The 144,179-nt window shown below is 39.3% G+C and overlaps 1 protein-coding gene across 11 annotated transcripts; it reads right to left on the reverse strand.

The window, feature by feature from the left end:
* Window positions 1–18,506: 18,506 nt before the first annotated feature.
* On the reverse strand, window positions 18,507–117,921 carry LOC308697242 (oxysterol-binding protein-related protein 7-like). Of its 11 annotated transcripts, none has more exons than XR_014030916.1 (23): window positions 117,817–117,921; window positions 116,363–116,540; window positions 116,094–116,237; window positions 115,938–115,991; window positions 115,728–115,841; window positions 107,182–107,352; window positions 106,485–106,620; window positions 102,057–102,175; window positions 101,817–101,903; window positions 100,914–101,064; window positions 82,938–83,071; window positions 82,194–82,286; window positions 81,941–82,106; window positions 81,566–81,855; window positions 72,051–72,188; window positions 71,900–71,963; window positions 65,540–65,618; window positions 65,035–65,179; window positions 62,976–63,046; window positions 25,378–25,528; window positions 25,060–25,186; window positions 19,641–19,763; window positions 18,507–19,361 (listed from the first exon to the last, which is right to left on the reverse strand). XR_014030916.1 is itself a non-coding variant. In XM_081376404.1 (22 exons), exons 2-22 carry the CDS (start codon window positions 116,492–116,494, stop codon window positions 19,253–19,255), a joined length of 2,736 nt encoding a protein of 911 aa, XP_081232530.1. In that variant the 5' UTR covers window positions 116,495–116,540; window positions 117,817–117,911; the 3' UTR covers window positions 18,507–19,252. The 11 variants fall into 11 exon arrangements, 5 of the variants coding, with proteins under 5 accessions (XP_081232530.1, XP_081232533.1, XP_081232532.1 ...); XR_014030917.1 differs by lacking the exon at window positions 62,976–63,046 and adding an exon at window positions 26,481–26,598 and having other exon boundaries at window positions 81,941–82,115; window positions 117,817–117,911; XR_014030918.1 differs by having other exon boundaries at window positions 81,941–82,115; window positions 117,817–117,911.
* Window positions 117,922–144,179: the final 26,258 nt, after the last annotated feature.

Here is a 144,179-nt window from a genome sequence, read left to right on the forward strand (position 1 = left end):
TTGATTTTGAACACAGATAATATGTGACCCTGGACATGCGCGGAGTTTGCGAGGGGGCAGGGGGAGCATTGCCCCCCCTGTTGGCTGAAACGTAATTGCATTTTCTCAACAAAAAAAAATTATAATTGCATTGTTTAAAAAAAAAAGATATATTATACATATTTTAAATAACACAAAACAACTAAATGGTGGTAGGTAATACATCTGATTTCATATAGCCTACTGCTTTAGTAAAGAAAGATAGCATGTAATAGCGTTGTAGTTATCTCGGACTCGTTACACCAAAACTGTAAGTTTTATTTCTCTTCCAAATAACTGCTTAAGCTGGAGAAACTCAACACACTGCTTTCAATATGCTGTTCAATATGTTTCAAAAGTGGAGAGTATTGAGTGTTGAGTGACTGTTCATTTTTCCCGTGTCTCAAAATTTTTTAAATGTTTTATGAAGTACAACAAAATGCGAAATATATCTTGTTTTTTAATCACTCTCATTGCCACAATGTATTTCCGCCACAATTCCGTCAGAATTGCGTGATATAAAGTCAGAATTCTGACTTTTTTTCTCGCAATTGCAACTTTATATCATGCAATTCTGACTTTATAACACGCAATTGCGAGTTTATATCTCGCAATTCTGACATCGTTTCTCACAATTGTGAGATATAAAGTCCAATTCTAAGGGGAAAAAAAGACGGACTTTTTTTTTTTTTTTTTTTTTTACCTCAGAATAGTTTATATCTCACAATTCTGACTTTATAACACGCAATTAAGACTTAATTTCTCAGAATTGCTGCTTTATATCCCGCAATTGCGACTTTATATCTCACAATTGCTACTTTATTTCTCTGAATTGCCACTTTATTTCTCACAATTCTGACTGCAATTGTGAGAAAAATAGTCAGAATTTCGAGATAAAAAGTCGCTATTATTTATTTATTATTCAGTGGCAGAAACAAGCTTCCAACAATGTGTTTTGAAAAAAGGAAAGAAACAAAATCTTTTCGTTTTGGTTAAAGACAATATTTTAACAGTGCAAAAGTGGTCCACATTTTATTGATCCTAACTGTGTCCGAACGAAGATGCGATGTCAAGTGGCTGTTTATGCAAAGTTCTACGGCCTGTTTACAAATATGATTGTATTGTTGTAGCCTACTGTTTTTTTATCGGGTTAACAATTTATGTGTTTATTTAGCATGTTTGTTTTGTCCATATGTGCTAGTGCTGAGTTCCCCAATTGATAGGCCATGCAGGTCCCAGCTGCTACAATGATTTTTTTTTTTTTTTTGCCCCCCCTGGCTCGAATGTCAAACTCCGCCTATGACCCTGGATCACAAAACCAGTCTTATGTTGCACGGATATATTTGTGGCAATAGTATGGGTCAAAATTATAGATTTTTCTTTTATGCCAAAAATCATTAGGATATTAAGTAAAGATCATGTTCCATGAAGATATTTTGTAAATTTCCCACCTTAAATATATAAAACATTTATTTTTGTGAATGGATGCAGCACTATCGCCAATAGAAATGGACAACTTTAAAGGCGATTTTCTCAATATTTTGATTTTTCTGTACCCTCAGATTCCAGATTTTCAATTAGTTGTATCTCGGCCAAATATTGTCCTATCCTAACAAACCATACATCAATGGAAAGATTATGTATTCAGCTTTCAGATGATGTATAAATCTCAGTTTAAAAAAATTACCCATAAGACTGTGGTCCAGGGCAATTTTGCCAGAAGAATCAGAGGTTCTCTGAACATGGTTTGAAAATTTGGTCTTGTGTTTAAGGTTTTGAGAAAGTAAGTGAGGATTTTAAGAAATGTGTTTTAGCAATTCAGAAAAACTGTAATTTGAAAAGTGTCAGCAGAAATTATGTCAACTAGACTCTCCCCTGTGAAGGCCTCATCGACACGACAGCAATCAGCACTGATCCTCAACAAACCCGTCTCCATACCAGCGTGACTCCGATCTTATGGAACTGGATAATATTTTGATTGTTCCAAACCAATCTGACTTCTGATGTATAATGCTGCCTGAACCATAATCATACACTGTTCGTTCATTGGCCAGAGGAGAACTGGCCCCCCGGCTGAGGCTGGTTTCTCCCAAGGTTTTTTTCTCCATTCTGTACACCTGATGGAGTTTTGGTCCCTTGCCACTGTTGCCTTTTTTCACCTTTGTCGCCATTGGCTTTTGGCTTGCTTAGTTGGGGACATTAAATTTAATATTTAATTTAATATTCAACAATAATATTGATCTGCCTGCATTGACACTATTATACAAGAACTGAACTGAGCTTGACGATGACATCACGGTTTACTCCAGAGGCTATATATATATATATATATATATATATATATATATATATATATAAGGAATAATTGACGACAGGCCGTTGAATTATTAGAAAAATAATGCACACCCGAGGTGGTAATGCGGTCACGACGCGAAGCGGAGTGGCCGTTCACCTCGGGTGTGCATTGTTCAGATTACATTGTTCAGATTATGTATTTCAAGACGTTTGTAAAGTTTTTGTCATTAAAACGCTCTTGTATGTAGGACTAATTTCTTACGCATCTAAACCAATTCCTCCGTTGCTAATTCCAAAACGTCATTTTAGAGTTAGTAACGGAGGTTTGAGCCACTGATAGCAGACTAATGCTGGGGACACACGACTAGCTGACACATTCTCTGACTGTTTTCACCGACTTTGAACACAGACTGAACGCGCTGAGCACGCGTTTGGGCATGATCAGATCAGTCATACTGTAGGGGAGAGTGGGGTGAGTTGTGCCAGTTTTTACTCAAAGTGACTTTAAAGTGAGGCCATGGCAGTAATTCCTTCAACTTAAGGATGTCCATATATTTCAGGATGTGGTGCATCCCTGAGAACAATAACTTTGGATCTGAAATAAATTGTTTCAGAAATATAGCTCTTGGAAAAAAAGTGGTCTCATGGCACAACTTGCCCCTGGTGCGGGGGAAGTTGTGCCTTTGTGGGAATACATTGGGGGTAAATTGTGCCAGTGATTTCTGAAGTAAAACAGAACATTTTAATGTTATGAACCATACTGCTATATGAAAGCAAGATAAATTCAATACAAAATTACTAATTTAAGGTTTATTTAGATATTGTCACCCTGGAATACCATAGCATGCGTTTTTCCAACTATGGTCAATTGCATAGGGATTTTGTATTGAACATAACTCTGGATCACAGTGTCATAGAGACAAGGGGGCGGGCTCATTTTACTCAGATGACCAATCAGTCTCTCAGGAACATTGTGAAGCTATCAAGCTACGCCCTAGAAACCATTTAGAGCACCATAGCAACACAATATATGATATTTGTGAATCATTTCAGGCAAAAAGGCTTTGGCAATAGATGCCTGTTGACATAGCGCTGTCTGTCAATTATGTAACATATAAGAATAAAGTGACTAGGCTAATTTCTAAACATCCTATTGTGACATAGGCCACTTAAAAACGGAATAAAACTTCTCTTTAATAACATAGTGCAAACTCAAAACTGAAATCAGTGTTAGCTAAATTAAACAAATAACAGGCAGGCCCGAGTAAAACAATGATGAGGCATGCCCATCTCCTCACTTCTCAAGATTATCCCCTGTGAGAATGTAGGTCTAGGTGGTCTGGATCTGGCACAACTTAACCCAGGCCCTTTGGCACAAATCACCCCGGACCCACAAGTTTGAAAAACTAGCATGATCCAGCAGTTAAGAGCTAACATCATGCTAACTGTATAGACTCATTGCGTAGCCTACTAAAGCACTAAAACATGCGTGAAATGTTTTCAAACTTGTCTATAATTGTTCAGACACTATATTCAAAAAACCTTAATCATAGAAATTTTACTTTGAAAGGGAAAAAACAATTTTTTGCACTAAAATATGCTTAACTCTCATGCCATGTGTCTCTTTTCTTTGGAGGACGAATAAAAGTGATTGGTTTTCAAAATTATGTGGTCACATGACCAATTTCTTCTATGGTTTTCCAGAAACAAGGGTGGAACTACTTCCCCCCCGGCACAAATCACCCCACTCTCCCCTACGTATCAAATTACATTCATAACCGGCCTTAAAGTGTGTCCCCAGTTATTAATGCAGTTATTAGAGAGAGAGATGTTGCAATAATGAGACAGAAAAGCATGTGCGTCAATATTATTATTTATTTATTAATTCAATTCCTTTTAATTAATTCGAATTCATTCTTTTTTTTCCTATTATTGACAGATGACAGACTAGCCAAATAAATGAAACACAAAGCCCTTTTAACAAGTAGGCCTATCAATAATTATTTATTTGTTATATTATCTGCAATAATAATCCGTGCTGCAGGATTATCCATTTATTTAGCCTATATTCAGTTTAATTTTCTATTGATTATAGATAGGAATATACTTTATTTATTCAAATTAAACTGCATGTTTCCATTGATTGTGAAGCTAGACATTGAAAATTCCAGATCAAGCTCATGCGGCTAAATGTTTTTTTCTTGTTATGAATTGTATCCTATTTTCCATTATTACCATTAACTACGCGAAGTGATATGGAACTGTAATGCGGTCAAGACCTGCCTGGAACTACTTTAGCTGTGCGTTTCCCTGAAAATAATGCACACCTTAGAACGTTTGTCAACCAATCAGATTCAAGCATTCGACGGCCCTGTAGTATAAATATATATATACACTCACCTGAAGGATTATTAGGAACACCATACTAACTGTGTTTGACCCCCTTTCGCCTTCAGAAGTGCCTTAATTCTCCGTGGCATTGATTCAATAAGGTGCTGAAAGCATTCTTTAGAAATGTTGGCCCATATTGATAGGATAGCATCTTGCAGTTGATGGAGATTTGTGGGATGCACATCCAGGGCACGAAGCTCCCGTTCCACCACATCCTAAAGATGCTCTATTGGATTGAGATCTGGTGACTGTGGGGGCCATTTTAGTACAGTGAACTCATTGTCATGTTCAAGAAACCAATTTGAAATGAATCGAGCTTTGTGACATGGTGCATTATCCTGCTGGAAGTAGCCATCAGAGGATGGGTACATGGTGGTCATAAAGGGATGGACATGGTCAGAAACAATGCTCAGGTAGGCTGTGGCATTTAAACGATGCCCAATTGGCACTAAGGGGCCTAAAGTGTGCCAAGAAAACATCCCCCACACCATTACACCACCACCACCAGCCTGCACAGTGGTAACAAGGCATGATGGATCCATGTTCTCATTCTGTTTACGCCAAATCTGACTCTACCATCTGAATGTCTCAACAGAAATAGAGACTCATCAGACCAGGCAACATTTTTCCAGTCTTCAACTGTCCAATTTTGGTGAGCTTGTGCAAATTGTAGCCTCTTTTTCCTATTTGTAGTGGAGATGAGTGGTACCCGGTGGGGTCTTCTGCTGTTGTAGCCCATCCGCCTCAAGGTTGTGCGTGTTGTGGCTTCACAAATGCTTTGCTGCATACCTCGGTTGTAACGAGTGGTTATTTCAGTCAAAGTTGCTATCAGCTTGAATCAGTCGGCCCATTCTCCTCTGACCTCTAGCATCAACAAGGCATTTTTGCCCACAGGACTGCTTTTCCCTTTTCACACCATTCTTTGTAAACCCTAGAAATGGTTGTGCGTTAAAATCCCAGTAACTGAGCAGATTGTGAAATACTCAGACCGGCTCGTCTGACACCAACAACCATGCCACGCTCAAAATTGCTTAAATCACCTTTCTTTCCCATTCTGACATTCAGTTTGGAGTTCAGGAGATTGTCTTGACCAGGACCACACCCCTAAATGCATTGAAGCAACTGCCATGTGATTGGTTGATTAGGTAATTGCATTAATGAGAAATTGAACAGGTGTTCCTAATAATCCTTTAGGTGAGTGTATATATATATATGGCAGTTTGCTCTCTTAAGCGAAATACAACAAAATAATAAAAAAATAGACTACGCCACCCCCGAAAATGGGCCGGGGACCCACCTGTACATCAAGTGCAAAGCACACAGATACGCAGTGGCTGAGTCAGATATCAGACAACAGGAAAACGTTTCTCATCATTTAGATCATGGCTCTTCTTCATGTTCCATGTATGGACTATTACTGTGCATATAGCGCCATCAGGCTATTGGTATGAATTGAAAACACAGTAAATCAGAGTACCAAACGCTTATAAAGATTACAACGACGCATTTGGGTATAAATTCAATAAATATTATTCCTGTCTATAGAAATATGATGTAAATCTATGAGAATCTATCAATATTTCTCCAAAGCTGCACATTTTTGAGCTAAAGCCCTGAGGGACGTTGTTTTGTCAAGCGCTGTCATGACGAGTTTTTTCTGTTCACGATGAGTTTTTTTATGAATGGGAGAGGCAGACGCGCATAATTCATATTAAAGGTATCGACTCATTTTTTCATTTTATAACTCCTGACACAAATTAAGACATAACTGTCACTATGAGTTTCTCAGAATACAATAGTGGTCAAATACTGAAACTTGAGTCTTATATCTTTTTAATGATGTATGGTTTGTCAAGGTATAACATTAAATCTGATAGTAACTTTGAACTAAATAAAAAAAAAAAAAAAACGCTTCAGTGCGTGGGCGCACTGGCAACGGTTAACAGGTTAAACTATTTAGGCAGGTTGTATCCAATGAAGGCACATAAATGGGACTGATGTAATCAAATATAATTTTATTAAACACTAGACAATATACTGATTGGCAATCAGAGCAACAAATGTTCCCCGTAACTGTAACAGTGAACAATTCTACAATAAATAAATCACAGTGAATAAAAGTCTCATAGTAAATGAGGTACAGGATATAAAGTCTAACAATATCAAGTCTACAGTAAGATGAAGTAAGATGGCGCCGGTGTGTGTGGCTGGCCGTCTACTGCCTGTTCTGTTTGTCTCTATTTTGTTCGTCTCACTCCTGGGGCCCGTTCTTCATACGTTGCTTAAAACATCCGAGATCAAATTACACATCCAAGATGATATCATCGTGCTAATCATGATCTGGCTAATGGGGTTCTTCGAACACACCTGCCGGATATGATTAGTATAGCTGGGTTGAGTTATCTGAGATAATTGCGCGTTCATGCGCTGGTTTAAAAGGGGATATGTATCGATAGTAGAAACATTGATCAGCAACGCTGCTATTGGCTGTTCAGCGTGGCCAAAGAGCGGGCTCAGTTTTTCTCCTCAGCAGAGCAAGAAGAACTAATAGTCGAAGTTTATTCGGAATTTTAATGTTTAATCAAAACACCAGGGAACACCTCAAAGTCTGCAAAAGCCAGGAGAGAGGGCTGGCAAAAAGTAGCAGACAATTTAAATCCGTTAGAAGTGGCCATGTTAGATATTTTTATCACTTAATAGCCTATATTTTTGTATTTTAATAATTGCATAATTACTTTGTTCATTGTAATGTCAGAGTCACCACACTAGAACATGGAAACAAATCAAATTGAAGTACAAAAATATTCTACATAATGGCAATTTTTAGTTATATTATAGTCTCTTTTATGAAAGGCACTGTTAAATAAATGGTTGTCTGTTTATAAAAGCAACCAAGAAAAAGGCTGAGAAAAAAAAAAGAAAGAAAAGATCTTAGTAGCCTACACTGTAAAATAATTTTTGCTGCATTAAATTAAGGCCGTATAGTCATTCCAGCTGTTAAATCTTGAGTAATGATGAATTGCTTTGACTTGTGAAAGTGAAAACTGATAAACTTATGTTAATGTAAAAATATTTTGCCATGAGCTATTGATCACATTTTTCCCAGAGTGTAGTTCATTGTAATGACATTGTGTTTTCCTCTTTTGTGCACTTTTACATAATACACCAACACTTGTATCTGTTCCCAAGAAAGTGGTGGCTGAAATATGTGCAGTAAGTGGACATTTTCTAACTTTCCAAAGGAAAGAAAGTATAAGACTTTGTAATGTCCATTTGTTTCCATTGCACTGGACAGTGAATAAACCCTCTCAGATAACTGTCATATGGAGGAACTAGCCTACCTGCAAGTGCATAAATAACTTTACTTAATTTATACTTCTATGCTTTATGGCTGCAATATAATACAATACAATTTCGACCGTCATGGCTTAAATGGCACGTGGGACGATCATCGACTCATTCATTGGCGTTCACTGGAGCCAGCATATGCATCGCTTTGGCCAATTGTTCTGAAAATCTTCACCAAACAACAACCTATACATAAGATGCCATATCTCCGTAAAGGTAGGGGTTTAAATCTCCGAAACCTTCGACCACTGTGTCGTGCATCACAGCCGGCAGGCGACTCTATATTAATCAAAATGGCACTGGTTAATGCGAGATCGCTTTGCAATAAGACCTGAGAGATTTCTTTACATCGAAACTACTGGATGTTTTATTTGTGACTGAGACGTGGCTATCTACTGGTGACTTAAGTCCCTTTGCCGACCTTGTTCCCTCAGACTGTAAATTTGTTAATTCTCCTCGATCTACAGGCAGGGGTGAAGGTCTAGCAACTGTTTTTAAAAACAGCTTCCACTGTCGTCTTGTGGAAACTGAATTTTTTCCAAGTTTTGAACTGCAAGCCTTTCAGCTTGATTTAGATGAGCCAGTGTTGTGTGGGGATACCTAGAGATTGGCATGGAGTACTTTCCATAAGATCATCTCTCAATGCAAATCAAACCAGCTATTAGGCTAACTGAAATAAAAACATGCCAATCTCTAGGTATGGCGAAGGCTATGTGATGATGTGGGGCTATTTTAATTCCAAAGGCCAAGGGAACTTTATCAGGATGCATAGTATCCTGGATCCATGAAGTAACTGGCCTTTAAAAATAAAAATCTGCCTGCCTCTATGGGAATTTAACATAAGGGTGTCCAGACTTATGCACCCTGAGACATAATCTAAAAAAAAAAAATCCAGAAATCACGATGTATGATTTTTTAACTATTTATTTGTATGATACAGCTGCAAATAAGTATTTGAACACCTGAGAAAATCAATGTTAATATTTGGTACAGTAGCCTTTGTTTGCAATTACAGAGGTCAAACGTTTCCTGTAGTTTTTCACCAGGTTTGCACACACTGCAGGAGGGATTTTGGCCCACTCCTCCACACAGATCTTCTCTAGATTAGTCAGGTTTCTGGGCTGTCGCTTAGAAACACGGAGTTTGAGCTCCCTCCAAAGATTCTCTATTGGGTTTAGGTCTGGAGACTGGCTAGGCCACGCCAGAACCTTGATATGCTTCTTACAGAGCCACTCCTTGGTTATCCTGGCTGTGTGCTTCGGGTCATTGTCATGTTGGAAGACCCAGCCTCGACCCATCTTCAATGCTTTAACTGAGGGAAGGAGGTTGTTCCCCAAAATCTTGCAATACATGGCCCCGGTCATCCTCTCCTTAATACAGTGCAGTTGCCCTGTCCCATGTGCAGAAAAACACCCCCAAAGCATGATGCTACCACCCCCATGCTTCACAGTAGGGATGGTGTTCTTGGGATGGTACTCATCATTCTTCTTCCTCCAAACACGTTTAGTGGAATTATGACCAAAAAATTCTATTTTGGTCTCATCTGACCACATGACTTTCTCCCATGACTCCTCTGGATCATCCAAATGGTCATTGGCAAACTTAAGACGGGCCTTGACATGTGCTGGTTTAAGCAGGGGAACCTTCCGTGCCATGCATGATTTCAAACCATGACGTCTTAGTGTATTACCAACAGTAACCTTGGAAACGGTGGTCCCAGCTCTTTTCAGGTCATTGACCAGCTCCTCCCGTGTAGTTCTGGGCTGATTTCTCACCTTTCTTAGGATCATTGAGACCCCACGAGGTGAGATCTTGCATGGAACCCCAGTCCAAGGGAGATTGACAGTCATGTTTAGCTTATTCCATTTTCTAATGATTGCTCCAACAGTGGACCTTTTTTCACCAAGCTGCTTGGCAATTTCCCCATAGCCCTTTCCAGCCTTGTGGAGGTGTACAATTTTGTCTCTAGTGTCTTTGGACAGCTCTTTGGTCTTGGCCATGTTAGTAGTTGGATTCTTACTGATTGTATGGGGTGGACAGGTGTCTTTATGCAGCTAACGACCTCAAACAGGTGCATCTAATTTAGGATAATAAATGGAGTGGAGGTGGACATTTTAAAGGCAGACTGACAGGTCTTTGAGGGTCAGAATTCTAGCTGATAGACAGGTGTTCAAATACTTATTTGCAGCTGTATCAAACAAATAAATAGTTAAAAAATCATATATTGTGATTTCTGGATTTTTTTTTTTAGATTATGTCTCTCACAGTGGACATGCACCTACGATGACAATTTCAGACCCCTCCATGATTTCCAAGTGGGAGAACTTGCAAAATAGCAGGGTGTTCAAATACTTATTTTCCTCACTGTATATACGTATATGTGGTGATGCGATCCAAGGATTTATAAGGGGTTCCGTATGCTCGGCCTTTTATATAAAGGGATGAGAATGGCGTCTAAGTGAGCGCATCATTCTGGGTTCTGGACGTGACGTCATCTTGGCGCGCAGTGTTTAGGTCTGGGAGGTAAGAATTACTGGTAGCTGCTTAATTTTGAACGTGCATTGGGAAGGATAATTTAAGACCCATTTAATTCACAGTGCGACTGAGGAGTACTGTAGACGCGTTGCTTAAACGCCCGTCATGGCGAGCCTGTAATTCGCACTCTATTGAGTGCACTGGGTGGTGCGAGTCACCAACAATCGGTAAGTCATACCTATTTGAATGTCAGGTTAATGAGATCATAAACTTGTAATTTACAAACATCGTGCGTTATATTTTTGATAGTGATATGGAGGAGGTGTTGCAGCAGGCTTGGTGGAAGTAAACAGGCTTTGTGGATGCAGTTAGGCTTGGGGACGACCTTCTTTTCTGGACTGGTTGGATCGTGTCTCCCTTTGCAAGCAACTCCTCGACCATTTCTCATTGCCTATTACTGGGACGGTGTATTGTTTGTGACCACTTGACTTACTATTCTATTTTCTCATTTCCGTGACAAAGAGTCCCGAGACGACCGGAACAATAGCGCGTTCACAACCGTGATGACGCATTCCAAATTTAGTAACGTTCAATTTCAGTATATGATCTTTGGACTTGAGTACAGCGCCGAACGTCTCGGTTACGTATGTAACCCTCGTTCCCTGAGTAGGGAACGGAGACGTTACGTCGGATGACGACGAATGTGACAAATCCTATCACCTTCGAGTATATAAAACGAGCCAATGGCAAAGAAATGCCATGGGTCTGCAGAATTTGCATAGCGTAACTCCGCCCCACCGCGTGGGTATATAAGGAAGTACGCCGGCAACATGCAGATATGTCTTCGCTGAGGAGCCGAGACTGAACTCAGGTGTTCCAGCGGTACAGCGGAAGTGGCAGGGAGACGTAACGTCTCCGTTCCCTACTCAGGGAACGAGGGTTACATACGTAACCGAGACGTTCCCTTTCGTTGTCACTCCGAGTTATGTCGGATGACGACGAATGGGGTTCCCAGTGAAATCACGCCACCTCTCGACTGTCTTCCAGTGCCCTGCGTAAGTCTGAGCTCCCTGTCGTGAGACTAGCACGGACGAAGGAGTCCTACTTAACACAGGAATACCAAGGTACACTGGGAAGCATATCTCAGTGAAAATATGCAATCATGCCCAGCCCGAAGGGGGGGACTTGGGATACACATATGACCTCGGGGGGCTGCATATGGAGAATCACTGGGGTGTCCAGCCGCAGGTGGAATATTTCAACCCCAGGGGTGGCAAGGTGGCTTGCCAAGGGAAAGACACATGCTCAGAGAGGCTTACAGTGGATATACACACGTGGGGGTCGCCCAGAGGGGGAACCATGCACATGGAGGCACCTAGCCAAGCACGAAAGCTGCCTTTGGCATAACTCTGCCGCTGACGTCAACAGTGCTGGAGGAGACTCAGGGCTTATTAGGCTCACCTGAGGAGAATATCGCACATATCTCGTCCGTGGAGAGGAATGGCGAGCAAGCGAAGACACCTGAGCAGGATCTAATACCGGCTAGTTGAAGCGAGTACATGAGAAGAAACTGGCTCCACTCGGAGATTGTAGAATCTCGCAAATGTGTTAGGTGTCGCCCAGCCTGCAGCTCTGCAGATGTCTGCCAGCGAGGCGCCATGCGCTAGAGCCCAAGAGGATGCCACACTCCGGGTGGAGTGGGCCGTCACACCAAGGGGGCATGGTCAACCTTGCTGCTGGTATGCCAAAGCAATGGCGTCCACTAACCAGTGAGACAACCTTTGTTTGGAGAGAACCTTTCCCTTCAGCTTCCCACCATAACAGACAAAGAGCTGGTCTGAAGTCCTGAAACACTGCGTTCTGGCTACGTAAGCACGGAGGGCGTGTACTGGACAGAGCAGTGCCAAGGCTGGGTCTGCCTCCTCCGAGGGCAGCGCTTGCAGGTTCACCACCTGGTCTCGAAAAGGGGTGGTGGGAACCTTGGGCACATATCCAGGCCGGGGTCTCAGGATCACGTGAGAGTTAGCCGGCCCGAATTCCAGGCACGCTTCGTCAACCGAAAATGCCTGCAGGTCCCCTACCCTCTTGATGGAGGCCAATGCAACCAGGAGCGCTGTCTTCATGGACAGGAACTTAAGCTCCACTGATTGCAGAGGCTCAAAGGGAGCACTCTGCATGGCAGTTAGTACCACTGCGAGGTCCCAAGAGGGAACGATAGGAGGGCGAGGAGGATTCAGTCTCCTCGCTCCTCTCAGGAACCTGATGATCAGGTCATGCTTTCCAATGGACTTACCTTCAACTGCGTCGTGATGTGCGGCAATGGCGACTACATACACTTTCAGGGTGGAGGGAGACAGCCTTCGCTCCAACCCTTCTTGCAGGAAGGAAAGCACGACACTGATCGGGCATTTCGTGGGTTCTTGATGTTTAGAAGAACACCAGTTGACGAAGAGGTTCCACTTCAACGCATAGGCATGTCTCGTGGATGACGCTCTAGCGGAAGTGATGGTAGCCACCACCGCTGGTGGTAGGGTACTCAAACCTGCCTCGTCCCGTCCAGGAGCCACACGTGGAGGTTCCAAAGATCGGGACGAGGGTGCCAAAGGGTGCCCCGTCTCTGAGAAAGCAGGTCCTTCCTCAGAGGGATAGGCCAGGGAGGTGCTGTCGCGAGGAGTACTAGTTCTGAGAACCAAGTGCGGTTGTGCCAATATGGGGCAACCAACATTACCTGCTCCTCGTCCTCCCTGATCTTGCGCAAAGTCTGCGCAAGAAGGCTCACTGGGGGAAACGCATACTTGCGGAGGCCCCGCGGCCAGCTGTGCGCCAGAGCATCCGTGCCGAGTGTGCCCTCGGTCAGGGAGTAAAACAGGTCGCAGTGGGACGAGTCGTGGGAGGCAAACAGGTCTACCTGAGCGTCCCCGAACTGACCTCAAATCAGCTGTACCGTCTGGGGATGGAGTGTCCATTCTCCAGCGAGAGGCAAAATCCGAGACAGCTCGTCGGCTGCAAGGTTCAGGTCTCCTGGAATGTAAATGGCTCGAAGCGACTTCAGATGCTTCTGACTCCATATGAGGAGGTGGCGGGCGAGTTGCGACATACGGCGGGAGCGCAGACCACCTTGATGGTTGATGTACGCTACTGTCGCGGTATTGTCTGATCGGACTAGTACGTGCTGGCCCCTGAGCAACGCACGGAAGCGGTGCAGGGCGAGACGTACAGCCAGCAACTCGAGGCAATTGACATGCCAAAGGCGCTGGGGTCCTGTCCAGGAGCCCGCGGCAGCATGTCTATTGCACATGGCGCCCCAGCCCATGGTGGAGGCATCTGTTGAGACAACAACATGCCGGGAAACTCGATCCAAGGGCACTCCTGCCCGAAGGAAACTGAGGTTCGTCCACGGGGTGAAGGTACGACGGCAGGCCGGAGTTACTGGAACCCGGAGTGTGCCGTGATGCCATGCCCACCTCGGGACTCAAACGCGAAGCCAGAGCTGAAGCGGTCTCATATGAAGCAACCCGAGCGGCGTTACTGCGGCTGTGGATGCCATATGCCCCAGGAGCCTCTGAAAAAGTTTCAGTGGAACCGCGCTCTTGTCTTCGAACTGGCGAAGACAAGTCAGCAGTGACTGCGCGCGCTCGCTCGTAAGCTGCGCGCACATGGCGACCGAGTCGATTTCCATACCGAGAAAAGAGATCCTCTGCACGGGGCAGAGTTTGCTCTTCTCCCAGTTGACCCGAAGGCCCAGACGAGCTAGGTGCCGGAGCACTAGGTCCCTGTGCTCGCAAACCTGATCTCGAGAGTGAGCTAAAATCAGCCAGTCGTCGAGATAGTTCAGGATGCAAACCCCGTGTTCCCGAAGGGGAACAAGGGCTGCCTCGACGACCTTCGTGAAGACGCGAGGAGACAGGGCTAGCCCGAAAGGGAGAACCGCGTACTGGTATGCCTGCCCCTCGAAAGCGAACCGTAAGAACAGTCTGTGTCGAGGAAGAATGGAGACATGGAAGTAGGCATCCTTCAGGTCGATCGCTGCAAACCAATCCTGTGGCCGTACGCATTCAAAAAGGCGTGTGGCTGTGAGCATCTTGAACGGTATCCTGTAGAGGGAGTGGTTCAAGACGCGCAGATCCAGGATCGGTCGTAACCCACCTGATTTCTTTGGTACAATGAAGTAGGGGCTGTAGAAGCTGGACTTCATTTCGGCTGGAGGGACAATCTCGATCGCACCCATCGCCATTAGGGTGGCGACCTCCGCTCTCATGACAGGGGCATTGCCACCGACCATAGTGAAGCGGACTCCCCTGAAGCGGGGAGGAGATCGTGCGAACTGAATCGCGTAGCCGAGCCTGATGGTCCTCGCAACCCAGCGGGACAGTTTGGGAAGCTGTAACCAGGCCTCCAGAAACTGAACCAGCGGGGTCATGCGGACCACAGATGTACTCTCGGTGGTGCAGCGAGGCGGAATGACCGGCCCAGGTGTGGGTGGCATAGCGGCCCAGTGCGGGGGCACGGTCATTAGCCACGTCCTGCCAGAGAAGGCCAGGGGAGGACCAGCGTCCCACGGGGGCGTGCTCTGGCAGGGATCTGGCGACAGAGGGGGGCGAGAGTGGCGAGGCTCGAGAGTGGCACGCACCATCGTCCGAGAACTCTGTGTGCTCAGAGATGGGGGTGTTAGTTCTTTCCTTAACCACATTAGGGTGCTGCCCGTCCGGGGACGAGCAGCGGGAGTGGGAAAACCAAGGATTCTCCCCCGGCCCTCCACCGGGGGAAGGAGCGGCCCTGCTACCGGCTCCTGGAAAGAACACAACGCCATCTCTGAGCAGCCCGTCTCAGGAGCGCCGCTTTGCCTGGCATTTAGCGGGGCGCGGGGCAGGAGAGGGCTGTGGCGCCTTCCTACGGTTTCCTCTGCGCCGCGGCCCGGGTGAAGGCTGCTGCTGGGGCCGACTGAGGCGCCTGTACCGACGGCTGGGTGGAGGCAGCCTGGGTCAGTCCTCTCCTCGTGCATGTCACGTAACAACTGGGCCTGGTAGACCTGCAGCGTCGCCATGGCATGCAGTGAGGAGGCTGCCTCAACAGAGCGCTCAACCCAGGGAACCCCAGTGTAAATGGTAAATGGACTGCATTTATATAGCGCTTTCACAGACCTATGGACCAAAAGTGCTTTCACAGACCAAAGCGCTTTACATAGCCTCACATTCACCCATTCACTCACTCATTCATACACCGACGGCGGTGTCAGCCATGCAAGGCGCCATCCAGCTTGTCGGGAGCAGCTGGGGTTAGGTGTCTTGCTCATGGACACCTCGACACTTGGTCAGGTGGAACCGGGGATTGAACCACCAACCTTTCGGTTTGTAGACAATCTACATGAACCAGTGAGCCACTGCCGTACCCTTTGGCAGCCCCCTGGTCGAGAGGAGGAAAGGCGGAGGAGGTCGACGAGCGATCACGGGAAGACAGGGGTGCCTTCCAGGACCTCGAGACCTCCTCATGCACATCCGGGAAGAAAGGCATTGAGGTTGGGGGCTGACGAGGGTCAGCGGCCGCGCCCAAGAACCAATCATCCAGCCGCGAGCGCACTGGACCAGGTGGTGGGGACCACTCAAGCCCAATGGCCGCGGCTGCCCGGGAAAGCATAGCAGTCAGTTCGGGATCTGACTCGGAAAATGCTGGCGCACCCGAGGGTGGCAACACAGCCGAATCATCACTTCCCACCGACTCTTGCCCACCTTGTGATGCTGCTATCGACATCCTGTCTTCCTCTGGAGCACCGAATGAGACCCGCGGTACCTCTGACGGCATCGCGGGCTCACGCGGAACACTCGCGGGTTGCACAGTACTAGAGGAAGGTGTGGAGCGTGGAATAGTCGGCGCTTTATTCCACACCGTAACCCTCAGATCACCCTGGCCGCCAGCCGAAGTACCAACTCTCGTAGAGCTGCTAGATCGGGGTGCGGATGAGGGGACTCTACCTCTTACGAGGTCATTGAGTCTCGATTGCAACTGTGCGATGGTCATGTTTCCGCAATGGGAACATGAATCATCCACAAATGCTGCCTTAGCGTGGTCAACACCCAGACACGCAAGACAGCGATTGTGCCCATCAGAGTCAAACAAAATACGACCGCAACCAGAAGTACACGGGCGAGACATCTTTAAAAAGACGTGCCACGCGCAAGCTCTTTTGTGAAAGGAGAAGCTCTACAAGTGTCGAAGCAACCAGGGAGATGCACACAAACACTCGCAAATCACTGCACAGATAAGCAGGGAATGTGCACTCGCTGGAACTCGCTGTCACACCAACACCTGGAGAGAAGCTCGTCTCGAAGAGTAAAGAGATGAAACTCAGGAGTTGGCTATGTGAAGTACATCAACTTGGCTCCGAAGCGAAAACATATCTGCATGTTGCCGGCGTACTTCCTTATATACCCACGCGGTGGGGCGGAGTTACGCTATGCAAATTCCGCAGATCCATGGCATTTCTTTGCCATTTATTCGTTTTATATACTCGAAGGTGATAGGATTTCTAAGCGAAACCCCATTCGTCGTCATCCGACGTAACTCAGAGTGACAACGAAAGGGAACAACTCTGTGTTGTCATTTCAACTCGTTCTTTTAGCAGAAACATTATGTCCTTTTAAAGTGTTTGTTTATAAAACTGTTTTTGTATGTTTTGAATGTCTTCCATGTGTTTCTATAATCCCACCTGTTGGGCGACGCAGTGTTGGAAAGCTATTAATGAGCGTCAGCCAGTGAGTGGGTGCTTTTACTTTTTGTGTGACCAATTGATTCCTTCTGTCCGCATGCGATAGGGTTCAATCAACAGATTATTATGTGAATGTTTATGTGTGCGTGTGGTTGCCTATGTTTTACAGTATATTGTTCTCTTCTTTCTCTCCATTCAGAATTGGGGTGACCGCTCAATGCCAAAGTCCTCTGGTGTGGTGGTGGTTTGCTTATCGATTTGCAGTGTTCACAGAGGGTGATTTGGTGTTGTGTGGTGAGAGCACGAATAATTGCAGTGTTTGCTGGGCAGGCGAGTCGAACCCCCAATTCTGAAGTGTCTAAATCGTGGGTATAGTATGTGCGCTATGGTTGATGTATTCATTCTAATGTGTGTTTATTATATTATGTCTTTTTTGTATCCTTCTTACTGGTATTTAAAGGGGAGCACTGTTTGGGTTTTCTAGTTTAGATATCCAAATTGTGTGCGTTGGAGCGCCCCCTAGGGGTCACATCTGTAAAGCTGATTTGAAACAATCTGTATTGTAAAAAACACTATATAAATAAAGGTGTCTTGACTTGACGCCCTTGTCAATCGCGCTGGTTGGAATGGTGCTATTGAGCCAAGTTTCCGTGAAAACCATAACATTGCAGTCCAAAAACTTTCGCTGGGTGATCCGGAGCCGTAGTTCGTCTACCTTATTTGCCAGAAGATGCTAGGTAGACCTTGGCGATGCAGGTTGAGCTTTAGCCTAGCCCGCAGGCTGCTCCGCTTACCCCTTCTTTGTTTAGCTGCTTTGAAACAATCTGTATTGTAAAAAGTACTATATAAATAAATGTGGGCGAACAAACACCTGAACCACAGGTGTTTGTTCTGTCACCTGAACCACCACTGAATGGCCGGGATCCTGTCTTGGCTCTTCAGCAAAAACATGAATGAAGTGAGTATGCGACGTAACATACATGGCTGACTGAATAGGAACCCTGGTTCCCTGAAGAGAACGAGACGCTGCATCTTGTTCCCTTCAGGGAACCAGGGTTACATATGTAACCTGAGACATTATTTTAGGTCAGAGGTATTCAATCCTGCTCCTGGAGGGCCACTGTTCTGCAGAGTTTAGTTCCTCACATCATCTACCTTTGAAAATAGCATGCTTAAATGCTCCTTTACAGTGCAAACTTGTTCAAATTTAATATTCATTCAAGTCTCATCTGATTGGAAATTCATTCATACAAGAAAATGCACATAACTCAATTATACTTCTCACCAAACTATTTTCAGTAGGTTTAATTGAAAATTCCAAAAAGAAACATTGTTTCATTGTTAACTACATTGAGCAATTACAGAAACAAAGTATTTTATACAGAGATATCGTACAACATTTTCTATCAGACATTTAAATCTATTAGTTAAAAAGCGTTACTTACAGCAAGTATAGACATGCATTATTTACACACACAGGTCTATTGAAATAAAAAACTTAAAACATTCTGGATTAAATCACTATAGTTAGCTAAGATCAATACATTAATGCATAATCAGTACATGTTAAGTGTAACATGCCAAAGTCCATTACTGTCTGGGAAGAATTAATCCCACTATTATGTATATCATACTCCTTGGCATTAGACCTTATTTTTCAATAAAAATAAATAAAAAAAAGACTTATTTAAAAAAAAGCAAGAAAGAAATAACTATATTTTATGACATATATTCCTTACACATAACATGGAAAATATTTTTGATTGACAATCCTATTTTAAAATCATCAGTAAAAAGGAGGAATGTATGTCTTGAGGAATATCATACTTTAGATTAAAAGGTACTAAAACTCCATTCCTACATTGCCTCTGAACAAAGTCTTTGTCCTGTACTAAAATTCACAAGTGTTACAAAAAATATAATTATATACATACACTAAACTTAATGTTATGCCAAAATTAATGAGTTTTGTTAACAGAATACTGGGGGAACAAAAATCGCAGGACTTCACCAATATCACTACTACCACAATTCCAGATTTCCAGTGCTGGCAAATCCTGGATTTTCTCGAATCTTCCAGTAAGTGCCATTTGTCACCCATACCTCTCTTCCAGCGTGATCTAGGGTTTTTCTGATGAAAGAGAAATATTTGTTCATTGTTTTAATTAAGGCATTTACAATTACACCTGAATGTATTTAGTTGATGAATCATCTGTGTTGATTCATTCTGAATATGCAGAAGTTAAAAAAAAGTATATTATCTGCTAAATATTCCATTAATATATTATGCAATCCTCTGACATAATTATAAACCTTAGTATTAATAAACCGCAGTGTATTTTACCAGGTGAGAGTTTAGAACCAAAAAAAAAAAAAAAAAACTTAATATGGGATAAATATTGAGACTCACATAAAGAAACGCGGAACATGCTCTTCACCCCTTTTGGCCATTGCCTTGCGTCGGTCACGCTGTTTTTCCTCCATTTCATCCTTACATTTATCAGCTTCCACCACTTTACCCTGTTCAAGAAGTCTGTAAGGAAAATATACATTTACAGGTGCATCTAAAAAATGTATATATATTGAGGAAAAGTAAAAAAAAAAATAACTTAAGTTAATACAAAAAGTTTCACTTTCATATATTCTAGAAATGTCAAGAGGAAGATGAGAAATGTACTCTTGACCAATAGATTCTCTACAGGGTTCAGGCGAGGCAAGTTGGCTGGCCAATCAAGCAGCCAATCAATGGCGAGCAAACCAGCCAGTAATAGTTTTGGCACTGTGGGCAGGTGCTAAATCCTGCTGAAAAAGGAAATCTGCATCTCCATAAAGTTTGTCAGCAGACGACTGCATTGACTTTGGACTTGATGAAACACAGTGGACCAACACCAGCATATGACATGGCACCCCAAATAATCACTGACTGTGGAAACTTCACACTGGACTTCAAGCAAGTTAGATTCTGTGCCTTTCCACTCTTCCTCCAGACTCTGGGACCTTGATATCCAAATGAAATATAAAATTTACTCTAATCTGAAAAGAGGACTTTGGACCACTGAGCCACTTCAGTTCTTTCTCTTTAGCCCAGGTAAAAAGCTTCTGACATTGTCTCTGTTTCAGAAGTGACTTGGTACTAGGAATGGGACAGTTGTAACCCATTTCCCATGGTGCCTGGTGCCTCTTGATAAGATAAGATAAGATAAGATAAGATAAGATAAGATAAGATAAGATAAGATAAGATAAGATAAGATAAGATAATTACGGTTTGCAACAGTAGTGAAAGTGAAAGTGAAAGTGAAAGTGAAGTGAAAGTGAAAGTGAAAAAGTGAAAGTGACACGTGACGGCCAAGTATGGTAACCCATACTTGGAATTTGACCTCTGCATTTAACCCATCCAAGTTAATGCACACACATTAGGAGCAGAGTAGTGAGTAGTTAACACACACACACTGCAAACGTGGATACACACCCAGAGCAGCGGGCAGCCTTTGTGTGGCGCCCGGGGAGCGATTAGGGGTTAGGTGCCTTGCTCAAGGGCACCTCAGTCATTTCCCACCAGTTCTGGAATCGAACCAGCAACCTTTGGGTTACCAGTCCAACTCCCTAACCACTAGGCCATGACTGCCCCGAGACAGGACAAAGATAGAAAGACAGGACAGAGATAGATAAATGTACAAATAGCATAGCCAAGTATTAAACAAAGAAATGCCGTTCTTACAAATAAAGTCAGAATTTTCTATACAATAACAACGGACTAAAATAGACTATGTCTTATACAGTGTCCTGCGGCATAATAAATACCGATATTATAAAAAACTATTAAAAGGTCACTCCTTATGAAGCTCTCCCAAGTTCCTGAATCGGTTTCACTTGACAATCTTCTCAAGGCTTCAGTCATCCCTGTTGCTTGAGCACCTTTTCCTGCCACACCTTTTCCTTCCAGTCAACTTCCCAAGAACATGCTTCGATACAGCATTCTGCGATCAGCCAGCCCTTTCAGTGATGATCTTTTGTGGCTTACCCTCCTTGTGGAGGGTGTCAATGATCGTCTTCTGGGCAATTGTCAAGTCGGCAGACTTCCCTATGATTGTGGTTGAGAGTACTAAACTAGACCGAGAGATACCCGGTATTTATACTATATGAATGGTAATTTTATCAAGTTTGAAAATAAATATTCTAATATTTTGAGAGTTTTTTTTTTTTATTTGTTTGAGCTTTAGGCCGAAATGATCAACATTAACATAAAAAAAAAGGTTTGAAACATTTTAGGTTTACATGTTATTAGTCTAGAATACATTACATTTTCACTTTCTTAAATAACTGATGAAATATATTGCACTTTTCCATGATATTTTTTGAGACATCTGTATATATGAATAAATACATTTTATAGCCATCTCTAAACTTGCCTTAAAATATTCAGGAAAATGTTATCAAAATAAGATACAGAAACGTAATAACTGAAATACAGTAGTTCGATTCATTTTGAAACCATTTTTATCTTCATACACATTCCAGAGGGATACTTAACCCAAAAATGAAAATTCTCTCATCATTTACTCACCCACAAGCTGTCTCATACTTTTTATTCAGATAAATAAACAAACAAACATTTTTCTAAAAATAATCCATTCCTGTAGTGTTCATTTCGTTAATGAAATCTGACGAAAAATATTCGTTTACGACCTTTTCTTCCATGACTAAGACGAGACGATAACGAGACGACACCATCGTCATTAAACGATAACTGTGACTAAATCAACATGCAATATCGTTGACGAAAATAGATGAAATTAAAATGTAGTTAAAAAGAAATCATTACTAAAACCTCTTTTTTTTTTGTATTACATACTGTTTTTAAAAAGTCGCTACGAGAAATCATCAACTTTTATGAAAGATTCATGAAAGATAATGAAATTATCATTATAAAAGATTTCATGCCTGTGGTTGCCAGATTTCAAGAATTTAAAGCCCCAATCAGAGCTTTTGTTAAAAGAACAAATTTTCAACCTGAAGTTTTACTTAATATTTGCAATCTGGCAACCATGTGTCTCGCTCTCTCTACACACTGCTGAAGAAGCGCGGATTATCTGAAAACATCAAAAACACAGACAAACATGTAAGCTGGAGTTCAGTGATCTCCATTTGAGATATTTTGCAAAATGAATGTCTGAGTTCCTCCACGAACCGCTTGCGCTGGTTTCTGTGACTAAAACTGCAATCAAACCTTCTAATTCCAAACATAAATCTCGACTATATGAATAAATGCACCTTCACAGCTCTGTGTGACAAATATTTTTTTTGTGCTGTTGTTTTAATAAAAAAAACAATCTGCCCTCACTGCACGTTGGGGAGCACTGACACACATTTGCATGCCACTTGGTTCTGTCAGCCTGTCAATTTCCTATGGACATCAGTCACAAAGACACTCTCTACCATTTTGGACTGTAGAGTCCCACTCTCCCCCACACTTTGTCTTCTAGGAGACACCACTTCCATCCTCATTCCACAGAAATTGAAATATCCAGTACTTGTCTCCCTAACTATTGTTAAGAAAATAGTCTTTCAAAACTGGAAATCTAGACACTCTTGTCATATAAATCATTGGATCAACCTAATTTCAGAACACATCCTTACAGAAGAGCTCTCAGCTCAAAAGAAGAACAAAACATCAGCCTTCAAAGACATCTGGAACCCTTTCATAATCTTTCTTCAAACTCAGCAATAACTGTGCCATTTACACTCCTTACAATGCCGATATTCAACATATGCAACCCCTTGTCCGTCCATTCGCATATCGGTCTGTTTTCGTCCATTGATCTGCTTGTCTGTACAATAGCGTCTGTCTATCTATCGTCTGTATCTGTTTTTCTGCCTGTCTGTTAACGTCTACCTGTCTATCGTCTGTATATGTCTGTCCTCCTGCCTGTCCATCTACGTCCATCTGTATTTAGTCTAATTCTGTCATTTTCCATCAGTTATTGTTCACAAGTATTTACTTTTTTATTTTTTATTTTTTTATTATCTACCTCACAATATTAGGGCTATCACAATATTAGGGGGTGGATGTGGGTTTGTCTGGAGTAATCACTGTTTGTACTTAGTACATAATTTGAATTAAAAATAAAGTTGTCCTCCTACAAGGGGGGGTGGAGGTGGGCAAAAAAACACCCCCCCCCCCCCCCCAATTTCACCATTTTAATTTTTTGAGAGAAACGTTTTGTTTTCATAATATAGAGAATGGGTTAATTTATGACAAATAGCCTATGAAAAAAAAAAATCAGGAAACTAGATTAGGTAAAATAAACCATGCATATGAGTTTTATGAGACATTATGAAACTATATGAGACATGTCTAGATCTAGATTTTACATCTCTAGATTTGTACTTATATATGGAAGTGCAATAATTCTGATGAAATGTAAATAGAAATTTCTCAAATGATAACAATTGTTACGATTATAATTTTAAGCAAAATAATCGTTAGCCTATTATCAATTTAACCATTATGCAGCATAATGAAAATATGAAGTTTTCAATGACAAACGATTGACTAAAATGCCAGGCTTTTAGTCGACTAAAACTTGACTGAATGAAAACCGGGCAAGGTTGACTAAATATGATAAAAACTAAAAAGTACATTTGACACAGGACTAAGAATAAGACTAAATGTAAAAATAGCTGACAAAATTAACACTACATTTCTGGGAGTAAATATAATGGAAGTGTATGCATCAGCACGTTGTGAAGCGTCACACAAGAAATTATGCGCAAGCCCTTTCTTTTTGCGCAAGTTCCACAAAAACACTTACATCACGATTCATAACAGACTGACATTTAAGCCAAGCGTGAAATCATGTACGCACTGAGTTGTGCCGAGTTCACATCACACAATTTTCAAAGTCGTCAGATCACTGTTCTTTTCACATTGCACGACTATCTGGGAAACGTATTTTGCGGACCAGACAAACACGCGCGAGAAGTGATAAGACATAATGCAAGATTACGAGACTGGAATAGAAACATTTGGAATGAAATGGAAAAATCAAATAGACATTGGTGCTCCTGCCAAAGTTCGACAAAACTTTCTTCAATTTCTTGGATCCAAATAGACCATGAAGGAGCCTTTTAGGGAACTGAAGCCATGTTTGCTGATATTTAGGTCTATAACTCCTCCCTGAACTTCCCGCTGCCTGTTATCTTGCTCTCGCATTGATTGTAGGTCATCGCTGATGTAATTTCCAGGCAGAAGGATTTTCGCAGACAGGTCCAGATATTTAGCATGCCAAATATCTCATTGGGGTTGGCGACGCATCATTGATTCTCTCAGATCGTGTCTTTCATAATGCACATTGCGTAATTGTCATTCGCATGAACGAGCTATTTTGGGCATTTGTTGGCGATTTCGCAAAATCTGTCGGCGAGTGAAAATCAGGGCTAAAATCGTGCTGTGTGAACTCTGCATTACTAGTATGTAGCCTTCTGATTGAGAACTACCTATGCTCCCTACTATGCTATGCTCCTGTTTCCCTTAGTCTTAGTTTCCATTTTCTTTTGTTCTTGTATTTTGGTTGTTTCCACGGTTACTGATAATGTTCACTTGTAACTTTAGTTACTCATTTTGTGTATATAATGCCCTCAGTTCCCTTGGTTCATTGTCCTGTATTGTCCTCTCTTCTCCCTGCCTGTTTAAAACATTAGTATTTTTTTGTAGAAAACCTGTGAAACTAAAGCGGAATCAATGGGTTTTGTTTTGGCCATATGTATAGTATAAATTACAGTTCAAAAGGTCAAAAAGATTGTTTTCTCTCTAATTACAGACCACATACCTTTGGTCTGGACGGAAGCGTGAGTCTGTTGGAGGCAATTTATCCTTTATATCAGGGGTCAGTTCATTGAGCTCTCTGGCATACTGGGAGAAGCCAAAGTAGTCAAAGTAATCATCTGGTGGAGGATCTGTGAATTATGATATAGACAATCTCTTAACATCCAACTAAACAATATAATGTGTGCAGTTTGACATGTTAAAACAAATCTTTTACAGCAGAACTAAAAGTTAAAAGTTAATCAGGTTCTAATAAAACTAGATTGCAATTCATTCTGTAAAATGTATGTCATGACCTGCATGGCCATGAATGGTCACTCACTGGGCTTCCAGATGCATTGTGGGTTGGGAAAGGTATCACAGAAAATGCCTTCATGCCATGATCCCCCGAAGCGGTGTAGCACTCTGCCAGCACGGTCGAGAACGGTGCCCTGTACTTCATTCTTGCCGCTATCTTCACCCCAATAACGTGACTGGACAAACAAGAAATAATATTAGGGTTATTATACACGTCTGACAATTTTACTTGAAACTGGCAATCTGGTCTTAATTGTACACAGAATGTTTATTGGTTTTACAGTGCCTGTAGGAGTGTATATTTATTTGTTTATGGTGTCTAAATCTAATTTAAATATTATATTTAACTTTCCTTAAATTTAATTTCTTTATTCGAATGTATTTTTATTTAACAATTATTTATGTTGATATGAGTTTGTGCTCCAAATGGTACCGATGCACAGGTGCACTATAAGTTAATGAAGCAGTACAGACCAATTTGACGGTGGGGAGCAAGCAGAAACAATCATTGACTGCTTGCACACTCAAAAGAACTAACGATCTCATGGACTTTGTCTTTCAAGTTTATTTTGCCAGTTTTGCACGTTTTTCTTTTTGATGAAATAAATTTAAGGAGAAGCTTTACCATTGACGAGCCAGAGTGTTGATTGATCATGCCTCAAGAGGAAGCTCCAGACTGTCTCAAGGACTGAAGATTTGCCAGTCGAATAGGCATCCAAGATGGCAACATGGGAAATGCAGCTATGATAGCGCGAAGGTATAGCTATGTGTCTTTAAAGCAATGTGGTTATCAGCTAAAGTGTTGTGGTAAAATGAACGAAGCAGCATATGAATTTTCCGTTAGAAACCCTTGAGTTTACACGTAAATTAGGCCTAAATTTAGATAAAAATTAGATATCATTAGGAAGATTGGCATTAGTTTTCACTGTTATGCTGATGCTATTCAGGTCTATATTTCTTCGTGCCCCAACGTGAAGAAATAACCAATTCACAAAATTAACGGAATGCATAGCTGATATAAAAAAGTTGGATGACTAGTAATTTCCAACTAAATTCTGAAAAAAAAAAACAGTTTCTAATTATTGGGCAAAAAACCTCTGCACGTATTAACTTAGAATACTGTCTTACACTTGATGGCTGCTCAGTCAACTCTTCGTCGTCAGTTAGGAATCTGGGTATGCTCTTTGATACCAATCTTTCATTTGAAAGCCACATTTCTGGCATCTGTAAAACCGCATTCTTCCATCTAAAAAAAAAAAAATCTAAATTGCAACATGCTTTCAATAAAAAATGTGGAAATTAATTCATGCGTTCATGACCCCAAGGCTAGATCATTGTGTAATGCTTTACTGGGTGGTTGCCCTTCACTCTTAATAAATAAAGTCCAGTTGGTCCAAAACGCAGCAGATAGAGTCCTTACTAGAACCAGAAAGGATGATCATATTAGCCCAGTTGTCAATACTGCATTGGCTCCCTATTAAACATTGTATATATTTTAAAATATTGCTGACTACTTACAAAGCAGTAAATGCTTTAGCTCCCCAGTACTTGAGCGAGCTCTTAACACATAGTCCTTCATGTCCATTATAGTCCTGCAATCCCAAAATTCTGGCCAGTTGATAATACCTAGAATATCAAAATCAACTGTTGGCGGTAGATCCTTTTCCTGTTTAGTACCTAAACTTTGGAATAGTCTTCCTAGCATTGTTCGAAAAGCAGACACACTCTGCCGACTGAACAGACTAAAAACATCCCTTTAACCTGGCATACACATAGAACATTATACATTTCTATTCAAATCAGTTAAATGATTGTTAGGCTGCATAAACTAGGTCAGCCGGTACCAGGAACACTTCCTATAACACCTGATGTACTCGTTACAGCATAAGAAGAATGGCATCTACGCTAATGTTAGTCTTTGTTTATTCCGATGTTTACTGTAGTCAGCCGGATCCGGGCCGTATCCAGATCAGATGGTGGAGCTGAGCCTAGACACGACCACAACGCATCCCTGAAGTGTCAGCAGAGATTGTCAACTAGACTCTTCCCTGTGAAGGCATCATCGACAGGACAGCCATCGGCACTGATCCTCAACAAACCCATTTCCATACCGGCATGATGACTCCAATCTTCAACCAGATGGAACTGGATAAATATTCTGAATGTTCTGATCCAATCTAACTTCTGACCTGTAATGCTGCCTGAATCATAATCATACACTAATAGTTTGTTGGCCAGAGGATAACTGGCCCCCCGACTGAGCCTGGTTTCTCCCAAGGTTGTTTTTTTTTTCTCCATTCGGTCACCTGATGGAGTTTTGGTTCCTTGCCACTGTCGCTTTTGTTGCCTTGGCTTTAGGCTTGCTTAGTTGGGGACACTTGATATTTAACAATATTATTGATTAAAAAATCTATTATTTCATTGTCCAGCTCTGTTCAGTTCTCAACATGAGTGTCCCAAACTAAGCAAGCCTAAAGCCAAGGCAACAAAAGCGACAGTGGCAAGGAACCAAAACTCCATCAGGTGACCGAATGGAGAAAAAAAACATTCGTAGTACACTGGACTATGACGCTATTTTCTTATAGATCTGCTATACAGCAGAAACAAACTCCGTTGCATCATTTTCTTGTTATGACTGTAAAGCTGCTTTGAAACAATCTGTATTTTTAAAAAGCGCTATATAAATAAAGGTGACTTGACTTGATGGGTCAAACAGTACATCCTCAAACCCTTATGTTAAACCCAGCTGATAAACCCATCTGATAAACCCAGCTGATAAACCCAGCGTACTATGTTTGAAAAAAAAAAAAAAAATAGTACGCTGGACTATGATGCGATTTTCTTATAGATCTGCTATACAGCAGAAACAAACTCCATTGCATCATTTTCCTGTTATCACTGAAAAGCTGCTTTGAAACAATCTGCATTTTTTAAAAAGCGCTATATAAATAAAGGTGACTTGACTTGATGGGTCAAACAGTACATCCTCAAACCCTTTATAAAACTCGCTGCATAATCCATCTGTCCCAGGGGCTTTCCCACTTTGAAGCATCTTTATCGCCCTCACCACCACCTTCTCTCATGTAATAGGCGCATTAAGGATAGCTCTTTGCTCGTCTGTGATTGTAGACGGATTAATACTGGAAAAGTCGTCATCCATTGTCTTAGAAGCAGTAGTAGTTTGTTAGGAAATAAAGATTCATTTAAAAGTCTTTAAAACTCATTGATTCTTTTAGTCTCAAAAAACTGAATACCATTATACTCAGTAATAGATGTAACGTATTGAGACACAGATCTCTTCTTAGTTAGATATGCACGAAACCTTCCTGGTTTCTTCCCATGTTTATAGCATTTTCGTTTAACATGTCTTTGTGATGCATTTTCAGCATCCTGTTTCAGAAGGGAATCCAGCATTGATCCAAGGGCTGTGATGTCATTCAGTAACATGGGAGAAGGTTTCTTAAAAAGCAGAAAATTAAATTACTAAACGTCTATGGTATAGGCCGAGGGTCGTGAGGGAACGGCGCGAGGCCGGTGGCATGATTGCTAATGAGCGCCACCTGCGCGATGCACCAGTCTCATATCTCTCACAGAGGAGCGAAGGCATAAAAGGAGGAACGACGACAGTGAAGGACGAGAGAGGCCAGGCCTGAATTTTATGTTGCGTTTTATGTTTCGTTATATGTGACAGAAGTCATCCGTGAGGGGCTGCTGTCTTTTACTTTCATTTTGTATTTGTTTTATTTTGTTGTTAAAGTATGTTAAACGTTTGCCGGTTCCCGCCGCCTCCTTCCCATAACTTCGTTACACTCTAGTATAGGCCTTACAAGTCTCCCACAAAAGAGAAGGATCATCTGTTGATTTCTGATTTGTCTCAAAAAAGAACCTAAGTTAATTTCTTAGATGAGATGTAAGTATATCTCAAAGTGTATGGCCTTTCAGAACAGTAGAATTTAATATCCAGTATCTAATCTGTCTCAGATCCCCTTTCAATTTAACAGTTAAGGATAACAGTATATTCTTGTATAACACCTATGGAGGGCTGAAAAGAAAGTAAACTCCTTACCCAGGGGATGGAGAAATCTCCAAACATCAACAAAACCCAGGCCTTTACAGATCATTCTAATGATTTAGCTAGGGGGGAGAGTGGGGATATTTTATGGGGAAATCCATCCATGACGGTTCAAAATACAATTAAATTAAATAAATAAAAATTTTGAGAAAGTACATAACCAGCCAGTGTTCAAAACTATCTGCTTCAGCTCGATTCAAAACAGTAAGCTTGTAATAAATGTTCTTAATTCCAGTGGTACTGGTCTGTAAACATAAAGAAGGTGTCTCTGCTAGTATATGGCTATAGTATAGCTATATTGTGTGTGAGGATGTGGGAGGTGGAGATTTATAGCCTTTTCTCACAGCACTAGATGCAATTTAACTCATCAATTTGATGGCGGATCCAGAAAGGTTCAAACAACAATTACCAGTGACAACTGGAGATTCACCCGTTGTAAAATGCAAAAGACTTTGTTAGGACTTCGGAGTGGCTACAGAAAAAAAAAAAAAAAAAAAGAGACAATAGACTTTTGTTGGTCAGAACAAAAGTAGATGTTACTTGTTCAGATGACATTTTCCATTGAAAATTCTTATGTTGGTCATACTTCCAAAAAGTAGAATCTGTGATTCCGATTGACAGTATCCACACCAGCGCGGTGACTGACAGCCGCACATTCTCCTCAAAACATTGGATTCATAATCCAATTCCGTGAATAACTGCAATTGCAGATTTCGAACAGAGATGGCGACAAAGATGAAAAACTACGGACAGCAGCTTTAAAGTTTGTATGTTCTGCATTATCTAGGTGAGTTTCTTGCAGAAATTCGATAATCTTTTTTTTTTTTCGAAAATAGCAGTATATTATAGTGCTGTCAATTGATTAAAAAAAAACTAGATTAATAATTTTTTTCTGCGATTAAAACACTTTAGTTTTTATACGATCTTAATATATTTTATAATGTAATAATTTCACAGTTAATCTCCAAATGAATGTAGAAACAACAAAGACAGTTTATTTAAACAATTGTTTAATAGCATCTTTTTATGAATGAAGGCCAGTATCACTGATATTAATATAGCTACTGATGTCTTGATAAATTATTTTGCCCCAAAATTTTAAACATTTATTAGGCTTCAAAAAAGTGTGTATTCAAATAAGTGAACTTAAAACAATCCTCAAATAAACCCATAATAAATGTCATTCACCTGTGCCCTTCCTGTCTTACAGGTATGAATTATACAGAAATTGAACAAGATTATCAAACAGTCCGCACTGCATAAATTAAATATAGATTAATCATTATTAAAAATATACAAAAGTTCTTTAGACAAGAGCAGCGAGTAATTTTCTCTGTTTCCTTTGTTCTTTGGTTAACTTTACTGACATTAGTGGCTGCTGTCACATTAAGATCTGCCGTTGCTGAAAGGATCTCACGCATCTCATTTACTCATTACATTCATTTAAGATTTTATTTAACTCATTTAAGACTGCTCTTGTGAGGATACTTGACAAAACGGACATTTTGGCATAAATGTGTGTGTTATTGTTCGTTCAAGCACGAAAGAGAACTTGATTCTGGTGCACGATACTGGCGCATGTCTTTCTCTGTGTCGTGTGTGTCAGGAGGATATTCACAGGCAGTACATTTTCTTTTGTCTTGTCGCTTTTGAATGGTTTAATAGCATTTCCATTAATAAGAGTGATCATATAATGTAATGCTAGCTAAAGGATGACAGAAAAAACGGATGCTGCGTTAATTGCATTAAATATTTTAACGGCATTTATAGGTAAACGCATTTAAGCACTCATTTTGTGTTTTGTGGGACTATGAAGCCCCTTGACATTCCATGTGCATATTTTCATACAGTTATTAACCATAACATATATTACACAAACTTGAGCCAAGGATTTCACAACCTTTAAACCACTATCTTTGCCAATATGCAAACCAGTATCTAGATGGATTAATGAGCTGTTTAATCATTAACTGCATTAATAAAAATAAAAAAGGTATTAAATGAACAAAGCCAACAAACACAGATGAACGTACAATGGGGTAAACCGTTACTTAACCTTTTAGGGAATTCAGTCCTAAACTTGTAATTTATAGCCTCGAATGGGTTAAAAATTAGACCAAAAATGAGGCAATCACAACTCAAAATGCTCCCGCCGTCCTTAACCAGATTTAAACCCTCTCACAGTCGAACAATAGACAACATGCGTGCAACATGCAACAAAGAGCATTTATAACATTGGGCTATTTAATGTGACTCACGCTCTTCCGTGATTATACAACCCCAGATCAGAAAAAGTTGGGACAGTATGGAAAACACAAAAAAAGTAGTGATTTCTAAATGTACTTTGACTTGTATTTCATTGCAGACAATACAACAGCACATAATTTAATGTGTTCCTCATGATTTTTATTGTTTTTATTTCATAAAAACAAAATTCCTATTTTAGTTCTTGCAACACATTTCAAAAAAAGTTGGAACAGTAAAGCATTTACCACTTTGTAATGTTGCCACTCCTTTTCACAACACTTAAAAGACGTTTAGGGACTGAAGACACCAAGTGATGAAGTGTTTCAGTTGTAATTTTGTCCCATTCTTGCTGCAAACAAGTCTTAAGGTGGGCAACAGTACGGGGTCTTCGTTGTCACATTTTGCGCTTCAAAATGCGCTACACATTCTCTATTGGAGACAGGTCGGGACTGCAGGCAGGCCAGTCAAGTACCCGTATCCTCTTCCTCCACAGCCAGGACTTTGTAATGTGTGCAGAATGTGGTTTTGCATTATCTTGTTGAAATATGCATGGACGTCCCTGGAAAAGATGTCTTCTTGAAGGCAACATACTGTGCTCCAAAATCTCTATGTACTTTTCAGCATTAATGGTGCCATCACAGAAGTGCAAGTTACCTTTGCCAAGGGCACTGACACAACCCCATACCATGACAGACCCTGGCTTTTGGAGTTGTGGCTGGTAACAGTCTGGATGATCCTTTTCTTCTTTGGTCCGGAGCACACGGCGTCCATTTCTCCCAAAAAATACCTGAAATACTGATTCATCTGACCACAGTACACGTTTCCACACGCTTCTGGACACTGTTAACATAGGGCTTCCTTTTGGCACAGTACAGTTTTAAGTGGCATTTGTGGATGTAACTATGTATTGGGGTACTTGACAAAGGTTTGCCAAAGTAGTCCTGAGCCCATGTGGTGATATCGCTTATAGATGAATGACGATTCTTGATGCGGTGCCGCCTGAGGGATCGGAGATAATAATAATAATAATTCATTACATTTATATAGCGCTTTTCTCGACACTCAAAGCGCTTTACATAGAAGGGGGGAATCTCCTCAACCACCACCAATGTGCAGCATCCACCTGGATGATGCGACGGAAGCCATATTGCGCCAGAACGCCCACCACACACCAGCTTACTGGTGGAGAGGAGACAGTGATGAAGCCAATCAGTATATGGGGAGGATTAGGAGGCCATGATGGACAGAGGCCACTGGGCAAATTTGGCCAGGATGCCGGGGTTACACCCCTACTCTTTCGAAAGACATCCTGGGATTTTTAATGACCACAGAGAGTCAGGACCTCGGTTTAACGTCTCATCCGAAGGATGGTGCTCTTTTGGCAGTATAGTTTCCCCGTCACTATACTGGGGCATTAGGACCCACACAGACCACAGGGTGAGCACCCCCTGCTGGCCTCACTAACACCTCTTCCAGCAGCAACCTGGTTTTCTCAGGAGGTCTCCCATCCAGGTACTAACCAGGCTCAGCCCTGCTTAGCTTCAGTGGGCAACCAGTCTTGGGCTACAGGGTGATATGGCTGCTGGCGAGATCACGGTTGTTCAGCTTAGGCTTGCGCCCTTGTCCTTTACGCACTGAAATTCCTCCACATTCCTTGAATCTTTTAATTATGTTATGCACTGTTGAAGGTGAAATAAGCAAATGTCTTCCTATCTTTCTTTGAGGAACATTGTTTTTAAACATTTCAATAATTTTCTCACGTATTTGTTTGCAAACTGGCGATGCTCGGCCCATCTTTGCTCCTAAAGGACTAGACCTCTCTTGGATGCTGCTTTTGTACCAAATCATAATTACAATCACCTGTTGACATCACCCGTTTCAAATCACATCATTAAACCAATTTACCTGATTACTAGCCCTAAATTGCTCCTGTCCCAACCTTTTTTGGAATGTGTTGCAGGTCTGAATGACAGGAAAGGATGTATATTTACAAATTAAATTAAGTTGACAAGACAAAACATGAAATATTTTGTGTTCACATTGTCTGCAATGAAATGCAAGTCAAAGTACATTTAGAAATCACTACTTTCTTTTTTTTTATTTGTGTTTTCCATACTGTCCCAACTTTTTCTGATTTGGGGTTGTAGAATACACCGTTCCAATGTCCAGTTATTACGCAACAAAACTGCCTCAAATTTCTCCAAAGACTCCACAAACGCAGTTGCTTCCTCTTGGGTAGTCAATTTCTTTGCTTTACCATCGATCATCACTGGGGCTGCACGATTAATCGCAATTAACATTAAATGCACTTAAATCAATTTGGCTTATTACGATTTTGAAATCACAAAGGCTGTAATTATTTTTTTGTATGCGCAGCTTGTCACTGATGTACAGCGCTGTAAATGCTGCTCCATCTGAAAGCACTGAGTTTGAGTCACTTATAATGTGCATTTGAAAAAGCAACACGTGTCAAACATCTTTCCAAACATAAGCATTTATGATTTAAACATCATAAATGTAAAAACATTTAATAACATGCTTTTTCTCCAAACTCACATCATAACGACAGTTGAGCATCCTTCTTAGTTTAAATCTAGACTAAAAACACTCTTTGTTTAAAAAAAAAAAAATCTCTTTGACCTAGCATACACAACACATTATAAACTTAATTCAATGTTAGGCTGCATAGATTAAGTCAGCCGGTACCGGGAACACTCCCCATAAATCCTGATGTACTCGTTACATCATGAGAAGAATGGCGTCTACGCTAATATTAGTCTCTGTTTATCCCGAGGTTTACCGCAGTGCACCAGATCCAGGCCGTATCTAGATCTGATGAAGGACCTGTGTCTGGACACGACGACAACGCAGTCCTGAAGTGTTAACTAGTCTCTCCCCTGTGAAGGCCTCCTTCCCTTCCCTTTATCTCTGTATAGATAAAACGCTGTCAAAATAGTTCCGATTCACATGGTTACTCGGAAGCGATAAATTCTGTATTATAAATTAAGGCCAGACAAGTAATTTTTTGAGATCAAGTTGTAAGAAAGACTACACGCCTGCACACATTTTCAAACGCGTATACCTATAGACTGAACACGTAATACGCACATGCACGCGGTCAGCGTATTCACAGGGCTTGCACCTTGGAACCTATTTCGGGGTTTGCGTTCTCGAGCCACCAGACACTGTTTTGTGCGGATAAGCCGGCTGGAGCGCGTTAAGGGTTTTCTGTTGGAACGTTGTCGTGTTAGTGGCCCCTAAGGTAATAACTAATGATCTTTGCAACAGAAGTGAATCTGTCTGTCAAACTCATTGTCGTAATCATACTCTAGATCTAATATTATCACATGGAATAGATGTTGATGCCGTTGAAATTCTGCAGCAGAGTGATGACATCTCAGATCATTATCTTGTCTCATGTAAATTACATTTAGCCAAGGCTGCAAAGCCGACTCAGTGTTATAAATATGTTAGACCTATCACTTCTGCCACTAAAGATTGCTTTGTCAATAATCTTCCTAATCAGTTTCATCATCTCAGCATCCCGGATAGCTTAGAAGAACTTGATATTGCAACAAACTTTTAACTCTCTCTTTTGCAGCACTTTAGACACAGTTGCTCCGTTGCGCTTAAAGAAGATTAAAGAAAATAGTCCAATGCTGTGGTACAACGAGCACACTCAGGCCCTTAAGAGAGCAGCCAGAAAAATGGAGCGCAACTGGAAGAAAACGAAACTAGAGGTATTTCAGATTTCATGGAAGGAGAGCTCGATTACTTACAGAGAGGCTTTAAAAGCTGTTAGATCTGCTTATATTTCAACCCTATTAGAAGAAAATAAAAATAATCCTAGGTATTTATTTGAAACAGTGGCTAAACTAACGAAAAAGAAAGCTTCAAGCCTAGAAGTTTCCAAGCAACACAGCAGTAATGACTTTATGAACTTCTTCACTTATAAGATTGATAATATCAGGGACAAAATTATAACTATGCAACCGTTGTTGGAGATTTTCCTTTGAATCATGATGTAAAAGTCTGTATTTCTGTGTCTCAGTCAGAACCCAGGTTAAATCAGGATACATCAGGTTAAATTAGGTCAAGTGGTCTGTGAGGATGAAAGAGTACCTAACAAGCTCAGAGAGAAGATGTGTATAGGTAGCTGATAAGATGGTACTAAAAACGTTAATTAAAAATGATGGATGGTATTACAACACTGCAGGTGCATTGAATCATGTGACCAAAGATATTCTTTAAAAATGGGTACGACCAAAGATTTTTCCACCAATAGAATAATGTCTCCGGGAAAGATGATGCTAACGGTAGCGAGATCTTGATAGCTGATTGGCTACCTAGTGATAAGAAAAGGTATAAGACCTGAGGTTCTGACCATTGCAGATCAGATGGCCAGCTGGCATCTCACTTTGTTGCTTGTCAATAAAGTTACTTCTGAGACCTGGAACTTCGACTCTTGAGAGATTTCTTCGAGACCCGATTTGAGGACTTAGAATTTGCCACAACACCGTCTACTACAGTATCGCATCAGGGAGTGCATTTTAGTCTCCCTGAGGAACAATTTGATTCATTTATTGCTATAGGAGAAGAAGAATTTTGCAAACTCGTTAATTCATCTAAATCGACAACATGTATGTTAGACCCTATACTGACTAAGCTACTGAAAGAGATGCTCCCAGAGATCATAGATCCTCTTCTTAACCCCCTGAGGTCGACGGTATCGCCGGCGATACCAGCTCGCTTTTTTTTATCAGTGTAAAAGAAACTCATAAATACTCTGTTGACTTTGATTTTCCATAGGAGTTTCATACATCAATCGATTCTGTTAAATGTGTATTATTTTTGTGTATACTCACAATAAAAACAAAGTGTTGTACTTTTTGACAAATAAAGAAAAATAAACAAAGCGAGTTCTGCCTTCTCTCTGCCAGTAAAGTCCATTCTGAAACGCGTCCAAAAATGAACTGTAACTCAGCGAATACTCAGTCAAACAGACATACAGACACACAGGCATGAAGCTTGAATTCTCTCCTTTTAAATGAAGTAATTTATATAAAAAACAAATATTCTCATCTTGTGAAATCTGTGTTAAAAGAGAGCGATTCCAGTCGACCTCATTACAGCTCATTCAGATGTAATGTGACTCCGTCCACGGAGAGCGCACGCTATTCAAACGCAAATGGCTGAGGCAATCCGCACAATCCTGTGAACGCCCCCATATCAGCTCGAGAAAACACACAAGTTTATTCAGATCATTACTTGTTTACACCGTCTTGCAGCGCTGTGAGGAATAATAATAATAATGGAAAATGTCCCTCAGAAGTGCGGGTATATCGAGGAGCGAGCTGAGGAATACTAGTAAGTTTTTTTCCTTCACGAATTTCTTCATGTGGGTTTCTGTTTATGAATGAATGGCAGAGATGCGTGCTGTTTACCACAGCTGGCAAAGACAGTTTAAATTTAAATCGCGTGTGTGAATGAATGATGTTGTTTTAGCAAACTGTATTGCTATACTGAGATGAGTAAAAATCGACTGAAATATGTTGAAATAAAATGAAGGCTATTTGTATAAGCAACGTATTAAACTGCAAATTAACAATATGCCCTAATATTTCATGAAAACAATGTTACAGTCAGGCGAAATATGAAAGACAACATCTTGTTGACTAGATTTGGGTACAGTTTTTACTGTAGAATACTGCCACGTCAAATAAGCTTTTGTTTAGCAATTTCTAGTTTTTAATCTAATCTAAGTTTTTAATAAAATAGCAAAACATATTTACAAGATAGATGTAAGCAAAATCTTAAATGGTCAATATAAGTCTTCTTCTAAATATATCTTTTGTCCTTGCATTGTGGCTCAGTCAGTGTCACACCTGAATGAATGGCTAATTATGCAGAGTCATTATGCAGAGTGGGTGGGACATTGTATTCTAAGGTGTAAACCACTCCTCGTTCACGCCCCCTCGCATATTGGCTTTCCAAGCAAAACCTGTTTTACATCAATTTATATCAATGTATGGTTTTATGTGAACGATAAAGCAAGACTATTTCCACATAATTTTGAAGAAAAAACTCTAGGCGAGGACATCCATTAGTCAAACGTCTTATTGACACATATTTACTATGCGTTTTGTGGCCTTATTTCAGAAATTTTAGTTTTTAGTTTTTTCAATAACCATGCATAAACATTATTCTCTCAAAAATGAAAACATGTACATACACGTGGCTCATATATTATGGTAGCCCTGTTTGTGCTTTATAGAGTGAATTTACACCTTTTCCATTAATATGTTTATAAGTAACTGAAAAAAGCACAAATGTCAGGGCATCTCAAGGGGCCCCAAAAACAGCCCAGACCCCAGAGGGTTAATATCATTAATTTGTCTTTATCTCTAGGATACGTACCAAAAACCTTAAGCTGGCTATGATTAAACTGCTTGTTAAAAAAACGCAACTAGATCCTACAGAATTAGTCAATTACACGCCGATCTCGAATCTGCCTTTTCTGTCAAAGATATTAGAAAAAGCAGTATCCTCACAACTGTGTTCCTTTCTTGAAAGAAATGATATCTGCGAGGATTTTCAGTCAGGATTTAGACCGTACCATAGTACCGAGACAGCTCTCGTTAGAGTCACAAATGATTTGCTCTTATCATCTGATCGTGGTTGTATCTCTCTATTAGTGTTACTTGATCTTAGTGCTGCATTTGACAACATTGACCACAACATTCTTTTAAATAGAATAGAAAACTATGTTGGCATTAGTGGAATTGCACTAGCATGGTTTAAATCATACTTATCTGACCGTTATCAGTTTGTAGCAGTAAATGAAGACATGTCTTATTGATCACAAGTTCAGTATGGCGTACCACAAGGCTCAGTACTAGGACCGCTGCTGTTCACTCTGTACATGCTACCATTAGGAGATATCATTAGAAAACATGGAATTAGCTTTCACTGTTATGCTGATGATACTCGGCTGTAAATTTCTTCAAAACCTAACAAAACTTACCAATTCACAAAATTAACGGAATTCATAGCTGATATAAAAAATTGGATGACTAGTAATTTCCTACTTCTAAATTCTGAAAAAAACAGAGATTCTAATTATTGGACAAAAAACTCCCACACGTAATAATCTAGAATACTGTCTAACACTTGATGGCTGCTCTGTTAAGTCTTCGTCGTCGGTTAGGAACCTGGGTGTGCTCTTTGATACCAGTCTTTCATTTGGAAGTCACGTGTCTAGTATGTATAAAACCGCATTTTTCCGTCTTAAAAATATATCTAAATTACGCCATATGCTCATTGACAAATGCGGAACAATTAATGCGTTCATGACCTCAAGGCTAGATTATTGTAATGCTTTACTGGGTGGTTGCCCTGCATGCTTAATAAACAAACTACAGCTGGTCCAAAACACAGCAGCTCAAGTTCTTACCAGAACCAGGAAGTATGACCATATTAGCCCGGTTCTGTCAACACTGCATTGGCTGCCTATTAAACATCACATAAATTTTAAAATATTGCTGATTACTTACAAAGCACTAAATGGTTTAGCTCCGCAGTACTTAAACGAGCTCTTAACGCATTATAGTCCTTCATGTCTATTTTGATCTAAAAAATTCCGGCCGTTAATAATACCTAGAATATCAAAATCGACTGCTGGCGGTATATCCTTTTCCTATTTAGCACCAAAACTTCGGAAGTGTCTTCCTAACATTGTCCGGGAAGCAGACACACTCTGTCAGTTCAAAGCAAGATTAAAGACATCTCTTTGACCTAGCATTCACATAATACATTATAGACTTCTATAATTCAATGTTAGGCTGTATAGATTAGGTCAGCCGGAACCAGGAACACTTCCCATAAATCCTGATGTACTCGTTACATCATAAGAAGAATGGCATCTACGTTAATTTTAGTGTCTTTGTTTATCCCGAAGTTTTCCCGCAGCATGCCGGATCCAGGCCGTATCCAGATCTGACGAAGGACCTTCGCCTGGACCCAATGACAACGCAGTGCTGAAGTACCAACTAGTCTCTCCTTTTGGAGGATCCCTTTACCCCTCTACAGATAAAGCGTTTTTGGGAAATTCGTTTTGCGTAACTACCCCGAAGTGATAAAATAAAATAAAATTCTGTATCAAAATTTATAAGGAAAGACCAGTACTTTGTTTAGGCTTGGTTTGTAGGGAATTACAAACCTGCGCACATATATTCAAACGCACATAACTATAGAACCAATTCTTAATGCTCATGTGAACGCCATCAGCGTTTATCACAGGTTCGCGTTTAAAGTCTGTGTAGAGAGAATGGTGTCGTCTTGGCGGCCCCTAATTTAATAACAAATGATCGTTGCGACGGAAGCGAATCAATAAAAACTAACTTTAGCTGGAAAATAACTATTAAAGAACCGCTATAAAGCCAAAACAATCTGTTACCTTAAATTATACGTTTATCTCTGTAAAGCTGCTTTGAAAATCTACATTGTAAAAAGCGCTATATAAATGAAGATGACTTGACTTACCATACATGTTGCAAGACCGTGTTCCATCAAGTTAAAGTGTTCCATCAAGTGTTCCATCAAGTTAAAGATCAATGTAGACTTACGATTCCTGTGATGGCCTGAAGGAGATTTCAGTATACCTCCTGCTGAAAAACGCATGCTGGTACATCTCTTTAGAGCAGTGTCATCTCCAAGCTGTGCAAATTTTGCACTAACACAAACAACTATGGATAAGACCTACTTTCTACCAGAAGTGATAAGCACCGTGGAAAAGAACTTCTATCTTGACGACTATCTGAATTCACTTTCATTAGAAAAGGATGCAGTGTCATTGGTGAAAGATCTTACATCTCTGTTTAACAGGAGGATTTCAGCTCACAAAATGTGTAAGCAACAGCCATGAAGTGCTATCCAATATCCAAAAGGAAGACAGTGTCTTTGTTTTGATCCAGCTTTCTCTGGCACTTGCTCGATCTACTGAAAGAGCTCTTGGGTTGTATTGGGTGCACTGAACGATCTGTTCAAGTTCAACATAACTCAAGAATAAGCCTTTCACCCGCAGACATATACTTTTAATCGTAAGTTCCATCTATGATCCACTTGGTTTCTTGTGCCCCTTTACTCTCTCTGCAAAGCTCATTTTGCAACAACTATGCAAGACCAAACAGAGTTGGGATGAAGATATTCCTCAAACTGCAGTGAGTAAATGGACAAAGTGGCTTGGTGATCTTGAGAAATGTAAAGGTCCCATGACATGCTACTTTTTGTAGGCTTTAATATAGGCCTTAGTGGTCCCTAGTACTGTATCTGAAATCTCTTTCCAAAAATTCAGCCTCGGTGCAGAATTATAGCCACTACAAGCCAGTCCCAGAATGAGCTTCCTTCAGACAGGCCGTTTCGGTGTCTGTAGCTTTAAATACTAATAAGGAGGAGAAAGGCGGCGCAAGGTGGAGGGTGGGTGTGGCCTTGACCATCTTGCGCAACGGTACCGTGGCGTGCATGTTTACGTTGGATATAGCAATGGCACGAAGACACAAAGTCTTTCAAGCATTTCAGTTTGACCCAGAATCTGATCCGGATGGAGAAGCAACGGATGAAGAAGTTGCAACTCAGCGGCTCCAGCAGGACGTTTCCGAATGGTTAGTTTAAAATATTATGTCTGGATATGATACTTTATTTGGATGGTTTACAGTTATTATCATGTAGCTAACGCGAACCTACTGTTTCCTTTTCATGAGAGATCTGTAACATCTGTAATTTATCTTATTACAATTACATCATCAAGCTCTGCGATCTTGAAATGCGGATATCGCGCGTGCCATATAACCAACAGGAAAACGGTTATCCAAATAACAAAGAAGTGTACAACACTCGCGTTACAGTGTGTGTATTCACACACATAAACTGCATAGCTGCATAGCTAATGTTACAGCCACATTCTACTTGTAACAATCTAGGTAACCATAAACAGTAAAGCAACACACTTGTATATCATTAGTTGACTTACTTGTCCGAGGTGTGTAGCTGAGCCAAAGAGAGTGATCCAGACTTTAGTTTCAGACGTTCAGCAAGCCCAGCTCTGTATTGACCCTTCGGTGTTCATTTGTACGACCAATTATTGAGCAATTGTTATGCTTCGCTCGCTCAAAAGCCATGTTATCTCTAGACAAACTAAAATCGCGCGCGCGCGCGTTCCTACTTCCTATCGCATTTTCTCATGGGCGGAAAATATTCTCTGGGCGCATGGGCGGGCAAAGCAGAGAAAGGGGAGGTAACATTCCTCCTTATAACGTCACAAGGAGGAGATTCAAGATCAGCGCGATTGAGCTTCCATTTTCTCAAAGGCAGAGAAAGATAGCAAAAGCTCGATTTACACCGATTGAAATTTCTAGAAAATTGGGGACCATATACAGGCTAGGGGAACTCATATTAATGTTAAAAAACCTCAGAAAGTGAAAATTTCATGTCATGGGACCTTTAAAGACTTCAAAGTTGCAAAATGTGTGAAGCCGAGCTCCATCGCTTTTTGGATGCAAGCAACCATGGATACGGAATAGTAAGCTATCTAAGAGTGATTGCAGGACAAAACACTGCAAATGTGGCCTTCATGGTGGGCAAAGCCAGAGTTGCTCCTCTCATGCAAACCACTATTCCTCATTTAGAGCTTACAGCTGCAGTCCTAGCAGTTAGAGTGGATACAATTTAAGGAATTGGACCTCAAAAGATCTAGATTTTAGACCAACAGTCAATCATTGTTGAAAGACGTAAACGAGTGTACAATATTTCACACATTTGTGGCTAACAGGATATCTATCATTAGAGAAAACACAGATGTGTCTCAATAGAGATACATTGGAACTAAACTAAATCCAGCTGATAAGGCAACTAGGGGGAGGAATGCTAGCACATTGGTGAATTGCACAAAATGGATTCATGGAACAGAGTTTCTGTAGATGAAAGAACAAGACTGGCCTCAGTACACAACGACAACCGTTTCTTTTGCGCTCTTTCTAGATGACCCTGAAGTGAAAAAAAGCTGCTGTTGTGTACAACACTGTCATCATACATGGTAAAAATCCCACAGATCAGCTACTAACTTATTTCTCAAGCTGGACTAAGTTGAAAAGAGCAGTGTTATGGCTCCTTAAATTGAAGAGCATCCTTCGTTCATTCTGCCTGGACTTGACGTGTTTGCATTTTGAGATCGTATTGGATCCTTTTCTTTGTTTCACAGGGTACTGACTGAGGGATTGAATGCTCACAAGAAATCATTTAATGCACAGTCCATTACCTTGAATAACCTTTTATTGGCAGAAAAAAATACTGTGGTCTTGTGATACTGTCAAAGACAAGCATATGAAGATGAGATTTCAAAACTTGGAAGTGCCTCATCCACTAGAAAATGGGTGAATAGATGTAGTAGTCTCTACAAGTTGGACCCCGTATTGGAAGACGGAGTTCTAAGAGTTGGAGGTCAGCTTAGTAAGTCTGCAATGCCAGACGAAATCAAACATCCAATCATTCTTCCAAAGAACCTCCATATTTTCATGTTGATTCTGCAAGATATTGGGCATGGTGGTAGAAATCACATCCAACAACAACTTAGGAAAAGATACTGGGTCATAAATGCCAATTCTGCAGTTCGTAAAATCATATCAAAAGATGTAACCTGTAGACGCATGAAATGACGTATTGGAGAAAAGATGGGTGATTTACCAGCAGAAAGACTGCATGCATATCTTTCACCATTCAGCAATGTTGAATAGAGTTGCAATGTTGAAGAGTTGATTACTTCAGACCTTTTGAAACAAAGCGAGGACGAAGTGTTAAGAAATATGGCATAATTTTCACCTGTATGTCTAGTAGAGCTGTGCATCAAGAAGTGGCCTACACTTTGGACACTGACTCCTGCATAAATGCCTTAAGACGATTTATCAGAAGAAGAGGTCAAGTACAACATATCCACTCTGATAATGGAACTAAATCAAGCGTAGCGTCAGTTCTGGCAGGTCACGTTAGTCAAGCTCACATCAGCTGACTCTCAGCTGATCCACATCTACCTATAGGAATACGATGCCTATCACACGATTCATATATAAGCTCCTTCAGTATTATCAGCAGCTGTCGCATTTCTCAGGAGCAAATTACCCTCCTCCATCCCCAGCTCCTCCTCTCGTCAGTCAGGATTTGGCATTCTGATTCCCCTTGAATCAGAATAAATTATCGAATCATGTTGTACTTTAAAAATCTTGAATTAATGATATCTGCAATACATTCATGTTGGTTCTGTTTACCCTAAGGGGGGTTATTGCTGCTCTCCCTGCTCTTATCCATGCAAGGCTATATGGATACGCAGGGAGTTCTTGCCCAGAACAGAACCATACCACCATGCCAAATTGTATGCTAATTGTCAATCGTATTTGAAGATAGTGGTCCTGACAGAACTTAGTTGGTGCTAAAAGAGAATAGAAAGATGCAATCACAGCTTGGAATCAAAATAAGATTAACAATGCTATGCTTTAGAAAGGAGTTCAATGGAGTTTTAATCCCCCAACAGCCTCATCACGGAGAGATCTGAGAAAGGGCTATCCGTATGGTGAGATTCTTTCCGGTCGGTATTGTTGGTAACAAAACTCTTAACGCATTGTAGTCCTTCACGTCTATTGCGATCTCAAAATTCCGTCCAGTTGATAATACCTAGAATATCAAAATCGACTGATAGCGGTAGATCCTTTTCCTATATAGCACCAAAACTTTGGAACAGTCTTCTTAACATTGTCCGAGAAGCAGACACACTTTGTCAGTTCAAAGCTAGATTAAAGACATCTCTTTGACCTAGCATTCACTTAATACATTATAGACTTCTATAATTCAATGTTAGGCTGCATAGTTTAGGTCAGCCGGAACCGGGAACACTTCCCATAAATCCTGATGTACTCGTTACATCATAAGAAGAATGGTGTCTACGCTAATATTAGTCTCTGTTTATCCGAGGTTTACCGCAGTCTGCCGGATCCAGGCCGTATCCAGATCCGATGAAGGACCTGTGACTGGACATGACGACAACGCAGTCCTGAAGTCTCAACCAGTCTCTCCCTGTTTACTGAAGTCAGCTGGACCCTGGCCGTATCCAGATCAGATGGACCCTGCACCTGGACCCATCCATGACGCATCCCTGAAGTGCCAGCCTCATTAGCCCTGTGAAGGCCTCATCGACACGACCAGTCTGACTTCTGACCTGTAATGCTGCCTGCATCATAATCATACACTGTTCACTCGTTGGCCAGAGGAGAACTGGCCCCTGACTGAGCCTGGGTTCTCCCAAGGTTTTTTTCTCCATTCTGTCACCTGATGGAGTTTTGGTTCCTTGCTACTGTTGCCTGGGTTTATGGCTTGCTTAGTTGGGGACATTTAATATTCAACAATGTTATTGATCTGCCTTACTTAGGGTGGACGGTGATGCAATTTTCTTCTAGAAACAAACTTTGTTGTATTATTTTCATGTTATCAATGTGAAGCTGCTTTGATACAATCTGTATTGTAAAAAGTGCTATATAAATAAAGGTGACTTGACTTGAGATAAGTCCTCTTTTCTATTCTACATCAACAAAATCTGGAGGATGAAGAGCTGCAGACATTTTTTTGTGAAGTGGAGTCCATTTTGAATAGTCGGCCTGTAACAACAGTCTGATGACTACAAAGACCTTGAAGCACTGACTACTAAATCACATCCTATTGCTTAAGTCCAATCCACTACTTCCACCTGGATTGTGTCACAAAACTGAAATAAACATCAAGTGCAGACAGAAACAAGTACAGTATCTATCAGATCTGTTCTGGATAGAGCAAAATAAAGAATACTTACCTTTACACCAGGAAAGGCAAAAGTGGACCAAAGTAAAACCTGACCTTCAGAAAGGACATCTAGTATTGATTGAGGACAATTCAGGACCTCGTGGTCCCTGGCCTCTAGAAAGAGTGGTGGAAGTTCTACCTGATGCCAAAGGATAAGTGAGGATTGTAAAAGTGAAGTCAAAAACTGGTGTATTGGAGAGACCTATTACAAAACTTTGCTTGTTGCTGGAAAATGATGAAACGTGATCGGAACACTTGGAAGCTTGTCCACAGTGATTGGACAAACTTAGATAAGTATTCTTTTGTATGTTTATAATATTGTTAAATGGAAATATTGGCTCCTTATTTAGTCACATAATGTAATTGTATACACTTACTATTAGGGGCCGGTGTGTAGGAGCCATACATTCATTCATGTATGGTGTTTATTTAATCTAAGTATTATATTTAACTTTCCTTAAATTGTATTTCTTTATTCAAAATGTATTTTTATTTAACAATTATGTTGATTTGAGTTTGTGCTCCCTCTGTAGGCAAAATGGTACCAATGCAAGGGTGCACTATTAATTTATAAAGCAGTACAGACCAATCAGATGGTGGGGTGCGAGCAGAAAATCATTGACCGTGCTTGCACACTCAAAAGGACTAACAATCTCATGGACTTTGTTTTTCAAGTATATTTTGCCAGTTTTGCATGGTTTGTTTTTGTTGAAATAAATTTCAAGAGAAGCTTTAACATTGACCAGTGTGTTAATTGATCATGAGTCAAGAGGAAGCTCCCGACTGTTTCGAGGACTGAAGATTTGCCAGAACAGTACCCTCAACAAATATTGGCACCCTTGGTAGATATGCGCGAAATGGTCTAACTCAATATCCTCAAAAATCTAAACTTTAACAAAGTAAAATTATTGAAAGAATGGGGAAAAAACAAACAAACAAACAAACAAAAAAAAAAAAACCTGCAAAGTCAGTTGCATCTGAACACCTTCACACCACATCAATGGCAACTTTACTTAATTCTGTAGCCTGCCCAGCAGTGAGGTGTCAAGAGTAGTTCAGTCCTAGGCAATGACATTAGCCAAATATTATTAAAAAAATATTAAATAGGTTAATTATGCAAAGAAAAACTGCAGAATAACATTACTACAAAAGAAAAAAAAGTCCTAATCAAGTTGCATAAGCAGTTCAAACATGCCTCTGTGGACAGACAAAAAAAGCTGCTGACCTGGTGAAGTAATGATGATAAGGAATGCACAGTGATCTTAAGAGACATAGTAGACAACTGTGAGACATGTTAAATACAGCAGTCACAAACTTAAACATGGTGTGGGACTGCCTATGGCCTAAAGGAACAATTGCATGAGTTACATACTCAGATAGGATGCGCAGGTCTTAATATAAATCTAATTGACAGAAATGCGTGTTTATGCGAGTTGAGATCACTGTTCTAGAGGACATTTCATGAATAAACATTGTTGTGATGAAAATTTAAAGTGATTGTTCACCCAAAAATAAAAATGCAGTTATTGTTTAGTAGAGTTGGGGTACTTGAACTCGAGTCCAATTTTGAAGGAACTCGGACTTGTCACGCACCCTGACATTTTATACTTGTACATTTTCTGAGTATAGTCGACTCCGGGCACTGGAGGACACAATATATTATTAAAAAACAAAACGAAACTAGTTACATTGTGTTGTTTCAGCGTTGAGCATTGTAGCCAAATCACAGACATGTATATTCAGCGCATGAACGCTTGTGGCCAATCAGAGGCATTTTAGATTCACCATGTGGAGAATTCGCTCAAAATGTATGTTCAGAATCAGCACAAGCTTTATACTTTTGCAAATCCCCTCATAAACAACAAAGTCTAGATGCAATGTAAATAAGAGATTCACTGTGCAATGTGGACAACTTAATTGTTTATGACGAGAGTTTTAGTGAGTGCAGAACGCGGTAAGTAAGTGATGGCTTAAAGGGAGCCCTATTGATGATCTAAATAGTTTTGTTTTTCATGCTTCTAGAGGACAAGTGGTTACTTTCACACTGTAAAGTACTGTACTTTCACTTCTGCCGCTCGACAGAGCAAGATACATATAAAATAAAGACATCCGTCTGTTTTCTGTTGTCTTGCATGCAGCTTTATTTGTTTATTTATTTGTTTTTCCTTTACAGCCATTCACAAATTAATTCCCAGTTCCTATGGGTAAAAGCAAATTCGGAGTTGACATACAGCGGGGGAAATAAGTATTGAACACGTCATCTTTTTTCTCAGTAAATATATTTCCAAAGGTGCTATTGACATGAAATTTTCACCAGATGTTGGTAACAACCCAAGTAAGCCATACATACAAAGAAACAAACAAAAATAAGTTCAGAAATTAAGTTGTGTAATAATGTGAAATGACACAGGGAAAAAGTATTGAACACATGAAGAAAGGGAGGCGCAAAAAGGCATGGAAAGCCAAGACAACTGCTGAAAACTTGCAGTAATTAAAAAGCAATCCAGCCCCCTGTCAGTGGAAATTAATAACAGCTGGTTCAGTCCCAAATGATGGCCTACAAAAAGGTCTCATTGCGAAGGTGTCACACAAGACACATCTCATGATGGGTAAAAGCAAAGAGCTGTCTCAAGACATTCGCAACCTAATTGTTGCAAAACATAATGATGGCATTGGTTACAGGTGCCATTCTAAGCTTCTGAATGGTCCAGTGAGCACTTTTGGGGCCATAATACGGAAGTGGAAAGACAATAATTTCACCATAAATTTGCCTCGACCAGTGCTCCTCGCAAGATTTCTGATAGAGGAGTGAAAAGAATAATCAGAAGAGTTGCAATGTTTAATTGTCATGGACATATTTCACAGGCTTTCAGAATAGATTATTAGAGGTTCAGAAGGCCACACAGCAACTTATCGGCATTGCACCAAGCAAAAATCAATCGTAATCATTATTAAGAGTAAAGATCAAGCGCCCAACAAGGTCTAAGCACATTCATTCAAATAACTTGTTTTCCCCCATGGCATAAACAGATGTGACTTTTTGTGGGCGTTCCCAGTAATGCTGACCAAGTCTATAGTAACCACAGCAACATGAGAACGTGATAAGCATAGCAACATTTTGGCGTCTAATAATGTTATGACTTTTGTTACATTTACACTTTAGTCATAAGTTTACATACACCTTGCAGAAACTGAATAAGTAGTATCAAAAACATTTAGTACTGCCCTGAAAAAGCTTTTTCACATAACAGATGTTTAAATATAGCCTAGTCCACAAGACAAAATATATATGCTTGATTTTTAATATTGTGTAATTACCTGGATGAACCACAACTGTTTTTTGTTTTGTTTTGTAATGGTTGTTCATGAGTCCTTTGCATGTCCCGAAGAGTTAAACTGCCCAATGGTCTTCAGAAAAATCCTCCAGCTCCTGCACATTCTTTGCTTTTCCAGCATCTTCAGCATATTTGACTCCTTACTAGCAGTGACTATGATTGTGAGATCCATCTTTTCACACTGGTGATAACTGAGGGACTCATACACAACTATTACAAACGCCGCAAACATTCAGTGATGCTCAAGAAGAAAACATCCATTAAGAGCCAGGAGGTGTAAACTTTTGAACAGGATGATTGATGTAAATTGTTCTTATTTTGTTTAAAAATTCATTACTTAATTAGTACTGTCCTTCAGAGGCCAAATAAAATATTCACATGTAAAGGAAAATAAGAAAAATGTACACATCATCTTGCTCAAAAGTTTACCCCTGGCTCTTAAAGGGATACTTCACCTCTGGAAAGATGAATGTGTATTTAAAATGGGTCATTTATGTAGTAGAAATGTGAAATTATTTTTGAATTTGGAGCCTTCTAGACTGAGAAAAGCCAGAAAATGTATTTTTGGCTTATCTGGATGAAAGACAACAACTCCCAGAATGCACTTGCTTCGCTGCTCTACGAGGCCACTCCCAAGCCACGCCTACCGGTAAAAGCGCACAGTTAAACAACAAGACTAGGCTACTAGTGAGTCTCCGTGACGAGTCTGCCCGGGATTTCGAGATCGCCCAAAACGTCCGGGATTCGGCTTTTGCGTTATACAGTCGCCATTCATTATGTTTACTGTGGCGAGCACGACGAGGCTGAGGGGCGCGGGAGAATGGCGCGAGGCCGGTGGCGTGATTACTTATGAGCGACGGAGGAGCAGGAATTTTCTTAGCAATGTTAAAAAGCACATCAACCGATCACTTGTTTAGCGTTTATGTAAACTTTACATTCAGATTCACCAATCGGAATGAATTCAGTTAGATTGAAACAAAAGGTGTGCATGTAAACAATGAATGGCGACTGCAGAAAGCAAAAGCTGAATCCTGGACATTTTGGACGATCTCGACGGCCGGACATGTCCGGGAAAAAGAGGATGGTAACCCCTTCTCAGCTTTCTCCTACTACTCAGCTTTCTCCACAGAACAAGAGCCTGCTAGCTTAGCTTCCAAAGAAAGACGGCTGACACTATGTGTACATTCTGTGAGTGAGATCCCACCCCCTATGGGCGGGTTGAAAACATGCAGAACAGCCCCAACTACTGGCTGTAGTCTTTAGCCTCTGGCCAAAAAATCCTCCGATGACGCAAAATGACGATTTTTGCGTCATCGGAGGATTTTTTCCAGACAAAAAAAAAATTACATAAATCTCTCGTCTTAGGGGGACATGAGGGAGGAAAGCACGGTAATTTGAAAACATTATGGGTTTTCTACTGATACAAAGCTTAAAGGAACACGCCGACTTTTTGGGACTTTAGCTTATTCACCGTATCCCCCAGAGTTAGATGAGTCCATATAAACCATTTTCATCTCTGTGCGTGCCGTAACTCTGTCTGACGCACCCACCGCTAGCCTAGCTTAGCACAAAGACTGGAGGTAAACGCCTCCAGCTAGCATACTGCCTAGAGCCCTGCACGGGGCAAAACATCCAGCCCTAACCGAGACCTGGCCCGTGGTGTTCAAGCCCTAATCCGGCCCCAGCCCGAAAACGTATGCAATTTTTCAGCCCGAACCCAACCCGAGACCAACATCAATATCACTTTGAGCTCTCTCTGACGCGCGCTCTCTGATGCGCGCTGTCTCTGCTAGACGCACACACATACACACACGCTACTAGGTAACATTTTATTATAGGCCTCAAACATAACTTAGCCTGGTTCTACCAGACTCTCGTACATTTCATTTGTACAGAGAGTCTGGCCTCTCTCCATTGAGAAACGTTTACTTCCTTGTAGGCGGGTTCTCTGTTAAAGTTCAAAACTATTGGATCTGCCCAGAGTCACTCAGGATCTGCCATAGCCAATCGCTAACGTGTGGTCATGACGTATGTCATGCGCCGAAACCGTCCGGAAACATTTACAAATTCTAAATGTATATTTGACACTAAGGACAGTGATGTATTCAGTCAACTGTCGAAGCTGGGTCTAATCATTAACAATACGCTGCTGCGGTCGTTTCGGATCTGCCGCAAATGCTGTACAGTGATCACCAGGCTACTGCGCGATACGGAAACAACTTTTCTGCCTCCTTCACTTGGTCCTCCATTAGTGCAACAAGAGGGGAGACGACAACAACTATCGGCTTTGCATCCCTATCGTTCGCCTTAGCTAACTCATTCACCACTAGAACTGCCATGGCAGTCATTTTGACCGTTTTGAATTTTATATCTGCAATAACTTTGTTAAAAAAATAAATACAATCCTGCTGGTACCTGACTTTTCTTAAAAGTGTCTATTTTCATTTAAAATGTTTTTCATATAAATTACACATAAGGCAAAAAAAAAACCAAATGAACATATTTACCTATTTCGGCCATAAACGGTCATATTGACCGCACTGAATTTTGCGGTATTATTATACCAATATACGCAACAATAAAATGTGGTAAAAAAAATACACTAAACATATTCAACAACAAATCATTTAAATGTAATGATATTCAGAACAGAACAAGAATGAAAAAATAACTAAAACCAAAATGAAATGCTTTATAAGCGAAAGTGAAAGTAAGCGGCGTTAGGCTCACGTAACTCTCTAATTAGAATCAAAATGTTTCAAACATTTGTGATGTATTTGGATGCTAAACTATTCTTTATCATAGGCTTTGAACTTCACTCACGTTCTAATATCGACGGAAAAAAACATCCTCTTCACACGCATAAAATGGTACGAATTGTAGCCTACTAGTACTGAGAAACAGAGCAGTGGAATTTTTATATGTTAGGTTGACTATTTTATTATATTTTATTATGGCTATAATGAACAGGCTGCAATGCTGGAATATGGTGTGTGTGTGTCGGCGGGCGCGATCAAACAGTGGAAACATGAAAACATAGGCTACTATTTTGTTCAGGGCATCTACGAATATTATTTATTTATAAATTATAATTAAACTTGTTTAAATGTACAGTTTGGGGTTGTTTTGTTTTTAAAAGACATCTTAATACAATGCATTAATCTCTCAATTGGGGATTTATCATTAAAGATATAGAGTTTTGAATAGCGATCAAAATGACCGCTTGCGGCAGTTCTAGTAGTTATGGAATTCTGGCACTTCTAGTGCTAGCGGAGTGAGCTGGAAAATCAAACTTTTCCCGAACCCCGTGGGGAGGAGGGCCACAACATCATGGCCACCAACAAAACTTAGCAAACATTGTTCTTACTCCGGCTTTAACTTCTGTATATTCTGTATATTCTGTATATTAACTTCTGCCTCGCTGCCTGCTGTGAGTGTGTTTGTTTGCTTCGGTGCTGTAAGCTCCATCTTAGCCTTGTATTTCTTTGTTTTGAACCATCATTTACTACCATTTACTATCATTTTCTAGTTGTTTATACTACTACATTTTACCCAACATTTCAGATTAACCTGACATCGCTAGCTTCTGTTATTAGTACTACTAGCACAAAACGCTAGTAATTCGCTAGCCTGTTAACGCGCCACCCGTGCGCTCAGCTATTTTTATTTATTTATTTTTCTCTCGCGCGTCCGCGCCTTTGAGTTCATAAAAGCTCAGGTGAGTAAGAATCACTCAACAAACACGGTGAGTAATGTATTGTCCTGTTATTGTCACCTGCACTTCATGTCACATGTTTAGCATAGACTTCTCTGTCGGCAACATAGGATTTATATGTGATAAATGTAAGAAGACAGTTAGGTTGACAGAGAAGATTTCAGAATTAGAAACACGCATCCAAACTTTAATTGAGGATAGTAAGAGTGCTAGTGCTTTAGATGTTTTGGATGCGCATAGCATAGTGAACACTTTACATGAGTCGATTCCGGCTGAAGTAGAGCCTGTGCAGCCGGGCAAATGGGTGACAGTGAGGGATCGCTCTAGTCGCGGATCTAAAAACCACTCTTCCTTTCCGATTACCATAACAAATCGATTTGCCCCGCTCAGTGAAACACCCACTGAGAATGATTGTGCCCTAGTTATTGGCGATTCTATTACACGGAACGTGAAAATAGAGACACCAACCACCATAGTCACATGTTTGCCGGGAGCCAGAGCGCCTAAACTCGTTAAATCATCTAAATCGACAACATGTATGTTAGACCCTATACCGACTAAGCTACTGAAAGAGATGCTTCCAGAGGTCCTAGATCCTCTTCTTAATATCATTAATTCATCTTTGTCTCTAGGATACGTACCAAAAAACTTTAAGCTGGCTATGATTAAACCGCTTGTTAAAAAAACGCAACTTGATCCTACAGATTTAGTCAATTACAGGCCGATCTCGAATCTACCTTTTCTGTCAAAGATATTAGAAAAGGCAGTATCCTCACAACTGTGTTCCTTTCTTGAAAGAAATGATATCTGCGAGGATTTCCAGTCCGGATTTAGACCGTACCATAGTACCGAGACTGCTCTCGTTAGAGTCACAAATGATTTGCTCTTATCATCCGATCGTGGTTGTATCTCTCTATTAGTGTTACTCGATCTTAGTGCTGCATTTGACACCATTGACCACAACGTTCTTTTAAATAGACTTGAACATTATGTTGGCATTACGGGAAATGCACTAGCATGGTTTAAATCATACTTATCTGACCGTTATCAGTTTGTAGCAGTAAATGATGAGATGTCTCATCGATCACAAGTTCAGTATGGCGTACCACAAGGCTCAGTACTAGGACCGCTGCTGTTCACTCTGTACATGCTACCATTAGGAGATATCATTAGGAAACATGGAATTAGCTTTCACTGTTATGCTGACGATACTCAGCTGTATATTTCTTCAAAACCTAACGAAACTTACCAATTCACAAAATTAACGGAATGCATAGCTGATATAAAAAATTGGATGACTCGTAATTTCCTACTTCTAAATTCTGAAAAAAAACAGAGATTCTAATTATTGGACAAAAAACTTCCTCACGTAATAACCTAGAATACTGTCTAACACTCGATGGCTGCTCTGTTAAGTCTTCGTCGTCGGTTAGGAACCTGGGTGTGCTCTTTGATACCAATCTTTCATTTGAAAGTCACGTGTCTAGTATCTGTAAAACGGCATTTTTCCATCTTAAAAATATATCTAAATTACGCCATATGCTCTCATTGACAAATGCGGAACAATTAGTTCATGCGTTCATGACCTCAAGGCTAGATTATTGTAATGCTCTACTGGGTGATTGCCCTGCACGCTTAAACTACAGCTGGTTCAAAACGCAGCAGCTCGAGTTCTTACCAGAACCAGGAAGTATGACCATATTAGCCCAGTTCTGTCAACACTACACTGGCTGCCTATTAAACATCGCATAAATTTTAAAATATTGCTGATTACTTACAAAGCACTAAATGGTTTAGTTCCGCAGTACTTGAGCGAGCTCTTAACGCATTATAGTCCTTCACGTCTATTGCGATCTCAAAATTCCGGCCAGTTACTAATACCTAGAATATCAAAATCGACTGCTGGCGGTAGATCCTTTTCCTATTTAGCACCAAAACTCTGGAACAGTCTTCCTACCATTGTCCTGGAAGCAGACACATTCTGTCAGTTCAAAGCCAGATTAAAGACACATCTCTTTGACCTCATGAGAAGAATGGCATCTACGCTAATTTTAGTGTCTGTGTTTATCCCGAGGTTTTCCTGCAGCCTGCCGGATCCAGGCCGTATCCAGATCTGACGAAGGACCTTCGCCTGGACCGATGACAACGCAGTGCTGAAGTGCCAACTAGTCTCTCCCTATGGAGGATCCCTCTACCACTATACGGATAAGGCGTTGTCGGGAAAATTCGTTTCACATTCCTACCCCAAAGCAACAAAATAAAATAAAATTCTTTATCAAAATTTATAAGGAAAGACAAGTACTTTGTTTAGGCTGCGTATCCAAACCTGCGTATTTTCAAACGCACATAACTATAGAACCCATTCTAAATGCGCATGTGAACGCCATCAGCGTTTCTCACAGGTTCGCGTTTAAAGTCTGTGCAGAGGGAATGGTGTCGTCTTAGCGGCCCCTAATTTAATAACAAATGATCGTTGCGACGGAAGCAAATCAATCAAAACTAACTTTAGATGGAAAATAACTTAAATCTGCTATAAAGCCAAAACAATCTCTCTTACCTTAAATTATACGCTTATCTCTGTAAAGCTGCTTTGAAACAATCTACATTGTTAAAAGCGCTATATAAATGAAGATGACTTGACTTGACTATATTCGGCAGTTTTGCAACAACGGACCGAATAGCTTCTCACATCTTTCTCCGCTGCCATTACTCCAACTCAAACTGACGCACTACATCAACGTCATCGTTCTCAGCCACTCCCTCTGTTCGCTGATTGGTCCTACAAAAAATTGGTTTCTGGAAACCTAAGAATATACAGCAGTCCCAGACGTAGTACTGAAGTAAAATGAAATTGAGCGGAATTACGTAGGAGGGCGGAGCCAGGCTAAAACATAACTACCACCACCGACAATTATGCCCACAAATATTAATACAGACTGTCCATTACAGAGAAGCATAAACATGCAGTAGAGAATATTATATAGCCAAATGTGATCCAGCAGTAAATAAAGATTTACAGCCTACCTTTTTTTGATGTCAAGTAACTTTACTGAAGAACAACGTTTCAAAGAACTCTTCGCCAACTGGCTAACGTTAAATAATAATAAAAATATAATAAAGAAAAAAAAGAAACCGTTGAACTGAGTAGGCTCATTCACTGCATTCGCGAGTGTTGTGAAGAAAAAGAATAGCATCCACTGTTGAAGGCTTCAGGCTCATTGTTTGTTGTGGTAATCAAATCAAAACTCTTTCAGAATGCAGCTTTTCCTGAAGTATTGGGAACTTTTAGTAACTCCTTACGCTCCAACTTCTCCCTTATGCTCTACATGGTCAACTATCACCTATGCATTGCACGCGCGTCGCGTTACTCGCATAATCGCATATTGCGTTGCATATTTATATTATCAATAACAATATTTCATACAGTAGCCTGCGCTCTGCATGTATATTATGGGCACGATGAAAGGAGAAAAGCTAAAAAATAAAAAAATTTACCCGACTGCTCCCAATAAGTGACACATTTTCCCATTTACATGTTGTGATTTGTATAGTCACAGGGTGAAATAACATGGTCACATGAGACACAGACATCTTCTAACAGTATATAGACTGGGAACTATATTCTCAGAAGGCGAAGCACTGCTACTTGGGCAGAGTGATTTGCTCGCAACACCTGAGAAGCCCCGTGGTGAGGAACAGAGTTCGCTCAGAATTGGAGTAAATCACTCCGCAGAAGTAGCAGTGCTTCATCTTCTGAGAATATAGTTCCCAGTATGTATACGGTTAGAAGACGGTTGTGTCTCATGTGAGACACAACCTATCTTCACAACTATGTTCCTTTTTAGAAAAATGATATCTGCGAGGATTTTCAGTCAGGATTTAGACCGTACCATAGTACTGAGACAGCTCTCATCAGTCACAAATGATTTGCTCTTTTCATCCGATCATGGTTGTATCTCGCTATTAGTGTTACTCGATCTTAGTGCTGCATTTGATACTATTGACCACAACATTCTTTTAAATACTCGAAAATTATGTTGGCATTAGTGAAATTGCATTAGCATGGTTTAAATCATACTTCTCTGACCGTTATCAGTTTGTAGCAGTAAATGAAGAGATGTCTCATCGATCACAAGTATGGCGTACCACAAGGCTCAGTACTAGGACCGTTGCTTTTCACTCTGTACATGCTACCCTTGGGAGATATCATTACGAAGCATGGAATTAGTTTTCACTGTTATGCTAATGATACTCAGCTCTATATTTCTTCATGCCCTGACGAAACTTACCAATTCACAAAATTAACGGAATGCATAGCTGATATAAAAAAACTGGATGACTAGTAATTTCCTACTGAAAAAACAGAGATTCTAATTATTGGACAAAAAACATCCTCATGTAATAACCTAGAATACTGTCTAACAATTGATGGCTGCTCTGTCAAGTCTTTGTCGGCGGTTAGGAACCTGGGTGTGCTCTTTGATACCAATCTTTCATTTGAAAGTCACGTGTCTAGTATCTGTAAAACCGCATTCTTTCATCTTAAAAATATATCTAAATTACGTCATATGCGGTCAATGAAAAATGCGGAACAATTAGTTCATGCGTTCATGACATCAAGGCTAGATTATTGTAATGCTATTATGGGTGGTTGCCCTGCACGCTTAAACTACAGCTGGTCCAAAATGCAGCAGCTATAGTTCTTACTAGAACCAGGAAGTATTAGCCCGGTTCTGTCAACACTGCATTGGCTCCCTATTAAACACTAAGTGATCAGCAATATTTTAAAATTTATACAAAGCACTTAATGGTTTTAGCTCCACAGTACTTGAGCGAGCTCTTAATGCATTATAGTCCTTCACGTCTATTGTGATCTCAAAATTCCAGCCAGTTGATAATACCTAGAATATCAAAATCGACTGCAGGCAGTAGATCCTTTTCCTATTTAGCACCAAAACTTTGTAACAATCTTCCTAACATTGTCCGGGAAGCAGACACAATCTGTCAGTTCAAATCTAGACTAAAAACACATCTCTTTGACACATAAAACATTATAGACTTTTATAATTCAATGTTAGGCTGCATAGTTTAGGTCAGCCGGAACCGGGAACACTCCTCATAAATCCTGATGTACTTGTTACATCATAATGAGGATGGCATCTACACTAATATTAGTCTCTCTGTTTATCTGAGGTTTACTGAAGTCAGCTGGATCCCGGCCGTATCCAGATCAGATGGTGGACCTGCACCTGGATCCAGCCATGACGCATCCCTGAAGTGCCAGCCTCATCAGTCCTGTGAAGGCCTCATCGACACGACCAATCTGACTTCTGACCTGTAATGCTGCCTGGATCATAATCATACACTGTTCGCTCGTTGGCCAGAGGAGAACTGGTCCCCGACTGAGCCTGGGTTCTCCCCAAGCGGCAACATTCTGATCTGAAAAATGAAGCCTACCCGGAAGTGCGAAAAACTGCAATACATCGAAAATCCGCTAGGGCGAGGTCCCAAAAGGGAGCAAATGTCCATAGCCCCCATGTTAAAATGTCCGTTTTCACAGCATAAATTCATGTTTTTACAGGTTGGTCCCATGGACTTATTGTATTTTTCGATAGGTTCCGAGTGCCTGACAAGCATGAGGGCTGTGAATTTTTTTCTAACTCGTTAGTTTAGATCGTATTTAGATATAAAATGTATGACAATAAGGGCGTGGTTAACTTTGATTGACAGCTTGATTGACAGCTGACAAGGCAGCGCCACGGAGAATGACAACATAAGCGCCATTTTTTAATACAGCTGACATATAATACTACTATTTCTGTATCATGAAATGTAGTTAAGAGTTTTTCAGGCATATGTAGTTGTTTAAAGCTCAAATCTGTGGTTTATTTATAAAGATTTATGAAAATTGTATCCAGTTGTGAGATCCAGCGATGACCGGGCGCTCGGCGTTCATGTACCCCGCCTGGAACAGCCTTTCCTCGGCTAGTCGTTCTGAGGTTTGCCGCTGACTCTGGCGTCTCTGTAGTGGTTAAACATGAGATATAATTCGTCTTGTCTATATCTAATGGGCGATTTTTGGTCTCGTAAATCTATAATTTGTTCCCTGGCCAATCGTTTTGGCTGAGGGGAAGTTTCATAACTTTATAAGCTATTTAACTTTACCGTTGTATGGTTAACTTAGACTAGATCGAGCGCTGACTTTGTATGTTTGACTGAATTGTTTGCTTTATTTGTATAGCTTCTTGTAACTTTACCTTTTACTTATACTTTTATAATAGCTAATATTGATAAAACTGAAATTTAACAAAAAGAGACTGGGTTGAGTTTTGTCATTTTAAATTTTAATACAACGAATATGATCTGTAATGTTGTTTACTGCAACATCTGTTGTTTAGTACAAATGCACATAATGCCTGGACCATATTAAAATGTTTAATATTTTTATATTATATTTAAAACGAAAAGAGGCAGGTTTGTGTTTTATATTTAGTTTTTTTTATAAATAGGCAAACGTTATGTGCAGTGAATATAATCAATATGCGTTGCCTGAACCACATTTGTGTGGCTATAATGTTTAAGATTTCTTTAAATGAAAACGAAAAGAGTTAGTATGGTGTTTTATAACATATTTCGTTGCCTAAAATATACACAGAGATAACCGGAGCAGCAGAGCGAGCTGAGTGACGCGCGCTGCGTCTGAAGGTGGGCGGGTTTAGGATTTCCCAAGATTTTCCAAGATGGCGCCGCCCATACCCCCATAAACGGCTTCAAACCCGTTCTTCAGAAAGTCTATGGGTGACGTCACAGACGCTTTGTCCATATTTTTTACAGTCTATGGTTCTCCCAAGGTTTTTTTCTCCATTCTGTCACCTGATGGAGTTTTGGTTCCTTGCCACTGTTGCCTTGGCTTTTGGCTTGCTTAGTTGGGGAAATTTAATATTCAACAATATTATTGATCTCCCTTAAGGTGAGCGATGACAATTTTCTTCTAGAAACAAACTTTGTTGTATTATTTTCATGTTATCACTGTGAAGCTGCTTTGATACAATCTGTATTGTAAAGGGGTCATATAATGCCATTTTTGTACAAGCTAATATGATTCTTTAGGGTCTAAATTAAAAGTTTGTAATATTCTTTAATTAAAAATTCTCATTAGTATTGAAGGAAAACACTCATTTTACCTGGTCAAAAACAGCTCTGTATTCAGCACGCCGTTTAAGTGCATGTGTCTTTAAATAATGAGCTTTGCTCACCCCGCCCCTCTGTTTTGTGTGTACACCGTTTATTGTATTAACACAATAACCATAACGCGTTGTTCATTATAAACGTGGGATTATGAATTATATTGAAAACGTAGTATATGGAAAACATGCCGTAATGTACCCTGAGTGTAAACAGCCGCATTCATCGTGAAGCGTGCTAGCGATTTGCAAAGATTAATTTAAATATTAATATAAAGGTTAATAAAAAGTTACTCACTTTTTCTTCTGGAGGTGCAGCAGGAACACGAACAGTTGGTACCGATCCTTTTTTCAGGAGCAGCTTCTTAGCAAAACCAGCTTTATATTGACCTCGTTTGTAAAGCAGTCTGGTGTGTGAAATGATTCGCGCAAACATGAAAGCATTGACGTTGATCGTGGGGAATATTCCCTTCGAAAACAAACTCAGCCACCGCGTCTTCAGCGGTTTGGATTTAGGAACATCAAAATGATGCTGTGTTCCTTATTGCACCCAAGAACAGAACACCACAATCGCTTAGACGCCATTCTGCTCATAGACAATGCTCCAGGCAGCGTATCAACAATGACCGCGCCGGTCCGCGTGGAGTATGATTGACAGCTCGCTTACGAGCGAGGGCGGGTCTGTTGAAATGCTGCTGTCAATCAACAATCGTGGGAGGGGCGTCCAACCGTGTGACGTCACATGGTCGAACGGCTTGATTTGAGATGGGGGAAAACACATAAGAAGATTTAAAAAAAAAAACACTGGATGGATTATCATAATTTTATGATGGTTGTGTACAGGCACTGCCAACACATTTCAGTACAAACAACTTGTAAAAGTGCATGTACCATTATATGACCCCTTATTGTAAAAAGCGCTATATAAATAAAGGTGACTTGACTTACGCTACTTTCGATGTCACAAGTAGCGTTTAGGTGCAAATAGACTGCGTATGGCCGTTTGGCCGGAGCTAGAATTTTACTTTGTAACGTTTATGATGGATAGGTGCACTTTTATGGACTTCAAAACAGAAAGTCATTCACTGCCATTTGTTAAAAAACAAGGACACCATTTTGAAATACCAAGCTTAATCAGAACGACGTCTTCAAGAAAATTATGCGCACACTTTATTTTCTAATGAAGATCTCTGTTGTGTTCCAGTTGTTGCAATAACCAAGTGAGTTCACATTCACATCTGTCAACTGTCATTCTGACTGTCATCTGAAAACTCAAGTTCACGTCCTGAGATATTCACCTCAGAAGAAGAAATACACACACATATACATACATATACATACATATATATACATATATATATATACACATATATATATATATACACATATATATATATATATATATACACAGTGAGGAAAATAAGTATTTGAACACCCTGCTATTTTGCAAGTTCTCCCACTTGGAAATCATGGAAGGGTCTGAAATTGTCATCGTAGGTGCATGTCCACTGTGAGAGACATAATCTAAAAAAAAAATCCAGAAATCACAATATATGATTTTTTAACTATTTATTTGTATGATACAGCTGCAAATAAGTATTTGAACACCTGTCTATCAGCTAGAATTCTGACCCTCAAAGACCTGTTAGTCTGCCTTTAAAATGTCCACCTCCACTCCATTTATTATCATAAATTAGATGCATAAAGACACCTGTCCACCCCATACAATCAGTAAGAATCCAACTACTAACATGGCCAAGACCAAAGAGCTGTCCAAAGACACTAGAGACAAAATTGTACTCCTCCACAAGGCTGGAAAGGGCTACGGGGAAATTGCCAAGCAGCTTGGTGAAAAAAGGTCCACTGTTGGAGCAATCATTAGAAAATGGAAGCTAAACATGACTGTCAATCTCCCTCGGACTGGGGCTCCATGCAAGATCTCACCTCGTGGGGTCTCAATGATCCTAAGAAAGGTGAGAAATCAGCCCAGAACTACACGGGAGGAGCTGGTCAATGACCTGAAAAGAGCTGGGACCACCGCTTCCAAGGTTACTGTTGGTAAAACACTAAGACGTTATGGTTTGAAATCATGCATGGCACGGAAGGTTCCCCTGCTTAAACCAGCACGTCAAGGCCCGTCTTAAGTTTGCCAATGACCATTTGGATGATCCAGAGGAGTCATGGGAGAAAGTCATGTGGTCAGATGAGACCAAAATAGAACTTTTTGGTCATAATTCCACTAAACGTGTTTGGAGAAAAAAGAATGATGAGTACCATCCTAAGAACACCATCCCTACTGTGAAGCATGGGGGTGGTAGCATCATGCTTTGGGGGTGTTTTTCTGCACATGGGACAGGACGACTGCACTGTATTAAGGAGAGGATGACCGGGGCCATGTATTGCGAGATTTTGGGGAACAACCTCCTTCCCTCAGTTAGAGCACTGAAGATGGGTCGAGGCTGGGTCTTCCAACATGACAATGACCCGAAGCACACAGCCAGGATAACCAAGGAGTGGCTCTGTAAGAAGCATATCAAGGTTCTGGCGTGGCCTAGCCAGTCTCCAGACCTAATCCCAATAGAAAATCTTTGGAGGGAGCTCAAACTCCGTGTTTCTCAGTGACAGCCCAGAAACCTGACTGATCTAGAGAAGATCTGTGTGGAGGAGTGTGCCAAAATCCCTCCTGCAGTGTGTGCAAACCTGGTGAAAAACTACAGGAAACGTTTGACCTCTGTAATTGCAAACAAAGGCTACTGTACCAAATATTAACATTGATTTTCTCAGGTGTTCAAATACTTATTTGCAGCTGTATCATACAAATAAATAGTTAAAAAATCATACATTGTGATTTCTGGATTATCTAGATTATGTCTCTCACAGTGGACATGCACCTACGATGACAATTTCAGACCCCTCCATGATCTCTAAGTGGGAGAACTTGCACAATAGCAGGGTGTTCAAATACTTATTTTCCTCACTGTGTGTGTATGTATATATATATATATATATATATATATATATATATATATATATATATATATATATATATATATATATATATATATATATATATATATATATATATATATATATATATTTTTTTTTTTTTTTTTTTTTTACCAAAACATATCGTATGCCCTCAGAACATTTGGAAAATATGGCATGAGTTGTTTAATCATTCTGTGATGTTTGCACCTTTTTTGTTATAGCTTGAAGCTGGTCACTATTCATTCCCATTACATAGGAGTGAAAGATCCTTTTGTAGTCTGAAAACAGATCATATAGCATTAGAACATCACCAGGGTGAGTACAAAAAGGCTGAATTTTCATTTTTGGGTGAACTATCCCTTTAAAAGGAACACGCTGACTTATTCACCATATCCCCCAGAGTTAGATAATTCCATACATACCCTTTTCATCTCCGTGTGTGCCGTAACTCTGTCTGACGCACCCACCGCTAGCCTAGCTTAGCACAAATACTGGAGGTAAACAGCTCCATCTAGCCTACTGCTCCCAATAACATGAGATAACCAATAACCATCACATGAGACACAGCCATCTTCGAAACTGGGAACTATATTCTCAGAAGGCAAAGCACTGCTTGGGCGGAGTGATTAGCGCAACACCTGAAAAGCACCATTGTTACTTCCGTCAACAAAACCAATGTGACTCCAACTCTGAGCAAACTCTCTGCTCCTCACCACAGGGCTTCTCAGGTGCTGCGAGCAAATCACTCCGCAGAAGTAGCAGTGCTTCACCTTCTGAGAATATAGTTCCCAGTTAAGTATGTATACGGTTAGAAGATGGCTGTGTCTCATGTGACCTTGTTATTTGTACACGCTGTGACTATGCAAATCACAACATGTCACTAGGAAAATATTGGCGTTATTTTGTCAATTATTGGGAGCAGTATGCTAGCTAGAGCCTTTTACCTCCAGTCTTTGTGCTAAGCTAGGCTGGCGGTGAGTGCGTCAGACAGTTACGGCACGCACAGAGATGAAAAGGGTATGTATGGACCTATTTAACTCTGGGGGATACGGTGAATAAGCTAAAGTCCCAAAAAGTTGGCGTGTTCCTTTAAGTGAACAGATACAAAAACAACAAACTCAAGTTATAAGTACATCATCTCCTTTACACTTCTAATTTGAGGTGTAGGCTACCTTTGGTTTACTTGTTTCCATTTCATTAAACATCCAACACTCTGAATATCCTTCATTTGTATTTTGTTTTGTATCAAGCTACTTACCAGCATTCATGTCCATTGTACAATAGTCCAACAGAACACCAAACAAAATCCCATTCCACAGAATATGGGGCCAAAACCGTTTGGCTGCACACCTCTACCTTGCCATGTTTGCTAAAATATAGAGCTGCACGATCAATCGTTAAAAGATCGCAATCTTGATTCAAACACCCACACAATCTTATTCCCTGTGTCTATTAAATCTTTGACAAAATCATACCAGGACTTTCAAATCTGTGTCCGCGCTGCCGCTGAGCCAGAGAGAACAGTTGTAATGTTTAGGTATGAAATAGCTTCACAAACAGTCTTTTCAACCAGTATTGTTATATCTGTGTTAAAAATATTCAAATAATCACATAAATACTGAGATAAGTTAAGATATAAATACTGATGTCTATGAACTATGGCAAATTACCTTTTGAAAGTAACTTGGTGCTTTAAACAAAGATTGTATCGATTACATTGTTAAACCACTAGGCGACGTCAAGTCACTGTTAAAAATGTATTTGGCATTGAATCATTCGTTCAAGAGGTTTAAAAAAATTATTAATCCAGAAATTAATGAAACAAGTGAAGTACTTATTTAAAAAAAAAAAAAAAAAAAAACATTTTAAATAAACATGCAGCAATGAATATTTCATCAGAAGCGTTACAAATTGCATGTTATTTTGTTTAGTTCTGTTAAGTTTAGTCTGTTAAGAATAGTGGGAGAAATGTGATCTCTATGTGAAACAACAACAAAAAAAATTGTGATTCTCAAATTTATCCATAATTGTGCAGCTCTACTAAATGACAAAGGTAGGAGGTATCTGATCACATGAAAAATAAGGGGCATGTCTAACAACCACCTTATTGCTTCTACCAACAACAATAGAAATGAAACCTAAAACAAATAAACAATATTAAATATTTTACATAATCCATTGCAATATATCATAATTATAATAAATAATCAATCCACCAGTGAACTAAATTCCTTGCATCAAATATAAATTTGGCTCCTACACTCACTTTGACAAATGTGATCTTGCAGGTGCACTCGTCACTGTTGAGGTTGCGAATGACAACATCACCGTAGTGCTCGAGCCATCTGTCCGGACTGAATACGTTGTGGATGCAAGTTACCACTTTATTCCACTCATAATGATCACCGTAGCTGAAGAGGAAAGATCATGATCAGATAAGAAAAAAACATCAGATACAAACTGGCTTGATTATTTTGCCCATTCATGTTTGGAATCTAGTACATAATGAATGTACCCTTCTGAATCTACAGTGTATTGCAATCAGAAAATTGGATGCTAAATAAAACTAATATATGTAGAATATTGAATATTGAATTAAAGTTCAAAAAGGTACTTTTAACATCTCTCCAAAAATATGAAAGCAAAATAAAATGGCTACATAATCTCAGCTACACATTTTCAGTAATCTCATGTCCTATTGTTCATTAATTTCTGCAAACATGTCTAGAAGCAGATGTTACTATCAGAGAGCTCAGTTGAACTATACTCACTTTGGTAGAGTGACATTAACCATTCCGGTTGAAACTATTTCCACTGACTTCCCCCAGAACTTATACTTCCATCTCTGGTCTGAAAATGTAAAATGAAAGAATAAATGAATAAATGAATAAATGAGAATTCTATTTGAGGTGTGCAATTTCATTAAGTAATCTTTATTTGAAAGAATTCACTCTTTTGCACTCTTCTTGTCTCAAAAAGACTTAATTGTTAATGATTTTAACATCCACATAAATAAAGAAAAATATGCATTGGGATTGGCATTTATAGACATTCTGAACTCTATTGGAGTTAGACAATGTGTCAGGGCACACTCTTTTTTCGTAATTCTTAAGAAAGAAAATTGGATTTGGGCCACTTTTGCCTGCAGTGTGAACGTAAATAGTGATTATCACTGAGTTTAGCATTTAATGTCTAATGACTGGGTAAAAAGTAGTTAGCAATTTTTATTTATTGCAACCTACTTTTTTTTACCTAGTCTTCAAAAACGTACTGGGCTCAGGGCAGCATTAAATGCTAAACTCAGTGACTATTAGTCTTTTACACCTAAAGTGTACACCAGACAGAGATTTTAATCTACATCAGGGATAACCTTCAAAAACAAAACAAAAATTTTTTTTAGAAAGTAGTTGCAGTTTCCCAAATTATAGTGGTGAACCTATTTTGGAAAATATTGCGCTTGGGTTTATAATGCATTTTTTTCCTCACACTTTCGTACCTACAATGTGTTTGACTTATGGTAAGTCTTTGAAGTTGTGAATTAGGTTATGTAGTAGACGATGTAGTTCCATTTCAAAGCAGTGACTTATGGGAATTGTATTTCTAGTAAATAGGACCTCACATGCACATTTGCATTGTTGTAGTATACTGTAGGTATATATAACACCAAAACGTCCTCTGTGCTCGAAGATTTCTTTGCTTGTCCCTCAGAATTTTTACTTGATATGTGTACAAGAACAATTACTACAAATTGCTGAACACTTTTAGTTTTTGATCTTACTACTCTGAAGGGATTGAAGGACACATTTGTTACGTCTTTTAAACGGTACGGCTCACTTAAATATTATCACCATGGTTGGGGTTCCAAGCGAACCATAACTAAACTAAAATGTGACGTGTAAACACTGCAGATCACTGACTGGTCAGAGAGAATAGTCAGCATCACTGGATTTGCAACACGAGACACCAAACCTGCTAACAGCAACAGTCACCGAAGTATCATTTGTTCGCACAATTTTTTTAAAAGACTTGCTTTAAACGACCGCCGCACGCAACTTAAAATAAGAAATGTCGTTTTAGAATTAAGTTACTTGCTTAATAATTTGTTCCAGAGGCATAATCACCAAAAAAAATGTAGAAAATATAGTAAAACTGATAAATGCAATGCACTTATGCTGAATTTGCAAGGGAAAAATAATATATAGCCACGTTTCTACCGCAGAATCTTTCCCCAGGAATTAAGAACTTTGGGGTGGTACTCTAAGTTTCGACCGAAAGAACCAGGGTCTAAACTGAAGTTCCAGGTAAAAATTTCCCCCTCAGAAAGTCCCTGCTGGTGAGGTAGTATTTTTTCAAAGTTCAGGAACTTTCAGGGCTGGGACTTGGGCGCTGAACATGCTAATTGGTTGAGTTCACGCAGCATTTTGATTGGTTGACTCCATGCAGCATTTTATTTCAACCACCATTTGTTAAAGTCTGTTGCGGTGCGTGCAATAAGAGTTGTATGCTATTCGAATCAACAATGGAGTTTTTGAATCAACAAACGAGTCAACAAACGAGGTTCAGACTTTATTAAGCTTAAATTCAGAGGATGAAATCCAGCGGGAACTGGAAAATAGCAAAATGTTAAGGCCGCCGTTGAGAATTCTAGTAATCCTGCACTCTCAAGATACATGATTTATTGTAAAAAGCCTGGCCATAAAATATCTGTTTTGTTCTTAACCCTTTTAAACCGGCTGTGTCGTCGCCGACACATCCAACCAAGCTGTATTCATGTTACGCAACTCTTCAACCGTTAGCACAATTAAAACAATTCAAAACAATTGCCCCTGAAAGTAGACAACATGTGCTTTTCGGCAATATACGGCTTATTACGGTAATGTCATGCTTTCCGTCAGCAAATGACAGCAGCTTTCTTGCAGAGCGGGAAGGAAGGTTTTGAACAGAGATACTCTAACACAGTTAGAGTGTTTTGGATTGCATACAATAATAAAAGAAACAAACAAACATGGTGAATGAAGAAGACAGCAGAAGAGGCAATTGGGATGATTTTTGATGAAACTTGGGAGGCATCTGAGCATTTCTTTTTTACGCATCTTAGCATGTGGTGTGTGCATGTGTATGTGTGCGTGCATATGTATGCATGCATATGTATATATGTGTATGAAAAAAAGTCTCCAAAGTGAAAACTGTGCAACCCAGTATACCCAATATATACACTTATATATACACACTGTAACCCAATACATACATTGAACAAAATTATAAACGCAACACTTGTTTTTGCCCCCATTTTTCATGAGCTGAACTCAAAGATCTAAGACTTTTTCTATGTACACAAAAGGCCTATTTCTCAAAAATAGTTCACAAATGTGTCTAAATCTGTATTAGTGAGCACTTCTCCTTTGCCGAGATAATCCATCCACCTCACAGGTGTGGCATATCAAGATGCTGATTAGACAGCATGATTATTGCACAGGTGTGCCTTAGGCTGGCCACAATAAAAGGCCACTCTAAAATGTGCAGTTTTATCACAGAGTACAATGCCACAGATGTCACAAGTTTTGAGGAAGCGTGCAATTGGCATGCTGACAACAGGAATGTCCACCAGAGCTGTTGCCCGTGAATTGAATGTTAATTTCTCTACCATAAGCCGTCTCCAAAGGAGTTGCAGAGAATTTGGCAGTACATCTAACCGGCCTCACAACCGCAGACCACGTGTAACCACACCAGCCCAGGACCTCCACATCCAGCATCTTCACCTCCAAGATCGTCTGAGACCAGCCACCAGGACAGCTGCAGCAATCGGTTTGCATAACCAAAGAATTTCTGCACAAACTGTCAGAAACCGTCTCAGGAAAGCTCATCTGCATACTCATCGTCCTCATCGGGGTCTCGAACTGACTGCAGTTCGCTGTCGTAACCGACTTGAGTGGGCAAATGCTCAAATTCGATGGCTTCTGGCACTTTGGAGAGGTGTTCTCTTCACAGATGAATCCCGGTTTTCACTGTACAGGGCAGATGGCAGACAGCTTGTATGGCGTTGTGTGGGTGAGTGGTTTGCTGATGTCAACGTTGTGGATCGAGTGGCCCATGGTGGCGGTGGATTTATGGTATGGCCAGGCGCATGTTATGGACAATGAACACAGGTGCATTTAATTGATGGCATTTTGAATGCACAGAGATACCGTGACGAGATCCTGAGGCCCATTGTTGTGCCATTCATCCACGACTATCACCTCACGTTGCAGCATGATAATGCACGGTCCCATGTTGCAAGGATCTGTACACAATTCTTGGAAGCTGAAAACATCCCAGTTCTTGCATTGCCAGCATACTCACCGGACTTGTCACCCATTGAGCATGTTTGGAATACTCTGGATCGGCGTATATGACAGCGTGTTCCAGGTCCTGCCAATATCCAGCAACTTCGCACAACCATTGAAGAGGAGTGGACCAATATTCCACAGGCCACAATCAACAACCTGATCAACTCTAAGCAAAGGAGATGTGTTGCACTGCGTGAGGCAAATGCAGGTCACACCAGATACTGACTGGTTTTCGGACCCCCCCGGACCCCCCCAATACAGTAAAACCACACATTTTAGAGAGGCCTTTTATTGTGGCCAGCTTAAGGCACACCTGTGCAATAATCATGCTGTCTAATCAGCATCTTGATATGCCACACCTGTGAGGTGGATGGATTATCTTGGCAAAGGAGAAGTGCTCACTAACACAGATTTAGACAGATTTGTGAACAATATTTGAGAGAAATAGACCTTTTGTGTACATAGAAAAAGTCTTAGATCTTTGAGTTCAGCTCATGAAAAATGGGGGCAAAAACAAAAGTGTTGTGTTTATAATTTTGTTCAGTGTATGTATTATAGTTTTTTCAACTTTGAAGTGTTAGATTCTTTCGTTCGTGATTTTTCAGACACCTATTATAGCTTCAGGTTCTAAAGGGTTAAGAAGAAAGAAATACTTTCAAAACCTTTTGCTTTAGTTACTAAACCATTCATAGATGACACTCTTAAAAAACGCCCCTTGTCTAGTTCTTGCGGTAAATCTGTTGAACGGTGTGTAAATTGTACTGTTGATGATACGCCCTTTATCACTAAATGCAAAGTGTCCGTGCCTGGTCCTCAGAAAACTGTGCCAGCGCATATTCTTAGAGATACTGGAGCTGTGCAGTCCTTTCTTTTGTAAGGAATTTTGCCTTTGACCTCTGAAACTGCTACTGGAACCCATGCATTGGTACAAGGCTTTGAGATGGGCTTTGTTAAAGTGCCTTTGCACCTAATTCATCTTTCCTTAGTGATAGTATCTGGCAATGTTGTAGTTGGTGTTTGTTCTGCACTTCCAGTACCTGGAATTGCATTTATTTAGCTGGGGTGAATATTTGGGGAAAGTGGTATTGTAGCTCAGTCGATAGTAGTATCTGTACCCAAACAATCTGATGTTGAGAAATGAAACAAAGAATTCTCCGAGTTGTTTTACTGCATGTGTTGTCGGTTAGATCGGTTTCAGTCCAAATGAAATGGGTGTTTGGGAGTCACAGTATGGGGGCCTACTGCTATTTTAGCTGATGAGTGGTGTACATTTAAACCTCCTGAAAAGTTGTGCAACAATTGTTTGACAGGTTGGTGGGTGATTTGGCATTAGCTTTGTTATCTCTTCCTCCTAACTTGCTTCAAGCTAAGTTTACAGGACCTTACAATATAGCTAAAAGCCTTTTAGATAATTATCTGCTGAATACCCCTGACCGTCAGAGGAAAGTTCAGGTTTGTTACATTAATTTGTTAAAATCTTATGCATCTCCTGTTTTTGTTGGTGTTGTGACAATGTATGACCCTTCTAGTCCAGAACAACAGTCTGTGGTTTCTTTTATTTTATCCAACAGCATAAGTGACTCTCCTCCAGAAAATACTGATGAGGATGGGAATCTTCCTACTCGAGGGAAAGTAGTCGTCCTGACTGATTTGCCCTTCATCTGTCTTGTTTGGCAGAGAAAGAGAGGAATGACACCACTGAGTTGATGTAATTACCTTCTCTCACTTCCTCTTGGGGTTTCTTTACCTCTTGGGGAGCTGTCATTGTGTGTGGGAAGGATTTGTTCAGGATACTGTATTTTAAAGATAATTTTGTAAAATCGAAATAATTAGATTGGCAAGGGTTTAACAACGTTTTTCATGCTTGTTCAATTAACCATAAACTATTATTGCAACAGGACTTGTGAAACTGTCTTTAAGACCGTATACAGGTGGTAGATAATTAACATCAAAGTTAAAATGACTTGGACACTAAAGAACCCTTTCCTTCTGACTCTAAAAAACACTAGGAGGGTCCAGGGTCCCTGATCACCTGTGTGAACATGCCATTGTCCTGATGCAGGGAGGCATGATGACTTTAAGGTTAAGGTGTAAAGGAAGGGTCAACAGTGTAATTACAGAAATTAATAACATATGTAATTATGTGCAGAGATTTTAGTACAATGTGTACACAATCAGTGCATTGTCTCAAATGAATCATTTAAAAGTACATAGTGGTTAAAGAGACCTCATATAAATTGGGATCCTTAATGCAGCTGGTGGCCACATCAGATACTGACTGCTTTTTTGATATTGACTTTTGAAATTTTAGTCTCAGTTGTTGAATCTTTGTTCATACAAATATTTACACATCTGCTGGAAATGAAAGACGTGTGAGAGGACGATTATTTTTCAATCAATCAACCAATCGACTGTGCATTAAACCTTTTTTGGAGCTTTCTATACAGTGGGGCAGTTCCTCTGCAGAATCTACTCTGCACTTGACATTACAGGAAAAAGAAAGAAGATAATCAGGAAATCAGGAACAGCATGGATGCTAGAGAGAGCCTTGAGGTGGCTGTCAAGAGGGCAGATTCCTGGACAATTGCTGCTAGCATGGAAGCTGAGGTCTGATCAGCCTTAGCAAAGGCAAGTGTGTCTGATGTTTGAAAGACCCAAAACACAGATAACCATAGAAAAAACTGATAATCTGCCCAAGGTTAGAATCAAAAGGATTTTATTACAACTGTTTACTTTGATCTCTATTTTGTATTTAAATGCTACACGAAACACTCTACATGAAGAATAAATAATATGAAATGTTACCCTGCCAAAAGCTGAAGTTATCAGACTCTGCATGGATGGCAGACAGAGGTGGGTGATGACTGACCTAAAAAAAAAAAAAAAAAGTTGCAAACATGCAATTACTACTAATGAGTCCTGAATTAACAAGACATTCCGTATAAAGATCTCATACCTGCTCTGCAACATAACGAAAACCACGGTCCTCACGCACATTCTCATACGTTTCCCCTAGAACAGGATTAAAGGGTTTGTACCGATTACGCCAGCTGGCCCAGGCATAGCCCGAAATGGAGAAAGCAGCCACATAAACCTGAAAGAGGGAAAAACAAAATACAGTAAAACAAAATACATATTTGCAAGTTATGAATGCTTCTTAAATGAGTCTCCCAATAGCCAAAACCTAGACTGGGTAAACCCAGCCTGATCTGCCGGTGATTTGATTTCGCCCTGCAGCTCAGGCTGGAAACCTGTACATTTTTCTATCCTGCTTCCGTTACAAATCTGCGGGGACTAATTACAAACTGGCTTATCCACCTGGCGCGCTTTTGGCTCTCGCACGACCGTCAATCCAATTCCTTTTAACGTCTCGACGATACTCAATGGCTTCTTTAGTTTAGCAAACAAATTGCTTGAGTGGGTGTAAATAATATGCCTGGCGTTTTCGCGTCACTCTGCAATGTACGTCAGCCAGATCGTTGGTCTGATTGGTTGAAGGACTATCCAATTGCGTACAGAGTCATTTGAACTATGCCCGTTGATCACCCTTGAGCACTAGAAAATACAGAGCAGGCCTTGATGTGGCCCAATCAGACTATGTAGTAACTCTTTTACTAGTGTGAGTGAAGAAATGAAACAGATTTATTTTAAACTGTCATTTGGTTCACCCATTTAGATTAAATATGCCACTTTCAAGTTAAGCAATACATTAGATTAATTCATAATCCAAAAGTTAAAGCTACACAATTAAAATGCAACAACTTATCCTTGAAGGTTCTAATTATTCCTATTCTTATTCTTGAAGGACAGCAGTATTATCTCATACATCTGCATATGTAAATCATATGCAGATGAGGTTATGCATAATCTAGGTGTTGTAAGCTCCACAGTGTACAGTATGTGGTCATTTCATCAAGGAAACGGGGAAGGTGGGGAATAAAGCTTGGGCACGTATGCACAACCTTCCACAGGTTCTGTGGCCAAAACTGTTTTATAAATCTAAAAAATAAATGTGTACATGTAGATTCCATTCTACCGCTCCTGACACATCAACGTGTCTGCCATCTTGGAATGGTCAACATTTCAGATGCTTTCGTCACTCACAGTAAAATTCTCCAAGATGCCACAACATTGCACAGCCTCTGGTTGTAAAAACCACCAAGATATGAATTCCAGAAGAAATGGGATAAACCTTTTAAAAGTGAGAATGTGTTGTTTGTAGCTAATGTCTAATGTTTGGGTCTACACAACAATACATGTGTATAACTATGGTTGCAGAGTCAACTTGCTTTCGAGTGTTCATGCACAGCTTTGACCGTTCTAATATTGCAGATGGCTTATGTATAGAATTAAGGTGGTTTAGATCGTACATTTCAGACTGTTACCATTTTGTCTTTTTAAACTGGGAACAATCTAAGACAAGCAAGGATCTGCATTAGCCCTCTACTATTTTCAATATATATGCTGCCAAATGGTATAAGAAAACATGAAATTAGTTCCCACTGTTATGCCGATGATACTCAGAGATTTCATCTGGTCATGATGAAATATATAAAATTATCCAAGTTGACAGAGTGTGTAGAAAATGACAGGTCATCCAATATTTTATATTAAATTCAGATAAGACTAAAGGTATTACTTAATGGACCAAAAACCTGTACACTGAATCTCTTAGAATATAATTTCAATTTAGAAGGATGTACTGTAACTTAATTCGCTTCAATACAAAGACCTGGGGGCGCATTACAGAAAGATCCTAAATTTAGAATTCTATCTTATCTGTTTGGTAACCATGCAATTTCAGTTAGTACCTCATTTAGGACAAAAGCCATTAAAAAATGACATTTCTTAAGTGCATAATCTTAACTACAGATAGGAAAATGGTATTGCAGAAGCATCCTAAACTCAAAAAAAAAAAAAAAAAAAAAAAATCTAAAAACAAGATGAAGAACAGAAGTTTAATGGTGGAAAGACTTTGTGAACACCCAAATAATGTGCCGCACTTTGACAACAAAACTCTGACAAATAATTAGAAGGCTAATTAAAAGGCTTTGCCTTTTCTGCCAAGCTTATCAAAACTATACTTAATGAAAAGCACCACTTATTTTGATTCTCCATTTTAATCTCAGTTATTTCTATTATCTGAGTTTTTCCGTTTTACTTCACAGCAGCTGTTTGCGCATAGTTGGTTGCTTGGTAACAGAGACCTGAGAATTGATTACCGAACTCGATGGAGGGGTTTAAGATTTCCTAACTACAGATATGATTTTGTAAGATAAGATAATCCGAAATCAACATAACATTTGCTTCTGTAATACAGATGTGTGAAAAATCAAATTAATTTGTCAGATCTTAACTTAAAGATATAAAGTTTCTGTAATACACCCCCTGGGCTTTATATTAGACAGAAACTTGTCTTTCAAAAATCATATTTCATAAGCTACAAAAACAGCCTTCTTCCAGGTTCAGGTTTATTGATATAGCCCATTTCATACACAGAACGGTAGCCCAATGTGCTTTACATAATCATAATTAAGATATAGTTAAAAACAGATAAAATGTCATGTCAATCGATTCAAAAAGTTAAATAATTTGAATAAAATTAAAACATGGGACTTCACAGGGAACATAATACACAGAAAAGCAAAACAAATAATTACAAAACAGATAAATAAAAACAAAAACAAACAAAAAAACAGCACAGATATAACAAGCACAAACATAAAAGCTTACAGACCACAGGTGCAAGGGAGGGTTAGTCGAAGGCATCGTAGAAGAGTTTTGTTTTTAGTCTGGATTTAAAAATGGAGATGGTGGGAGAGGTCTTAATGTCTATAGGAAGACTGTTCCAAAGACGGACCGCATAGCAGCTAAAGGCTGCCTCTCCCTGCTTAGTATGGGCGCTGGATTGTACCAGTTGGAGTTTTCCTGCTGATCTAAGTGATCTTGAGGGGCTATATGTTTCAAACATCTCTGCTATATAGAGAGGTCCTTGGCCATTTAGTGATTTAAAAACAAGAAAAAGGACTTTAAAATCAATTCTATAGATCACTGGTAGCCAGTGTAGAGATTTTTAAATTGGTGTGATATGATCTTTTCTTTTGGTTCTGGTCAATAGCCTTGCTGCTGCATTTTGGATAATTTGAAGAGGTTTTATTGTTTTTTTTTAGGGAGACCAGTGAAAAGACCATTACAGTAATCCACCCTGCTGGTGATAAACGCATGAATAAGCTTTTCTAAGTCTACCGGTAATTTGAAGTTTTTAACTTTCGCAATGTTTTTTAAGTGATAGAAAGCCGATTTTGTGACTGCCTTCATGTGGCTATTGAAGCTTAGGTCGCTGTCAATAAGTCTTTAGTCTCTGATCCTTTTTCCCAAAGATAATTACTTCAGTTTTGTCTGTGTTTAATTAAAGGTTTTTAGACATCCAGTCTTGAACTTGATTAAGGCAATGGTAAAGGGATTCAAGGGGAGCAAACTCATTGGGAGACAAGGATAGGTATAGCTGTGCGTCATCTGCATAACTATGGTAACTGATGGAATGGTTCTTCATAATTTGGCCAAGCGGGAGCATGTACAAATTAAACAAAAGAGGGCCAAGAATTGAACCCTGAGGGACACCACATGTTAGGGACATAGGAGCTGAGGCATGATGACCAATAGACACATAAAAACTCCTATGCTCTAAATAGGACTTTAACCAGCAGATGACCGAGCCAGAGAGACCCACACAGCATTCAAGTCTTTCTACTAGTATGCTGTGGTCAACAGTGTCGAACGCCACACTGAGGTCCAACAGCATAAGAACAGTGGTTTTTCCGGCATCATTATTTAGCCGAATGTCGTTGACTACTTTAACCAGGGCTGTTTCAGTGCTATGGTATTCTCTAAAACCTGACTGGTAGAGATCAAGACAGGAAGTTGAGGTCAGAAAAGCAGACACTTGATTAAAAACAATTTTTTCAATTATTTTGCCAATGAAAGGTAGATTTGATATGGGTCTGTAGTTGTTAAGGACAGACCCATCCAGGTTGTTCTTTTTAAATAAAGGCTTTACAACGGCCATTGTAAGGGACTTGGGAAATACGCCGCTCAGTAGAGAAGCATTAATTATTAAAAGCACATCAGTTGCTATTAGATGAAGCACATATTTGAAAAAGCTAGTGGGTAAAATGTCCAACTCAGATGTAGAGGAACTTAGACTTTGTACAGTCCTTTCAAGAGTGTCAAAGTCAACAGGGCTGAAATTTAAAAGAGTGCTGAGCTCATCTCTCAGACTAGTTGGTGATTCAAAGTGAGAGATGCTATGCGACGTATATGAGATATAATGTCTTATGTTCTCTACTTTGCTCAAAAAAAAAAAAAGAGGCAAATTCATTGCACTTATCAACTGAGAGTAGTTCAGGAGCCAGATGAGGGGAGGGATTTGTTAGCTTCTCAATAGTGGAGAATAGCGCACAAGTGTTACTTGCTTTACTGTTGATGATAGTGGAGATTATTTGCTTTACTGTTGATGATAGTGATGATTCTTTTGCAGTTTAACTGACGGGTCATTCGTCCATGGAGCTTTCTGTTTGCCAGTGGATTTTTTCAGTTTTAAAGGAGCAATGTCATCCATTATATTTGTCATTCTTAAGTTAAAATCTTCCAGCAAGTTATCAGCTGTCTTTGGGAATGGGCTTTTGGACTCAGAGTGCTTGCTCAAAAAGAACACAAGTTTTGTCATTTATAGCTCTCTTTCTGATCATAATGGAGTTATTCTGACGATAGGAGGACTAGCAGACTTCAATAAAGATACAACAGTGATCAGATAAGGCTAAATCCACAACAGATGTAGAGGCACTTACACCCTTTGTGATGACAAGATCGAGTGTATGGCCCTGAAAGTGAGTGGGGCCCTGTATGTGTTGTGTCAGATTAAAGGCATCGATCAGCGCCAGAAAGGTTTTTTTTCAGGGTTATCTACATGGATGTTGAAATCATCTGATATAACAATGTTGTCAAAGTGAACACAGATTTCACAGAGCAATTCACAGAAATCTTCAAGGAAGACTGCAACTGGTAAAATAGGAGGTCTATATACAGTTAGCAGCAGGATTTTTGGACAACTTTTAAGGACAGCACAAAAGCAGCATAGTCACCATAGGATGACTGTTGACACTGAAAAAAAGCTTTAAAGATTTTAGCTATTCCTCCCCCACGTCTATTTTCACGGTTGACACTTATGAAGTTGTAATCGGAGGGAGAAGATTCAATTAGGGTAGTATTATAGTTTAATGAGTCAAGCCAGGTTTCAGTTAAAAGTAAAAAGTCAAGTTTATATTATCATGATTACTATGCTGGGTAGAACGAGGGCAGACTGGAGGAGGATCAGGCTGAGCATTATGTCAGTCAATACCAAAGGCTATATAGTTCACTAGGTTGGAGGTGAGCAGCTTGGTCAGCTGTCAGCATTAAAAAGGTCATGCCTGGTCCAAAAGGAGTCAAAGTTAGGAATAAAATTAAAGCCAGCAGCCAGACAGAAGTGGCATAGCCATTGATGCAGTCCATAGAGACGACTAAAATATTCAGAGCCCATGGAAGGAGAGGGGAGAGGACCAGATAGAATGCAGCGCTTTCCCAAGGATTCGATTTGAAAACATAGTTCCTCAAGGTCTGAATGCAGTCTGGCTGATTGCCTGTCCATTATCTCATTAGTCCCGGTATGTATGACGACTATTTTGACAAATGTATGTGAGTGAAGGAGTTTAAGCAAAAGCTTGATGAAATCACCAATCTTACCATTACACAGACAATAGGTGATACAAGCTGGAAGTTTAATTCCCTTGATGGAAGTCACCAAGCAGGAGGACTTGTGGCAGTGAGGTGTCGTTATACATATAGGAAGAGAGATTCTGGTGAATTATATGTGTGGCAGAAGACTGAGGCTCCCGAGAGCCAGGGGGCGTTGCTGGCTCAGCACCAGCAGTTGTCGCAAGGTCAGAAAGTCGAGAAAAGGACCCCAAGTGTATGACGTCATCACTCGACGCAGAGAAGCCTGGCCTAGCATCTGTTGCAGGTGGAAACACCGGTGGAGCACAACCGATGTCGCCACTAACTTCGGAGGAAGAGAGGCAGCGTCGGCGCTTTTCACATCATTCTGTAGGCATGGGAAAGGTGGACCGCTTTCTCGACTTGTGGATGGAAGTTTTGCCCGGCCTCGCAGGGTTAGGCAAACGCCCAGCATTTGACTGCGCGGCCGGGGCTGTAGATATAATGTTTACGGTAGGCTGTTTCTCCGTAGAGTATAATGGGGAGTTCGTAGCCTCAAACTCGACCTCCAGGCCAGCCCCTTGAAGTGTCTCCAGTGGTGCATAAAAGTTTGAAAGAGTGAGGAGGCTCTCGTCATCATCCGGAGAGAAAAAGGGAAGAGAACCCCTTCGGCCGTCCTTCGCCCCGACTGTTTTGCAGGTGTTCAGTGGATCGGTCACAGTAACGACACTGGCGGGGACCTTGGCGGCATCATCCATGGCGCCGGGTTTAGAAGCTGGATGTAGTGTATCCACCCGTGAGAGGAGTAAAGACTGTCGCCGGAGAACATCATCCAGGAGGGCCTCTATGGAACGGAGCTCAGACCTCAGGTTGGCTGCCTCGGCGTTCGCGGAGAAGGCACCAGACATGCAATCCTCATCTAAGGTAAGGGTTATCTTGGCTTTGTTACTCTGGATCTCTTTGTCTTTCTGTAGGTTTCACGTACTGTAGCTCAAAGTGTAGCTTGAAGTGCAACAAAGCCAGACTAATTCAGTCTCACCTCAGAAACAGCTAAGCTCCGGAACATGCTATCCGTTTCTGATGCAGAAAGTTAGTTCATGCATTCATGACCTCTATACTAGATTACTGTAATGCATTACTAGGTGGTTGTACTGCATCCTCAATAAACAAGCTACAATTAGTCCAAATTGCAGCTGCTTGAGTTCTTACTAGGTCAAGAAAATATCATATAACACCAATTTTATGAGTTCTGGCCACCTATTAAGTTCCGTATCAATTACAAAGTATTGCTACTGACCTATAAGGCCCTAAACGGTTTAGCTCCTGTGCATTTAATGGATCCTCTATTGCCCTACAATCCCTCATGTTCTTTAAAATCACAAAAATCGGGGCTTCTGATAGTAACTAGGATATTTAAGTCCACTAAAGGAGGGAGAGTGTGTTCACAATTGGCTCCTAAACTCTGGAATAGCCTTCCTTGTAATGTTCGGGGCTCAGATTAAATCTAGATTAAAGACATCTCTTTAACCAAGCATTCACATAATGCATCTCATAACCTTATACTACCGTTATATCAGATCAAATGCACATGATTATATTTGCTTTAAAATGTTATGAACAGAAGCTACGCTAATTATTTCCATTTGCTTTTCTGTTTTGAACAGCAGATACGCTACTTATTTCCACTTGCTTTTCTATTTCATCTCGGAATGCCCATCCTAAGGTAACTAGAGAGTATGTTAGCTCCAGTTTGGATCTAGCCTCTTATGAAGACTTCAGATGCCCCAACACATGTGAAGAGACAACACCAACTCCTGCGAAGACTTCAGATGAAGCATATGCTAAATATTTCTAAATATCCTAATCATTTGTTAGCAAACATTTGTTAGCAGATCACTAAATTGTAATGTAGACACATACATTTTCTATAAAGCTGCTTTGAAACAATAGGTATTGTGAAAAGCTCTAAACAAATACAGTTGTGTTCAAAATTATTCAACCCCCGTCCCCCACTGAAATTGATTGTTTTGGCCGGTTTGACATTGATTTTGATCATTCAGTCATCCTGCTTACAATTAAATCAAAGAGGCACGTGTAGGTCAGACAAATATAACATAACATTTATAATGAAATAACCACAAATGTCTTTTCTGTGCTCACATTATTATCAGTTTTATTCAACCCCCAAGTGAAATTCAATCTTAGTACTTGGTACAACATTCTTTTACATTTATAACAGCTTTTAAACGTGAAGCATAGCTTGACAATTGTCTTGCAGCGATCTACGGGTATCTTCGCCCATTCATCATGGGCAAAAGCCTCCAGTTCAGTCACATTCTTAGGCTTGCGCACTGCAACTGCTTTCTTTAAGTCCCACCAGAGGTTCTCAATCGGGTTTAAGTCTGGTGACTGCGATGGCCACTTCAAAATGTTCCAGCCTTTAATCTGCAACCATGCTCTAGTGGACTTGGAGGTATGCTTGGGATCATTGTCCTGTTGAAAGGTCCAACGTCTCCCAAGCCTCAGGTTTGTGACGGACTGCATCACATTGTCATCCAATATCTCCTGGTACTGAAGAGAATTCATGGTACCTTGCACACGCTGAAGCTTCCCAGTACCTGCAGAAGCAAAACAGCCCCAAAGCATGATTGACCCCCCGCCATGCTTCACAGTAGGCAAGGTGTTCTTTTCTTCATAGGCCTTGTTCTTCCTCCTCCAAACATAGCGTTGATCCATGGGCCCAAACAGTTCTAATTTTGTTTCATCAGTCCACAGAACACTATCCCAAAACTTCTGTGGTTTGTCCACATGACTTTTGGCATACTGCAGTCGACTCTTCTTATTCTTTGGAGACAGCAAGGGGGTGCGCCTGGGAGTTCTGGCATGGAGGCCTTCATTACGCAGGGTGCGCCGTATTGTCTGAGCAGAAACTTCAGTACCTACATCTGACAAATCTTTTCTCAGTTCCTCAGCAGTCACACGGGGACTTTTCTCCACTCTACGCTTCAGGTAGCGCACAGCAGTCGAAGTCAGCATCTTCTTTCTGCCACGACCAGGTAGCGTTTCAACAGTGCCCTTTGCCTTGAATTTGCGAATGATGCTTCCTATGGTGTCTCTTAGTATGTTTAACATCTTTGCAATCTTCTTATAGCCATTGCCCTTCCTGTGAAGAGTAATCACCTCTTCTCTTGTCTTCCTGGACCATTCTCTTGACTTCACCATGTTTGTAACCACACCAGTAAATGTCTAGAAGGAGCTGAGTATCACAGTCATTTTAAAGCTGCCTAATTGGTGCTTATTAGGCTTTATTGCTGCTCCCTGACATCCACAGGTGTTTTCAATACCTGATTGAAAACACTTAAATGAACCTCTGTTCTTCAGAGTGGTAGTCTTTAAGGGGTTGAATAATTGTGTCAATGAAGAATTCACAAAAGAAACATTTACTACTGTATTACAAAACCAATTGATGTCATTTTAGTTGCATATGGTTCTTTAAGAAGTCCTTGTAGGATTTCATTCTGAATACAATTACAAACGTACACTAAATTCCCTAAAACCATTTACAACATTGGGGGGGTTGAATAATTTTTAACACAACTGTACATGTGAAAAATGTGAAATAGCGGCCCATAGTAACAGCTGCTAATAAGGCATCCAAGTATATATTCTATGGTACACACACACTGTTAGGATAAAATGTATGATGCACCAGGCCCTTACCATTCTTTTGTAAGGGTCATCTATGTGGTTGGCAATATCCAGGAGTTCAGAATATTCCAGCTCTTCACTGACACGCTGTAATAAACTAAGCGGTTCATTGAGAGCCACTGGCATGGAGACCCGTGACAAATCCTTCCCAATGTTGTTGTACAGGATGGTAAGGATTCCAATATGGCTGTTATCTGTGCTGTGTGCAGGAAGCACTGTGCGCCGTCCAGTGACCTTCAGAGCATTAGAAGGCAAATCTTTTGCGCTGGAAACACAGGCTCTGTACTTCTCATTTGCAGCTGCTGAAAAATGAAGTAACATACCAATAAATGGGTGAATGTGCAAAAAACTAAAAACACCTTAAGTTTTCAGTAATTGTAGACGTACTGTGACCTTCCTCTGGTTCAGAGTTGCTTGTGGTGACATCACTCAAACCAGATTCGTCAGACATTTCATTTTCAGACAAATTCTCACAAACCACCTCACTGGCATCAAAATACTCAGCTGTAGAGTCAGTCACTGAGGGTGTACGATACAGCTTATGGTCCTGAGCCTGGGTGGGCTGCATAATAACAAAAACATTTTTGGAATAAATAAAAACATTTACTTTAAAACACATAGGGCATGGGGAAGCACACACCTGATCCTGACGCACCGTACAGTAGGACTCATCTGAGGAATCGGATGACAGTGACACAGAGTGAACTCTGGTTAAACGTGACTGCAGCTCCAGCTAAAAACAAAATAAACAGTCACAAACTGATACAATTTAAGGATAATAAATTGTCGCCTCTAGCTTGCTTAGTTGGGGACACTTAATATTCAACAATATTGTTGATCTGATTGTACTGATGCTGTTGTATGAGAACTGAACTGAGCCGGACAATGACAATTTTTTTGCAGAACTGCTTTATAAATTAAATTAACTAATTAATATTTGATGATCTTTACAACAGAACTGAATCAACACTGAACTGACTTCAGCTGAACAACATCCGAAATGCACAATTTTCCAGTTATCACCGTAAAGCTGCTTTGAAAAAAATCTGCATTCTATAAAGCGCAATATAAATAAAGGTGACTTGACTTGCTAAAAAGCAAGACAGCATACAAGACAGACAGCACACACAACCTATAATTTAAATTCATTCCTCACATTAAATGAAAAAAAAAAATAAAAAATCTAAATTCTGCCTGGCAAAGCAAATGTATGAGCATGTGATTTTAAGGGCTAACATGCTTTCAATTACCACAAAATATTTAGCTCATCCCTCAGTCTGCAGTAACAAAAATCTTGTTTATAGGTGACAATAGTAATAGCAGCTCACGCTGTAGTCATAAGTATACACACCAGAAACATCTTGAACAGTGAGCAACAATTTACCTCTGAAAGGGTCGTGCACAATGTGGCCAACTGATCTGAGGTTGACTGCCGAAGGTCTGGTCCGGCCCAAGCCTGTCTGACACGCTCACGCTCCAGAGCCAGGGATTCATGGATGGACTTTAAAGATGCATGTACTATAAAGACAGAGACCAAAACCCCAAAAAACACATTTAATCTCCCAGTACACACTTGACTTTCATGCATCGCTTGATCAAGCAGTTACGGTCAATCTTGGTGCATTCATTAGCTGCATGTCTCTCTTCAGGTTTGTTTTCACAGGAATGCTTTAAAATGTAATAATTTTCCCTTTTCACTTGTAATCCCTATTAGCTTTAATGGCGGAGTCAGGATATTTTCCTAGGGGTGGCACAGAAATGTTTATTCAACAAAAATAAGTTTGACTAAAAAGTACTAAACTGTTTTAGTGCCTATACAGCACAACTGAATACAATTAATAGTACTTCACTTCGAAAATCAACTTCACTCAATTACAATTGTGTAACGACTGAGACAAATCAGACAATTATTTGGTATATGTACCAAAAAATCTTTAAACTTCACTCTGGGATCTGTGGTCCCATCCCCCAAACAGGGCAATAAGGTCCTACCACGATCAGATAAGTTGGTTTTATGGGTGTAAAAGAATGTAACCACATGCTCAAGAGAGAGACAATGGGAAGACAGAAACAATCTTTAATACAGACTTTGCTGCATTAATCATAGACGAACTGATCTATAAATGAACATGCATCCCAGAAACTGTGTGAATGATTGACTGTCTTGTGTACTATGTATATACTATGGTATGTATTTTATTATACAACCAACGGTCAATGTAACCTTACCTGTATCATGTCTCCTATCTAATTAATCCTCATTTAATGACTCACACTTTGATGCACATCACCTTCTCTTAGAATGCAGTGTGGGTTTGTTATATCTATCTGAGCATTAATGAACAGAAAAGAGGTAAGGCAGATGTCTAACCACACTTGAGATAGCGTCATAAATCCTCCCCACAGAGGAAACTCCCCTCAGAAATTCCCCCTTTCTGATTGGTTGAGCCAGCCCTGCAAGGTATGCCCTTTGTCAAGCTTTAAAAGGCCTCTTCGCTAGCCCTTCCCTCTCTTCTCTTCTGGCCTCAACTGTGGCTTCTGCTGATACTGGGGAAACCCTCCTCCACTGGGGCCCAAGGGCCTAGCAGGCCTGAGCACCGCCTGCTATGCCTTCATGCTCCCAAAGGGAGTCAGACTGCCTTTTCTTCAATCCAGAAAACTGCAACCTTACCATCACTGAACGGGTAACGATCAACTCTTGGCATTCTCGGCACTTCAGGATGCTGTGCTGTCCACCGTGGCCTCAGCACGCCCGGGCTGCAGGCTTCGACTCACAACAGCCATGTGCTTCCTCAGGAGAAAAAGGACTCTCTCAACCACAACAGCGTCGAAACCACCATGCAAGTTCATCATATTTTCTCCATCCAGCAGAGAAGAAAACGACTGCAACTTGTACAGTGACATTTGCCACTCACGGACCCATCAACAAACTCAATTTTCAACCACTTCAAGAATTGTCCACTGCACAGACCATGCAAGTATTATTTTAATGAGGTGCTCTGAAAATTATAAGCTGATGGTTCTTTTCATCGTTAAATAGACCCTTTCCATAGTTCCATTTCCTGTTTCCGTTTCCATATCACTCACCATTTTACCTATGCATGTATGTATGTATACATGAATGTATGTATGTATGTTTAGTTTTAGTTATGTTTGTGAGTTAGTTAATAAAACTTGTGCACAATATGTATTTGGTTTCTGATTCTCTGCTTGCAACAGTCCATTTTACAATCTTGATCTTGTTACATGCTCTAAGCCCTGTACATGCTAGGAAATAATTATATTTCGGTGGCCATGAAAGATACACTTTTCTTAGAATAAATGAATAATCAAAAGAGTTTGTTGGAACTGATTAATTGATTGTAATATTAATTTAGCTACCTCAAGTTAATCTAATTAACTGACCCAAATATTAATAATTAATCATAATTGGTAATTATGAGTTATTAATATTTCCCCTTTGAGCTAATATTGTTACAATTGTCTTAATCCTAGACTGTAAGATCTGCTTCATAGACTTGCAACTGAAATAAAGACTGAATGTTTAACATAGGATTGTTGCAATTTATTTTGGCAACTAATTGAATCAAACTTAAAATTAAACAAAAAAAAAAATGTTCTCTTTAATCCCAATGTGCAACAATGTGAATATGATAAACGAGGCTGCACTTAAAATAAATGCCAGAATATAAATTGTAATTTTATACAGATATTTATGCGATCCATTTCCATTTGTAATCTGCCAACTAACGCAAAATGGTTCCTGTTTTCGAGTACAAATGAAAAAGACTCGCATTTGCATTAAATTACAGATAAAAATTGCATTTAATCTGTGCCTTATATTGTGAGCTCACATAGCAGTAACTTACATATATTTGAGGGTAACGTTCATAAAATGAGACGCATAACAAATGCATGCATTTTTTTACGTTTTGACGCCTCTTTTGAATCATCTCCACATTTAATCATGTTGTATTTACCCAAATGTTCAGAGATTTGTATATCTATTTAATCTTCAGGTGACGCCGAATAAAAGAAACGAACAAATACATGGCGAAAGAAGTGTTAGACAGCAGAAGAGGGGATTGGGATGATTTAATGAAATTTGGGAGGCAGATGGCCGTTACTCTTTCACGTATCTAAGCATGTAGTGCGTGCATGTGTATGTGTGCGTGCCTGTGAAATGCGTGCATTTGTATGTGTGCGTGTATGAAAAAAAGTGTCCTAAATGAAAACTGTGCAACTCAATGTCACAATAAAGACTTGTATATATGTATTATAGTTCATTTTTCAACTTTAAAGTGTTAGTTTCTTTCGTTCATGATTTTTTCTGGGGGGGTTTTCTAAATACAAATCAGTACATTTATTCTCGTTTTTTTTATTTTTGTCTATTTAAATTCTATTTACAAACTCACCACACACAATAATGGTCAATAACTGTAATTTGTTGAAAGCTTATCTTTTTCTGAAAAAGATGACACCTTGCACATGAAGATAGCACATTGTTTTAGAATTTTACAGTAAAAAAAACTAAATTGTGAAAAACCCCTATTTTAGCTCAGGTTCTTAAGGGTTAAGAAGCCCTCCTGATCTCCACTCATTACCTGTATTAACAATACCTGTTTGAACTATTTACCTGTATAAAAGACACCTGTCCACACACTCAATCAAACAGACTCCAACATCTCCACAATGGCCAAGACCAGAGAGCTGTGTAAGGACATCAGGGATAAAATTGTAGACCTGCACAAGGCTGGGATGGGCTACAGGACAATAGGCAAGCAGCTTGGTGAGAAGGCAACAACTGTTGGCGCAATTATTAGAAAATGGAAGAATTTCAAGATGACGGTCAATCTCCCTTGGTCTGGGGCACCATGCAAGATCTCACCTCGTGGGGCATCAATGATCATGAGGAAGGTGAGGGATCAGCCCAGAACTACACGGCAGGACCTGGTCAATGACCTGAAGAGAGCTGGGACCACAGTCTCAAATAAAACCATTAGTAACACACTACGCCATCATGGATTAAAATCCTGCAGTGCACGCAAGGTCCCCTGCTCAAGCCAGCGCATGTCCAGGCCCGTCTGAAGTTTGCCAATGACCATCTGGATGATCCAGAGGAGGAATGGGAGAAGGTCATGTGGTCTGATGAGACAAAAATAGAGCTTTTTGGTCTAAACTCCACTCGCCGTGTTTGGAGGAAGAAGGATGAGTACAACCCTAAGAACACCATCCCAACCGTGAAGCATGGAGGTGGAAACATCATTCTTTGGGGATGCTTTTCTGCAAAGGGGACAGGACGACTGCATTGTATTGAGGGGAGGATGGATGGGGCCATGTATCGCAAGATCTTGAGGGAGTAAGAGCATTGAAGATGGGTCGTGGCTGGGTCTTCCAGCATGACAACGACCAGAAACACACAGCCAGGGCAACTAAGGAGTGGCTCCGTAAGAAGCATCTCAAGGTCCTGGAGTGGCCTAGCCAGTCTCCAGACCTGAACCCAATAGATAATCTCTGGAGGGAGCTGAAAGTCCGTATTGCCCAGCGACAGCCCCGAAACCTGAAGAATCTGGAGAAGGTCTGTATGGAGGAGTGGGCCAAAATCCCTGCTGCAGTGTGTGCAAACCTGGTCAAGAACTACAGGAAACGTATGATCTCTGTAATTGCAAAAAAAGGTTTCTGTACCAAATATTAAGTTCTGCTTTTCTGATGTATCAAATACTTATGTCATGCAATAAAATGCAAATGAATTACTTAAAATTCATACAATATGATTTTCTGGATTTTTGTTTTAGATTCCGTCACTCACAGTTGAAGAGTACCTATCGTTAGCCTCATAGCATAATTGCCTATAAGTCATTTATTTTAAATAGGACGTAGGCAATTATGCTATGAGGCTAGCGCTATGATAAAAATTCCAGACTTCTACATGCTTTGTAAGTGGGAAAACCTGCAAAATCGGCAGTGTATCAAATATTGTTCTCACCACTGTATATGCATGTATGTATGTATACATAATTTTAACCCTCTGGGGTCAGCAAACGCGCTGGCGCGTTTTGCTGGATTTTCTTCACATTGTAGCACAATAAACTTAAATTACTCCGTCATTTATGGTCATACAGAAAAAATAAATATGAAAAAAGAATCTGTGATATTTCTACTTTTGTATGTGTCCACTTACAATCAAATCAAAACATTGTGCTTTTGTAAAATAAAGAAAATAAACAGGGTGTGCTTTCTGCCTCCCTGTCGCGGTGAACTTTTTTTTTCTTGAGCACATCTATAAACAAACAAAACTCAGCGAATACTTGTCACACATTTATGAGCCATATACCTTTATAAACATTTAAGTGTGTACTTTTAAATGATCGTATTCAAACTGAAAACAAATATTCTCTGTTTAAGTAATTTGTATAAAACCAACAAGATGTCCAGTATCTCAAACGCTTGCTCATTATTTTTAATTTGACCACGCCCACGCGCGCAAAAGAGATTCACATGCAAATCTCCACATGGAACGCGAACGCGCTCATTACCTCAAAAACAAAGCACGAAAAAACTTCACAAGTCTCTGCTTTTCGTCGAATTTGAAAGACGCGCCGTGAGCTTACATTGGATTTACCTCAGAAGAAGAAGGCGATTTGAAGACAAGAAAGATGTAAGGTAAGAAATTCTTAGTTTATGTTATTGTTGCATAAACTTCACATTGAAGTTGAACTGTTGCTAGATATATGGTGAATATTATAATATTTAGACCCGTGTTTACTGTTACTGTGTTTGTGGATATCTGCTCAAACGTAGATATGTATAATATGTAGAGGTGGGCATAGATTAATTTTTTTTTAATCTAGATTAATCTAGATTAATTTTGAAATTAATCTAGATTAATCTAGATTAAAATGGCTCATTTGAATTCTGCCGAAGGCATTCAGAATATGTGTGCTACCCAAATAATGACTATAAAAGTAAGTCTTTGAGAACGGGTTTCTCAAGCCAGGTGGCGCATTAGACCAGGGGCTCATCTCCTGTTTCCAAAAAGCATCACAAACTGCTTGAGAAAGCTGTTCGACTCACTGTAAAGGTTACTACTGTACTGTTACCGTCCGTAGGCAACATTAGGTAGGCCTATGTTATTATCAACTACTATAGGCTATCAATTAGGGATGGGCGATATGGCCTAAAATCTATATTGTGATATACATTGCAGCCTCTTGCGATAACGATATAAAACCATTTCAGAACAGGTTACACAGACCCTGCTAAACAACTGCTAAATGTATTTTTTTTATTTTTTTTAAAGGGTGTGTGTAGTTTTGAGAACATATAGGCTATTGTGCAAAACTGTAAGTATACAACATAATTTTGCAGATAAATAAAATGTAAGTACACTAGCTGCAGAGACTTAAGTAGGTCTAATGTTTATTATGGCTTGGAGCTTATGAAACCCCAAATTTAAAATTAGAATATTGTCTAACTGATGTCTTTTCAGTTAAAAAGAAACACAACAACGATTCTTAAAATCGGGCGCAGACAGAGATTATGTGCTAACGTTACACCACTAAGATATTGGGAATAATACGCGCAGGCTGGTATTCAGTTTAAACTGATGTTTCGTTTTGAATTTGAGGTGGTAGAACGGATAGTCGCGTGTTAACTTACCGAACTGTTACCTCACACACTCTGTCTATAGTTTGCTGCTGCTCGTTGCGGTTGCACCGATCTTTACCAGCTCACCAGCTTTCACTTTCAGCCGTGTTGATGACGACGAATCGACGAATATGCGTTGCAGCCGCAGCCATGGTTGCAGCTGGGTGTTCCTCGCGGCCGCGGGTAGATTGCGTCATCATAGCTTGTGTAGTATTAGAAAGCTCCCAACGCAACTTGGAGAATAGAATAACGGCGATATTTTTTTTATCACGCGATAAGAGTCTCACGTTAACGCCGATAACGGCCCACCACTAATAATATGGTAACCATAATGTTTCATATTTTGGAGCAAGCTGTGCGTTTGAATGAATCTTATTTTGGAGCATGCTGTGCGTTTGAATGTATCATATTTTGGAGCGCGCTGTGGGTTTGAAAAGCAAAACGCACCAAACAAAGGCTTCATGTTTTTACTCTAATCTCATTTCATATAATCATAATGAATGGAAACATTTGAAGTAACATATGATAATCAATATATTTTTCTCTAACGTAGTTGTTACTGAAATCTTTTGGAAGATTTATAGGCTGCTATAGGTTATTGTTATTAATATTTTATGCAGCACTGCGCGTAGCCTATGCCTACAAGGCACAACAAACCTGGTGTTCATTTTTGTTGGAAACATTTGTGTGTATTCTGTGAATTTTAAAAGGGAATTTTAACCAGAAAAATCTAAAATCTATTCCCAAAATCGTGCAGCCCTATAGTTTCTCTTGATATCAGTATGTTCATAGTTTTTTTTTTTTTTTTTACAGGGACCAGATGCCCCACGGATGAGTCCTGCTGACTTCAACATTCACATGAGTCTCTGTACATGAACATGCTAAAGTGAAAAATCAAACACCTTGGAAATGAAAGGTATGTTCAATGTTTTTAGGAATGGCAGAAAGGTCTCTGTCTTTGGATCACTGGTTTCAATAATGTGCTTTTTTGTCATTTGTTGTGTATCTTTGGATTATGTGGTGTTGTAAATAAATCCAAACAATCTAAAAGCCATTATTTTTTAAATCTCCTCATTCTTTGTGCAAGGTTGCTCAGAATGAAAGGGCCTGATAGCTCCTAATAGGGCAGTTAGGGGAGTGTCTTTGTCTTTCTGTGAAGGTGTGAAAGGCTTGATGTGATCACGCCTCTTCGCATAAAGCTTTCTTACAGAAAACACGTCTTACACATTTTAAATCAATATATTGTCTTATCTGAATGAGCAGTCAGGATGATTTTCACATATTTTTGAAGCAAATATTCTAGGCTATGTGATACAATTTTCAAAAGTCTTGTGAAGAAATAATCAGTATGGGTTTCATGGCTTTATTTCAGTGAATTTTTTTTTTTTGTATTTTCACAAACCACGCATAAATGTCATTATCTCAAAACTACAAACTTTTACATACATGCTGCTGATATATTATTGTAGCAGAGTTTGTGCTAAACACAGTGTAATCAGACTTTAGCCATGAAAATGTCACAAGTAACAGAAATAAGCACAAATGTCAGAGCATGTCAGAACACCTCCAGGGTCAGAAAACAGCTCAGACCCCAGAGGGTTAACCAGAAAAATCTAAAATGTATTCCCAAAATCGTGCAGCCCTATGGTTTCTCTTGATATCAGCATGTTCACAGGTGTTTATTTATTTTATTTTTTTACAGGGACCAGATGCCACTGGATGAGTCCTGCTGACTTCAACATTCACATGAGTCTCTGTACATGAACACGGTAAAATGAAAAATCAAACACCTTGGAAATGACAGGTATGTACGTTTCAGGAATGGCACAAAGGTGTGTGACTGTTCAAGTCTCTGTCTTTAAATCAGTGTGTTTACTAATGTGCTTTTTTGTCATTTGTTGTGTATCTTTGGCAGAGGTGGGTAGTAACGAGGTACATTTACTTCGTTACATTTACTTGAGTATTTTTTTGGTAAAATTTTACTTAAGAGTAGATTTAAATGTGGGTATTTTTACTTTAACTCGAGTACATTTCTAATGAAAAAACTGTACTTTTACTTCGTTACGTTGGGCGACGTTCCTCTCGTTACTTTATTTTAATGCAATACATGTTGTTAAATTAGTAGTTTATACCAAGCACGCTGTATCTTTTTTCTGGGCATGAACGATGCTCTATTCACAAATGAATCACTCTTTTGAGTCGATTCTGTTCAAAGACTTCATCAAACAAGTTGGCAGATCTGTCTAAGTCAGTTCACAAATCAGTTTGAATGATTTGTTCAGTTTCCTGCACTCACTGAATTGTCTGAAGCGCTTTCAATTCACACTCGACTCGGAGTCGTAACAGGAAGATTTAAGGACATCAAGGGCGTTAGATGAAATGGCTGTGGACCTACAGTACAGTCAGTGAAAGCAAATCTGCAAATGCATCATATTTTTGCCAGTGATGAAGATCTTTATTAGTTGAACATCTTCGTAAACTGTCTGTGAATGAATGATTCCATAGGACGATACATTCGATTTAATTTCATTCAGGTAATACATTTTACAACCAAACAGATTATTACGCCATGATAGCACTACTACAAAGTATGACATTACCCGTTTTTTGGACATATACATCAATTTATACATTAAATCAGCTACCATTGTCCACAGTTTATGAAATGAACACCCGCCATCCCGCGGTAATGTGTGTGCAGTAATGTGAATGCAAAACTCTGCAGAGTCACTTTATTTCGACATTGTCTAATAATCCAAATGTAGTTGTATAAGTTACTATTATACAAACCAAAGGACAGGCAATGATTTCCGGGCTACAGATGGCAGAAATAATGCTTGTCTCTTCTTTTTTTGTTGCAAAGATAGCCTAATTATGATAATAGTCATATTTATATATAATGTATGATCTGAAGTAACTAGTAACTAGCTACTTAAGTAGTTTTTTCATTGGATACTTCTTACTCAAGTAACTATTAACCCTCAGGGGTCTGAGGTGTTTTTGGGGTCCTTGAGATGCTCTGACATGCCCTGACATTTGTGCTTTTTTCAGTTGCTTATAAACATATTAATGGCAAAGGTGTAATTACACTATTTAGCACAGGGCTACCATAATATGTTAGCAACATGTACATGTTTGTATTTTTGAGAGAATAATGTTTATGCATGGTTATTGAAAAAACTAAAAATGAAAGTTTCTAAAATAAGGCCACAAAACACATACTAAATATGTGTCCACAAGACTTTTGACTAATGGATGTTGTCGCCAAGAGTTTTTTCTTCAAAATGATCTGAAAATCATCCTACCTTATTCACATAAAACAATACATTGATTTAAATTTTGTAAGACACTTTCTGTTTGGAAAGGCATTATGCGAGTGGGCGTCAACGATCCAACACCATCATGCATATAGAGTGGTTCACACCTGAGGAGACAATGGGACCCGCATACTTAATGAGCCATTCATTCAGGTGTGCCACTGAGCCACAGGAAAGAATGCAAGGACTATATATATATATATATATATATATATATATATATATATATATATATATATATATATATATATATATATATATATATATATATATATATATATATATATATATATATATATATATATATATATATATATATATATATATATATATATATATATGTATATATGTATATATCCAAGATAAACATTTCTAGTAATAGTGCAGTTAATTGTTCCCATACTGTATTTTCAGAAAGTTTTTGAATATTCTCTACCCAAATGTGTCACTAATAAAACACAAAATAATTTAAAAAGAAGGTTTATATTGACCTTTTAAGATTTTGTTTAAATCTATCCTTGTATATATATACATTTTTGCTATTTCATTAAAAAGGTTATACAATTACAACAACAATAAAAATTGTAACAATATTTCCAGTGTAATCTTTCTTTGTAAAAACTAAAGTATACATTTTATTATACGTATTTCAAAGTTAAGGATTTATTAGTTTGAATGTTGCCTACATTGGAACACTATAATAACATCTTAGTTGATTATTTTTGACAAAACATAATATAGGCTATATATACATTTAACATGAGCAGAAATTGGCAACATAAGCTTATTTGATGTGTGGCAGTAGGCTATTTTACAGTAAAAAAAAACTTTATAATCTATCCAATTTTTGTAGTAAATTTTTACTCATCTCAGTATAGCAATAGAGTTTGGTAAAAGCTGTTCATTCATTCACACACAAAAACGCGATACATTTTGAAACAGGATTTTTCCAGCTGTAGTAGCTACACAACAGCGCGCATCTGTGCGTTCATTCATTCACACACAGAAACGCAATTCATATTTAAACAGTCTTTTTGCGTGTACAGACACTTGCAATTAGAACAAAGCAAATATGGAACTGACCTATTCCTGGATCCGTTGATCCTCGAAATGAAACTTCCAGCAAATTTAGGTAAATTTTCCAGGATTATTATTAGTATTATTCCTCACAGCGTTGTAAATAGCCTACATGACTGATTGCTCGCGGTGTGTGTTATCCAGCTGATGTAGGCGTTTCACAGGTTTGCATGGATCGCCTCGGATTATTTGCGTTTGAATAGCGCGCGCTCTCTGTGGGCGGGGTCACAATAAAACATAATGAGCTGAGATGAGAACGACCGACATCTCTCTCTTTTCATACATATTACATAAACTGAGAATATATATTTTTTTTTATTACTTCATTTAAAAGAAGAGAATTCAAGCTTCATGCCTGTGTGTCTGTATGCCTGTTTGACTGAGTATTCGCACATTTTCGGACGTGTTTCAGAATTGACTTCACTGACAGAGAGAAAGCAGAACTCGCATCATGTTTATTTTTCTTTATTTGGCAAAAAGCACAACACTTTGTTTTTATTGTGAGTATACACAAAAATAATACTTAACAGGATCGATTGATGTATGAAACGTGTATGAAAGATCAAAGTCAACAGAGTATTTAGACTCTCTTTTGCACTGATAAGGAAAAACGCGAGCTGGTATCGCCGGTGAACCGCCGACCCCAGGGGGTTAAAATTATTACTTTTACCTTTGAGTAAATATTTCTATAAGTACTTGTACTTTTACTTGAGTACAGTTTTTGGATACTCTACCCACCTCTGATCTTTGGATTATGTTGTGTTGTAAATAAATCCAAACAATCTAAAAGCCATTCTTCTTTTAAATCTCCTCATTCTTTGTGCAAGGTTCCTCAATGATGGGGCCTGATAGCACCTGATAGGGCAATTAGGGGAGGGTCTTTGTCTTTCTCAGGTGTGAAACATCAATATTCATGATGTATTCACGCCTCCTTGCATAAAGCTTTCTCACACAAAACATGTCTTACAAATTTTAAATCAATATATTGTCTTATCTGAATCAGTAGGCAGGATGATTTTCACAGTTTTGAAGCAAATGTTCTAGGCTATACGTGATACAATTTTCAAAAGTCTTGTGAAGAAATAATCAGTATGGGTTTCTTGACCTTATTTCAGTGACAATTTGTTTTTGTTTTTTCACAAACCACACATAAACGTCATTATCTCAAAACTACAAACTTTTACATACATGCTGCTGACATTATTGTAGCAGAGTTTGTGCTGAATACAGTGTAATCAGACTTTAACCATGAAAATATCACAAGTAACAGAAATAAGCACAAATGTCAGAGCATGTCAGAACACCTCCAAGGCCCAGAAAACACCTCAGACCCCAGAGGGTTTAAAGAAGTTAAAGAGGATTTCGCTGCCTTCACTGAAAGACTTACCAAAGCGGAGAGCCGAATCAGCCAAGCCAAGCCGGATCTTGCCTCTGCTCTTGACATGGCCGAGTGTGGAAGCCGGCGCTCTAACATTCGGATTCTGGGACTTCCAAACGGAATCAGAGAAAATAAACCCGTTTCGTTTTTGGAAAGCTGCCTTCTTCAGGTTCTAGGTGCAGACACCTTCCCAGCACCGGGGATCATTGAAAGGGCACACAGGTTACCCAGCTGTGGCAAACAAGCTGGAAACGCATCGTCAAGGCCAAAAACAATGATACTGAAATTCCTCAACAATGCTGACAAAGCCAGAGTACTGAGAGCAGCTCAGGAAAGAGGCACAGTGATGTTCCAGAATCATCACATTAGGTTTTTTTCCGATCTATTGTCCGAGGTATTGAAACAACGAAAGCGATTTGAGGAGGTGAAGCTAGAGCTTCGTAAGAGGAAGATTAAGTATGGGATGATTTTCCCCGCCAAGCATTATCTACGGAGACCGTTGTCATTTCTTCGACTCTCCTGAAGAAGCAGGCAAATTCATCGCGGTCTTGCCAGAGAATGTTCAGGAAGCAGAGCAGCCAACATCTGAGTAACTCAGCTGTACTTTTTGACACTTTGCATTAAAGTTTAATCAACCACTTTAGTACTGAACTTTCATTAAAATTTCTGTTGGATGATTAGTCTGAAAGCCCTATAAAACGTAAGGTTGGGCCTTTTTGGATTTCATAGTTCGTAAAGGGTTGGTTTTGATTTGAATACCAAGCAGAATCATTAAGTAGGCTGATTATTTAGGTAACGCATTTTCTTTTGGTTAAATGGTCATAATGCTTGGTCTATGAGAGCATGCATTTATTTGTTTTGGAATTATTATTTTTGTTTTGGACAATTGTTATTTTTTCTCTTAAATTCAGCAACCTTATAGTATTCCTATTAGAGGACCATTAGAGTACGTAACTACAGTTCTAGTCGAAGAAAAAGGGATGTTCGCCTTGCAACTGTGTTCTATCTAGTGCCATGTGCTGGGGATACTTTGTATCTTAGATGTTTGTATTTTGGATTGCGTGTGTGTTTTTTTTTTTTTTTTTTTTTTTCTCTATTTTTACTATACATTTATACTTATGCATTTCAGTTTTCTGGTACATCTTTGTACTTTACAAAATGTCACAGGGTGTTTCATGGAATGGGTCATTAATGTTTGGACTACCAAGAATATTTAGAACATTCAATTTTGTTGCAAATGTCAAGGGATTCTAGTCTTATACTGACATCTTTGGAATGTGCAGGGGCTCTGTAACCTAACTACACTGAAACAAGTGATGAACAGAGTTAACTACCTCCATCCTAAAAATATTATTCCTGCAGGAAACACATTTATTGTCCAACGAAGTCATTAACCCTCTGGGGTCTGAGGTGTTTTTGGGGCCCTTGGGATGTTCTGACATGCCCTGACATTTGTGCTTTTTTCAGTTGCTTATAAACATATTAATGGCAAAGGTGTAAATTCACTCTATATAGCACAAACAGGGCTACCATAATATGTAAGCATCATGTATGTAGATGTTTGTATTTTTAAGAGAATAATGTTTATGCGTGGTTATTGAAAAAAATAAAAATGAAAGTTGCTGAAATAAGACCACAAAACTCATAATAAATATGTGTCCACAAGACTTTTGACTAATGGATGTTGTCGCTTCGAGTTCTGGCTTCAAAATTATGTGAAAATAGTCTTGCTTTATCGTTCACATAAAACAATACATTGATTTAAATTGGGTAAGACAAGTTTTGCTTGGAAAGCCAATATGCGAGGGGGGCGTGAACGAGGAGTGGTTTACACCTGAGAATACAATGTCCCACCCATTATGCGTAATTGCTTCCATAATGAGCCATTCATTCAGGTGTGACACTGACTGAGCCACAAGAATGAATGCAAGGACAAAAGATATATTTAGAAGACTTATATATTGACCATTTAAGATTTTTCTTACATCTATCTTATAAATATGTTTTGCTATTTTATTAAAAAGGTTACAATTACAACAATTACAATTTCAACAATATTTCAAGTGTACTCTTTCTTTGTAAAAAAAATGATTATAGGCCTACATTTTATCATATGTATTCATTAGTTTGAATATAGCCAACATTGGAACATCTAACATCTTAGTTGATGACTTCATTTTTGACAAAAATAGTATTTTTTTTTTATATATATATATATATATATATATATATATATATATACACACACACATACATACATATATATATATATATATATATATATATATATATATATATATATATATATATATATATATATATATATATATATATATATATACACACACACACATTTTATCATATGCATTTCAAAGTTAAGGATTCATTAGTTTGAATATCGCCTACATTGGAACAAACACTATAACATCTTAGTTGATTATTTTTGACAAAACACATATACATATACATATATATATATATATATATATATATATATATATATATATATTTAACACGAGCAGAAATTGGCAACATTATAAGCTTATTTGATGTGGCAGTATTTTACAGTAAAAACTTTATAATCTATCCGATTTTTGTAGTCGATTTTTACTCACCTTAGTATAGCAATAGAGTTTGCTAAAAGCTGTTCATTCATTCACACACAGAAACGCGATTCATTTTGAAACAGTATTTGTGCCAGCTGTAGTAGCTCCACAACAGCGCGCATCTGTGCATTCATTCACACGCAGAAACGCTATTCATATTTAAACAGTCTTTTTGCGTGTACAGACACTTGCGATTAGAACAAAGCATATAACTGACCTATTCCTCAGCTGGATCTGTTGCTCCTCGAAATGAAACTTCCAGAACTTCTGAGGTAAATTTTCCAGGTTTATCATCAAGATAGTATTATTTCTCACAGCGTCGTAAAGTACATGAGACTGAAAGTGAACTCGCGGTGTGTGTTATCCAGCTGATGTGGGCGTTTCACAGGTTTGCGTCCTCAGATTATTTGCGTTTGAATAGCGCGCGCTCTCCGTGGGCGGAGTCACAGTAAAACTTAATGAGCTGAGATGAGAACGACTGACATCTCTCTCTTTACATACATATTACATAAACTGAGAATATTTGTTTTTTATAAAAATTACTTCATTTAAAAGAAGAGAATTCAAGCTTCATGCCTGTGTGCCTGTGTGCCTGATGGACTGAGTATTCGCTGAGTTATGGTTCATTTTCGGACGCGTTTCAGAATGGACTACACTGACAGAGAAAGCAGAACTCGCTTTGTGTTTATTTTTCTTTATTTGGCAAAAAGCACAACACTTTGTTTTTATTGTGAGTATACACAAAAATAATACACACTTAACAGGATCGATTGATGTATGAAACTCCTATGGAAAATCAAAGTCAACAGAGTATTGATGAGTCTCTTTTACACTGACAAAAAAAAAAGCGAGCTGGTATCGCCAGCGATACCGCCGGCCACAGGGGGTTAAACTGCGTAGAAGATGACCAGGGCAGGTTCTAGCAGCATCATATGGCTCACACTCAAGAGGGGTAGCTGTGCTGATACATAAATCAGTCCCATTTCATATATTAAAGCAGAACTTGGTTACTTTAACTTAATAAAACTGTCTAGAAATCATTTGGATGGTTAAACAACCTGTTCTGGTGATATTGGTGACTTTCCCCGCTCCCCCCAGCGTTCCCAGGCGGAAAACCAACCTTGCAACTTGGGGACTACCGTCCCGGCAAGATAGAAATTGGAAGTCTCGTGAGAAGCGAGAACGAGAACGAGCGCGAAACACGAATTGCTTTACGGCAATTCGACATAAACACACACGCATGATGTATTACCAGATTACCCACCTCGGTAGACATAGCTCCACACGATACAGTTGGCTTGCTCCGATCATAACAAACGCACATAAGCAGCGGTAGAGAGGGGAAGGAGGCCGCCACAAGTGAGTTTTTTACGACTAATATATAAATACGCCCCACAGCTGTAGGGGGAGCTCGTGGGGAAAACATGCGACAACAAAAGGGAAAATCAGCGAAGTAGTGACTAGAGTTCGCTAGAGTTGCCGAGTTCTGCTTTAAAAACTATGCGTGATCCACTGGGTAGATATGTTATAATCAGTGATAGGATGTTCAACGAATATTGTAATCTTGTAAGTGTTTATGGCCATAATACAGATGAACCACATTTTTTTTCATAATCTTTTCTTAATTTTGTCTTCCCTTCAGAGTATCTTAATAGTCGCTGGTGACTTTAATTGTACCTTAGATCCTAATTTGGACCGTTCCACAGTTATTGACACGTCATATTCGCAAAGTAGGAACATAATACATCATTTGGATCCCTATTTGGGGAAACACTGTTTATGCCAGGGACACATGACGGTGGTTTTAAAATCTGGGCATCAAATGGTTTGAACAAGGTGGCAGATTTATTTAGCAATGAAACTATGCTCAGTTTTCAGGAATTAAGACAAAAGTTTGATTTGCCTAAAACCCATTTTTTTATGTTTTTTTTTTTTATGGGAATTTTATCAATAAGACACAGCATCATTCTCTTCTCCAACCAGATCTGTCCCCTTTAGAAAAAAATACTTTTAATCACCTTAATGGTGCTAAGTTTCCTTGTTTTATAGACTGATCTCCACTAACTGCAAGGAAAATACGGAGAAAAAGCATTTGGCTTGGTGTCAAGATATAAGTGAGAATATAACAGAAGATGAATGTCAGTGTATCTGCTTAAAGGCCCAAACCCAGACAATTAATACCAGATTTAAACTTCTGCTGTACAAGTGGATTATGAGAGCATACATAACTCAAGAATTACTACAGAAATTTAATCCCAACATTCCCAATCAATGTATAAAATGCAACCTAGAGATAGGAACTTTATACCATTGCTCATGGAAGTGCCCTCAAGTTAAACTTTGGGAAAATGTTTTGGACTTTTTGTTACTGGTGGTGAAACAGAATGTCCCCAAATGTCCTAAACTTTGAATATTTAATATTTTCCCTGTAACTTGCACTTTAACTAGCTCTGGTAAGAAAATGTTGACCTTCTGTTTATTACAAGCAGAACTTGTAGTTGCTCGTCATTGGAAAAACACAGACAGCCCTAATTTTAAACAATGGTTACATGAATTGTCTTGTTTGGCTTTGGAGAAACTCACATATATTGTTAAGGGAAAACCTGAAAAGTTTTTCAAAGTATGGAACACCTTTATAGGATTTTTGAAGGAAGCTGAACCAAATAGTTTATTTTCTGTGTAACCAGGCATAGCATGCACCATGTTCATTATATTAATGTACCATTGTTTTGACATGTGTATAGTATAGATGTATTTATCTATACAAAGTTTAAACAAACTTTGTTGCATTATTTTCCAGTTATCACTGTAAAGCTGCTTTGAAACAATCTGTATTGTAAAAAAGCACAATAGAAATAAAGGTGACTTGACTTTTATGGAAAGATTATCTCAACAATAAATGTCAAGACTCAAGTAAGCATGTTAATTTTGGAACCTGATCTATGAAAAAAATAAATGTTTGCCATAAAAATTCATGATTACATTACAAACATTAAATACATTACATTAATTAAACTTTTTTTTTTTTTTTTTGGAATTGCACTTTAAAAGTAGTTGAAATAGTTAATACTTCTACTCAAGTATGTTTTAAGTGCTTTTAACAAAAGTCAGAATTGCTAGACAAACTCAAAATTCTGCCTTTTTTCCCCATAGCAATCTCGAAATTCAGATTTTTTCCCCTCAGAATTGAAAACAGAATTCATATTTCAATTCTTATAAAAAATGTTTTTAAAAAAATCAAAATTGCGCGATGTTAACTCTAAAGATGTAAAATTGCTCTACTCTTTTGCAGCTGCATTTAAAATTGTAGTGACAGAAGAAATTAAACAAGGTACCTCTTTCACACAAGGCACAAATGTCCATCTGTAGTTTCTTTCCTTCCAGTGAGGAGACCTCAGGTGTGGATAGCTGGGAGTAAACGTAATCTGGGATGGACTGAAGGGAAGCAGCCAAACCACCTGATGTGCCCAAATGGCTTGAAGATAACTGCTCCAAATGTCAGAGATGGAAATAGAATTATTGTCAGGAAACTGAAGCAGTAGTTGAGAGCATACAGAGGGCAAGAGATAAAGCATAATTGTGCATTTCATTTAACCATGCTTACGTATGCATTCGTGTGTAAAAAGGTTTTCGCATAGATATAAAGGCAACTTAAGGGGGAAAAACATTTTCACATACAGCTATGAAGATTTCAGTCATTCCTTATTAAGGTAGATAGATGCTGGAATGACTGTCCAGGGTTTTGCAAAGACTGGTGGCTTTAAAACATGCCTCATGCAGAGTTTGAGACAACTGCTTTCAGTTAGAGTAGTGCATACTATCTGGGAATATTTACTACATTTCATACATACAACAGTAATGTAACGGCAATACTACCATTAAAATATCATTGCACTTTCAGGATTTTGACCCTTGGCTACTGCAATATTACCATAACACCGGTATAGCATGCAGCACTAGTATGGAGATGGTTTGGCTGTGTATTATGCCAAATACTAATAGTGGATACACTACCTCATTTAGAATAAGATGGACTCATTAGCAATTCATTATAATGAGGGTAAGAACAGATTTACAAGCATACGCACCTGAAGTGAATGACAAAATTGTGAGACTTTTAGGCACAAATGTATAAAAACACTTCTATGCATTAATAGTGAATGAGACCCACTGTAAGAACATCCAACGATAAATGTTTATAAAACCACAAACAAAGAACATAATCGTGATGAACTTACAAAGTCTAGCGATTCGACTCGTGAAAGTGTTCGGGAGTGACCCCAGAGCTTTCCAGACTTCTTTTTGGGTTTCTCAAGACTAAGGTTCTGGAAAACAATTACCATGTTTACCTCTTCGTTATTTAATACTGCAACTGTCATCAAATGATCACCACTTTTAATTTTACATTTGCTTTGTGTTAGCTGGCTGTGGCAAAAAGATAGCAGACACATTCTGTGTCAGCACAAAAGCAGACTCACCTGCATGCTGATGCGACGTTCCAGGTCGGTGCTTGTGATGGGTAGGCCACCTTCATGCCAGTGAAGTTTTTGGATTAAACTCGAGAGCTCAGCCAAATCCATCTTACATCTGGCAAGTTCTGTGCATGAGAGGGTGAATGTTTGAGGAAGTGATGGATTTATATTCTGAAGCACTTGGATTCAAAAGCTGTCTCTACCTCATTGAATTGTCTAGCAATAAACATCAACAACAACAAAAAAAACAGACAGAACTATGTGTAAGGCAGTGGTTCTAAGCTGGGGGGGGAGGCACGTTATCTTTATTTATTTATCAATTATTTACTTGCAACATAAGTAAATAAATAAACAAAACCATTTGTATCACCTCAAGATGACTCACAGTACCGCTAGATGGCGAAATTTAATCAGAATTGAGTACTGCAGGGAGCCATGTAAAGATATACATGATTGATGCATGGTTCTGCACTAAACATGCACAAGTTTTTGAAAGGACTGCCAGTGCCAGGTAAACGCAACTCGATGATGAATCTACTTCAAACGTCACAACTACTGAAACAAAGACAAGAAAATATGACGATGCATATCTCGCCTTGCGATTCACTAGTACAACGGTGAGTAGTGAAGTGAGACCACAGTGTCTTGTGTTCCTCAAAATATTTGCTTCTGACAGTATGAAGCAGAACAAGCTAAAACAACACTTAGAGACTTCACATCATGAACACAAAAGGTTTGTTCCATTTGACCATAAGTGATTTGAGGAAGGATTTGTTTTTCTGCAAGCTTAGAACTAAGAGCCACTGCAGAAAAACTGATCAAAATCCTTGATACTTACTTGAAAGATGCCGATTTGAAATGTGAGGACTGTGTAAAGGTCTGCACAGATGGGGCTCAGGCAATGGCTGAGAAATGAAGAGTGCTGCAAGCATTAGTCAAGCGCATTTCCCACAATGTTCAGTGGACACAGTGAGGTGCTAACGTCTAAACAGATGAGTACTGACAGATATCACCACCATAAACTACATTAAAACAGGACCAGTCAAAGTATGGATTTTGGCACACTGCGAGGAAATGAGACCTGTTCACACAGTTGTTTTGTTTTACAGCGAGTCCAGTTGGCTGTTGTGTGGGAAAATTTTATCCAGGGTGTTTGAATTGTGTGATGAGATCAGAATCTTCTTGAGGAAGAGGGTTATTAACTTCAGAAGTTCAACAATAAATTTCTAATGGAACTTGCAAACCTCAGTAACACGTTTCAGAAATTCAAACTAATTCTGCAGTTGCAGGGCACAAACACACCTTCCACAGCTGGCAGTTAAAATTTACATGTGCACTGCAGAAGAGGAACAATAAAGTGGGTTATAGACTCTCTTACTGGGAGTTGTCAGTACGTTCGACTGAGGGACTGCACTTCTGAGACCGTAGTCAGCAGCACAGGAGCACCACAGAGGACAGTGCTCTCCCCGGTCTTGTTCACCCTGTACACCTTAGATTTTAAGCACAACTTGGAATTGTGTTACATGCAGAAGTATTCTGATGACACTGCAATCGTGGGGTGTATTAAGAATGGAGATGAGGGGGGAGTATCGTACCCCGATTGAGGACTTTGTGAGGTGGTGTAGCTTTAAACATCTAAAGCTCAACACTACAAAAACTAAGGATTTGGTGATCGACTTCCGGTGACTGAGGCCCCACCTGCAGCCTCTTCTCATCGAAGGCATCTGTGTAGAGGTGGTCCAGACCTACAAATACCTAGGTCTGCAGCTGGTCCAAGAACACAGTTGCTCTATACAGGAGGGGACAGAGTCAACCATTTCCTGAGAAGGCTCAGTCTTTGTAGAAGCTACTGCAGGTGTTGTTTTGCCAGATGGTCATCGCTAACATCCTCTTCTATGTTGTGGTATGTTGGGGGAGCGGCATTAAGAAAAGGGACGCCACGTGGCTGGATAAGCTTGTGAAGAAGGATGGTTCTGTGGTAGGTGTGTGGAACTTGACTCCTTAACATCTGTGGCAGAGAGGAGGACCCGTAGCAAGTTTTTGTCCATCTTGGACAAAGTCCATCCCCCACTGCACAACACCATCAGGCAGAAGAGCACCTTCAGCGACAGGATGATGTTTCTGTCCTGTTCCACAGACAGACTGAGGAAGTCAACAATAAATTGACAAAGGAAATGTTCTGTTCCACAGACAGACTGAGGAAGTCAATAATAAATTGACAAAGTTCAAACAATAAATGTTTAACTTTGGTCAAATGATCAAGACCTACAAATACCTAGGTCTGCAGCTGGACGACAGACTGGACTGGTCTCTCGGGCGATATGGCTTTTTAATTCATCCCTGTGAGCAGGGCCTAATTTATTAATTTATGTATGTATATTGGGCTGCTTGTCTTTTTTGTTTGTTATTAATTGTTGCTACTTGAAACTTGAATTTCCCTAGTGGATGAATGAAGTATCCATCCATCCATCCATCAGTTCACTGATGTAGACCAGATCATATTTCCAAGACATTAGTTGCATTTAGGATTGGAGTGGAAAAGGACTACCAAGGCAAGAGAGCCCTGGCCATACTTCTGGAGAGAAAGAGAGAAAAGTTTGGGAACTACTTGTGTAAGGTAAATTAAGGGTCACAAGAAATGCCTAATTTTTGTAATGGTGGAATGGTTGAGTTAGAAAAAACTATTTCTGAATAAGGGATTATTTACATACTACTAGTCAAACGTTTGGACACATTTGACTAACTTTGATGAATGCTGAAATAGTTTGATTTGATTTTTGTTCACTATATCATTTGCAAAGTACTGTAAAGAATGAGTCATAAAAAAGTGTGATTAGAAATGTCCAAAATCAGTTTTATTTAGGGCTGAAACGATTCATCGAGTTACTCGATTAACTCGATTACAAAAATTCCTCGAGGCAAAAACTCTGCCTCGAAGCCTTGTTAAATTCCTGTGACGCGCACTATACGCGCAGGGATCTGATTGTTTCACACGGACCGTTGTTCAATGTTCAGGAAGCACACCATAGCGCGTGATACATTTTGAATTTAGTTGGCGCGATGGCGGAGAGTAAAGATGTCCATAAACGGCAGAGAATGTATAAAGTTTGGGATCGCTTACTTTCAGCGTCGCTGAAACAAGGTACCGATTCTGTCCCCCGCATTTTTTTTTTGATCCAGCGCCACTGTCTGCACGTGCCTAAGCCTATACATTGATGTTCGCTGATTTTAATCCCATACTGTATTTGTAGTGATGTCGTGATGAGGTTTGACTAGATATGATGTTTAGCTTTGATGTTTTTAAGTAGTAAACGTATTCACATTCAATTGCAAGAGAGTATAGCCTAAAAAAAGAACCCCTTCACACACACACACACACACACACACACACGCACCCTCGTCTCTCTCACGCGCCAAGTCAGACCAATTGCAAACAGGCAATGCATCACATATGCTTAAACTTGTATGTAGCCACGCAACAATAATTTCAGCATGCATTCACTGTATACACCGGGACGTGATGGAGGAACAAATATTGTATTGCAGTCTTTACGAGACCTTGTTTGTAGGCTGTGTCACATCTGCCAAATAGTTACAGACAACAACAAAAAATGAAACTCCCCAGCCTGCTTCTCCAAATCCACTCGTACTTTTGGGGAAGACATAATCGGCTACCAAAGTAATTGAGCATAGAACATTTTCAATTAACAAAAAAATATAATACTACAAAACGTGCTAATATACTTCAACTAGCCTAAGTGAAAAACAAAATGCTGTTCTTTTTCTATTTAACAAAATGCATATTTGCAATAAAACATTCCCCTTTTCAAAGCTACACTTATTTTTTTTATAAATTGTATACACTGTGTACCTGTTTGGCTTGATATTTTATATTCATTTCATTTATTTTTGTTCTCCGGTGGGTAATTTGCAGAAGGTGCAATCCTTTTTTTGTAATGTTGTCTTAAGAAGACAAAACTAAGGCCAAATGGCCTTTACTATTTAAGTTTGTATTCATAGTTTTACATGTTATACATGTTTTACAGTAAGTTGACTTAACTGTATTGTTATATAATTGTTGGCACTGGCACTTATAAACACTAAATGGTTAAAGATTGCAATAAATAGGCTTAGTTTTGGAGCCAAATGTTGGAGTTGGAATAAATACCTGTTGTTGTTTTTTTTTTTTTGAGAAATAAAAGCCAAATGCTTGATCATTTTACAGCCACATCATTTTCGTTATGCATTATTTGTTTTGGTTGTTTAAAAACACAAAAAAATTGTATCCGATTACTCAATTAATCGATCGATTAAGTGCTAGATTAATCGATTACAAAAACAATCGATAGCTGCAGCCCTAGTTTTATTTCTTCCGAACCTTTACTGATTTCCCATATACTCATGCTGAATTAAAAGGTATTGGGTGGTGAATACCTTGATGACACAAGTCAACATCTTCTGTCTGTTTTAGCCAATCAGAAACTTTACTATTCCCTTGAGATGAAGAGGCTGATGGTGAACCCTGTCTCTCTGACCCGGACAATGATGCTGAGCTCTGATAATGTGGAATCTAGTGGAGAAAAAAAAAATACAACAGATTAATGAGGAAAAGCCAAGACAGTAAAAACTTAACACTTAAAAAAAAAACAGGGTAACACTTTAGAATACTGTTCCGTCATTAATGAATAACTACACAGGAACAAATGAGTAACGCATTATTAACATTCCAGTAATTACAATTAACTAACAAGAAACTCTAACGAATTAGTAAGAATAGTGCTTAGTTTAATGTGGTAGTTCACTATTAGATAGTAGTTCTTAGTAGTCCTCTGGGAGTTATGAAAAAAAATAGTAGCTACTGATTAGCTAATAGTGAACCACCACATTCAACTGCTAATACTTAGTAATTTGTTAATCAGAATTTCTTGTTAGTTAATAGTTACTGGAGTGTTAATGCATTACTCATTTGTTCCAGTGTATTAATGAATTAATTCATGATGGAACAGTATTCTAAAGCGTTACCAAAAACAGAACTTTAAAATAATGATAAAGTTAGATGCAAATATTGTCACTGAGAAAATTACTGGGAATGTCAAAAGCAATCATGTTTAACAAGAACCTAAATGCCTACCATCACTCTGTTTCTCTGTGCAAGACTCGCCATGGCAGGCAAAGTACTGCCGTTTCCTGTCGAGAGTGCTTGCAGGACCCCATGGTGCAGGTTTATAGCCTCATTCTTCTTGAAATGGCGGTGGGCAGTCAATTTGGTCAGCCAGATGTAGAAGATATCATCAGTCTTTGCCTGAAAGCAGAAGACAAGCCAATCCACCCACACCCAGTTACTGTACTGTTAGAGAGTTTTGGAACTCAAGCTCAAATTGGAGTCCAGTTTTAAGTCTTGTCACAAGGGTTTGAAATTAACACCATCAACCTGCCAAATGCAGGTAAAAATCAACTGTGTCAGGTGATGCTGTCAACTCAAACACTACAACTTACTGCTCTTGACTGAATAACTTTTGTAGCTTTAATAATAATACATTTAATTCATACAGTGAAGACTACACAGTATTTAACTTTTACATTTGATTATATTTTTTTTATTTCCGGTACAACGGTGAGGATACAAAAGGCCACTTTTTCAGCCCATTCCCACTCCCTGGTGTCTGATAAATGTTTTATACCAAAGACATTTGCGCGCCATTATACAGATCCCAAAAGTGGACTTTGGCATCAAACACCATATTGCTTTCATTGAGAAACATTTGCAAAGGGCAGGGGAATTTTATCATCATGGATTTATATACTGGGGTATAGTTTTATCATCAACATGTTTTTGAGCACAATTTTTTTTTTTTTTTTTTTTTAATAGATGTCAATGGAGGTGAAGTTTTGAGACTTTTGTGAGGAAAAAATGGCTGATTACTTTAAGAATTGGCAGCCTGTCTGCTAATCTTCAACGTGTGTACCATTAAACATTATTTTAGAGTGAGCTATATTTGGAAAATACACAAAATAAATGTGGTTTTATAGAAGTCGTCACAGAATTTTGCAACAGCTAGGATTCAGTTTATGGTATTAGGCTTTCATGGTATCTGCAAACAATGATTGTCAAAACTGAAAGCAGAATCAGATTTTATAATAAATATATTTAAATCTTAGCTATGACAAATAATCTGGTTTATTTCTTATATTTTTGTTTTGGATAGTAAACATTTTGAATGGCTTAATTTAGTAGTCAAATTGGCTGGTGAGTGAAAAATCCAGCTTATCAAGCCTAATGTGTTATGTATATGCAAATCATGCCAAATTGCCATGCAAGACATTCAGTAAAAAGCACTACTATGCAGAAAGCAAATACTTGAAGCTCAAAATAATCAAAATACTGTTTCAATGTTTTATATTGAGTGTGTGATGAAGAAAACGGTTCCTATTTCTTTTTTTCTTTTTTTTTTCAAAAAAAAACTAAAAACAAGAATTCAGCTTTAGTTTTCATTTTTCGTTCTGAGGTAGCAAAATGAATAAACAGCTGGAATATTCGATAGGCGGGAATAAAATGCCTACATGTGGGCGGGAATGAAATGCCCCTTTCCTCTAATTTGTCAGCCGAAGATCAAACTGTCCCTGTCCAACTTTTTCATGTTTTCCATCAACGAGACTAATGAATGGCCCGACACAACCCGTACTGGGGAATAGACTAGACAGGGCTTTCTTCTTTGTAGACCAGAGTTCTCAAGTGCCAGGGGTTTGCCATTTTCACATTTTCCGAACTGTAAAGTCACGTTTTTTTTTTTGTTTTTTTTTATCATGAACCACGCTGAGTTTTATTCCTAAGTGACTATATAATGCATTTTACTTCAAATAATCTAAATGTTGGCTTTGAAAAGTAGGCACGTCAGAAGGCTATTCACTCTATTTTGGTTCATTTTTGGTGTGCGCCAGAAAGATGTTCAAGGAGACTGAGACGCACTAAAGTAGAAATGTTGTTTTCTTTATTTTTCAAAGGCATGACATTTTGTAGTCATTTTGAATGTACACAAATAAAAATATAAATTTTACTGTTTCGAATGACAGAGTATTAAACGACAGAATATTAAGTTATTTCCCCTGCTGAGCAACAAATCCAAGTGATGGCGCCAGCGCATCACTCGCTCACACAACATCCAGGCTATTATCAGTTCACTTCTGGCATTGCTAACTTGACATCGCAGCCTGTTCATTATTAAAATAAGACAGTCAACCAAATATATAAAAAGTTATTCTGCTTAATTTAATTTGTCTGTTGTACAATATAAAGGCTGTGCCGCACAGCAGTTATTCCAAACTCATTTCCCTTGCTGTGAAGATGATGATTTAGCTATACGTGTATATTGGGACTCGACTGAAGTTTAAAGCCTTCTTTACATTACTAGTCAGCATCCAAATGTTACATTGCAAATATGGAAACTTTGGACCGAATGAGAGATGCACGAATCCAACATTGGTACAGTTTCAGTTTCGATTCAAATAAATTTGTTTAGGCTTGGCGTTTAAAATAGGCTAAATGTTTATAATAAAGGACACAATGTGCTATTATTATAAGCTATTAGGTTATATTTTTATTATACGTGGCTACTTATTTTTCATTCTTGTTGTTTTCTGAATACCATTCATTTAAGGATTTGACATAGGCAAATGTCAAAGGGGAAGTAAAGGTAAGGGGGAAGTAAAATACGCATAGACATAGCCTATATGTTATTAATAGTGTTTATAATGTTAATGTTGTATTTTATTTACCGTTTTTTTACACTATTTCTGAATAGGCTAATAATAAAATGCGTTTGTTTCCCTCTCAACATGACCCGGTGCACTGAGCACAAGCGCACATCTTTGAGATATAAATTAATACATTTTAATAAAACACAAGGCCTATATCATAAAACTCAGAAGAGTATGTATTTTAATATCTCAGTTGTTCTCTGGTTGTTAGATAGTCAGTCTGAATGACAGTTCATGCGTTTACGTTAATATAGGCTTATATATAGTCAATGCATTATTCTTTTCTTTTTCTATTAGTGTTAAAAATATTTAATTTACAACTAATTATATTGATTTATATCTTCATTTATTATTTTTTCAAAAATTACTGGGCGATCGAGGGCGACCATGGTAGGTTAACAGCCATCATTTACCCTGCATACTGAGCTGATGCAAAGTGTAAGTTAGGTGAATTTATATCTACACAGAAGAAAGCCCTGTCTAGTCTATTCCCCAGTACGGGTTGTGTCGAACCATTCGTTAGTCTGGTTGTTTGATGAAAAAAAGATTAAATGTAGTTGCAATAAACGCGTTAATCCACACAAGGGAGGACTCTTACATTCTGCAGTGCAGAACTGAGGAAGAACTGATGACGGGACAGTTTGATCTTCGGCTGACAAATCAGAGGAAAGGGGCGTTTCATTCCCGCCCACGTGTAGAAATCGAATATTCCAGCTGTTTATTAATTTTGCTACCTCAGAACGAAAAACGAAAAATCAAGCTGAATTCTTGTTTTTCGTTTTTTTGGAAAAAATGAAAAATCGAAAAAGGAACTGTTTTCTCATTTTTCGATTTTAAATATTAAATCAAAAAACGATTGAACGAATGATAAACGGATTGTAATGGAATTCTTTTTAATTAATCATAACTAACATTTATTTTTCTTGCAGGATTAACAATTATATGCTTTTGAAACCTGAAATGTCCCCAAACAGTCAGTCAGTGTGTCTAAATCATGTCCGAACATAACAGAAGGGGAAATGAAACTAGACATATCTAAATTTATAAACTCATGACTGAGTAACAAAGTGAAGTAAATCAAGATATCAGAGTTTGCTTCTACCTAGTGACAGAAGAGCTTGTTGAATTATGCATATGAAGAACCAATATTATAGCAGGAAAATTATGTAATGTATGTCGTCACATTTGCCATGCTGGTCCATGTACGTTTTGATAGTTTGTTTTCCAATTTGAAATGAAATAAGCAGAACCGAGAAAACGGCCCCTTTATTCGTTTTTTCGTTTTTTCAAAAAAACGAAAAAACGAGATTTCGGCTTGATTTTTCGTTTTTTAGTTCCCATGCAAAAAAACGAATAAATGACTTCAAAATTCGTTTTCCACATGTGGGCGGCCTGACACGCCCCCTTCCGCCGATTGGTCAAGCAAATCTGAGCATGTGACATCATCAGTTGTCGCTCAGGTCAGGGTCTGTTCAACAAAATAATAGTCCTTTACTATGGCTACAGATTCTTAAACTGTACAGGGCAGGTCCTATTGGGCTTTCTTCTGTGCAACTTTACGCATTTCACAGAAATCTTTACATCAGAAATATTAATTATTAGGATCAATCTGCCACCAGCCTGTTTTATTTAGCTGTGTCTGTGTGGTGAAGCTGCGCTTGACAACGCCGAGCGGGAGAGGCTCACTGACCAATGTTCAGATCAGCAGTCAGAACTTTTCTTTTAGACGTTCCGTTTTGCCACGGGATGGTGATTGCAAATACTGTAATGCCAATCGGCTGAGGGTGGGTACCGATGATGGTGAAATACATTTTTACTGAAACTGTAATCATATCCACGACCCGCGAGAATGAGACAGATGATTGACAGGACGATAGCAGAGGCAATTAAAGGCGCAAGAGAACTTCTGTTAACAAAAACATAAATAAAAAAGTGTTTAATATAAGTGACTTTGTCTTTGTTTTGTTGTTTTTGTTGTTTTTAATCAAATAATTGTGAACCACAAACTGAGCCTTCGTTTTAAAGGGCAATTTCCATATATATTTTATTTAGGCTATTTCTTATAATATGGGTATTTTATAATACAGCATAAATAAAAACAAACACACGTAATATGTATGCCTATAGGCAAAACACCACAGTTTTTTGGTTTTGTTTGTATGAACTTCTATCCCCAACCATATTTCTTCATGGGCTCCACGAGGTCAGCACCCCTACTTCCCACTGTAATTAACAGTATGCTGACCCAGTTTATATGTAAAATCTTTGGTATATGTAATCTATATGTAATATCTAAAAACACTTTACAGTGTGATGGAAATAAACTTTTCTTAAAGCGTCTTGTATATCACCACAGATTTATTGACACCCTTCTATCTGTGTTAAATACTGTATACTGTAATAGACAATTGTCCTGCAGAATGAGCTGAAAACGTGCTGTCAATTTCCACCAAGAAGAGTTCCAAAATGCTTTGAAAATCTTAATTGATCCTGTTTGAGTTCATGCTTAAAAGTTTGCCTTACTGTTCTCTGAATTAACACAAAGTAGTTATTAGTAAAAATGGGGGAAACTGGATCAAGTTCCTGTGAAATCAATGAATGTTCTTGATGGCATGCATTGTTTCTCGTTTTGTTGTTTCATACAGCCAGGACTGAACTTCCATTTGGGTTCCACCAGTAAGTGATCCTGCCTTTATGTGTGTGTGTGTGTGTGTATGTGTATGTGTATGTGTATGTGTATGTGTATGTGTGTGTGTGTGTGTGTGTGTGTGTGTGTGTGTGTGTGTGTGTGTGTGTGTGTGTGTGTGTGTGTGTGTGTGTGTGTGTGTGTGTGTGTGTGTGTGTGTATATATAATTTTTTTTTTCATGGTATAATTATGTAATCTGCTCATTGTGAGCCTAAATGAGTAAATTGTCAAGTCAAGTGTATTTGTATAGCGCTTTTCACAATACAGATTGTATCAAAGCAGCTTCACAGTATTAAATTAAAATAATACAACAAGGTTTGTTTGTAATGTTTGTTTGTTTGTTTGTAATTTAATCTAGTTTTAAACTGGGAGAGCGAGTCTGAGCAACGAACAGTATCAGGAAGGCTATTCCAGAGTTTTGGAGCTAAATGTGAAAATGCTTAGCTCCAGTCTATTTAACGGATCTTCTATCGCCCTATAATCCATCGCGCTCTTTAAGATCACTAAATTCGAGGCTTTTGGTCATACCTATATCTAGGTCCACCAAAGGAGGGAGAGCATTTTCACATTTAGCTCCAAAACTCTGGAATAGCCTTCCTGATACTGTTCGTTGCTCAGACTCGCTCTCCCAGTTTAAAACTAGATTAAAGACGCATCTCTTCAGCCAGGCATTCATATAATACTTTTAATCTTACAGTTAAATCCGGTCTCTAGTTCATAAACGCCAGAGGAGAACTGGCCCCCAACTGAGCCTGGGTTCTCCCAAGGTTTTTTTTTTTTTTCTCCATTAGGTCACCTGATGGAGTTTTAGGACACCATTAGGTCACCTGATGGAGTTTTAGGACACCATTAGGTCACCTGATGGAGTTTTTCGGTTCCTTGCCACTGTTGCCTTTGGCTTGCTCAGTTGGGGATATTTTGGGGATATTTAATTTTAATTTTATCAATCAATAAATTCCATTACAAACAAACCTTGTTGTATTATTTTAATTTAATACTGTGAAGCTGCTTTGATACAATCTGTATTGTGAAAAGCGCTATACAAATACACTTGACTTGACAATTTACTCATTTAGGCTCACAATGAGCAGATTACATATTTATACCATGAAAATTTTTTTATATATATATATATATATATATATATATATATATATATATATATATATATATATATATATATATATATATATATATACACACACACATATAAAGGCAGGATCACTTACTGGTGGAACCCAAATGGAAGTTCAGTCCTGGCTGTATGAAACAACAAAACGAGAAACAATGCATGCCATCAAGAACATTCATTGATTTCACAGGAACTTGATCCAGTTTCCCCCATTTTTACTAATAACTACTTTGTGTTAATTCAGAGAACAGTAAGGCAAACTATTAAGCATGAACTCAAACGGGATCAATTAAGATTTTCAAAGCATTTTGGAACTCTTCTTGGTGGAAATTGACAGCACGTTTTCAGCTCATTCTGCAGGACAATTGTCTATTACAGTATACAGTTTTTAACACAGATAGAAGGGTGTCAATAAATCTGTGGTGATATACAAGACGCTTTAAGAAAAGTTTATTTCCATCACACTGTAAAGTGTTTTTAGATATTACATATAGATTACATATACCAAAGATTTTACATATAAACTGGGTCAGCATACTGTTAATTACAGTGGGAAGTAGGGGTGCTGAGCTCTTGGAGCCCATGAAGAAATATGGTTGGGGATAGAAGTTCATACAAACAAAACCAAAAAACTGTGGTGTTTTGCCTATAGGCATACGTATTACGTATGTTTGTTTTTATTTATGCTGTATTATAAAATACCCATATTATAAGAAATAGCCTAAATAAAATATATTTGGAAATTGCCCTTTAAAACGAAGGCTCAGTTTGTGGTTCACAATTATTTGATTAAAAACAACAAAAACAACAAAACAAAGACAAAGTCACTTATATTAAACACTTTTTTTATTTATGTTTTTGTTAACAGAAGTTATCTTGCGCCTTTAAATGCCTCCGCTATCGTCCTGTCAATCATCTGTCTCATTCTCGCAGGTCGCGGATATGATTACAGTTTCAGTAAAAATGTATTTCACCATCATCGGTACCCACCCTCATCCAATTGGCATTACAGTATTTGCAATCACCATCCCGTGGCAAAACGGAGCGTCTAAAAGAAAAGTTCTGACTGCTGATCTGAACATTGGTCAGTGAGCCTCTCCCGCTCGGCGTTGTCAAGCGCAGCTTCACCACACAGACACAGCTAAATAAAACAGGATGGTGGCAGATTGATCCTAATAATTAATATTTCTGATGTAAAGATTTCTGTGAAATGCGTAAAGTTACACAGAAGAAAGCCCAATAGGACCTGCCCTGTACAGTTTAAGAATCTGTAGCCATAGTAAAGGACTATTATTTTGTTGAACAGACCCTGACCTGAGCGACAACTGATGACGTCACATGCTCAGATTTGCTTGACCAATCGGCGGAAGGGGGCGTGTCAGGCCGCCCACATGTGGAAAACGAATTTTGAAGTCATTTATTCGTTTTTTGCATGGGAACTAAAAAACGAAAAAAATCAAGCTGAAATCTCGTTTTTTCGTTTTTTTTGAAAAAACGAAAAAACGAATAAAGGGGCCGTTTTCTCGTTTCTGCTTATTTCATTTCAAATTGGAAAACAAACTATCAAAATGTACACGGACCCATGCTCTTATCCTATTCTATTCTGGTGGGATTCTCTCTGAAATTGGTTGAGATCCTCCGGCCCTGATTAAAGCATATTTGAAGACATTGTCTTGAGTCTGTTTAGTTAATGCTGCACAGCAGGTTAGTGGAACACTAGAGACCTTATTCCCAAGTGGTAGTGTTCAAAAAGAAACAAGACGTCTCTCGACTCAGTATGAGACTCTTAGCCGCGGGGTTAGATTGCGGTTCAGGTAACTATAATTCTTAGGCATTTTATGTGGTCAGAATAGCTACTCTTAGGAATAAACCCACGCAGTCAGAGGTGAATTCAGAGTATAATTTTGCAAGTGTCGACTGTAGACGCCCCAGGTAAATTTAAGTCAGTTGCGTAGGGGACAATCTACCATGAGTGCAATCTTGCAATTTGGATATTGTCTTGATTGGACTTGACTATGATTCAGCTTAGGTGGACAAAATAAGTTACTGTAATGATTTACAATATCAATAACTACTATAACGTTTTCAGGTATATATACACACCTTGACATGGTACAAGCTGACTCCTGCATCAAGATCGATACGCTTGGATTTCTTGTTCACAGACATGACCGCAAGGCTAACATCTAGAGCACCATGAATCTTGCCTCTGACAATCTGAGGATGTGAGCAGTCACACACTTAGAAAAAAACCTAGAGGCAGATATTACTACATTATAAAGATTACTAAATAAGAGAAATGGTTTTACTTACATCCTGCTGAGTCTTTGAGTATTTAAGAATCCCCTTATCCAATACAAAATATCTCTAAAGGAGAAAAACATTGCATTGGGACAGGTCATCAGAAGCCATGGTGCTCATTTACCACAGGTATTCTTCATTTATATTTTCTTATTTCATGCAACTTGCCTTATGCCAGCCCTGGAGAGGATACTTCCGTTTTTTCATGAGGAATCCCTCACAAATGCCTGGAACGGCATTATTGACCATGCTTATTCCTGCGACAGGTGCAGAACATTCTGGATCTGATATTACTTCCCAGTCTCTGGAGTTCTTTATCAGGGAAAAAAAAATAAAATTGTAGATTTACAATAACTGATATGTTTTAAGAGGAAATAACAAACAATTCAGATGTAAGAGCCAGAGCATAAAAAAATATTGAGAGCTGTTTCACTGACTTGTCGTGAGTGGCGTGAAGATCCTGTACTGCCATTGCGGAAGTGTGCGGGTTTAATAGCACAAATGACCACTGATTTATCCAAAGCACTCACTGATTGGCTGCTATTCAGAGGATGTCCGTAGTCAGCCATTTATAGTCGGTATACGTTTAGAAGTCAGTCTATTCAGGGCTGGATGCTTCCATCAAATAATATAAGCCGAGATGAATTATACAAACATAAACATGAATTTGAAAAACATACTTTCAAACACCCCCTATAATGTACATTCCTACCAATTTGGCACAGACCAAGCTAACCAAAAGTTATACAAATATTTTTTGATAAATAAAGTGGTTTACTTGTCACATGTCAAAAAATTGTTTTGATGGTGAGCTGGCAAACAGGACGTGAGGTTATATCTTTAAAATACTTTGGTCTGTTGAAACAGAACTTAGTATTTTATCACCATCATCTGCTGTGGGAACAGCAAACTGAGGATTGTGCAACCTGCTGGTCATGAAATCATTTAACTCTTGAATTTTTTGCTTATTTTAAATTCTTAAAATTACAAAAGATGCCAAATCTTTTTAAAATGACAAAATTAATTGTGGAAAGTAAACGCATTGTAGGCCTACGTCTAACAGCAGTGACTCAGTGGCACTGAATTTGAGCGATGTGAACAAGCAGGAAATAAAGTTGTTTCTCTAAAACTATTTGAAACTTTTGTAAAGGTATGAACTAACTAATGAGCTCACTATAGTATCTGATCTGATCTCTGTTCCATTTTGTTTCAATGAAAATAAAACTGAGGCAGAGTCTTCGCTAAATTGATTTAATAAACAATGTTTATAGAAATTAGTTTTTCTAAAATCGAATTGTTTTAGAAAAGTTTGATGTGGATGTGTGCTAAGTGTGGTCTGATGAGTGTGTGTGGAATGTGTCCAAACCGCTCAGATGAGTTTAGGTTTCTCTCTCTCGCGCGCACAGACGAGTTTGCTGTCTGTTTGGCATGCTCTTAATAAAAACCAACAAATTAAGTTTATGCGCAATGTCTCTACATAGTGTATCATACACAAACTAACTTTCAGAATTTGAAATCACTTGGCACAATGCAGAGTAAAGACACATTATTATACTCGGATTAATCGGAAAATCATAGTATGGTGCAATTCGATTTAAATCGTTTCGCTACTGTTTCGACTAATTGTTATAAAATGAAACCAGCTACACTAGGTTAAACCAGGTGACACGCTAAACACTTACAAGTGCATGAAAGTTAATAAATGAACGATTCATTAGGCTTCAGTAGGCTAATCATAAGCTACAACAAGTCAGGCAATTAATTATATAACTTCCAGAAAATACTACTTGCGTTCGTCTATACCAATACATTAATAACATAAAACCGATGCTCCATGTCACACAATAGCTAATGATACATTGTTTTTGCGTACAGATTAGTTGTTTCTTACCTTTCACAGGTGAACTGTTTCATGTGGCCGTCTCATTCACTGCACACGCGCTCTTGCCAAATCTTGGTCATGACGTCACAGGGTGTGTTCACGCCTGCCGGACTTAAAAAAAATAAAGGTTGAGCAACATATATTTTAGAGCTACCTTACTCATAAATAACACCATTTGAATTTAAGCATATTGAAGTTTATAATTTGAACATTTTACAGCAATTTGAACCAACATCACCATTTTCCCTTTGTCTCCAGGCTTGTGTATCCCACTGTGATGATAAATACAACACTTACAATATTTTTTTACATTCTTGGTTATACCAGTAGTGCTTCTCTCTAATGTATAGTTTTTTTTTTTGTTTGTTTTTTATATAAAATTAATTTTAACAATTATACTAAAGGTTTTTAGCTAGTCCCTCAAGTAATTGTCTCTCTGTTATTTTTGACAACTGTCCGTTTAAATGACAGTTGGAAAAATTAAATGAAATCATTATATCATAAAGCAGTCATCACTTTGGAAGGAAAACAACTTGGGAAAGTGAGCGAGATCCAGTTATTTTAATTGTCTGTTTTTAAAATTAAAATTTTAAAACCCATGCAATTCTTTATTTGATAAACATTCTATTCTAGCTTCTTTTTACTCAGTGAAGTGATAGATTTTAGGTCAGAATTTCCACTCTGTTAGTGTCCACCCTGTTAATTCAGAAGACCTTAACAGAATGGACACTGAGAGTGTACATAGTGATTATGAAAGTAAAATATTTTTAAATTTGAAGAGGTAGTGCATTTAAAGTTATTTTGTAATTATTTCCATATTGTTTCCCATCTAAACCAGTTAAAAAAAAAATTATATTGTAACTGGTTGTGTGTGATATATAGTGAAACGTATTCAAACCCCATTCATTTTTTTTTCTCCACATTTTGTAATGTTGCTGCATTATGTTAAATTAATTTTTTCACATTATTCTACATTCCATACACCACAATGACAAAGCAAAAAACAGATTTATGATAACTTGGCAAATTTGTTAAAAATAAAAAACTGAAATAATTAGAGTATTAATACGAATTAATAAGTATTAATACCCTTTCTGGGACACGTGGAATTTAGCTCAGGAACACTCCAGTTTTTCTTGTAGATGTTACTACACTTTGAGGAAAGTTACCTGTGGCAAATTCAATTGAATGGGTATGATCTGGAAAGGTATACACCTCTCAATAAAAGATCTAGCAGCTGAAAATGCAAATCAAAGCAGAAACCAAACCATGAGGTAAAATGATCTGCCTGTAGAACTCAGAGACAGGATTGTATCAAGACAGATCTGGGGAAGACTACAAAAAATTCTGCTATATTGGAGGTTCACAGAAGCACGTAGCCTGCATAATCCTTAATGGAATAAGTTAGGAATAACCAGGACTCTTCCTATAGCTGGCCTCCTGGCAAAACTGAGCAAACGATGGAGAAGGGACATTTAGGGACACTGCTACTGGGACATTTTATCTTTGCCTGTGGAGTTGTCCTCTGAAGGCCCGTTCACACTAAGAACAATAACTATAAAGACTATAAAGATAAATATAGCTGCAAGCAGCAATTATCGGGGCCAAGCAGAATAAGACAACAAGACATACGAACATGGCTGGGAGTGTCGTACCAACTGCAGCAAGGAGCAATTAAAGACATTTAAAGATGAATTTAGTCAAAATGGCTGAAAAATCATATACATTAACTAAAAATATGATTTAATTGATTATCAGTTTCGACCAATAGGTGGCACAGTTACAAAACTGATGTGATGTGGTCAGAGTGAAGTGACAATGACACATACAAAGTTTGGTGTCAATATGTCAAGGCATTGCAGAGATAAAGCCTGAATAGTCCTTTTGGCATCATGCCTCAACTTTGCTGCTGCGGTATACGAAAACGGTTTCGTCTATCGACACGAAACCCATAACTTTTTGTCCGCACGGTCTGGAGATGATCTGGTTCAATTTTCGTGAAAATCGGAGCAACGGCCTAGGAGGAGTTCGAAAAAGTATGTTTTTCGGAAAATTCAAAATGGCGGAAAACTTTCCATGACAGAAAATGACGTCATAGGGTGCAATCGAATCGTCTTGAGCTAGGGAATCAGAGGGAATTTTGCTTCTAGCCCTTGTGGTTCAAAAGTTATTAGCATAAACATGAGTGCAACTTTGGACAGTTGGTGGCGCTAGAGAGAATGAGTTGGAGACTCCAAATTTGCTATGGTGACTGTTCAGTCTGTCCTCTATCAGTGCGCCAAATTGCACAACTTTCCCGCAAGCGGTTCTATGGGCTGCCATAGAAGCCCAGTCGGAAGAAAAAGAAGAATTATTTTTGGTACGCCAACAGATACAATAGGTGCCTATGCACATTCTGTGCTTGGCCCCTAATAATAAGGGAACCTTTTTGCCATTTATAGCGCCACCTATGGTCCGATCTCCATGAAATTTTGCACACTTCCTCACCATGTTAGGGCACGTATGCTCACTGATTTTCGTGTTGTTCTGAGTTTTTGTTTAGGATTTATAGGCTTTCGACTGTATTTTGCCCCGCCCATTTTCTAAATGACCCTGTTATAGCCAACCAAATGCAAAAATTCTACTTTTTTTCGATAACTATTGATCGAGAGAGTCCAGAGAAATGTCCTAGACTGGTTTGGTTCCGATCTGGCGAAAAACCTAGGACTAGTTTGCAAAAGTAGGTTTTGGACAAAATTCTACATAACTGAAATATTGTCCTGCCTAAATTGAAATTGGAGATAGCCATTTTGTCCGTCTTGAGCCAACGATCACAGTGATGTGTGACACTTGAGTCTAGGACAAACGGTCTTGGATAGGGTGCAATCGAATGACTGTTCAGTCTGTCCTCTATCAGTGTGCCAAATTGCACAACTTTCCTGCAAGCGGTTCTATGGGCTGCCATAGAAGCCCAGTCGGAAGAAAAAGAAGAATTATTTTTGGTACGCCAACAGATACAATAGGTGCTAATATAAATATATTAGCGTCCACACCAGCAGTTGTCTGTCACTTTAAGAGCTTGAGCTTGTTACAGCAGGATGGATTTTGATTGGCTGTCAATGTTTTTATCGTTCATCAGCTGGATAAAATCATTCTGAAAGTGATTCAAACGATATTGTTTCTCTGTGCCGTTATCGTTATAACTGTGGTGTGAACTCTTCTTTATCGTATATTTTTATCGTTATCTTTATAGTTATCATCCTTGGTGTGAACGGAACTTTATACTGCTGTAGCGACAATGACTGACATAAGGTCACATGCTGTTCAAATTAGTATATCCTGTCTCCAAACACATCTTCTTTGTGCTTACGGGTTAATAATCACCCCACAACCAAATTGCCCCATGGGGGACAATAAAGCTAAACTAAACACAAAGACCAGCTCGCCAGCGCCGGTCTGACTGACTTCCCCCCATTTCAGCGTGGAACCCTGGTGATTTTATAACTGCGTGACGAGCTTCAAAGACATTCTTTGAAATGTTACACACACACACACAAAACACACTCGTGGACTTTGAAACACACATTCCCACACATACAAGTCACTAAATGTTGATATGTATTCCTATGTTTCTTTCAAGTGTCGTCATGTGCCATAACGGAAACACTGACAATTTTATTGTATGTTTAATCAAGCTTTATTTGTGTATAATGATGCATATGAATGTATCTCTATGTTGCTATCTATGTCACTATTCGTTTTTGGTGTTGTTCTAATCCTCGTCGCGAGACGAAGGAGATTTTTGGTAAGGGACTGTGATAAACGTTATGGTTCCATGCATTTTAATACCCCGAGCATAATATCATATTTTGCCCCCTCGTGATTCCACACGTGGGTCGAGCTGCATTAACACACAAAGGGATCTTCCCGCTGGAAAATCTCGACAGCCGATTCGTCCTGCACAAGAAAGGGGGCGGGACATTGGACATTGATAAAGTCCAAGCCTTCAGTTTACTCTCTCTTATCCTCTCTTCTCTCATCGATCTCTCTTCCTCCCTCTTTCCGGATCTCCCTTCATCCTCTTCTCCACGGCTCCAAGAAACATCTGAAAGGCTCCGGCCTTCTCCTCGCTCGAACACATGTTCGAGCCATAGCAGCCGTTCTTTGAAACTAAGTTATATCTTGCCTCTTCCTTCACGGAAGACGAAGACGAACTTTCTCGGTAACGTTACATTTCAGTGAGCCTTTTCAAGCTTCGCGCGACACCGGAAGACGCAGCAGAACAGGACACGCGCACGCGCGCGCCCCCTCTTCTTCAGCCTGACCAGAAAGAGCACAGAAACTTGCAAGTAGGCTACATTGTCTGATAAAAGCTGTTTTCCCGGTGTCTCGTAACTTTAGGTTTCTGTATGTAACAATTACTAGTTTCTCTCTCTTTTTCTTTCTTTCTTTAATTTCATTTTATTCTTATCACTTATGTTCTTGTTTGTTTAAATGTTTGTTGTGTTTATTGTTTGCATTTTTATGTACGTTTCTATTTGTAGCTCATATAATCTAGTTACACTTATTAAAATTCATAAATACTTTTCACTGCCTCTGTGTTTGAAGAATCCACTTTTTATGAAGTCAATGAAATCAAAGATCTTATTTAAGCTACAAGCTCGATATTAGACTACATTCAGTAGTTTTAATTTATAAACTCAGAAAGTTGGGTGTCCGTGGCCAGGACATGAAACTCTCTTGAAGTTTGTGAATACCTCTTCTTGACTGTAATGATTTTACATTTGTTTCGCTGGACGAATTAAATGTTGGTCAGATAGTTATAGAACAAGGTAAGCTCGATAATTGATAAAATAAATGTACATGCGACTTATGAATTATGACCATGAGTCATAAATATTAATATTCCCAAGATTCCCCATATTCTTGAGCTAATTCATATTTACCCCGAGTCGCATACGTTACACTGCTGTTCTGGGACTTGATTGGCCTACAATTAAATTCTATTTTTAAGTGCCCACTTTGGCTTGGAGCAAGGACCTGCTTACTAGGTCTAAAATATATACCCCCAGATTTTCAGAACAAAGACTTTATTCATATTTTGGTTTGTTCTACTCAAAAATGTATCCTGAGCAGATGGATTAACAAGGATCCCCCCACATTAAATCAACAGCTGTATACAGTCTCAAGCATTATTCTTGCATTATTCAGACTGAATAAGCATTATTCAGACATCTCATTTTGGTTGAAAATGAAAATCGGGTTGACATCTTATGCCGCCCTTTATTTGACGTCAAGCTCCGGTGTTGGGCAGATGTCAAATTTTCACAGGAAATTCACTTTAACTTGATATCAAAACCTAATGTTGAGTGGTAGAAATTCCCATATTGTCTAGGGGAAAGTTGAGAAACAATTTAAATTTCCCAAATGCAACATCTTTGGAAACACATGGAATTTTGGTTGGAATAAACATCAGACATCTGCCAAAAAGATAATTAGGTTAGTATGGATTTTGTTGACATGACATAAAACATTTAACTAAGCCAGGCTGTTCTTGTAAAAAAATAATAAAAAAATAAATCCTAACATTTTTTAGAAACAAGCAGACCAACTTAGTGGCACTGCAATCTAAGTGACACTGCAATCCACAAACACTTGTCAGCGTAAATGGATAAATAAAAGCATGCAACGGGTTATCAGACCTTTCTTTAATTGTAAAGAAAAAATAAAGAACCAGCTTACCCAATTTAAAGAAGAGGGTTTACAACAACAACAAAAATCTGCAAACGATTTCAATATTTTGAAGAAAAAAAAAACATTACATTAAAAAATTTAGCTGCAAGCAGCAATTATCGGGGCCAAGCAGAATAAGAAGACAAGACATGTCTGAAAGTGTCAGAACAACTGCAACAATGAGCAATTAAAGACATGTAAAGAGGATTTTAGGCAAAATGGCTGAAAAATCATATAAACAGTAATAAAAAATATGATTTCATTATGGTGCACAGGAAGTTCAGCCAAATAAGGAAAACTTGGTATCTATGTTCTCGGCTTGACCCAAGGAATCTATTAAGACCAGTGGCATTTCAATAGGCCGATGTATTCAAAAGTTATTAGCAGTTTTGTAAATTTTGTTATAAATTTTGACCAAAAGGTAGTGCTGTCTCGAAATATTTTGAGTACCTTCAGGGGATGGTGCTGATGGCACATTCTGAGTTTCGTAATATTACACCAATGCATTTGTTAAGTATAGCATTTTATTTCACAAAACTATATTGAAGTCAATGGGAATTTCATGTTTTGTTCTATTATAGCACCACCAAGAGGCTCAGTCCCACCATTTTTTTTTAATGTGTCCTTAGAGTAGCCTATACATATGTGTGTCTATTTTGGTGAAAATATCTCAATTCGCTTCGGAGTTATAGACATTTATATAAAAAAACACATAAAAAATGACTGACACATGACTTTGATTGGAATTTACTACCCCTTACTATCAATATTTTCGCATTTGAATATTGACGTAATGCTATCGACCTATGTTTCCAAACTTCTGACGGTGGTTTCGTCTCGATCGGACTAGCGGTTTCGAAGATATCAGCAAATGTTTTTTAAGCACTAAATCACAACGCTACACAAACCGTAAGGCGAAACCTAGCATGTTTGGTATCGTTGGACTCAGCAAGGATTCAGGAGTATAATGAGATGACTCTTGTGAAAATAAGTCGACCACACCCAAAGTTATAAGCATTTGAAAAAAAAAATCACCACTAGGTGGCACTGTTTCGAAACTTCTCAGGCTCCTTCAGGACATAGCGCTGATGACCCATACCAAGTTTCGTAACAATCCGTTCATGCGTTCTTAAAATACAGCATTTTAGCACAAAATTCAAAATGTCCAACAGTCAAAATGACCGATATGGTAAAATTGGATATCAGTCGATTCGGCACGTTGCCCTGAATCTAACGAGACCAAACTGTTCAGAAGTTATAAGCAAAATTAGCCATTTTTCATATCTCCGGACCAGTAGGTGGCGCTACGCCGAAACGCAGCATGTAGCCTCAGGTTATGCTTGTGATGACATATACCAAGTTTGGTCTGAATACGATAAACCGTTGCGGAGATACAGCCTTATGACTGTTTTTGCAAGCGCTACGTAAAATTTGTTCGTGCGTTTATCGAAAACGGTTTGACGAATCAATTTGAATTCCATAACTTTTTGTCACCACTGCCTGAAGATGACCTGGGTCAATTTTCATGCAAATCGGACAAACCGTCTAGGACGATTTCGAAAAAGTAGCTTTTTCGCAAAAATTCAAGATGGCCGCCATATTTTTATGACGGAAAATGACGTCATAGGGGGCATTTGAATCAGCATGAGCTCAGGAATCAGAGGAATTTTGTTGATTGGCCTTACGGTTCAAAAGTTATTAGCATAAATATGAGTGAAACTTTGGACAGGTGGTGGCGCTAGAGGGAATGACTTAGACACACCAACATTGGTGTATTTAATAGTGGGACTGTCCTCTATCAGAATGTCAAACCATTACAACTTTCCCACAATCGGTTCTATGGGCTGCCATAGACTCCCAGAGCGGAAGAAGAAGGAAGAATAAGAAGAAGAACGGAAACAGATACAATAGGTGCCTCCGCACCTTCGGTGCTTGGCCCCTAATAAATAAAAATAATTATAATCATCATCCTAATTCCAAACTTTTTGCAACTCGGACCTCCGCTTATGGAATGAGCTAACAGGAAAGTTTTTCAAGAAAGTTTTTTTTCTGCCACCTCTGCCCACGTCACGGAAGTCAGATAAATCCCAACACATATAGATTCTTTCACCTAGATATCATCATATATCTGTTCCCAAAACTAGGAAATACAAAAAAATTCCCAAACCCATTTAAGGGTAAAAATTGAATTGATGTTCAACAGATAAAAAACAGAAACAGAAGAACAAATGATAAAGATCGGGTTGCTGAATATTCGATCCCTTTCTTCAAAAATACTTATTGTTAAAGTCCCCCTGTAGTCAATAATTGTATCCCTTAAAACTCATCACCAAAATGACATATTTAAACATTTTCTCCTGTGAAAAAAAAGTATTCATGTCTTAGCTTAAAGGGTAACTAAACCCTAAAACAACTTTTTTTAGTTAATGATCTGTAAGACTGGGGCTTTATTAGTGCTGTTCATTGATTCGAGTACATTTTTTGACATTTGGGTATAAAGTGTTTTAATTCTACGATATATGGTGTAAAAACATCTGAGAGTGCTGCCCTCTTCAAGTTGAACGGTGGTTACTGCAGTTGAATTGTCCTATTGGAAGTTGTGGTGTCCTGTGACGTAAGAGGGCACCAGCTCACCACGCCCTTGGCAGCCCCTGGTATAAAAGTATCTTGTTTCGTCAAAACAAATGTAGCGAGTCCGTAGTTGGAATTGCAAGGATTGAAAACGATCAGGATAGCGTATATTAGCATCTAGTTAGCATAACATTTATATAGTTATTTAGATTATTTTGTGTGGCCTAGGTAAAATGGGCTTCTCCAAACAACTCGCGCTGAAAAGCGACGCAGTGCCAAACCCTGCTCCTCATGCATGGACTCCACCACCACAGCAGCATTGCTCTGGGCGTTGACAAATGTGCCGGTGCGTTTTGCTGGATTTTGTCAGTGTCACATAGCAGCAAATTAGACTTAAAATACTCTGTCATTTATGGTCATACAGACTTAAGAAATATGAAAAAAAAAAAAACTGTTAAATATCTACTTTTTTATTCATACACTTACAGTTGAAAAAAAAAATCATTGTGCTTTTGTAAAATAATAAAATAAAATAAATAATCAGGGTGTGCTTTCTGTCTCTCCGTCTCCTTGAACTTTTTTTCTGGAGCACGTCTCTAAACTTAAACAAAACTCAGCGAATACTAGTCACACAGGCATAAGCAATATATTTTTTATAAATATTTAAGTATCTGCTATTAAATTACCTAATTCAAAACGAAAACAAATATTCTCTATTTATGTAATCTGTATGAAAAGATAGAGATTGTCAGTCGTTCTCATGGTGTTAGGGGTTAACAGTTTAGGACCCAAGGACCAGATGTTTGAAAGAAGACCCGGAGTCAGAATTATAAAAAATTGAGGAAAAGTTTTACTGAAGATAGTTTGCAGTTTCATCAGCAGAAGTCAGCTTCAAGACTCACACAGGAGTTCGTAGGCCGCCCCACTTACAGTTACAAAGATCACAGCAGTTATACCATTTCCAAGGTCTAAACTATGTCATTGTTTACAGGTTGAATTATTCTCATTGGCTAAGAAATTGATAAACAGTATTTTTCCACACATATACAGATAGACTGAAGCATATCTCCATAGATTATGCAGCTGACACTCGGACCCTGAAGTTAGGCACGTCGTGACCTTCCAGGTCGCAGATTTGGGTTGCTGGGTGCCAGCATGTCTCGAACAACAACTCAGTCAATCTCCAACAATGCCAGTGGTTCCTTAACCTGTAAGCAAGAAGACTAACACACACACCGACACACATCTTTTCCAAGGTTGGACTTAGCCAGGCTCTAACTATAAACAGGAGTCTCGTCTCAAAACATCAAGATAACAAGTTCTTTCTCTCAGGATAGGACACTTTAGTCTAAATATAAAATATAGGCTTTAACTGACAAATGGTCCCTTAAACTATAGACTTCAATGACCCCTATATGTTTTAAAATGTTGAAGACCTTTCTCAAACACAACACCAGTCCCTATTTCATTTCTGGAAGCTGGGATAAATAGGCAAGCACTGTTACTGCATTCAAATATCAAATACAGACATTAAAAAGGATACATGAAAAGAATATTTCACTAATAACACTGGTAACTTCTATAACAAAGTAAAATCTCCAGAGAAGTCAATCAACTCATTTGATATTTAGAAGGAAAAAACACTGATTAATTCCTTGATTATAATCACTTATTATATATAATGAGTTGCCATTGAAGGGGGTGGATTGGAATCCACTGCTGCTTCAATGTATATGTAAACATGACTACAGAGAGCGCGCGCTAATAGGCTTGTTTGAGATTGGCAAAATCTGTGCAGAACCGATCACCGGTGATCACCGCAAGATGCATGCCGGTTAGAAATGTTTCCTAGTGCAGTCCGCCTTGCTCTGATGTCATGCTGACGTATGTCAAAAAACTCTGAATTCTGCAATCGAGCGCAGTTGCTCTTCACCGACTGCGCTGATCAAATGCATGATGGGAAGCGACTTGCTGAAGACACAGCTTAATGCTCATTGGTTTAAACAACCTCTTTTAAACTGTTTGATTCTAAAACTCTGATCTCATGTTTTTATGTGTATAAATTATGTGTTAGTATTCCCAAACTCTCTGACAGTGTGTTGTAAGGAACTTTTTCCTCGTCCAAGCAGAGACCAGGAGACGTTGGGATATCGTTCAAGCAGAAGTTATTCTTTATTGAGAACTTCGCGTTGCGTTGTTGCAGTTCTTCCAACAGTCTGACTAACGTAACTTTACATGGTATCTTATAGGCATTCAGTGGGCAGTCCTTAGAGGTGCTGACAGTCCTTAAAAGTCTTGACTTTAAACACTGCCTTAGAGATGACCACTAAATCTAATCATCTAAAGACAATAGAGGCAATTACCCCCAACTGAGATAATGGTACCCCCCAAATTGTATAAACAACACATGGTCACGAGAACTAAGACTAGGTAAACATTCACACAGTTCAACTCTCAGTAGGAAGATCAAAGACTAACAAAACCCCTTCAAAGGAAACTATGTTAAATCTAATCAGTAAATGGATGCCCTCATGTTCACCTTGAATGCCCAATACAGTAGTTCACCTTAGTTTTTTATGTGATGTTATGTAAGGATCAGCAGATCTAAAACATATTCTTAAATTTGTAATGCTACAGTCCCCTCTTTGAGAGTTCTAATAAAAAACTCTCACAAAATACAAATTTAAACCCTTAAAAGTTCATTCTTGTAACTTGTGATCGTTACAGGCACATAGCACATGTTCTGTGTTGATTTTCTGTAATTGCATGCTGACACAGAAACAAACATGCAATTAGGGTCCGTGAAGTCCTTACGAGTAATAGTCTTTTCTGGTTGGAATTGTTATTTCCTTGTGCTGGAGGTAAGTCATTTGTTGGTTGACACACTTGATACTAACAGGTTTCCGAACCATGAAGAGTTATCCTCAGTCATCTGGTGTAATTTTGTTGAAAGATCAAGAATGTCTTGTTGTAGTTTGTTCAAGTTCTCTGATGGATGACTGAAGTTCCCGTAGGTGAGTCTCTGCGTTGTGTATTTTTCTGCTGTGTTGGTTGGCTCAGCATTGGGTCTAGTTGTTTTCTTGAGGTTGTGGCTTCATATGCAGGTGAGGAGGTCGGTGCATATGGGTCTCGTAACAGCCATCAAGTGGTATCTGCACAGAGGAAGAAAGAAAACAAAAGACGACAGTCCAGTATTTGTTCAAACACTAGGGTTGTAGCAGTATTTGTTTAAACACGGGTTGTATCGTTTTCAGAGTCTGCTGTTGTTGTTTCATTTTTTTCCCTATTTCTTAATTGATTTGACACCTATGGACCAGTGAGGTGGGGATAAACTACTGAGGGGGAAACCTATGAGGAGATCTTCACCACATGGCTAACCCCCGAGGCCTGTTGCACTTCGGTTCTTCCATGGTCTCCTATTCTGTCCCTGTTGTGTGCACACTGTACAGTGTGTGAGAAAATTTGCACATTTCCATTCTCCAGTGAAACATCAGTCATAATAGACATCATAATAGAGGATGGGTGTCTGACTGGAATATTCTGTGGTATAACATTTAAGGCTGTGAGTCTACTTAACCAGGGTCCCCCAAAGGAAGGCTGAGACAGTCACTTTCCTTTTGTTCTATTAAACAAAAATCAGTCTTTCATCTTTTTTGTTGTTTCTGGGGAAATTAAGCACTCACAGCCCAAATGGTTAACACCTTATCAAGTTGCCCCACCTTATCAAGAAGCTCAGTAACCTTGTTAACTTCTCTAAGGTTATTTTTGTTTTTCCTACACTCTTTCATCCAATGCCCAGGTTTACCACAGTAATTACAGCTGCCCTCTCTCTTAGGACGTTTGCGTTTCTGTTGATTCTCTGTGTTGACCTTAAAGGATGCTGCTGCAATTTTTACTCTTCCCTTGACATCAGAGTCTCTTTCCCAAGTAGCTAAACTGTCCAAGTTGTTTTGTAGGGTTCTACTGGACCATGTTAATTCTAAGTAAGGCAATGCATTTTTATGTTCTGACAAAAGACCATCAAACCATGCGCGAACTAGGGGGCCATTATCATCTAGCACCTTCTCTGAAGTGTCAGCAATCCCGCTGTAAGCTGCAGCAGTCTGGCAAAATCTTTCTGTGTACTGAGAAACAGTTTCACCCTTCTTCTGTAAACACCTAGTGAGCTTTGACCAGTCCACATCCGGTCCAACAATGTTCTTTAACACTCTCAGAACTCACTCTCTCAATTCATCTTTTCTGGCATTTTGAAACTCAGAATTGTTTACAGCATTTTCAAAATCATTGAATTCTGACTCAGTCAAGATCTGTGATACCAGCTGGGTGACTTCAGCTAGAGACATATCGTAGAGCCGCATCTTTTTGGACAATTCTCTCCTAAACTCAGAAAATTGTATTTGCACTGATGGCAAACTTTCAACAAGTCTCTCTATATCTTTAGGACCTAAAGATGTTTTGACTGCTTGTATGGGGGTTGCAGATGGAACTGGATCAACACCTTTTCCCTGAGGCTTTTGTCTAGCTCCACACACTTCAACTGCATTTACATCTGCATTGACATTGTTCTCTATACTATAGAAAAACTGTAAGTCAGGATAAGTTTCATCTGACTGTTGGTTTTCTGAGTCACATTTGGTTGAGGCCTTGAGGCCCACATTTTTCTTGAGACAGGACAATTGAGTGTGCAATTGTTTGTTCTGTTCTTTTAACTTAGCAATACACTGAGCTTGTTCTTGTGCAATGGATAAGCTAAATTCTCTGTGACAACAGATAATGGCTTTCACATTGTTCTTGCGAATACTTTCTCCTAGTATCTTTTTACAATCTTCAATTGACCATACTTTTTCTGAGTGAATGCCAAATTTCTTGGTCAAATTCAATCTGACTGACTCAGTCACTATGGAGTCCATGTGCAGTGCTAACAATGACTTGAACTCACTGTCTGTCCTTAAAGGTGTAGCTAGTCCACCTTTCTCAGTTGTTGGAATCAGTCTAGCATTCCTTCTAACCATTTTGTGAGTTTCTTTGTTACCACACAAACAAACCCTAAAAACGTATCTGTTCAACATAGGGTACACTTGTAAACTTTCCAATTTACCAACACTTCACACTTAACTTCCCTGCCGACAAGAACAGAGGATAAACAGAAATAACTACCACGTGAAGCTAATCCTTCTCTGCCTAAAGCAAAGGATACAAAATATTAACACATGCTGCTAACCGTCCCTGATAAAGCAGAGGATAAAATCTTCACTAACTTTATAGAGGATAAAACACTTCCCTGGCAAAGCAGAGGATAAACAACATTAACCCCCCTGAGGTCGGCGGTATCGCTGGCGATACCAGCTCACTTTTTTTTTTTATCATTGTAAAAGAAACTCATAAATACTCTGTTGACTTTGATTTTCCATAGGAGTTTCATACATCAATCGATTCTGTTAAATGTGTATTATTTTTGTGTATACTCACAATAAAAACAAAGTGTTGTGCTTTTTGCCAAATAAAGAAAAATAAACACGAAGCGAGTTCTGCCTTCTCTCTGTCAGTGTAGTCCATTCTGAAACGCGTCTGAAAATGAACAATAACTCAGCGAATACTCAGTCAAACAGACATACAGACACACAGGCATGAAGCTTGAATTCTCTTCTTTTAAATGAAGTAATTTATATAAAAAACAAATATTCTCATCTTGTGAAATCTGTATTAAAAGAGAGTGATTCCAGTCGAGCTCATTACAGCTGATTCAAATGTAATGTGACTCCGCCCACGGAGAGCGCACGTTATTCAAACTCAAATGGCTGAGGCAATCCACGGCGCAAACCTGTGAACGCCCCCATATCAGCTCGAGAAAACATAAGTTTATTCAGATCATTACTTGTTTACACCGTCTTGCAGCGCTGTGAGGAATAATAATAATCGGAAATGTCCCTCAGTAGTGTGGGTATTTCGAGGAGCAAGGATCAGACTGAGCTGAGGAATACAGTAGTAAGTTTTTTTCCCTTCTCACGTGAATCGGGTTTCTGTTTATGAATGAATGAACGGAAGAGATGCGCGCTGTTTACCACAGCTCGCAAAAGACAGTTTAAATTTAAATCGCGTGTGTGAATGAATGATGATGTTTTAGCAAACTGTATTGCTATACTGAGATGAGTAAAAATCGACTGAAATATGTTGAAATAAAATGTAGGCTATTTGTATAAGCAACGTATTAAACTGCAAATTAACATTTATATGCCCTAATATTTCATAAAGACAACGTTACAGTCAGGCGAAATATGAAAGACAACATTTTGTTGACTAGATTTGGGTACAGTTTTTATTGTAGAATATACTGTAAGATTACACTTGAATTGTTGTTGTAATTGTAACCTTTTTAATAAAAAAATATATTTACAAGGTAGATGTAAACAAACTATTAAAAGGTAAATATAATTTTTTTTCTTTAAATAATTTGTATTGTGTTTTATTAGTAACAAATTTGGGGAGAGGATAAATATTCCAAAACTGAAAATACAGTTTGAGAATTAACTGCACAATTACTAGACATGTTTACCTTGGATATTATATAATTTGCAAGCACAATGTGTAAAAAAAAAAAAAAAAAAAAAAAAAAAAATGTATATAAAATGTATATAAAATATTTGTGTATAAATATATACACATATATATATATGTGTGTGTGTGTGTGTATACATATATATATATATATGTGTGTGTGTGTGTGTGTGTGTGTGTGTGTGTGTGTGTGTGTGTGTGTGTGTGTGAAGAGTTCAGATGCAAAAGCCTCTAAATGCAATCTGAAAAATTGTCTCATCAGGTGTGAACTACTAAATATGCATGATCGTTTACGCCCCATCCGCATATTGCCTTTCCAAACTAAAAGTGTTTTGCAAAACTTAAATCAATGTATCGTTTTATGTGAATGATTAGGCAGGATGATTTTCACATCATTTTGAAGAAAAAAACTTTAGTATGTGTTTTGTGGCCTTATTTCAGAAACTTTCATTTTTAGTTTCTTCAATAACCATGCATAAACATTATTCTCTCAAAAATGAAAACATGTACATACATGTGGCTCACATATCATGGTAGTCCTGTTTGTGCTAAATAGAGTGTAATTTTCTTTTGCCATTGATATGTTTATAAGCAACTGAAAAAAAGCACAAATGTCAGGGCATGTCAGAACATCTCAAGGACCCCAAAAACACCCCAGACCCCAGAGGGTTAACATATAATGCTAATCTTCCCTGCCTGGACAACAGAGGATAAATTTCATCTCTAAAAGACAACTTTAGAGGATAACATAGTTAACAAAACCCTGCAGCTGTCTGTTTACTCTTCTCTGACGGCGCAGAGGATGACAAAATTTTATTGGTCTTTAAAGGTTCTTTTGAATAGAGTGAAACTCACCGAATCGTTGGTTGTACAGAAAAAATTTGTCTTGAAATCAGTCTGAAAGATTCATTTTTTGTTGAGATCTTTGAGCTTGAAGTTTCAAGATTCAGTCTCCTTTTTCTCCATCCGGGTCACACGGCACCAAATTGTAAGGAACTTTTTCCTCGTCCAAGCAGAGACCAGGAGACGTTGGGATATCGTTCAAGCAGAAGTTATTCTTTATTGAGAACTTCGCGTTGCGTTGCTGCAGTTCTTCCAACAGTCTGACTAACGTAACTTTACGTGGTATCTTATAGGCATTCAGTGGGCAGTCCTTAGAGTTGCTGACAGTCCTTAAAAGTCTTGACTTTAAACACTGCCTTAGAGATGACCACTAAATCTAATCATCTAAAGACAATAGAGGCAATTACCCCCAACTGAGATAATGGTACCCCCGAAATTGTATAAACAACACATGGTCACGAGAACTTACCCCCAATTTCCACCAACTGCGGAACGGCTTTGGATCCGCTCCGGAACGGCGGCGGAGTCAATTGGTTCCCATTAAAGTCAATGTGTGTATTTTCACTGACTGCGGAACGGCTGCGTTCCGACTCCGGCGTTCCGCAGCCCTCCGGAGCAGATATGCAGAGCTTCTATTTTTGCCGGATGCCGGAGAGCTCCGCAGTAACTCAGCACAGGGCATCCTGTTATATCACACTACCATTTGTGAATTCGCAAGATCTCGTGGGTCCTCGTGACTTCAGCTGTCAGTCATGACCGCAGCCGTTCCACAACAAATCCGGACCTGGTGAGATTTGAAGGACGGCGGAGCACGGAGCCGACACGCAGTGGAGCCGATCCGCAGCCGTTCCGCAGTTGGTGGAAATCTGGGGTAAGACTAGGTAAACATTCACACAGTTCAACTCTCAGTAGGAAGATCAAAGACTAACAAAACCCTTTCAAAGGAAACTATGTTAAATCTAATCAGTAAATGGATGCCCTCATGTTCACCTTGAATGCCCAATACAGTATAGTTCACCTTAGTTTTTTATGTAATGTTATGTAAGGAAGTAGGATCAGCAGATCTAAAACATATTCTTAAATTTGTAATCCTACAGTGATCTATGGGTTATTTGACTGTTGTCATATTTATAAAAAAAATAAAATAAAACATGTCTGTAATTAAAGTAAAAATGATTGATAAACACGTCTTTGGTATGTAATTAAATGGGTGTCTTGTTCATTTTAATTATTTTTATTTTTATTTTTTATTTTTTATTTTTTTAATTACAACAGAACTTAAATTACATCCAGTTTATTAGCAACACTGTGCACGAGCGTGAATCCCGTGAATCCTGCGATATCCATCTTCACTCCTCCCCTCACTGCAGCCGCCTACTCTCGCACACATTTCAGGCGGGGCTAAGCGCATTTCAAACAAGCCTATTGAAACACGGGTCTCAGGTGCACGCCCCCCTGCTCAGCAACCGAGGGTTCGTCCCCTCTATCTCCACTGGGCTCTGCCCACTTTTCTAGCATTTTTCAAATATTGCCAGTGGGTGGAGTCAGGCTCTGACCAAGGGTTGAGTTACCCTTTAAATGCAACTCTACACCCTTGAATACGTGGAACCATGAATATGCTAAATAGCCCCGCCTCCACTCATTCACACCAGCTCAGATTAAGCTTGTTTGAGATGTGCCTTGCCTCGCCTGAAATATAGGCGAGAGTAGGTGGCTGAATTGAGGGGAGGGGAGGAGAGAAAAAAGTGCAGGCAAGCCGGACAGTTCTCTTTTCTCGTTGTGGATCAGACACCTGTGAGATCAAAGATGGATATTGTGGGATTCATGCTCGTGCACAGTGTTGCTAATAAACTGGATGTAATTTAAAGGGATGGTTCGGAGTAAAATCAACCTAGGGTCCTTTGCAACCTAGGGTCCATTCTCTAAGATCATTATTCACGTCGGCACTAATGATGTTCGACTCCGCCAGTCGGAGATCACCAAAATTAATATTAAAGAGGTGTGTGAACTCGCAAGTACGATGTCAGGCACTGTAATTTGCTCTGGCCCCCTTCCTGTTCGCAGGAGTGATGAGATAGTTAGTAGATTGTGTTCTCTTAACGGTTGGCTGTCTAAGTGGTGTCCGCAAAATAATATCCTCCTGGGACCCAAGAATAGACTTTTGTCCACTGTAGTGGACATTATATTTTAGTGAATTTCTCTGACATCATACATGTCACATGACACAACCTGGGTGTCCTGTAAAGAGCACATTCAGGACTTTTCAGAGATACGAAATGTTTGGAGGTTTCACCATGAAAACAACTTCTCCTTGGTCTTTAAAAATGTCTGACATTAATTTAGTGATCAAATGTAGCATTCGTATGGAAATATGATAATATATTGTAATTATAATTTAAATTGGACTACTTTTCAAATTGTATTTCATACAACAACATCTCAGGAAAATGTTAAGGGGTTTCAAATAAAAAAATATTTTCTGTTACAGAACAGGGCATTGATTTCATACATGTCCACTGTAGAGGACACCAGGACTTAAATCATGTTTATCAGGCATTTTGTGAGACACAACAAGTGAATATGGAAATAAATTATACATCAATATTCCTATGAAATATTAGATATTATTATTAAAATGGTGCCAATAATTACTCCAATTATTACACTTCTTTTTTCATTAAATGTTGCTCCAAGAACACATTAAGGTGAAAATTAGATACAGTGTATAGATACATTGCATTGAATGGGAATATTAATTTATGGACATTTTACCCACATATTGCATAAAGTAAAATGGTGTCTCAATTCATTCCGTTATTTTTTTCATAACATAGTTGAGAATAATATTTATACAAATTTTGGTTGAAAAAATCCTGAAACCCCCAAATTTATTGGTGATTGAAAAAAAATCCCATTGTTTTTGCCTATACTGTCAGGGATCAATCAGGTTCATTCACACCCACTGCACAAAGATCACAATCACCTGAGTATTAACCACTTGCACCTGTCGTCTAATCACACCACTGAGCACTACAAAAGAGCACACTTCTCATCCAGTCTCTGTCGAACCTTGAACTAGGAACCGACCTGTTTGCATTCTCTCTGTGATTCCTGGATTCGTATACTCTTCTGTTCCAGTGTGACTCTACGGAATTCCAGCACAAGGACTTACCTACTGTGTCTCTACCCAAGACCCTGCGTTTCCTCCTGAATACTCCCCGATTCTCCTGTGATCCTTCCCTGTGTATCCCGGTTTGCACATCCTTTCTACTTTCAAGCATATCTCTGCAAGATATCATCACAATAACAATTCATGCATCTGTCTGTTCATCTGACGCTCACCTGCAATTCTTCTATTAAAGCCTTCTGAATCCAACTTACCTTATTGTCCTCGTGTATATCCTGACAGAAGGTTCGACCCTAAAACCGCCATGGATTCAGAAAATCCCGCTCCACAGATAAACCCAGCCGAAATTCCTCTGCCTGTGTTTGACGAGCTCGGAGCGGCAGCCAGTCCCGCTTCCGCATCTACAGCTTCATTTCCGTGGTGTGTGGCAAGCCCCATGGTAAAACCGGCGCCCTTCTCAGGCAAGGAGGAGGATTGCAACGGGTTTCTCCTTCAATGTTCCCTAGCGCTAGAGGTACAGCCATATCATTTCCCTACTGAACGCTCAAAAATCTCCTTTATTATTTCATTACTCACTGGCAGAGCACTGCAATGGGCCGAAACCATCTGGAATCAGGCCGGTCCAGCCACCAATACCCTCCAGGCTTTCATATCCCATTTCAAAGAGGTGTTTGGCTGTCCTCTAGGCGATTCATCCACCTGTGAACAACTCTATCATCTGCGACAAGGTACAAGTTCAATCACTGAATATTCCTTGAAATTTAGAACCTTGGCTGCGGCAAGCGGATGGAATGAGAAAGCACTCATCACTACCTACCGGCAAGGTTTAAATCCCGCTCTTCGATTGCAACTTGCAGTATATGATGATATTGTTGGTTTAGAGAAATTCATCCAGTTATCCATCCGAGTGGCCCGACGTGTTCAGAACTGTTATCCTGAGAATCGACAACCAGTACATCCTGTTTATGTTCAATCATTGGAAAGTCCTGTGGCAAACGATACAGAACCCATGCAGATTGACAATACCCGTTTGACTGTTTCCGAAAGAGCCCGACGGATGTCGAATCATCTCTGCCTGTATTGTGGAGACAACACCCATTATATCAGCGTCTGTCCTGTCCGACCACAGCGTCTCCTGGTGAGCTTGTTGTCCACCAGTACCTTTAATGTTGCTCCATTATCTACTACAGTGTCATTGATTACTGCTGACGCTAGTATTTCAGTTACAGCCCTCATCGACTCCGGGTCAGCGGGTAATTTCATCTCGAACGACCTCTGCAGGCAACTTCAACTCCCGAAGACCCACTCTCCAACCCCGTTCACCGCAAAATCAGTGACTGGAAAAGCCCTGAATCCCGGGTATGTGAAATATCAAATCAAGCCCATCACATTACGAGTTGGGTGTTTACACGAAGAATCATTTGCTCCCCTGATACTTGAAAACTCCACGGCCGCAATAATTCTGGGCAGACCCTGGCTCATACACCACAATCCCGTAGTTTGTTGGAGGAAGGGGGAAATTCTGCAATGGGGGTCAACATGTTTCCCTGCTTGTTTTCCTGAACTTCCCAAGCCGGTTTCTTCCCCTCCAACGAATATTCCCATCGCTGTGACATCCATTGAAAGCCCTCGGGAAAGACAATCTGCAGACATTCCTTTCTGTTACTCCACGTTCGCCGATGTCTTCAGTCCCGAAAAAGCCTCCCATCTTCCACCACATCGACCTTGGGATTGTGCGATTTGACTTAGAGCCAGGTGAATCGGTACCCCGAGGTCACATTTACTCCCTTTCCATCCCTGAACAGCGAGCCATGGAAGAGTACTTACAGGAAGCCTTGAAACAGGGATACATTCGCCCATCCACCTCTCCAGCAGCCTCCAGTTTCTTCTTTGTCGCCAAGAAAGACGGAGGATTGAGACCCTGTATCGATTACCGCGCACTGAACAAAATAACCATCCAGTTCCAATATCCCCTTCCTCTGGTTCCCACCTCTCTTGAACAACTGAGAGGCGCACAAATCTTTACCAAGTTAGATCTCAGAAGTGCGTATAACCTTATTCGAATCCGCGAAGGGGACGAATGGAAAACTGCGTTCATTACCCCATCTGGCCACTATGAGTACCTCGTTATGCCATATGGATTGGTCAATGCCCCTTCCGTGTTCCAAGATTTCATGAATGAGGTACTCCGTGACTTCCTGAACAAATTTGTGATTGTCTACATTGACGACATACTCATCTTTTCTCCCAACGAAACTGTCCATCGACACCATGTCTTTAAAGTTCTCCAACGTTTACGAGATCACTCCCTTTTTCTCAAGGCAGAAAAGTGTACATTCCACCAAGAGGCTGTTCCGTTCCTCGGTTATGTCGTCAGCAAACATGGAGTGAAGATGGATGATGGGAAAGTCACAGCAGTCACCTCATGGCCAACACCTCAATCCATAAAAGAACTCCAACGATTCCTGGGCTTCGCAAATTTTTATCGACGTTTCATCAATAACTATAGTACCATAACCTCTTCACTTACCTCTCTCTTAAAGGGAAAACCCAAGTCCTTAACCTGGACTCCAGAGGCAGACACAGCATTCAACATCTTGAAACAGGAATTCACCTCTGCACCCCTTCTGCGCCATCCTGATCCAAACCTCGCCTTCATTGTAGAAGTCGATGCCTCCACGACCGGAGTCGGTGCCATCCTATCTCAACAGCAGGAAGATACCATCAAACCTCTCCCTTGTGCATTTTTCTCCAAGAAGTTATCTCCAGCAGAACAAAACTATGATGTGGGAAACCGTGAGCTTCTCTCCATCAAGCTGGCTCTGGAGGAGTGGAGACATTGGCTCGAGGGTGCTCTACATCCATTCACAGTCCTTACTGACCATAAAAATCTGCAGTACCTAAAGGAAGCCAAGAGGCTGAACCCGAGACAAGCCCGTTGGGCCCTTTTCTTCACCCGTTTCCATTTCCACATAACTTACCGCCCAGGATCCAAGAACATCCGCGCCGACACTCTTTCCAGACTCCATGCTCCCCCAGATCTCATTGAAGAACCTGAATTGATCTTACCAACATCGGTATTCATCAGCCCGATCCTTTGGGATATTGACGACCAGATCCACAGAGGTACACGACGAGAACCACCCCCACCTGAGTGCCCAGCCAACCTTACCTATGTCCCAAATGAGTTTCGTCTACCTCTTATTGAGTCTGCACATTCCTCCGTGGGTACAGGACATCCCGGAGCCACGCAAACGTTTAATATCCTTCAACCACGGTACTGGTGGCAAGAAATGAGGGGAGATGTAAAACGCTTCATCCAAGGATGTCAAATCTGTGCTAAATCCAAGGTTCCACGCCACTTACCATCCGGGAAACTCTTACCACTCCCTGTCCCTCAGAGACCCTGGTCACATCTGGGGGTAGATTTCATAACCGATCTACCATCATCTGGAGGTAACACGTGCATCATTATCATCGTGGACAGATTCTCTAAGGCTTGTAAATTGATTCCATTACCAGGACTCCCCACGGCTTTCGAAACCGCAGAGAATCTTTTCAATCAGGTGTTCCGTCATTTTGGCATCCCAGAGGATATTGTATCCGATCGTGGTCCCCAGTTTATATCTCGGGTCTGGAAGGCTTTCTTCTCTCTCCTTGGGGTCACGATCAGTCTAACATCTGGGTACCATCCTCAGGCGAATGGGCAAACTGAAAGAAAAGTGCAAGAAATAAACCTAGAATACCTGGTCGACTGGGAAGGATATGGACCAGAGGAAAGATCTTGGATTCCACGAGATGATATCCTTGACCCAACACTTCTCACTGAGTTCCACCAGCAGCATCCACAGCGACCGGCTCCACGACCTCGAGGTAGACCACCACGACGTCGGGGTCCTCGTTCCGCTGGCGCGGACCCTGGAGGAGGGGGTAATGTCAGGGATCAATCAGGTTCATTCACACCCACTGCACAAAGATCACAATCACCTGAGTATTAACCACTTGCACCTGTCGTCTAATCACACCACTGAGCACTACAAAAGAGCACACTTCTCATCCAGTCTCTGTCGAACCTTGAACTAGGAACCGACCTGTTTGCATTCTCTCTGTGATTCCTGGATTCGTATACTCTTCTGTTCCAGTGTGACTCTACGGAATTCCAGCACAAGGACTTACCTACTGTGTCCCTACCCAAGACCCTGCGTTTCCTCCTGAATACTCCCCGATTCTCCTGTGATCCTTCCCTGTGTATCCCGGTTTGCACATCCTTTCTACTTTCAAGCATATCTCTGCAAGATATCATCACAATAACAATTCATGCATCTGTCTGTTCATCTGACGCTCACCTGCAATTCTTCTATTAAAGCCTTCTGAATCCAACTTACCTTATTGTCCTCGTGTATATCCTGACATATACATATAATTTCATGTCATTTTATTTTTTAAACAACTTAGTCCTGGCGTCCACTACAGAGGACATAGCATAACGTATGAATAAAATATTATTTTTCAAAAATGTTTTTTTACCATTTGTTTATTGTGATCTTAACAGTGTGATGACATGGAAAAAAACTAAATTCAAAAAACTTTTTTTTCTGGGTCCCAGGAGGATATAGAATTTATAGACAATTGGAAAATTGGTTTTTGGGGCAAACCTGACCTGTTGAAAAGAGATGGTATTCATCCCTCCTGGGATGGTGCTGCTCTTCTCTCTAGTAAGATGTCACATAGTCTTAGAGCTCAAACATGACAATCTGGGCCTCAGGTCAGGAAGCAGATAGACTGGCTAAACCGACTGTCTGCTAGCGGCCTCGCGTCACCCAGGTCAGATAAATCCCATCACATAGAGCCTCTTTCACCTAGCTATCATCATATAGAGACTGTGTCTGTTCCCCGAATTTGGAAATCCAAAAAAACGTTTTAACCCATCTAAGGTAAAAAATTTAATTGATGTTCAACAAATAAAAAACAGCTATAATACAGATGAGCAAATGCTAAAGCTTGGGTTGCTGAATATTCGATCGCTTACTCCAAAAGCACTCGTTGTTAATGATATGATTTCAGATAATAACCTAGATGTGCTGTGTTTGACAGAAACCTGGCTAAAACCAAACGATTACATTACTTTAAATGAGTCCACCCCGCAAGATTACTGTTATAAACATGAGCCTTGTCTGAAACGCAAAGGGGGAGGAGTTGCTGTAATTTATAGTAATATTTTCAAAACCACTAAGAAATCAAGTTTTAAATATAATTCTTTTGAAGTGTTAGTACTTAATGTAAAAATATATAGTATAAATGATAAATCACGTCTGAGATTTGTGTTGGCTACTGTATACAGGCCACCAGGGCACCATTAAGATTTTATCAAAGAATTTGCGGACTTTCTATCAGAATTAATATTGACTGCAGATAAAGTACTAATTGTTGGTGATTTTAATATACACATCGATAATGAAAAATATGCATTGGGATTGGCATTTAAAGACATTGTAAACTCTATTGGAGTTAGACAACACGTGTCAGGACCTACTCATTGTCGTAATCATACTCTAGATCTAATATTATCACATGGAATAGATGTTGATGCCATTGAAATTCTGCAGCAGAGCGATGACATCTCAGATCATTATCTAGTCTCGTGTAAACTTCATTTAGCCAAGGCTGCAAAGCCGACTCCGTGTTTCAAATATGTTAGACCTATCACTTCTGCCACTAAAGATTGCTTTATCAATAATCTTCCTGATCAGTTTCATCATCTCAGCATCCCAGATAGCTTAGAAGAACTCGATATTGCAACAGAAACTTTTAACTCTCTCTTTTCCAGCACTTTAGACACAGTTGCTCCGTTGCGCTTAAGGCCTCTCTGTAAGCAATCGAGCTCTCTTTCCATGAAATGCGAAATACCTCTAGTTTTGTTTTCTTCCAGTTGCGCTCCATTTTTCTGGCTGCTCTCTTAAGGGCCCGAGTGTGCTCGTTGTACCACGGTGTTGGACTTTTTTCTTTAATCTTCTTTAAAAGCTGCTAGATCTGCTTATTTTTCAAACCTATTAGAAGAAAATAAACATAATCCTAGGTATTTATTTGAAACGGTGGCTAAACTAACGAAAAAGAAAGCTTCAAGCCCAGAAGTTTCCAAGCAACACAGCAGTAATGACTTTATGAACTTCTTCACTTATAAGATTGATAATATCAGGGAGAAAATTATAACTTTGCAACCGTCTACTACAGTATCGCATCAGGCAGTGCATTGTAGTCTCCCTGAGGAAAAATTTGATTCGTTCGTTGTTATAGAAGAGGAAGAATTTACTAAACTCGTTAAATCATCTAAATCTACAACATGTATGTTAGACCCTATACCGACTAAGCTACTGAAAGAAATACTTCCAGAGGTCATAGATCCTCTTCTTAATATCATTAATTCATCTTTGTCTCTAGGATACGTACCAAAAACCTTTAAGCTGGCTATGATTAAACCACTTGTTAAAAAACCGCAACTTGATCCTACAGAATTAGTCAATTCTGCACTTCAGGCCGATCTCGAATCTACCTTTTCTGTCAAAGATATTAGAAAAAGCAGTGTCTTCACAACTGTGTTCCATTCTTGAAAGAAATGATATTTGCGAAGATTTCCAGTCAGGATTTAGACCGTACCATAGTACAGAGACTGCTCAAGTTAGAGTCACAAATGATTTGCTCCTATCATCCGATCGTGGTTGTGTCTCTCTATTAGTGTTACTCGATCTTAGTGCTGCATTTGACACTATCGACCACAACATTCTTTTAAATAGACTCGAATATTATGTTGGCATTTGTGGAATTGCACTAGCATGGTTTAAATCATACTTATCTGACCGTTATCAGTTTGTAGCAGTAAATGAAGAGATGTCTCATCGATCACAAGTTCAGTATGGCGTACCACAAGGCTCAGTACTAGGACCGTTGCTGTTCACTCTGTACATGCTACCATTAGGAGATATCATTAGGAAACATGGCATTAGCTTTCACTGTTATGCCGACGATACTAAGCTGTATATTTCTTCAAAACCTAACGAAACTTACCAATTCACAAAATTAACGGAATGCGTAGCTGATATAAAAAAATTGGATGACTCGTAATTTCCTACTACTTAATTCTGAAAAAACAGAGATTCTAATTATTGGACAAAAAACTTCCTCACGTAATAACCTAGAATACTGTCTAACACTTGATGGCTGCTCTGTCGAGTCTTCGTCGTCGGTTAGGAACCTGGGTGTGTTCTTTGATACCAACCTTTCATTTGAAAGTCACGTGTCTAGTATCTGTAAAACCGCATTTTTCCATCTTAAAAATATATCTAAATTACGCCATATGCTCTCATTGACAAATGCGGAACAATTAGTTCATGCGTTCATGATCAAACTACAGCTAGTTCAAAACGCAGCAGCTCGAGTTCTTACCAGGAAGTATGACCATATCAGCCCGGTTCTGTCAAAACTGCACTGGCTGCCTATTAAACATCGCATCAATTTTAAAATATTGCTGATCACTTACAAAGCACTAAATGGTTTAGCTCCGCAAGTA

This window comes from Scardinius erythrophthalmus, assembly GCF_964197995.2.
Source record: "Scardinius erythrophthalmus genome assembly, chromosome: 10".
NCBI classification, from domain to species: domain Eukaryota; kingdom Metazoa; phylum Chordata; class Actinopteri; order Cypriniformes; family Leuciscidae; genus Scardinius; species Scardinius erythrophthalmus.

Coding starts and splice junctions, on each gene's coding strand:
- LOC308697242 (XM_081376404.1), bottom strand. CDS start 116,494: ATGGCTGACTACGGACATCCTCTGAATAGCAGCCAATCAGTGAGTGCT. Junction 106,621..107,181: donor CACAGAGAAACAGAGTGATG/GTAGGCATTTAG, acceptor TTTCTCCACTAG/ATTCCACATTATCAGAGCTC. Junction 25,187..25,377: donor ACAATGCATCTGGAAGCCCA/GTGAGTGACCAT, acceptor CATAATTCACAG/ATCCTCCACCAGATGATTAC.